Source organism: Varroa jacobsoni, unplaced genomic scaffold, assembly GCF_002532875.2.
Source record: "Varroa jacobsoni isolate VJ856 unplaced genomic scaffold, vjacob_1.0 scaffold_625, whole genome shotgun sequence".
Classification (NCBI taxonomy): domain Eukaryota; kingdom Metazoa; phylum Arthropoda; class Arachnida; order Mesostigmata; family Varroidae; genus Varroa; species Varroa jacobsoni.
Window position 1 is genome coordinate 66220 of NW_019213527.1, and position 117561 is coordinate 183780.

The 117561-nt window shown below is 40.1% G+C and overlaps 2 protein-coding genes, 2 long non-coding RNA genes and 3 pseudogenes across 12 annotated transcripts in view; 2 read left to right on the forward strand and 5 right to left on the reverse strand.

Moving 5' to 3' along the window:
• Positions 1–12132, reverse strand: part of LOC111262054 (uncharacterized) — a 57222-nt gene extending 45090 nt beyond the window's left edge. Inside the window, exon 1 of the long non-coding RNA XR_002681353.2 lies at positions 11923–12132. This is a non-coding gene — a long non-coding RNA (uncharacterized LOC111262054). The remainder of the gene's footprint in view (positions 1–11922) is intronic.
• LOC111262053 (corticotropin-releasing hormone receptor 1) overlaps positions 1–20444 on the forward strand; it is an 84047-nt gene extending 63603 nt beyond the window's left edge. For 3 of the 4 annotated variants that reach the window (XM_022836025.2, XM_022836024.2, XM_022836027.2), the window contains 8 exons: positions 1347–1494; positions 2348–2457; positions 7538–7694; positions 13907–14040; positions 14522–14604; positions 15464–15617; positions 18864–18905; positions 19954–20444. In XM_022836025.2, the coding sequence (XP_022691760.1) occupies positions 1347–1494; positions 2348–2457; positions 7538–7694; positions 13907–14040; positions 14522–14604; positions 15464–15617; positions 18864–18905; positions 19954–20382 (1257 nt within the window). In that variant the 3' untranslated portion in view covers positions 20383–20444. The remainder of the gene's footprint in view (positions 1–1346; positions 1495–2347; positions 2458–7537; positions 7695–13906; positions 14041–14521; positions 14605–15463; positions 15618–18863; positions 18906–19953) is intronic. The other variant, XM_022836026.2, reaches the window with a different exon arrangement.
• A 19938-nt stretch (positions 20445–40382) lies between these two features.
• Positions 40383–44143, reverse strand: LOC147753244 (uncharacterized). The gene is made up of 2 exons (XR_015311801.1): positions 43964–44143; positions 40383–40565 (listed from the first exon to the last, which is right to left on the reverse strand). It is a non-coding gene; the product is annotated as an uncharacterized LOC147753244 (long non-coding RNA).
• Positions 44144–54741: 10598 nt separating this feature from the next.
• Positions 54742–58357, reverse strand: LOC111262074 (excitatory amino acid transporter 2 pseudogene; annotated as a pseudogene).
• Positions 57797–61964, reverse strand: LOC111262059 (excitatory amino acid transporter 2 pseudogene; annotated as a pseudogene). Its single transcript, XR_015311800.1, has 2 exons — positions 61348–61964; positions 57797–59858 (listed from the first exon to the last, which is right to left on the reverse strand). The product of XR_015311800.1 is annotated as an excitatory amino acid transporter 2 pseudogene (transcript).
• A 135-nt stretch (positions 61965–62099) lies between these two features.
• LOC111262057 (excitatory amino acid transporter 2 pseudogene) lies at positions 62100–64034 on the reverse strand (annotated as a pseudogene).
• A 3590-nt stretch (positions 64035–67624) lies between these two features.
• LOC111262058 (uncharacterized) lies at positions 67625–105356 on the forward strand. 5 transcript variants are annotated; one of them, XM_022836032.2, is made up of 6 exons: positions 67629–68517; positions 82369–82767; positions 91972–92132; positions 98631–98876; positions 99322–99494; positions 104111–105356. In XM_022836032.2, the coding sequence occupies exons 3-6, from the start codon at positions 92053–92055 to the stop codon at positions 104263–104265; spliced, it is 654 nt and encodes a 217-aa protein (XP_022691767.1). In that variant the 5' UTR covers positions 67629–68517; positions 82369–82767; positions 91972–92052; the 3' UTR covers positions 104266–105356. The 5 variants fall into 5 exon arrangements, with proteins under 5 accessions (XP_086825065.1, XP_022691767.1, XP_022691765.1 ...); XM_086968939.1 differs by lacking the exon at positions 82369–82767 and having other exon boundaries at positions 67625–68517; positions 99364–99494; XM_022836030.2 differs by lacking the exon at positions 82369–82767.
• The last annotated feature ends 12205 nt before the right edge of the window (positions 105357–117561 follow it).

Sequence of the window (117561 nt, forward strand, 5' to 3'; positions counted from 1 at the left end):
TTCGATTTAATGGTACACTAAAATTTGTTTCGGTCGCTACCAGTTACGTCAGACCCTGAACCAGTCAACGTAACTATCTTTAACTATGAGACTATGAGGTAAAATTTCAGGTTCGAAACAAGATCGACAAGGTAAGTAGCGTCAATAGCTAAAAGTTGATTAAAGAAACTCGATTGTTCCATGGCATTTTTCGGTTGACAATACTTTCGGTACGTGAAATTTCAAGCTTCTGAAGTTCGTAGCTTGCAATATCTAAGATCTGAAGTAGCCACAATTACAGATTACGTACGAGCTGAGCTAATCATGACCAAATAACAGAGCAACGAATATCTTTTTCAGCGGTAGCTCTTTTTACGTCTATATTCGAATAGATAATCATATCAATTCGTATAAAAGCTATAGCTAACTTATTGTACCAGTGTTGATCATTATTTTAGACGAAAGGCTCCTTTTACCCTGAAACAAATCATCTCTCCTATAGAAAAATGTCAATAGGACTATTGGTAAAAGGGAGTCAGTTAATGGACGGGCAACTAATAAATGACAGCCCGATACTGTCAGAAGCTTTGAGGAGGTGCAAAAAAAAAGCTTGAAAGCTTCTCCTTGTTATAAGCTGTGCTTTTTTCTGCCGTTTAGCGATGAATAGGTCGTATTGTACCTAAAAATAACTATCTGCGTTTTATTCAAAGTTTCGGACTAAATGCCAATGTCAAATACAAGAAAGAGACCTAGAGAGAGGTCTAGTCATGGCCTACTTCGTAGTTATATGATATAACAATCATTATAATATATAATGGTTTATTTTAGTAGGAAATTTGCAATTACGTTCACCTTAAGCTGCTATTTTTTTTACGGGAAAAGAGAACATCGCCCGAATTCAGATTTTTTAGTGTGCTCATTATGAGTCTCTCTCATAACCTGCCTGATTATTGGTCATCTCACGTGAAGGCTAACGTCAAACATTACACGACAAAGAAGGATCGTCCTGGTACAGTCATTGCAGGATGTCCGGCCAACTACGGTCTTTTTCTAGATATCTGCCTAGTTTACTTGCCATTCCAGAAGAACGTGACGGCTTTCGAGAACAATAACTACAAAGAATAAACGTACCTATAGGTAGCTAAAAAGCGTATTTTTTCAGGCGCTGAATCGCCTAACGTGCAAGGGCGCATCGTCGAGTTTTAGCATGGCTCAGTTGGAACTGAGTTTTACTACAAATCTGCCTAACGAGTTTATCAAGATTAGGCATTACATTTTTTTTTTTTATATTTGAGAAGGGATTGTGTGCGAGGACAATCGTTAGACTGCACTATTGTTTTAAGGTGAAGTGCTTTATCTGCTTCTAGGACTCTGGCTTGTTCTCGGACGCGTGTACACACCCAACTGGTATTTGCACTTGGCCTGCATTCATTTTCACTACTATTCATCGCTGCGCCTGTTGTAGTCAGATATATCTTCCCATCCGCACGACTCGTTTCTATTGCAACCCAGTTTGTAAGTATTTGCTGTTTCTTGATTCGAAACAATCATAAAGCTGTATGAATATGTTTAAAAAAATCGTTATACTAGCAACTATTTTCTAACGCGAATCCAAAAGTGCTTTACACACGCCTCCTATACGTCCATATAATATAATGAAGAAAAAAAAACAAACTTGGCAAGATTTTAGATCCTGCATTCACTTGGTACCCACTATACGATTAGTTTGCATCTTTGTCACACTGTCGGATAGGTATTCTGTGCCGAAGTTCCTGGGCAGCCTTGCAAACATCCCAGTTCTTTTCTTCTGACTCGAAATGCTATCTCCCTAGTATAATAATATACGACAATACTATCATATAGGTGGCTGTCTTCTATTTTCTACGATCGCCAGCCAGATTCCAGATCCCGCAGTCTTTGACTAGTTCTAGGATCTAAGTCAATGTTGTGTCTATTCAAGTAAATCATTATGCTAAAGTCTTTATAAAGCATGCTATCAATCGTTTGCTCTGTTAAGGATTCGCAGAGCACGTGATGACTGGTGCCTTTACTATGTCGTATACATAGTACATATAAACTAGCGAAAAAATATATCTCTATGCCGACCAAGTGACATAACGTCACGGTACGATGGCTCGAGCTGCACGTCAAGAAGTGATTGCAACCCTGTATGTTTATCGCGTCAGCAAATCAAACTATATATCGCTTTAAACGTGCATAGCTTTCCATCATCTGACATGATTTCCTGTCATATAGTGTTAACTGTTTACAGTTCGGTGCCCGCACAACCAATATATGCATCCAAAAACTCGTATTATTAGCACTCAATGATTCTTTCGATATTCCAAACGATTACTTTCCGCAACAGTACCACATCCATCAATTTGTCTCTCAACCGCTTATGTCATTGGCACAACGACGGGAAATACTGCAATTATCTTCAACGGAAACCGCTCGAGCAGACCTGCAAGCAATGTGGTAAGGACCAATATCTCTGGATGTTTTTTCCCGATTTCTCGTCACGCGTTGTTTTGCGACGCGTGCTCAACTAGCGCACAGATAGTTTGTCAGTGATTTGTGCCAACCGGTGATGCCCAGCTGCCCACATAGACCAGGAATAGACATAGAAATGGCGAGAGGCAAGGCATTCATTAAAATACACTGACTGCATGCCTTCTATGTTATGTGAATATCTATTGAGAGAGAAATCGCTTGTCGATTTCCTAGCGGAATTTGTATACCCACAAATTCACATATTTGACATGATTTTAAGCCAAACTTTCGATTTAGTTCAACTGACCCAGTATCTGGAAAAATTATATACTTCATCAAAATATAATTTACGAGAGCCCAGCGAAATTATCTTCTTTTCTTTAAGAAAAACTGTCTAATATCCAATAAGCTGAAGATGATACCGGCAGTGTGAGCCCTTCCTCCATAGTGAACTTGCCATCTTGTCTTTACAATAGAAACTACTGACCGTATCCGACATTATTCGCTAAACCTGAATTATATATCTAGGACGGTACGAAAGCACAAGAATGTAATAGGGAAAAACTATAGTAGTTGAGTTAGTAGTAAATTAGTAGGCATCGAGCAATTAGCTAAAAGGATACACTGGCCAATTTGTCTTATGTTGATGACATTATGGCATCGATGCTGCTATCGATACAGCCATAACGATCAGCAACGTGACGACGGATCGACACCTATTCTTGAAAAGAACATTGCACGACCATGGTGGTTTGCGTATTTAGATAAGCAAAGAAGACGTTGTTGATTCGCAATTTTGCTCATACACTGACTTAATACTAGCAACGCTCAATGGGCTCGTAGGTATGTGCTCTCGTTTACACATTATCGTATACAGATACGGACAAGTTTACGGGACAGTGCGGTGTTCCGTACATTGGCGGCTACCGATCTAATAGAACATCCAACCCGGTCGTTGGTATCACTGAATTTCGGACACGGTTAAACAACTGTTGGAGAAGCCTGATGTACTTGGCCGACCTTACTACCGGTACATTGGAAGAACGTACCATTGTAAGCTTCTTCTTTGAATCAATTTAAAACAAGCTGTTCAAGGGTAAGCGGGTAATTCATGTTGCCAATGTCGAAACCCCTGATCAGGTCCCAAAACGGGCTTTGTGGGTACTTGCTTAGTGCTATCAGCTGATTCACGCTCGATTGTTGAGTTGGCTTCTCCACAACCAGTATCCTACGGTTTCACATTTGGAACGACCTGGGGGAATATCAGTCGCTAGTTGCAGGACAGCGACCATATACAAGATGATTGGCGTGGTCAAGAAAGACAAAGCAAAACCATTGGCACACAAGTTGCCGGCGCTACTGGCTGACGCCATTGCTGCGCTGAGTAGCTTGACTTAGCGGCGTCGTACATGTCAATGACGCGCCTATGATGCGCAAGGTATTGTGGGTCCTATTATTTTTATCGGCGGACAGTGGCGGCTGGTTCTTTGGGTTTAAAGAGCCTGTCACGTGGCTTGCGCTTGTTTATGCGGCCTGGCTGTTTGCTGGAGCGTTGTATACGAATAGCTTGATTCACACGAAAATGCAGTCGCAGACAAAATGCTCGAGTTGACGTACATTAGCCAGCTGACTTAAACGCTTTTAGTCGACGACGAAACATACATTCACACAGTCATCCATCGTGCGTGCAAAACGATAATAATAACAGCTCATACCGTAAGGTCCTGTCGTGGAGGGACTGCACGGATTGTCATCAATATGTTCAGTCAAAAAAAAAGCCGCAAACGGTGAAAATGAAGCCATATTTGAACCGTTAACGAAATTCGGGGTAGGTCGACGTGGATAGTGGTACGAAGTGCGTTGTCGTTCAGATCTGGAAAAATTCTAAAGCGGATCTTGACTTGAAATACGGCACCACCATGAAAAGATATGGGTATTTTACAGATAGTAGAAATACAATATGAAAAAGCTATAATTCCCTTAAATTACTCGAGTATCTATAAACCGAAAATGCATTGCAATCATCGTTTCGACAGGTACTACAAGTTGGCGAACGCTCATTGCGTTTACAATATATTTAAGACTATGAGTAACAGCTAGCGGTTACTACTTGTACAAGACAAGGCACTAGGGCGAGATATTATGAACATTTGCTCGTAGACGGTAATAGTCGGCTGGGCATAAGATGACGCAGGAAACTAACGTGCTATGCTAGGGTGCGGATGAGCGGATAACGAGTAATATTATCAACGTAAATAAGTGCATGAATGAGAGTCATCCTTATATTATAAATTTACAGAGTTCAATAATATTCCATGATATATAGTTAAGGAAATAAACAAATTGGTAAAATCGATTAGAAGCGAACGATAGAAAGGTTCTTCATGGCTGGTTTCGCTTAACTTTTTTTGTCCACTAGCCATCTAGTACTTCTGCACCTTCACTATGCATCATGTAGCAGCAATTTTTTCCTTACAACCCATCATTATCGCTCAACGCAGTAACGGGTTTTTTTCGTGTTTGTCTTGCAATTCCATATGTGACAAAGTACCTGAACTATAACTATCAAATCACGTACAAACGTTATGTACCTAGTCCTTTACTATGTTGATTGCTGCTGCTGGAAGAGTTAGACGAGCGGCAACCCTATATCCTATCAAAAAATTCATTTACTTTGCTAAAAGTCTCGGCAAAAACAGTTTAGGTTTCATAGAAATAACATGATTCGCATATTTATTTAATGGAGAACGACGTGTCCAACAGTTATTATCTTTCATTGCCGACATGCCGAATAAATAAGAGAGAACAAACTTAAATTAAAATAAAATAGAGCTTTAAGGCTTTATATAAACGCTCAAAATCCAAGCGCTAAAGTTCGTACAAGCGCCGTGGGCCAACCTCATGTTAATCGCTACTGCTGGTAGAGATAGACAAGTAATAACATTATATCTAAAGAGTTTCATGTAACTTAAGGTGTTCATAGACTGCTCTGGCCTACAAACGAAATGCAATTAATACCTCAGCTCATTCACTAGGTCGATGTTGAATTGTCCATTATATATACACGAGACCTGCTGGTTTCAAATCCTCATATTGTTCAGGGGGGCACTAAACAGTGTCCCACCAGTGAAAACATCAGCATAAAACTTCAAACGCTAGATACTCTCGTTGAAATATCAAGGTCCTTATAGTGAAGCTTAAGGTTCAAAAAACTGTTTTATGGGAATGTACGTAACGTTTACTTTTTTAGATTTTAGACTCGTTCATAGAAATTGTACAACTTGTTTCGTGTTTTTATAGTGATGCCCCTCTGCCCCGTTTGAATCATTGGCATCCATGTTTTGAGCAAGGTGTAATGGGCGACTTTTTAGGTCGATTTCTTTTTAGTTCTCGGTTCACTTTTCCTGTTAGTAGATGTATGTACATGTTCCATAAACCTGCCCAGGGAACTACAGTGCCATATATGATTCTGCACAAGTGGAAAACTTCACAATGTCTGAGTCTACTCGAGCCTAAATTACACACAAAGTTCACATTTGAGGTGTCAAAAAGATATAAAGGGTGGGCAAACTTTTCAACTGCCATTGGTCATCTCAAGGCGTACGTAGTACACTTGACCTGCCAACGCTCTCCATTGTTATAATTCGCTTATGAAGCAACTAGTGCCTCGCTTTAACGGTACCTTATTTATGATTGCGCTTTCGTGACATGGACCGCACGATAGAATGTAACAGCTGTATCTATTGACGTGAAACCTGGATTCCATCCATTCTGATGCTTCTACCTTTTCTATCGTAGTAGATTACTATGATTAAGGGCATTCAGCCAGAAGACCCGGTGTACGTCTGAAACTTAAGTTTCATTTACGACAAATAGACATTTCGTACATTTAGTACAAAAAATATCGTCTGCATATGTGTATATGTTTTGTACAACATTAGGTACAAACATAAATCGATCTAACCGATAAGTTAACAAGAAATACATTTAAATTGCGGACAACACGTCAGGCCAACAGAAAATGACAGCCGAATCATCATTTTTTCGTTTAGAAATGTTTCTAATTTTGTGCCTTTGCCCTGTGTAATGTTAAGCGAAAAAGGTAAGTTAGTTGATCTCACACATACGAGATATTTTGGGTCTTCAATTCTAACTAAAATAGTCGTCGCTACTAATACGCATATATAGTGGCCTGGGTGTGTGACTCAGATGTGTGTTAATCTAGATATAACGGTAAAATAGCTGCATCTGGAAGGTGGGACGTAATAAGCTACAACATAACCGTCAATGCTATATAATATATATATATATATAGGCGTTGAAACCCATGCTTGTGACTAAAATGTGCTCTAAGTAAAAAGAGATAAAGTAAACATTACCAACGTTGTTTCGTAAAAATGATTAATCATGAATGGAATAGATTAGCGAAAGCCCTACTTTCTTAAACGATTATTACCATAACATATATGTTAACCTCAAAACTCGTGTGAGGAAAGCTAATTTGAGCGTATCTCGAGATGGTTGATGAACTTGACAATCTACTGTTTCAGCCAGTGAATATCTCTGCAGCCGAAATTCTTTCAAGCTACAATAGCCGATCAAACGACCCGTTTGGGACGCCCTCTTCTTTCTACAGTTTCACCTTCTTATGTACTGATGCAGCCTTGCAAATGAAGCTGGAAAGAAAGGACGCTTTGGTAGTCGCTTCCTCCTGCCTCTAGTTCCCGAGACGTGAGCTATCGAGCGATAAAAGGTTTACCGAAAAAACGAAAACTGTCAAATAACGGACTGGAATCCTGCCAACTTTCTAATAAGCGGCATTTTATAGTGGTTGCTTTGTTACGAAGTTAAACTTCGAAGAAGTGTTTAGAACGTACTGAAGGGTTTGACAAAGGGTCCAATGTCTAGCAGCTAACTTACTAAAATACAACTTTATTTTTTATATTTATCCAAATTTACATTTGGATAGGTACTGTCTGCACCCGTTACTACAAATAACTGTCTCTATTTCGTCTCTTATTGCACGGTAAACCTAACTTCAATCACCTATGGGACTTCGGTGCAGCCGTGGGCCTGCAAGGTGACACTGTGCGCCAAACTCTATTCTTCTAATGCAGCGATCAACTGGATGTTCGTGGAAGGCCATTTGTTACATTCAAAAGTATCCACCCAGGTGTTCAAATCTAGTGCGCCTTTTCGAGCCTACTATACTATTGGTTGGGGTATGTATAATAAATCCAATATTCTTGGTATGTATTTGTCATTATTCGATGTCTGTTTTTTTTGAGTTATCAATTTCGATAAATGTTGTGCCTCAAATAAAAAACGGTCCAAGTCTGGACATTTTAGAATGGGTCACTGCCAGCTTTTACTCAGAATTATCCATTTGAGGCGCGTGGCATCTGTGGTGAGCTTTGTTGATAGCATTTTGGGAAACTTTGTCGTGCTAAACATTTTGGATGTGGTGTAATTCAGCAGTAATACATATGGGGAAGCAGATTTTGCAAAGATTTTCCGCTTGATTTGAAAGTATAAACGAACTGTGCAGAAGTCACCGGACGACCGGCGTCATATATGCCATGTCGTCACCATCATTGTGCAATATCGTGCGGAGAGAATAAGCAATTTGTTCACTAATCCATGGAACGAATAAAGCCGACTCGTCTGCACAATATCTAAAATGTGTGCGTTAGTAATGTACGACGTGCTTTTCGAGTGCTAAAAGCTCCCCTTCGCCCGCTGTCGCCATTTGAATTGAAGACTTTAATGATACACTCCGAAGTCATGACTTTGGTCGAGTGACACCAAAGCTACTTTTTGTTAGTCGCTACCTTGATTTAAATGCAAATAAAACAGGATTTACTTTAGAACTACTAAATCTTTCGTTAATTAGTACAAGTTTCGTAAATTTTGACATAGTGTGACGTATTGAACAATTGGCAATAGCTTAGACTAAGTACAGATCTTTTTTTGCGCGTACTATAGACGAAAATTAAACCGGTCTTTCCTAACATGTTTTTGCATTCAGTACCTTACCGGCATAGTAACTGGTTTGTTAAAAAAGCAAATGGTTGTCAGATTGAGCTGAGGGACACAGTGATTGAATATTTTTCTATAGAATCATCTTCAAATACATAATACTCGCCAGAAAGAGGTTTTCGACAGGAACAACTATTGCCGGCAGGTGTGTGTATAATAGCACCACTTCACTACAAACATAGCACAATGGTATACTGGCCCTCCGTATAAGGAAAGTCCGCTGTCTACCTTAAATTAATACGATCATATATTATAATAGATTCACTTAACATTGCCTTGCAAATAGCCGTAGTTTAATTTCTTTTTATTCTAATGATCGTTTTCTATTTTCTTGGAAAATCGATATGGGCTAGTCGATCTGTTTGGAACTCGGTATTTTCATTTGTATACTCGTGCTTCTGGCAGACAAAATCGTACCGTCAGTTATTTAACAATATTCTGATTGTCTTATGGCCAATTTTTCAATGCTAATAGGATTTCATAGAAGAAATTAAAGCCTCAAAACCAGAACGGCTATCATTTTTGTTTCCATCTTCATTTCTTCTGAATTGATTTGGTTAGGGGGAAAATTGCAGGTAACTGCTAAAGTAGCCCTTACATATATAGTAATTCGGTGATCATATAATATAGTGATATAAACATTACGTCAACTGGAACCTAGGTAGGCTCTAAGAACCTAGGTAGGCGCATCGATCAAGGAAATCGGTTTTGATATTTGAGTTAAATATGCAACTCTGAATATATATACACATTATAAATCACCGTAGATGTACCCTTAGATTTATTAACTAAATAAAAAAAAAAACAAAAAAATGGCTTATCATACGCTCATTTATAAGACTGCAATTTAGTTCAGGCACATTATTAGAGGTCGCCCCTCCCACCATTATGTATTTATATATCAGGTCTGACCAAACATGCCTCCTCTCGAACGAAGGTACAGGACTACTGCTTGAGGTGCTTTCAAAGAAACATACCGCACACACTGGGGAAAAATGGGAAATCTCTTCCTATGTGTATGTGACAAAATAGAACGACTCAATACCTATATACATTTTGAAATTTAAATATAATTCGCGAATGAATAATCTAATGTCTGACAGCATTCTCTGCACGATGTATTTTTTGATCAGGAAGATCGATTACTCCCATTTACACTGGGCCACTAATTTACGTACATTAGTAATGATGATAAAATGACAAGTCCCCAATAGGGCAGGTTGGGGCCACCGCCTAACAACGGCAGGACATAAATACGACAAATCAATAGCTTTAGTGTTATTATACGGACTATGCTATTCGCTATGACATAGCGTAACGGGTCAAATAAGTTGTTATTTTTACATGTGATGAATTAAGTGATAACCTCTGATGAAATGATGATTGCTTTACAAACACAAAGTCAAACATCAAATTCGTTATTAATTTTTTAACATAAATCAGGCATGACCGTCTTGCGTGATACACTTTTTCGGTCCGCAAGCCCCAGGAAAGTTTATTCCCATATTCATTCGTACTAGAGAAAATCCAGTCACATAATCCAACAATCCATATGAACGGGCCCTGCGATAGTTTAGCTGGTAACGTGTTTACTTGTTAATCTTATGGACACGTTATGGTTTCGAACTCCAAGCATATGCCATATGAAATGAGAATCCATGGAACTGCCATCGTCCAGGAAATATATTTGTGCGTTTACCAAACTTCTTCTACCATGACCTCAGCGATTCAAAAGCAGAACAGCTAATGGGACGCTCTAGTACGACATATTGGACAAGTAAAGATCGTCCAGTTTTGACTGAGGAAAATTTTCGATCTATTTCGATGACTTCCTGACATGTCGTTTGCCACTTCATTCCCTAAATGTTTGGAACGCTTAACAACAGTAGTAACAGATCTGATCGTGTTAAATATTTCAACAGGGCTGCGCAAAAAATTGTCAAAAAAAATACCGTGCATTGCACAATACCCTCGTGAAGTATTCGCTTTAGAACAACCGTTTTTGTAAGTAGGCCTGACCAAGGGTTCAATTCTCCTATTCAGGTTTGTAGCAGAATAACATCCGTTAGCGCATATTTTAATAACGTCTCGATTGCATCGCTGATCTGGTGCTGACGCGAGCCTTCGTATCGAGCTGACTCATCATGAATAAATGATTCTATATTTAACCAAAGTGCAGTACCGTGTTGCCCGATGCTTTGAAATCAATTTTTATTTTGTACGTGGACAGGTGTTTCTAACTTCTCATACATTTGCATACACACAAATGTAGCATAGCACACTTATTCTACGTATAATTTAGAGAATAAACTTAAAGCTGGTTTCCAGCGATAGTCAATATCGTGTCGAGTATACCATGACTGTTTGGGGCTGTTTCGTTTACGTGGATAAATAAAAGATGATCTTTTTTTGGATCTTAATGATATAATTTTTTTAGGTTTCGCGTTATACTGTCACTGCGTAGATGCAGAGGGTGACAAATTCCATTGAAGTTACCGACTTCTGGTCTAGAATACCTCATCGTTGACACGTTTATGGGACGGATGTTAATTACTTCTGTCGGGACCGAGCTAAACACATTTGGGCCTACCCTAGATAGGGTCTGGTCTGACATGCCTAATCGGAGACTACCACCTTATTTTTGGGAGTAGAAAACTAGCTTTTTTTATACCAATAACATAATATACGCTTCTTCGGCAGGAGTTTAAAAGCTTTAATCGGAAGTTAGATGCAGAAAGATTAGGATAGATAGGCTTTTAACGCCCCTTCAATTATCGCGAAAGAGATACGCCAATGTTATTTTATGATCTTCGTTGAAGACCGTATGATAATCGTTGAAGAATGAAAAAGACGGTTAGTCAGCACCATAATGCAAATTGCGAGAAGTTTATAATCTATTTTCCGTAAGTGTGTCGACTTATTTAAATAACATGACCTCTGGCTAAATAAGCAAGTTCTTCTGATTTGAAAATAACAAAAATGAGCCTCAGGTTATCGCCTCTGAAACATTATAATACCTTTGACTTGCTCTATGTTCCAGAGAGCGATTTAAGCTTGCAAGACAATTTACCAAGCCCTACTTGCATGTCTAGCTTTAGATTCGTGCGTTACAATGCTCTGGTTGAGAAAGTTTTCAACCGGCCTATTTGTAACCGTGACATGGACACCACACAGTCGAACAACTTATACGGGACACGTATAATCAACTTACTGACAAATGCGCGTATGGGTTTAGACTGGCGTAACTATGACTGAGATCAAACGATGCGAGATGTTCTAGCTTCGTGAGAGCTCGATTTTGATACATCTCTATCAACGTTCCTAATTTGTATGTTCGCGCTTCCATCTATATGTTCTGAGACTATTCAGAGACCGAAGACCATCGCATCAGTTGTTATCGGCATGTCTCACCTTGTACGCGGTTCCCTATAGTTGTATCCTTACTCGTTACGCGCATTAGGTGAAGCTGGAGCACTGTCTGTGTAGTGGTCCTATGGCTTACCACGTTTAGCCTGTTACTTGACACTAGCGTCAGGAACTACGGCAGGTAGACTTTCATCCGGCCCATTGAGAATACTTCGTCGACGGACACCGCAATAGGTACATCTTTCTGCAGACAGCTGAATAAGGTTTACTTCGTTCCTGCATCATATAAGTGTTATTACACTTTGTATTTCGCAGACCGAACAGCGACATTGATGATTTTCATAGCTCTCACGAGAACTAAATGTCAATGTTACTGTTGCTTCATGTTATCTTCGGTTATAACGCTTTAACACTATATATACATATATGTTATATGTAGTGCTTTTCAAAGTGTTCAAAGTTAAAAAGCTTTAATTTAAGTCTTGCTACTTAATAAAAACGATGCATTGGCTATGTAGATGCGACACTCTATAGAAAGCGCGGGACACTATTTTGTTACGGTTACAAAAGAGACATTAGACCGTCATATATATCCCGGTGATAGTGGTTGATAACGTGGCACTGACGTGAGGTCAGGTGTATTTGCTGTACGTTGACTGTTCAGCTGTTTTTTTACCATGTTTGCCAAACTTGTGGAGTTACTTTCGGAAGTTGTTGGAAGGACTATTTCTGAATAGCCCTTCCAACATCTATTTTGATTAAGTTCTGTTTTACCTGTCCAATATATTTGGGCGATCTTAGCAGTTAGTAGTAGTAGTAAGGTGAGTAAGTATATGAAAAGATCAGTTCTCATTGTGACAAAATGCCGAAAGCAGCACGTTTAGCTCCTCCGAGCAGAAACTTCTCTCTGGTTCGAAAACTACTTCCATAAAGCGCGCACTAATAGCTAAGATAATTGCCTACGTACTAATGGAATCGTGGATTCTCACTAGTTATTATCGAAGAGCAGATGTACATAGAAATAAATCCTGTGCCTTAACATACTGTCTGCCTGAGATTTGGTGTTCTTGTGAAGTTTGAACAATTTCCCGTATTCTCTACTTTACTTCGACCATTTCCAAGTTGAAAATCACGGAGCAGCAGTCCCTTTCACTGCGAGATAATAAAATCTAAATGTGCATGTAAACTGGATATGTTATCCTATCCACACTAACGCAACAATCTGGATAAACCCTTTGTCTAATAAGCGGGAAAAAGTTTTCACCGGAACAGCGTGGGATCACGCTATAGACTTCCCAGGTAGTTCTATGCAAAATCAATATTCTCTAGCCGATATTGGCAATATCGAAAGCGGCAACTTCCATGTTAAAATGGCGAGCGATAGACGAAGTAGATATTGTTGTAACTAACGTGCCTGTGGATAGCGACCTATCAACCTATTCCCACAGCAGTCAACCGCAAAAATATTATTAACTCACAGGAGCCCTAGAATGGGACATGGATGAACACGTAAGATTACTGAGTTTTGTGCGATCATAATAGATTGTTTATATAATAAATAACCGCTTTTCGTTAATTATGTATCGCCTGTAAAAGCTAAATTATACAGCATATCTCATGGCTGAATTACAAACGTCTTTGTTAAGAAGCATTCAAATAGATATAAAACAAAATATTCCACCATCGTACATGATGCTAAAATCATGCTCGATAACATTCTCAGTAAAAATCAGGATGAAAATGTAGACTTATAGCGTGTTAACTCAAAGGTGTATTAGTTAACAACGATTCGAAATATCACAATGTTTTTTAATATGTTGCTCTTGCCGCTCGCGTTACCCCATTCATAAACAATTTCTGATAAACATCAAAAAACCAGGCGATAATTCCATGTGACTTGAAGAACTGCGTTGAAACTGTTTCAACTAGTACGAGTGTTTCTGTTGCCATTTTGCTTCTTTTAACATGACACAAATCGTTGTTAGAAATACGGTCTCGTTTTCTTTACCCACTGTTATTTCCGACCCAGGTCTTCCATTGGCCTCCGTCGTGCCTTGGGCGGTAGTAACAGAGCTATCGTATCCGGATCGGGCTTGTTGGGAGGGTTACGCCAGACACTCAGCCGTCTGGTTTCTTATTGCACCACGACTCATAGCTGTGCTCGTAAGTTACCGTTTTAAATTTGTTGTTGCTTGATCCGAATTCAGTTATCCAGTTTCTATCTCAATCTAGCATGTAACTTCGTTTCGTTGAAAAAAATAATTGTTAATTTAGTCTTCTTATTATAAGATTCAGCGTTGAAATATCTTCAGCTAGTGTATGAAAAGAAGTATGTTGTTCGTACGGTTAGACCTTATTAAATAATATGTTTCATTTTATGTTTGGAACAGTCCTAGTGTTGCATTGTATTGCGTTTGAAGGACATGCCTAGTCTATTTTTCTAGCCCACGATTCACATGCCCCTATGTAGTACACAGTGCCGTGCACGTGGAGCTAATAGAAACCGAATTTCGGAATTGTCGTTACCCTGACCCACCGAAAAATATGAAGGACCAGTGATTTTATTGAATGGTTGATAACATTAACGTGGATTTTACCTTTATTCTGTCTCTTGTCTCGGGCTCCGTTTTTATATCAATTTCAGATTAATTCCGTGTTTCTGGTAAACATAGTACGGATCCTAATCTCTAAGGCTAAAGCTGACTTAACCGAAAACAGCCAATTCCGGTTAGTGCCGTTCCTCTAACACTTGAACTTAATCCACCTACAAGTTTCCGCCTACCAAGTAGCTAACAAATAGATAAAGTACCTATGATGGTCAGTTTATGTCTCTCTACAGTATGACTAGTAACAGCAGCAGCCGCCTCAATATTAGCTCTTAGTGTAATAAAATGCGTCACAACTATACCAACGTACATCTATTGTTTGCGGCGCGTTTTATTCAAATGCAGCTAACAGATTCAGCCCCATTAAAGCCACCTACTGATTGGCTCTGGAACCAGGGCTGCCTTTCTCTCGACCTCGAACGATCTCACTTGTATTGATGAAGTTTTTCAATTGGCTTACCCACGTCTCACCCCGTTTCACCGACAATGGAATATGTACTCTGCTAGTACGGCTAAGTAGTAGATTGAACTTTCCATCTTCTCGCTTAATACAAAACTTTTCGAGATGTGCGGACGTGAAAACCGCAGACAGCGATACTTGGACCTGTTTGAAACATAGTTTTTCATAGGGTTGGATACATGAACGCTTCGAGAACGGGCGAGTAGTGATTGGTATCTGAACCTATAATAACCTGTAAAGTCTGTAAAAAAACGCACACCTTGAGAAAAGCAGGTAGACTTAAGATTTAGAAAACCCAATACGCGAAAAAGAATATTTCACAAGTTACGCTAGCTTGAAGTCACCCGAAGCTAGAAGTCTTTGAAGGTGGGCCCTTCACAGACTCTCATAGGTGATGTTCTGGGTGTATGATAATGAATAGCACAATTGGGAGCAAAAAATATTCAAACAGGTTCAGATCTGTCTCCATTACTAACTAAGCATAATTGATGCTTTTTGTTCATCTCTGCTTGACGGATAGGGCGGCATTAAAGGCTACACTAGTTCTTTTCCCGCTGCTCGGGCTCACTCATCTGCTTTTTGCAATCAACCCGCAAAACTCAATTGCAATACCCAGACTCAAAGAAGCCTACCTCGTACTCAGCGCTGCCTTGCAATCGTCACAGGTATCACAAGTGTGTTTTTGTGCATTTTAATACTGGATAATACGATAAGACTTAATCGGTGCCAGATTGGTTTAAAATACTTTTTATCTAGACGTGTCTAACCAGATAAAGTGCACTATATTTAGAACGTAAGATTTGACTTTCATCAGTACGAAATCGTGACAGACACGTGTGCTTTTTCTACATGACACGCAGAAACGACACTTCACAGGCTGAAGTTATGGTAAAAGACTGGGATGTCTACAAAAATTAAACTTAAGGGAAGCTTCAAAAGTCATATCTTTTAAGGCACAAAATTTGACTATTTTCTAAGGATACCCAACAATCTTTCACTAATCGATGCTATTTTTGTTGTAAATTCCGTCCGGCGAACCGACAGAATGATGACAAAATTGACGGAGTCCTTTTCTCAGCCGTACTGCATATTGGCAAATGTCTGAGGCATATTTTACTGGGTGTGAGCAACATTAAAAAATACCGACCTAAGTGAGCCTAAAGTGCAGAATCGGACGAATGAGCTTTGACTGCAGAGCGCAAAAATTGCGCCTTTATCTTCTGCTGCAATCTCACCTTACCAAATACCGTCCAATGATCTCCGTTGAGTCTGAACTATTGTCCATAAACTAAAATAAGAAAAAAACAGCCAAGCATTTTTTGACACCATTTCATTTTCTTCCCTGGGATATATTGGTGCAGCGAGATGGGTTTTTGAGATGTTTTTTTTCCAAGTAACAAATTGTCTAATTTCGTGATATTAATGCTAAAATTCCGCAAATGTTTTCTTTGTTTCTGTTGGAAACCCTGAGACTTAGACGCTAACTAACAAGAGGGAGTCTCTGATAAACTGAGACCAGCTGTTGAAACCCAGATCCGGCTTTACCAGACACTGCCTAACATTAGTCCGACATAACCGTTTTCTCTCGTCTTATTAGTGGTCCCTTATCAAAGCAAATGGCAGTTGATTAAATTGTTATGTAAAGGATTAGATGGCTACACATTATGGTATTATGGTTACCCGAAAATTATATCACACTCTAGCCAATAACTACATAGAACAAACTGAACAGTCTTTTTAGTTGATGCTTTACACAACGTATCTTTTTAACTTGTACTACCCCTATATCCGAGACCCATGCACCGTATCTGCAGGGTAAACGAACCAGCAGCTTTGGATGGGACGTGGTCCACGATTTCTTCATTTGGCGGCCATCGATGATGTAACGTACTTTGCAGCCCTATAACTTTTCATCCATCTCAAGTTGCTGTTAAACCATAAACCCTGATGCCTTAGGAAAATTATTGAACGCCAGCCAGATTGTTGCTGCTGCCTACCTGCAAGCAGTGAAAGCTAAACCTAATATGTCCAAGCAGACATCAAATGCTTTTAGGTTGTAATATTAAGTTCAGACATTTGTGTGTCAGCGACGATTCTCAATCCACAGTTTACCGTGTTATCCAACGTCCTTTTGGTCTTTTGCCATCGAAATATGTTCGTATATTAATCCTACATTGTTGATGAATTAATGGAAAACTATAATTGGGAGGTCTAGTTTCCCCACTGCTTGTCGCCGCGGAAATACTATATTGCTCGTAAGCCATCTACGCCTGTCCACCTCGTGATCTACTCGTGAAATTCTACATATTTGCCCGTATTATCGTTAGTATCAGTTTCCTTTTAACCTCTCGATAATAAGGTATTATACCTATAGATCACACGTACATGTATATTTTGCAGACCCACTACGGTCTACGTCTTCGAAGGGCATAGGCTCAAGGAATAGCGAGGTTATGGCAACTTAAATTGCCTATAAAAGACAAAGTGCCGGACGCTTGTGCTCTACATTGATACTTACACTGGCCCTTCGCTTGGTGGACGGCTTTGGCTCGAGAAATTACGTCATAAATCCCAGCAGCAGTTTGAAGAGGTAGCTTTCCTATGGTAAATGAGAATCCTTGCTTAAATGAATCGGTAAGACCAGGACATAGCCTCATCCACGTTCGCCATGAAGGTGAGCGATGCGGATACGTAGGGCCCAGCCGCGTATCATCTGGGACACTACGGGTTCTATTCGCCGATTCATAAATTTGTTCGCTAGCTGTGAGAATGAAACAGTGTCATTTTGGTAGCCTTAGAAGTGCAAAAGAGAAGAATACATGACTTCATTAAAGGCGTCCTTGGAAGTTTCTAGCCCCTCTATTGTCTACTCATTAGCTTCTCCTCTACCATCTTTTTCGCTTCGTTGTTGTACATTGACACCTCCTAACTACCGATGGAGACCTTGAGCTTAGATCTATTTGTGATACTTTGACAAGAAGTACAGCGGCAAGCAGAAATCTAAATCTACCTCTAGGGTTTTTGCTGGATTTCTTTTAAGACCGAAACGTTGTGAAAATAGTTTGTTCGGTTGGATAGTCAATATAGACCTTAGCGAATGTGTTAGTGGTATTGCAAGATTCGGATAATGTAGCTTCGAAACAACACAAACGAAGGGCGGTGGTGGGGAGTGTAAATTGAAATAAAAATTTGGATTGGCTGTCTCTTCTTTACCTGAAGACGAGCGTGTAGCGTAAATCGATGCGTGAATAGTACAAACGATTACGGAGTTTTGTAACGTTGAACAAATTTTTATGGACTCATTCTAATCAGGTTATAACGAATCATCGCCGAACGTATCTGTCACATTGTGTCGGTACTGTGTTTTGAGCGATTACAGTTAGTGCAGCTCGGCAGAAATCATACGCTATCGACCGTCAACGTCTACGCTCTAAAAATTGTTTTAGTACTTTTAGCACTTTTACATTATTTAAAGCACAAACCCGTTAGCATTTCCAATTGAAGCGAACGTGTGCTAATTGATTGGTAAATTGTTTTCTTGTATTTTTCGCAATAGTAAATGTTGTTCCATTTACAACAAATGCACTTAACTAGGAAAAACTCCCATGGAAGGCTGCGTCGCTATTGTACACGAGTGGTAATGCCAGACATGGTTCGTTTTGATCGCGAAGACAGACAAGGCTATCTGTTTATAGGTAGAGCAATAACAACATAACCACGAACGTATTTCTAACTACCTCTATAGACAATAGATATAATAACGTCTTTCATATAAATGTATTCATCAAGATATTGTTTGGAGGAAGTGTCTATGACTAACGGAACGGAGCCACAAATAGCGAATTATAGCGCCATCTATAAAAGAGGGTAGCGAATAGAATACAGTTTAGTAAAGGTTTACGGTATGCTACGTTTTTCAGGGAATATTCGTATCGGTAATACATTGTTTCATGAACGGCGAGGTAAGTGAGACCTGAGAAAATGGCTAAACATTTGTTGTTATCGTGTGTATATATATATATATATATATATATATATATACTAAAATTGAGATGTATCTTCGTATGGTTTCTACGACTGTGTCTAAACATAAAACAGATATCTCAACGATGTTGCGTTTGCGTTTACTAGAACTGTTATTCCTGCTAATAATCTTTATTCAATACAACCGCCATTCACCATACGGAATTTAAATTATTAACAATCCGTTTTCAATTTTTTCCGCTCCCACTACACTCGTAAATACGCTTCATGCGGAAAATTCTAATGCAACTAAAATTTAGGCTGAAATGAGACCAAAACTCCTGAAAATACAGAGGTTTAAAACCGCCAAAAAGTTCTAAAAGTGCAACAAGGCCTAACAAGTTTCAAAAAGGCTAAACGTTTGTCTTGCCCATCTAATTGGTATTTGTAACTTTCCTCTCAAAACAGCAGATAATTCTTCTATCAGAAAACGTAGGCATATTGAAAGTGAATCCCTCAAATATAAACCTCGTTGAAAATCTTGCGGTTTGCCTCGTAAAAGTCATTCTCGTATTTTTCAGAAATCGCTTGGAAAATGACAATAACGTAAATCATCGATTTCGGGCAGAACGGAAATTTTTAATTTTTTTTTGGGCTTCGCTGAGCGCTTAATGATTAGATAATAGTTCGTCTTTGTTCGAATTCACGAAACGACGCCCAGTTGTCTAGACACTTATACACTTGATGTATCTGTATATAGAAAGGAGGATAACTCTTAACAATAAATAAATCATCTTAGAGCTTTTACCGGAAATCGAATAATAATGAGAAATATGACAGCAGTTCTTTTAACATTGCCGAATCATGCATATTATCATAATGACCATCATTCTGTGAAACCGCCCACATACATAGGGTGCACATGACACCTATCTATATAAATTAAAATTGTACGACTCGCGTAACACTATCTTTAGTTGAATAGGCACAATGTGAAAGACAAAATGATGCAGACGCAAAAAATGTCTCATCCAAATCAAATTCTAGGTACAGGATTGCCTACGAACAGCTTACATTCGAGCATCGCTTCGTCGGAACCCTAACAGAAAATCAAAGTCGAGTTGTTTGCGCTCCGCGATCGTAACATCGTTCCAAGATTCCCAACCAGGGATTGACCCGGGTCGAGCACAAGGTCACCGAGTAATCAAGTTCGAGGATGCGGCGCTGCATAACCAGCAGGATGGAAAGCCTATAGAAATGAGGGTGACTGGGAACAGGCACGAACTGTCCATTACGGAAGTGCGACTTTCCAAGAAAACGTCGCTACTTCAAGGCGACGGCACAGATTTAGAATTCTGTGACCTAAGCGTACACGTTGCGGCGCTTTCAAGTGCAGGAGACGCTGAACATGACGCCCTAAAAGGTGCACGACCGAAGGATCTACGGTCGGTAGGCACAGACATAGCTCAAGTTTAATACACTAGTACAATGAGATGGAGAAATAAATACTGCTCTTCTTCGAGCAAGAAAAACGTTTTTTTTTTTTAATTTTTCTTTATTAGAAGGATAAAAAACAAAGGGAAACCTATGACACCTGGAGCTCCCCTGGAGTCAAAATGGAAGCTGACCATTTGAAAACGTTTCACTTTAACTGAATAGAGGAACGAACGAATCTTTATCGATGGGTAGTATTAATAGTAAAAACGAAGTAAAATATTATGAGAGTGGCTCAGGTATATTTTTATTCTTTAGGCAAAATAATTGAGCGAAAGACGTATAATGACATATACGGTTTTAACAAACCCTTTTTGCGAGCAAGCATATTGTTGAATAGTAAATACGCACACGTCATTTAACGCGAGCTTTTTTTTTTTTTATTTATATATTTAAATAAACAAAAGATGTTTTAATTTGCACTACAGAGAAAGGGTTTAGTCCTAAGAGGTCTCAGCTTAATGCAAAAGAACGTGTACGCAGCAAAATTTGCAAGGTCGATTTGCATTTGCATTTGAGCTTGTCTTTTGGAACACAAATAGAATATTTTTTGCAATTCAACTTACTGTATTCTTGTTTTTCTTAAAGTATATAGCGTTCGCAAAAACATTTCGCTACGGTTATATACTCAGTGGAATGAACTATATTATATTTTTGAAATATCAAGATCAATTCCAGGCTTCTACAATTCAAAAATAGATAGAATCGCATAAGGCACGCCGTGTTTTCCAGTGCTTAAGTAAAACTTAAATGAAAACAGCCTCATCATCATACAGAACCTTCTTTAAAGCAAAATAAGTACAACCGAACGAGACTTCCTATAAGTTATATCTCATTTTGTTGAGCGAAATACAAACATGTATTTCGATCAGACCGCGTGGTTGCCTCCATAATTTATTATCTGTAGAAATTTTCCTACTAATAAACAGTCTGTGCATACGTAAAAGTCTGATTTATGATGATCATGAGGACATGGCTTAGAAACGAATTTCTAACAACGACAAATAAATGCGTCACTTGCCTCGGCACAATTTTAGTCGCAGGTGCTTTCGTATAGGACGTGTCTGCGCGTAAAAGATCTTTCTAACCAGAAAAAAAAAAGCAAATACTATAGTACCCAAAAGGATTGATACGCATAATCGTTTAAGCCAATATATTCCTCAAAGGATGAGTCGGTTGAAAGGGGATTACATCGCTTCTAAGAAGAGCTGTCGAGGCTTAGATGGTTGTGCGATATCGAAAAGCCAAATACGGCTTTCAAGGTACATTTATATTCAAATAAAGAACCTTTTTCTAGCACTCATCACTAGCATCTCGTTAGTAGGACAACTATACGATTTTAGCGCAGGTATAAATCCTGATCTATAACATTGAACTATTATTGACAGTCGCTAATTTGAGCCAAATGAATCAGTGTAGACCACACTACAAATATTGATATTAAATTGCTTCGATATCGCTCGCGCAGTCGTTGCAGTACGAACATAACAAACAGCACAGAGTACCTAGGTAAAGCATCTAGTGATGGTTGGCTCTACTTAAAACAGTGATGTTTATAGTTTTATCGAGTAAGGATTTTGTTCGTCTGCTTTGGTGCATCTTTTGTTCGGAGTTTGCCTTCCTGTTGAAGTTTTATTTACGCTATATCGTTGTCTTCGATTCGTCTAGTTGAGATTACTGTTACCTTCCACGATTGATTGTGTCCTGATTTTACCAATAGATTTTGTGGGAGCTAAAAGGGAAGCGAAACTAAGACATACCTTTTTTTTTTACATATTCTTATATATATATAGTATATATATCTAATATTCTGCTAGCAGTGAATGCAACTGGCTGGTTTTAGGGACAGAAACGCTAAGTGCACTGTTTGCCAGATCTGCCATATATATATGCGTTTTTGTTCAAACTCCTTCATGAAATACATAGTAGATTTATTTCTGTTCAGTAAACAGTATGGTCCAAATGATAAGAGTTTTCATTTTAAATGTACTGCATAGTCCCAACGGCATACGGGATTATCTTTGCACTTAAGTAAATTCAAAGTCGGCCGAGCCCTTATCTTAACCAGGACCCTACCAATTTTTCTTTTCCTACAAGAAGAACCGTAATAAATGGGAACCCTCCTTTGTTCGTAAATTAAAGGGATCAGTCACTGATCCTTTTCGGTGAAGACTATTTTACGACAAAGTAAAGAAGTAAGCGGTACGCTCTGTGGCACTTATGAGAAGTGTACGAAATATGAAAAATAGGGACTTTACCTGTAATATGAGTTTTTTTAAGTACCACCTTAAGAGGCGAGTAGGAAGCCACTGCCGTAGGTTCTATTTAGGAAAAGTTTAACTTCGCAATTTTCGTTCTCACAGACATTATACCCGTGTCCCTACGTCAGCCACAGCTTTTCTTAAATGTACATTTAGCAATATTAGAAAAATATTGATTCAGTCATCAAATACCTCCCAAGTCTATTTAGCGAGATATATCAAGGCAAATCAACAGACCTCGAAGTAAAGGTTAATAACTAAGGTAGCAATATGGCAACACCAGAGTACTGCAACTCCAAAAAAGGTTGCTTTATCCATCACCGGCATCGGGCTGGACATGGAAATGATCAGTCGATCAGTGGGCCTTTCCGCTTGTTTAGTGAAAACGAGCGTGTCTGCCCTTGATATCTTATACTTAAATTAACTGGCGTTTTATAATGGGCCATGTGTGAATGGCTACTGGACCATAGCTAGAGACAATCACTCAGAGCCATTTAAAGCGTCTAAGGATAAAGGAAGACTCATAATCATGTTCATGAGGCAAAAAGGTGGATGTATTAACCAACTTTCCTACGTGCGCGTCATAAGGAAGCTCCACACAAGTCCGAGTTACCTACGTCAAAAACAAATCATCAGTCGTAATCTGAAGTAGCATTTAAATTTATGCATGTTGCAAACGTTGTGAGACTAACGAATAGGAGTGAAAGCCAATATTTTTATAATCACACCTCCTGAAAGCCAAAAAGGCCTGAGGAATAATGTAAGGAATTGGCCTATATTCATCGGCAACTGAGCAAAGGATCTTTACGTTAGGTTAAAGTTTATCAGCTATGAACGAGCTTACAGTTGTCAACAGAAAAAACGTGCTGATCTATCAGTTGAACAAAGTCAGGTGGGTCACCTCATCACTACTCATAATTGTTTGTGTGTAACCATTTTCGAATTCAATCATTCGCTAGGTAACGATATGAGACAAAAGGCGACTGAACGTTCTGGAAAAATGTTCGAATAATTTCGGCATGAAATTGACACCAATGATTGTACCTGTGTTAAACAGGAGCACGATGACCGTCACACTGATAATGACATTTATTGTCTAAAACCCGTAACAAAAATGGGGACGCGGGATTCTTTGCTGTTTGGCATTGTTTGCCTTCCGTGAAAGCCATCTACTTTTTGAGGCCGGTTGCTTACAAACAGGTTCGTTATTAATTTGATTGAGCAGATTAGAGTTTTCGAGGAACATTATTCATTCCGAACATCAGTAACGAGTCTAAAACAATTATGAAAGATACTTTCATTTTTTAAGTATCTATTAAAGCGAGCTTTCTTGGATGCCGCGTTAAAATCTGAAGGTACATATCTTAACTTTTTTCCAGCATTCCTGCCGTCGCTAGACGTCGCGACCGAAGGCCTTTTCCGGCACAAAACGAAGTGTGCCGATCTTGGATCCAAACTACAAAACGTAATTTCTTTTTAGTATTTCGGCAAATTTTTTATTTATGTGAGTAAGTTCTGGGAAGCGCCTGTTTTAAACGTAGCATCAAGGACTTGCTCCCAAGAGAAGTTTAACCGGGCTGAATCTTACTGAATTGATCCAGAACTTTTATAATAAATTAATGAAACGGCATAACACCTATACGAGCAGTTATGGACTTTGATAACAATAATTCTTCATTTTTTTTTTTGAAGTCCCTAATTTTCCTCAGTTCCTTATTTTCTTAACTATTGATTTCTGATGGACGCTGATATTTGAGCCAGCGTGGCAGAACGCTTGTTAACTATGGCAAGGAGATGCGTATTAGCCAACCGAATCACGCCGTTCCAGGATTATCTTACGTCCCCTTGTATTCAGTAGCTAAGTACAGTACTATTACACCAACTCGGCTACTATTATCGTAAAAGGTAGTTTTTTAGTCGAAAGAGCCGCAGGTACTGAAATTGCAAAGCATACACAAATAGATCGAACCATACGATATGAGCTGTGACGTCTGGCAATTTTTTTTAGTGTGTCGGAATGAATTAGGAATACAACTCTTGTGATTTTTGACACTATGAAACACTGTTAGCTGCAACGTCACCTGAAAGACTTAGACTCCAGTTTTGAGCCTTGCAGATAGGTAACGCAGCTACATTCCAATGTTTGGACAAAATAAGACTGGAATTTGTTATTAATTAAGAGAAATTATCCAAGCTCAGTATATAATAGGGAGCTATTTGATTCTGGTAAGTGGATTGTCCTTTCAGCGATGATGTTAACTCCCAAACCTTATCAGATACGAAGAAGAATTCCTTCCAGAACTGTTTGCAGAATGTTCCCGCTGCTGTTTCTTCGGGGAATCTGTCCTGCTACCTCTAGAAATATAATGAAACGCTAAGAGTATCTTACTTCATTCTTATTTCAATCTGAAACTGCTCTTTATGCAATCTGAGTTCTTCCTAGCAGTCGATAAAAAACCTCAATAGGTGCACCCCATTTGAATTGCAGCCTACTATTATATATTAAGCGAGACATGAGTTCCAGCTCGAGAAGCCAAATCAACGTCCACAGAGTGAAAATAGCGCGTGGTAGCATTAAAAAAATACATGAAACAATGGAAAATAGTTTACAGTTTTTTTTTTTTCTCTGACAACTGTCCTGAGACTATGAACTTAAATAACGTTCTTATCTAGATTAAACTCTTTGTTAATATTTCAGTTTAAAATTCGCTCATATTCGAGCATATATGAAGGCGAATTTCTTCGAGAAATGTGATTACTTTGAATAAAGCTTACTTAAAACACTCCCGATCCATTATTTTTGCGTGACGCAGTATCCTGTGTTCCGTATGAATGTGAGCGCAAAGCCCTTTTACGCGGGGCGTTTTTCAAATTGACCGATTTCTAAATAAAATTGAACTGAGTACACCTCTATTAAACATAAATAAAAATTTTCCATAAAAATTGAGGTAAAACTTCTCTATGCTGCTTGGAATATGACCCTCAAACAAGTTGGCAGAAAAATAGCTTTCAAGAACACGTTTGTTTGTACAGGCGTCATTGTACATGTTCGGGTCTTCAACGATAAAACGTCGATGGATAAAATTCGCAAGTGATAGAGAAGAGCTGCCTAACTGAGCCATATTATATACACTGTAGCTAAAATTAACAGATATTGAGTACCTAGTCTGAGATTGATGCATTCGTAGAGATCTTTTGTTGAACCGTAGTCGATGTGCCGGACAATCCTAAGGAGAGACGTTTCAGTAAGTGATTTACTTTATGTCAGCGGACTAGATACGAAGGAACATTTTTCTCACACATTTTAGCATTAAAACATCACAAAATAAGCACGTACGTAAACGATAACCCCAAATAGAGTTTCCTCTCAATACTCGTCAGTATCGTAAGGCCTTTATGAGAGTAGGGCTTTTTCTTTTGGGAGTTTGCGTCGTTGTTGTGTCAGACGATCGAAGTGACACTAACTATATCTAACAACTAAGCCCGCTCAAGCTAGCCTATCTTTGCTCACAGGCATAGAATATTATAAGTAATTTTATAGCTATCGTTGACCACAGAGGTCAAGTGAATCTATGCATACATATAACGAAAATTCTAACTGTCGCCTTCGAAACACTCTCTACCAAGGTCAATGCACGTATGCAGCTGTTTGTTGCCGGTGTTAAAACTCTTTTCAAAATTCATCTTAAAAATAAACCTGAAATTTGCTATAACTTTTTTCTTGGACTACTTCGATTGTGAAAAAAGAGCCTTCTAAGTGTCTTTCGAGTCTTATGAAAAAGAAAGTGAGGGCTAAGGCAACTTAGGAATCGAGATTCCTTCAAGAACGCTAAACGAGTGGCAACCTGTAAGATGCGTTGTCGCGGCAGAGAATTCACGAATAGCTTTACCCAGAATTTAGTTTTGCCCGGGAGGGCTGATTCAGCCGATGTTTTCAAGGATTTTTGGAAACATGTTCTAGTGACGATGGAACTACTCGGCAAAAAATTTGTAGTTGAAAGTAAAATACGAAAAGATGCTGGCTTACATCTTATATAGACTCACCTCAGTATAAACTCATCTTTGAAGCAATACTCGAACGCTTGTATGCTGCACTTTATACCTGTACATGATGTGCTGGAGCAAATCTAGCTTCTCCTTAAGTACTATACTACTCTCCTGAGACTATTGTTGACGCGTCTATATTTGCCCGAAATTGAGGTTCCTTAGCACGCTTTTTGCTATAGGCCTTCTTGCCTTAGAGTGCCTAGAAGTGTCCTCACATGGCCTGACATAAGCCCGTGTCTATGCAAATATTGAGTATTAAGTTTTCCAATTGAGTTAGCTATATGGTGGTTGGATCAATTCAGTTTCAGTTAATGTCAATCCTGGTAGCAGGTCTGCATAGTATACATGATCAGGCTCGAATAACGATTAAATTTCCTGTAAATATACCAATAAATTATTCGCTTAAATATGCTTAAGTAATAGTTGGAAAATACATTTATGGTAACAGAGCAATAACGTCACTGTCCATCAGTCTGGCGGCTCGAGCTAGCATCCGCTGATAGCCAAAAGCCTTCAAAGGTAAGTCGTTCATAGACAAGATTATTGAGTGACCTAGTATAAGGATAGATATCAAAACGATCGTTGTAGAGCTAATGTAAGAACGAACAACTTGTCAAAAAAAAATGTACCATCCTTTTCAAGGACATTCCCTTTACATTTTTGCTCCTAACTCTATTTACCTTTGATCGCAAGCTTGTCGCATTTCTAATTTTCATGCGTATAATAAAATGATACGCAGTAGATACATGCGAGAAATCTTCTCGACATTGATGACTTGTGATTGTTGAAGGTTCAAGGAATAGGACCTTTCAACGTTAGTCCCAACGCATGCGCTCATGAAAACGCCACTGTTATTTGATTAAACTTCGCTTTGTTGAGAAAGGCCCAGAACGTGACCGGCAGGAACCCACATCGACCAAAGTATGACCAAGGATCACATCGTTTTTTTGTGCCAGCCTGCATTAGCGCGACAGATATGTACATACTTATTGGGGATGGCCACTTGTCCTAGACGGCCTCACTCTTTTTAACAGCACCCCGTAAAACCTTACCCCGCATTGTCCTCAATACTATATCACCAAATCTCTGCCGATGCAGTTAGAGCGCCGTTACATTTCATTTTTCGTATTGCTCTGGCAGATTTCTCTTATGCCCTGTAGGTATTCATGACGTCCGGCATGGCGTGCTGCATGTGATTTACAGGGTTGATTGCTGAACCAATATGGTGAAGCGTGACGAGCTAACTGCCCGATCGGATTTAGCAACTGTCATTGCCAATGAGAGATGCCAGTTGTAACCAGGTCCGGTTCGAGGCGCTTATGTTAAGGGTACTGCGTAACTATGATCCCAGGAGGATTTGCTCTAAAGCAACTTCGTGTTTACAAGTAGGCGCCCAGAGGGAGATGTAGAAAAAGCGTCGTACTGAGGCGCTTGATTTTGGGGAAAACGATGCCGGATGGGCATCAAGAGAATGAATACATCTACAGTAAAATTTCAGCTGATTTCCGATGGCGATTAGTATGTATTGGTTGGATCCTAATGTAAAGGATTCTTCTAGAAACTCTATGTAATAATATTTCGCACGAAGAGCTTGCCCCTTCGCAAGAAGAGGCTGGAAACCTCTTAATGCTAGAACCGTCTTCTGATGTATTTTTTTTTCTATAAATAATTGTATGTAGAAATATCAGCAACGGCTATGTTATTGAGATTATGTTTATATATTAATAAATATATGTGCTTATTTAGCCTTATTAAGATCTTCGTTTTGTCAGGTATGAGAAACTTAATGTAATTTTTGGGATTGATAGTTTGCTTAAGCGCAATTTGATTGGTCAATATGCTCATTTCGTACAGCGAATGAACACTGTTTGGGGTTTCAAGCTAAATTGATAGTAGATTTAGACCAAAGCTCGCCAACATTTTCCAGCTATTGTCAAGTTAAGTTGTCAAAGATGCCCAAGAGTAGTTAATATTTACTTTATATACAGTCCAACGATTCGGCTTGTTAATATTTCTATAGTTTCAATAAAAATTCCTTTGCCTTACAACAATTGGTCGTTCGCTCAAAAGGCCAAAAATTTAACTGTAAAACACTACTTTTGATGAGACAGACATCCGCTATATAGTAAAGGAAATGGTTTGACTTTTCTGAAGACTTCTTTGGACATTTTGGATTTCATTTTATAAAAGATTTTGTTAGCCTGGCACATTACAAAAAGGTTTGCCGATTCAAATTCCTTCCGATTGGGAGGCACCTCTTACATAGCTGCAGACCAAATGCCGTAAGCACAGAGTAGCCAATTGTGCCTCGATCGCTATCGCAGACAATAACGTATTGAAAGTCATTGTTCATCACGTTCCGCCGCTATGGTATACCGATTGTAAATGTTTTTTATATGATATGATGGTATGATAAATAGATATCATCAACGAGAACAATAGTTGTGCTTTTTTGCAAAATCGACAAAAAAAACAAAAGGTAGGCACGTGTTTTACAAATGAAGTAGCCGTAAATTCAGAACGTACCCCTCCCCCCCCCCTCCCAAATACAAGATGAGGATCTTCAAGATAGTGTAACATCGATATACTTAAAAATTTAGAAAAAAATATGGTTGCCTTGTCAAGGCTATAGTTAAAATGGCGCTTATATCAAAACAGATAACTTATTTAAATTTTCTAACTACTTATATTAAACATACCATTTCCCCAGCCCCTTCATACTGCTCCGAACAGAAGTAAAGAAGGCAGTAGAAGGCAGGGAATGGTGTTAACAGCAAACTGCGATCCGATAAAATAAGGAATACAGTGTGCTCTAATACTCTCAACGAATTTATTTGGGACACAAATTCTTCCTTGGCGGACGGAGAACTGCCATCACTAAGACTAGGAAGACTAAACGCCCAGACGCCGCATTGCTTTTACAATACAGCAGTTCAAAGAGGTAAAGTAAATCGCGATAGGAGAAGTTTTCTATAATGAAAACGAATGCGTTTGTACAGATAGCTTGTGCAAAGACACCACGAAGGTGGTTCAGTACAAATTAGGCATATGATACAGGTATCCCTCGGAATCCACAAACAGAGGAAAATACCGAAGGTGGCTAAGAAATGACGAAAGAAAAGCTACCTTTAGTTCGCTAACATTGTTCGGCGTTTTGTTGTCGGCCGCCTGTTATCAGATACGAAAACGAGTTTTAATGCGGCTTGCGTTTGATGCTCCGAACATATATGGTGCTTGTTTTGACCGGGTTTGGGCCCCAAGATATACAACTTACGGCACACGCACTACGCAACTAGGCTGATTCGACGAGGAATAAAAACCTCACGCTTCCTTTGCGTTTGTATGACCTAACGGCTCTCGATAAATGTTTTTCGATTATACGAAGGATGAAGTTTAAATAAGCAAACCAACAACTGTGCAGGTCCAAAAGTCACCGTCCAAGTAGGGGCTATACGGATCGACCAGTGAATGCTTCAATATATTGATCAAACGCTTGTTATTCGGGTTCTAGCTGAGAACCGAGATTATGTTTAACGTATTAAGGAGAATGGTTTCGAACGAAAACACACACCAATTGAAGCCAGATTAATATTTTCACTGTTGCTTTTCTAGTAAAATTGAATTTGTTAAAATGGTCGTATCATTCTGTATTTAGAGACGATGGTAGTCATAAGGAACGTGGCTGCTTCAAGTCTAGCCTAGATCCGCTTAAGATCCAAGTAGAATATGTCGCGAAAAACATTGTGTATAACAAATAGAACTTTAGTATATATGATACACTGGATATAATAACGAGACAATGTATCATAATTAGATATAAGATCTAGATGGAAAAGTGTATAGTTTTGGATGTATTCGGCAAGATCTCTATTGGCACACTAAGGATATCATAGGATCACGTCGTTGCTATTACGCCACACCCTTTCGAGCTTCTTCTCCCCCGTGTGGTTGATTACCAGAAAATAGTTGTCTTTCGAACCAACGACTTGTCAAAAGAATCCGCTGATGGTACACGTATTTATAGCATTTGAGTTCTAATATTTTATTCCGAGCCAATGTAATTTTCACCGACAAGTTATCTAGACCATGACCCACAGCAAGCGTATTTCTGCTACTCAGGAAGAAGCATTAACACAACCTAGTGATCGTTCAGTCAGTCGATTTTATCACTACTTTACGGCTAGTAATCAAGACAAAATGGGCGTTTTTCAGCAAAATAGCTGCAGCTGTGATTTTAGATTTTTTCAACAGCTTGTATGATGACTTGTCGAAGCTATATGCAGAATGGCAATGTCCCTCTCCAAAGGTAAATAGCTCTATACCTAGATATAAGCCAGCGCCATGATAGATATGTTCTGTCTGCAGTAGTGTGTAAGTCAGCATCTGTGGACAGCACGAGACTAGAGTAAAAAAAAAAAAAAAAAAAAAGTTAATTCGTAAATGATTTCGTTCAGTTCTTCGCTACTCATAAAACTAAAAATGGGCTAGTACTGCTGCGGTATAATTTATCCAGGGGGACCGACGTTGTCAATAAATAATGCTTGGCAAATTTTAGATTGCTAGCCTTTGACTTTACGTAGGGTGCTAAGAATCAGTCTAATTAACTGGTTAGAAAAAATAACTGATCAAGATCCCGTTGAGTAAGTAAATTGGTAAGCCGAAGTTGAGGAACGTTACCCCCTTGAGTCGAGGCATGCCGCTGTTGCTTATCAGGCCGATATTAAATATCGTAAAATTTTACTGACACAATGGATTTCATTCAATTCGTATACATACAGAACTGACATCTTCTTGTCTTCTATTTGTATATAATTAAACCCCCGTGATATAAACAGAACAAAAATTATTATCGTGTATTGCCTTATAGCTAGACAGGCATAAACACGACGATAAATCAGGTCAAATAAAGGTAAGCCGAAGGTGCTTTACTAGCAGTATATCCGACGGAAAAAATTGATTGTAAGATTAGCATTTTTGCATATTAAGTAACGAATGCTTAGGCTAATCAGTAGGTCTGATTCTTCACGGACAGCTCTGTTTAAACATCCGTTTTCTTCTCAACGACCTTTTAATGAACTAGCTAGATTAAGCCTGACAAGGGCCACCTTTTAAGTGGACCTGATGACAAGTTCGTAACAACATACGGAGACGATCGCACATCTCTAGGAGGTCCTTTTTGAAGCTGCATTCTAAACATATTCCGATTTTATATAGTGACAGAATGTTCGCTGAGTCTGACGTAAGACAGTATTAGATCAGTCTATTGCCTTTTATCCTTTTACTCTGAAGGTACACTGCGATTAAAGTGTATCGCATTTGTTATACCGTTATATGATAGATATGCACATAATAGATACGATATCTATTATATTTCCATGTAACAGAGCTACGTACTCCAAAGGTTTCGCAAATTGTCACAAGTAGTTTTAAATATCTCATTTTAATTTTCAGAAAAGGCTTGTATTATTAACTGATACACGAACCTTGGTGCCTGGTATTAGTCCATACAGGCGTTGGTTAGATAGATAAAAATAGAAGAAATTTTATCATTTATGGCTTATTTGATGTAACTGAAATGTTGTCTTTCGATCGCCGCAAGTACACGATGCAGGCTTCGCGGAGACGTGTCTTTACTTAGGTTCGATTAAGAACAAACTTTTCAACACCATTTCCTGTGCTCGAATTATGACCCAAGGTGCCTAACTTTTGAAGGACTGATGAAAGACCAACTTTTTAATTTCGTAACTAACTCTTCAATATCCTAGACCTGAAGATGCATTCTGATCATTTTGTACTCTAAGGCAACGCCATCCATTATAAAGAAAATCGTCGCCACTAACTAACCGAGGTCCAAAAAAAGCGACCAACTCCTTAGATTTGCCTGAACGGAGTAATTGTATTCTTTCAAACTTCCGGTTACATATTTACAACAAACAGATACGATCTAATGAGTCCCGGTCCATCAGAATACGCTGAATGATACCGAGGAAATTTTCCTGTAAACGCGCTCTATCAATAAATCGTCGTTCCTTGCAAAAATCGAATTATGTTTGCATAGGCCACGCCCTGAAAATATATTTGTGTAGGATGCACAGTGGAACCTGGTCGGTATTGATAAACAATTCTTTAAAGCCCACTTTCCTAACTCGTTTGGCTTCGACCACGTTAAAACACTATATTATATAGTATACCATACCCAGTATATGTACAACACAATATATTATTGTTAAACTGTAGTGTATGTGGGCTACATTTATCATGCAGCCGACCTAATATATTTCTTCTACAGTTTTGATAAGAGCGAGGCGTAAGAGTAGGACACGCCCGTTCTGTCTTCGAGGCACGTTATGTCCTGACGAGTAACATTTCTGGAAATAGAAGTGCGTCGTAACACAAAGCAGGACAACACCAATATGCATGATCAATAGTTCTCAAATACGCACACTGCCATATTTATTTTAGCTACGATGACTATACAAATCGTAAGGAGACGAAGGCACTCAGGTGGTGATAAATGCCACCAAATAGATTCAGCTGTCGGTTACCACTTCAATAGCGATTCAATTCCGATGTGAACGTGTCCGGGCAACCAGCACGGTCAATTAGAGTGGTATCATGTCGTTCCTCTTTTGTACTGAGCAAATTGCTCGTCGATCTCTTTCCTGCAGAGCCAATTAGAACACGAGATGATGGGAACGTGGTACGCGCAGGTGGTGAGGTACAATATCATTGTGTGTCGCCTATCTGAGATGTTCCTAAGAGGGCTTTGGTTCAGTGATGTTGATCGAATCGTGACTGTTTTGTAAGAAGTGCCCGTCGACCATTTGCTCAAAAATGTATCGGCATAAATTTGCAAAGTATGCATAAATTCTATGAAACAACTCTTCAGTTTAAAGCATCTTGATAGAATAGCCAAAATAGTTTATAGTCGTTATGAATATACATATTAAGTATGTGTATAATGATCGCGTGAACACTTTGGCCCAACAAACCTAAGCAGTGCATGTGCTGCAGTTATGGGTTGCTTAAATAGAAAATTTACTTAAAATTAATGCGATTGATGCAAATCGATCTACATGAATTTTACAGTTGTGACTATCTGTGAATCACAAATTTTCCTTGTATGATGGGCAGATAGTCATTCTAAATTACGGCATCTTATTATGCCTCACATCAATATACGTGTACAGTATTCTTTTAAATATAAACGCATTTTCATCGTGCACAGTCAGATTTCGAGTTTTACGTCCAGTATGGCCGCTAAGGATTCCATCAGACAGCTGGTTCCCAGTCTGAAACGACCCGTGTATTTATGCCCAGGTTCGGACTTAGATCACCGTCAAATAGGCACTGTTAGCCTACCTTTCGCACTAGTGATATATTTCGACCTTAAATATAATTGATGCTGTGTAGAAATCTAGGACTACAAATTTGAAACAAAGTGTGTGACTCAACACACAGCTTCTATGGAGGCTGACGAATTCTTTTTTACCCCACGTTCACATAATTCTAACTACACCCTGAAGTTTTATTTGAGAGCTATTAACATGCAACGAGTATATTATCGGACCGAGTTCCGTATGTGTGGAAGCAGATTCTTCTAGTAAAATGTTATATCGGTGTTACTAATATACGAATAAAGATAAACCGGCACAATTACGACAATCAGTACGATGCCTAAAAAACGCCTTGATTTTACAAAAGATAATATCAGTATTTTAGAACTAAATGACTTTTGTATTATGCGATATCTAACTAACTTGTGCTTTAATCACAACGCATCAACATTTGCTAAAAAGGTCACTGGACCTCTTTTATAAGCACAACAAATTGAAAACTAATTGAATCAGATTTACTTCAAATGATGGTTCTTTTTAAAACCTGCCAATAACTAACGCTGCTAAGTTCTGCTATGTTTGCTGTTTACGCAACGGCTGCTACTTACAATAGAACGATCCTATCACAGTAACATTCGTTAAAGACATACGTGTTATTATTAGATAAAAATTGCTTGTATCGTCGTTCGAGGTATATAAATCCTGGTCCTCAGGTTCCAGTGATCCTCGATGCTCCTTATTTACATAGGGGCACATATTCCCATCAAGCTTCAAGCTCACAACCTTGTTATTAATGAATCTATAACAACCAATGTTTGTGCGTTGGTCGTACTGGAGAAGCCTTGCGGCCCTCTGATTATGGTAAAATCAAACTTTTGTTCGCCAATTTTCGACCTTAAAACCTCGCATAATATGTGTCGATTACGCTGCAGTCAAAAAACATACACATTATACTTAGAAAAGGTGCATAAGGTGCATAAAAAGTGCATAGGGAAACTGGACCTCCTTTGAAGCGCTCACCCATTAGATTAATGAACGTAATTACAGTAAAAACATATACGTCTGCCATTAAATGGTAACCCTATCCGGCTAACTCCTAGGCGACTCCGATTTTTATGCAGTATACTTACTTTGAAGGTCTAAAGTTCTAACTAGGATTTGTAGAACAGTTGAATGTATTCGGGACATAACCATTCGAAAAGGGCCAACAGTTCGTAATGAAGAAGTTCGGTCTCTATCGTAGCATTCAGTGCCTTGAAACATGTACTTCTCTTTTCATCGAGAAGATTTCACTCGAGACCCCTGTTACTCTACCCTCCGTAAAATATTAGTTTGATAATACAGGGAAATATTTTATTATTGCTTTTAGTCTATACTAATAGCGAGAATACGATTCTGATGTACATCATGTACATGTGGTACAGTACCTGTGATATCGCCTGTATCGTTTATATCGTCATATACATTTTATTCGTTGCTATCGTGACCTAAATATATCTAGCTAGAAAAATACATATATTAGTGGGATAGTCAACGCTTGTTGGATCACAGACTTGTATACTGAGTCCCGTCTCACAACATATGCAATATATTACGACCGGTCCACGTGCACAATTGACGTCGCGCGTTTGAGCCGTCGTAGGGTTGTTAAGCTGAAGCTTGGTGAGTTCCCCAGTTAACGATTAAGAACGGCTTATTTCGTCTGACCATTTTTTGGCTGCCGTGGCCTCGATGTTCTAGTCCTTCAACTTCGGTAATTATAGAATTTCCCAGATAGAAGATCCCGCTACTGTAGTGGTGTGGAGCGTAGCGTACAACTCTGGTAAAACAAGCTATTTCTAAAGCAAACGGGTTCTTCACAGATACTTTGTTGGCTGATGTAATTCCGAAATTTGTAAACGAAATATCTGTTCATATTGATGTTATAGCTAGTATTAGAGGGAACGTCATCTTCCGTTTGTGCCGGCTTATAATCCGCAATTGGATTCACAAGATCTACTCGAAGGCTTTTCTTACTATTTTCGAAAAAGTCAGCATTTAGATTCTATTAAAAGCGCACGGCTCAAATGAAGCATAGCGAAATCCTACGATAAATAGACTGAATAGTGTACCAATAACTCGTGTATCTTTCGTTGACGACGTTGTTTCAATATCTGAATTATTTAACAGGAAATTATTTATCTACCGTTAGTTTGCCGTCCCAATTATTGACTTCATCTCGCTGTACGGTCTGCTTGAAAGCAACACAATTATGTACAAATCCTACAGTGAAAAAGCCTGACGTCAACTGATAATTATCCTCTATCCACTATTTATTTTGAACTACGTATTGATATAACGAACAACATTTTAAGAAAATACAGATCTATATAGAATCCGGTTAAAGGATAGCAAAGTCACGGTAACACTCGCACAAGCTAAAGTGTGCCTTTAAGATTATTTTTCTGATAGTCCAAAGAGACTCTTTTCAATTTTTAAATACATATAACTGCGGAAGCAAGCATTTCAAAATATACAATTTGAGAAATTGAGCTTAACGTGTCAGTGGAGAATATTAAATTGTGCCTTCTCTACCGCTAGGGGGTCTGCGCTGTACGATCTTGGCGCCACTGACAATCGCTCACATTGATTTTGAGTTTTTTTTCAAAGTTGATTTTTCAAAAATGTCTTTTCCCATATATTGCCCCCCACATCTTACCCTGTTATACTATTAACTCTTATAATATTAATATTAGTTTTTCATCACAAGAACCGTTTCGTTACGCGTTAAGCCATTGAACTCGAGTCCACTACTCTGTAGAGAACCAATACATGCATATCTGTAGGCCATATTTATGTATTAATTAAATACAGCACTATTCAATCGATCCGAGAGTTTTACTTATATAACAAGCTACCAATGGCGCGCATAGTAACAGCTACATTTGTGTTCACACGTTGTTTACTCTGAGCGTATGGATTTAGCCATGTACAGCAACGGACAAGCTTAGGTCACGTTATTTTTTTGCTAACGCATGATTACGTAAAACCGTCGACACTGGTTTAAACCGTGCGAATATTTAGATTCCATTGTTAGATAGCATATTACATAATTGACACGAAGCTGCTATTGGCACCAATCGTCTACGCGCACTTATATCTATTGAATGAAGCCGATGCAGTCATTATGGTCGATATCAAAAGAAAGGAAAACAATAGTCAACCTTTTCAAGATAGCTACAGAAGTACATTTGATGCCATTGATTCGTCTGGCTACAACCTTCAGCCCCCGTGCAAAAACAACAACGCAGGAACTGCGACCGTACAACTTTTATACACGCAATTAACATTATGCGAGTCGAAAGTGAACAGCCAAACCTAGACGTTCTATGCTAAAAGTTCTGATATTGACCTTATGTACGATTATAAGCTACCCTTTACTTTTACTTTAAACTTTAATTATTTGTGCACTTAAGTTTCCATAGAATAAATAACGAACGAACGGACTACATGGGCAACGCATTTCACAAGTAAACAATAATAAGAAACACTGTCCATTGATGAAGATCCGTATTATGACCTTTTTTTCTTAAGAGAGTAACGTTCCATTGGTTTCATTCACTCGCATAATGAATTCCATATATTTACGATGTGTAATACGACCTATAATTAAGAAGTCAAATTTAATTTAAAAAAATACCGTCCTCTATGAAAACAATGCTATGGTAACGTGCCCTGTCGGTAAAGAGTGCCATTGTTCTAGCCCACTTTTCTGTAGAGGAATATCTTTGCTGTAATCTTTGGGTGTTTTTCCGCCCTTGGAATACCGGACGGATTCATGGTAAACATCTCAAGTGCCGAGTTAAACGTCGTTTACCTGTCAATGCCCCGGAGACACCCAACTTGTGTTCCTGACCATCGAACTACATAAATACTGGTTACTTAATAACCCGTATTTATGTCGTTGTTCGATCTGTACTGTCATTTTCATATTCACAGATATTTGTTTCAAGTGCAATTTATTGTATTTTTAAGTCTGTTATTAGCTTCCACTTAATACATATATTAAATGGGTAATATATATATATATATATATTGGAGTAATAGAATTATGGGGTCCACAGAGAAGTGGGCTTTAAGTGCTGGGCAGCGTTCAAATGCAAGCTTGTTTTGGCAGAGATCCATTCTATAGGTGTCTGAAACAATAATAAATAAATATATATTGAAATTGCAAGTAGAGTACGGGGGATTCTCCTAATCTAATGAAAATGAAAAGCATGTTCGCTGAAACGGACAAAACGGAAATTGGTGCTGCATAAGTTTTTGAAAGCCACTAAAAAATTTCAAATTCTGAACAAGACTAATGCATTTAATCCGAATGTGATAAAGGCATAGGATATATTATTATATTAATTATAAAGGATAATTGCATCAGTTAGTTTTATTTGCAACGGGAAGATATGTGTATTATTATATCGTAACTGGTTAAGTGTAGATGATTTATTAAATTTGAATATATTTACCTGGTTGCACTACGTTTTCTTTTCCGTTGGATACGTTATTTAATATATCGAGAACTACAAGCTTCAAGTTATTTCATATTTGGGGAAGCTAGAATCGTTATATCTATTATGTTCATCTAGTTTATGTCAGTCTAAATGCACGTATGAAATAAACAATCTAGATCTTGGATCGACATAGATATATAGGCGTGAATTCTTGACAGGTTTCCCTTTAAAACCTTAAAGGAACTCTTTGGATTCTAGTTAGGTTTACACACGCAAGAGCGTAGAAGCCGAGATGACATATGCAATCTTTCGAGAAAGAAGGCTTAACAAACACTTCTGAAATCCATAAACCGATGCAGAAAATATTTCCTTTCACGTGTTATTATCGTTTTCTTTGAATGTGAATGTTCAAAGAAGACAAAGTAGAACGTGACGTCGTTTCTTGCTGGATTCTGTCAACGGAGGCTCGAAAGGCATGCTACAAAATCTAACATTGATTTGGAAGTTTGCCGGTCTGCTGATAGACGGATCGTGGAGATAATAATTATACTCAATCTCATCGAGTGCGTAAAACTCAATGGTGTTATGAGCGAGTCTCTAGAAAAAGCACGATAATCGAATAGCAGTGCCCACTGTGGCACTATAGCTAAAGGCCGACGGACGGCTGGCCAAATGTGTGAGTTGGAAGCTGTACATTTTGATTTTTACATTTGATAATTGAATTAAGCATGCTTAAAGAAAATAGGAGGTTTCAACTTTCGATATTACGTCCACTATTTGATATCTATACTGTCGAAGAACACCCTATCTTACCCTCGGCAGTACCAGTTCTCCGCCGTACAAAAATTCATGAGTACCTGTAACTTCCTTGCAATAATTGCCACTTTGAATAAAGCTATTTTATTAAAATACTTTTCAAATTAATCTTTTGCTTTTAGTAGGCTTGGAAATCTTATACAAGTGCACCTAATCAATTAAGAATAATCACAATAGTTACTTACAGAGACAGCTTCGCTCCATGAGCCCTATACCCTTCACGAGGTTATAAGTAAACATAAATAGATCTTTCTATAATAGCACTAGGTCAGCGGCTCGAATGAAGGTCAAAGATAGTTCTGCATCCAGCTGGTAAATTGTTTGCTTCATTTTTTAGGTACTATAAAACTTAGTTTTAATCAATACGACAACATTAATTTAAGTGTTTGAGGAAATCACTTTTAGCTAAGAACCCGATATTGTTACTTCTGTCTGTGATTATTGCCCATTCATCTCTGTTAGGAGCTTAATATATTCCCCATGATAGCTTATGGGGTACCTGCTGATTTTAGGGAAACACGTTGCAGTCTAGGTTCGAACCCTAGCATACACAAAAGTTTGTTTCGTGGCGTCCTAATAGCTTGCCTAGTAGCAGCGATACCGAACGTAAAATTCGAAACACATAAACGTCTAATACATGCCGCGCATATAAAAGAACACTGGTTAGTTTCATTTAGAACCTCCATCGTTATTGATATAATATAGTGGAACTGGATGGCGTTACCGGATGTCCTGTTCCTTTCTTCAGTAAAACAACGGTAAATTGAATAATGAGCTGTTATTACCCTGTGCACAAGTCGAACTGTGAACGTTGCTTTGAATTTTTTCAATTCAATTCAATTCAATTCTACTTATAAATTCAGTCTGCAATCATCGGAAGTTACCAAAGTGTAAGTTGTGCATATTTTTATAGTTTGTAATAAAAAAATAAATATCAGATCATTCGATAGACGTATATTGAAAAGCAGCTATGTTTTGCAATAAAACATATCCTACAATATAACAATGTGTAATTTAAATGAAAACGCCTACTATAACGTTAAAAAACGGCCAGTCGTATGCGATCGCAAGACATCAGCTGGCAGCGCTTTAATGAATCGTTCGTGCAATTTAGTTTTATCAGCAATTCTGTAGTTTTCAATAGCAACTGGGATGGCCGCCCTTTCCGTTCAATAGCTAGAACTGCAACACGCATCTGTCAGCGCCGCAAATTATATCTGAAAAAGCACCAAATACAGCAACGGAATCGATACTATGGCTAGTAAAAGGAGCATCCCAAAAGATCATGTTCATTTGAATTGTTGCCGTAGCAATTAAAATGAAAATGTTACCAGTACAAAAAGGCTCGATGGGCAGACACGTCTGAGCTATAATCCTGAACCTGAATGGTGTAATGAGACATACGGGGGCTGCACGCGGACAATTAAAGCCCTGTGAGTTGTTCTTCGGAGAATCCACGAATGAACAGACAATGTGTCGTACAAAAATAACTACAGCTGGTGCAAGCCTAAGCCATAGACAACTGTGGAAGAATCTATTTGGTATAAAAAAGCACAGAGATAATACAGCTGAAGGAGGCAGCGACTAAAAAAAAAACAAATTCATAACATGTGTGCTGTTTGCAGTGGTTTTGTGTGGCTCGTTCACGTTGGTAAAGGTAGACGAAAAATTTAAACATTCTCCCTACATCGATAAGGGAAAAAGGTCTTTGAGGAGTCTATTCTAGGCAATATCCAATGATGACTGAACGTTGCGCGAGCTGAATCGCTAGTATTTAATGTATTCGCTGGCGAAATGCACTAAAACATCCAACGGTTAGTTAACCTATTTGGGTAGAATCAGAACAGATTTTTTGTTTTTACTCAATGTCTCAAACACAGTGAGTTCATGAAAAAGACCGTATGTGCTGTTATCGCCTACGTTACCGTTATAGGTCTATCGGGATGATTAGTTAAGTCTAAAATATTCATTAGTGTTCACTTATATCCTATTATATAATAAGTATAGTGGTCCCGTTTTAACTTCCCGCTATTCAATAAATTGCCTACGTAATTGTTGGGCCTACATTGATTAGAATCGTAGAGCAAAAGCACGCTGCGCTAGTAATTCGATGGGCTAAATTAACAAGAATTTTATTATTAAATAATGGGAATATAACGTGATAAATCAAAACATCCTAGGTAACAAAAGACGATGAGCAAGAAAGAAACATCGATCCTGTAACTCGCGTTTCTCATTCTGTAGCCCAGACAGTTCAATAGTCTAAATATAATAATAGGTGCTAAGATGACCGCTTTTGTAGCTGGAATAAAAATTCTATGATCAAGTAAAATCCCTATGATTACATGTAATGCGCATATGCATGAAAACATTATAAACAGTACCGCTATATCAATACGTGGTACTACTGCCGCTTCGAAGAGGGTATTTACTTCTATAATATAATTGTTCTAGTTAAAAAGTGAAGGTATTGCCTTTGATAAGAACAAATCAGTTGCTACCGGCGTATAGCCAACTAAGGCGAAGATAAGGGAAGATTCTGTTTGTAAATCATCTGTTGTGTGAAACCGTCGTTATATGAATACGATTTGCCAACGGTGACAATTGTAACACTTTGATCTCCCGATAGCTCTTTTCACACTTAAATAGACAAGCCAGGTAAGCACCTTACAATGAATAATAAGCAGGACCTTCTTTTCTGGGATCTGAGAACACGGAGGCTTGCCAGACCTATAATTCTGTAATATAAAATATATACTTTATATATCAGTGCATTATGTTTTCTTTTCTCATTATATGGCTTTTTGTTTTTGCACTTTTTTTGGCATTAACGTACCCGTTTTTTTTAAAAACCTTTATAGTGTATATAGCCCAGCACTCTGAACGGCTGTGTAAACCTGTACTATTTATTATCACAGTTAATCAGATCATAAATGGGTTTATTTAGTAGATCTGATTATAGAAATCGGTACCTAACCTGTGACGCTTTCTACGACGCAGAAGCAATCGAGGTCACATGGACCTAAATCTAGAGAATATAAAGGCTGAAGTTAGATTCTGTGATTTTGAAGTGGTCGAGTGCCGTGCTATGTGCTCTCTGCATATCTATGAAACTTCTCAGGGCTATATATTAACATGAAGTGCTTTTTTTTTTCGAAAAATATCTTTTTGACAAATAGCCCTAATATTTATTGCTAGTATGAGCATCAATTTGCGATATATTTGACACTGTCTCCGAAGTCCTAGACGTTTCTTGTGTGTGCGATATTGAAAGGAACGACTAACATCAGACAGCTGCGCTGAAACTGACCTTAACGTTTCAGAATTGGGAATTTTTATTTAAACTACAACGTATTTTCGGTATAGAAACAGGAAGCGAATAATGATGGATTACAGGCTCCGTCAGACAAAACTTCGTCGTTCGATCAAATCAGAAGGCGTATGAACAGTTGAAAGCTGATCGATATATTGTGTTTAAATTATTGTATGTAACACGTGCCGTTTTAACGATAGACATTGCTTTAAAGGTACTTCGTAAGAAACGTAAGAAAAATACATTTGAACGAAATGATTTGAATTAAGTTAAACTTGTTCAGCTTTGTTTGTCTTCGAAAACATAGTCTTTCACGTCAAAAAAGCCTAAGGTTGCGTGAGTCATCCAATCAGTCTGTCGCGCTATGCGACAGCAATGAAACTGTCACAGATTACTCAGCTTGGCGCAAAAAATATTATGCTCTGATAGTTACCGTCATTACGTACTGCAATTTTTCAACTCAATCCTTTATCAAGTCGCATAGCGCTCGAAACATATAATTCTACATTTATTTTTTTTACCCGCGCCATAAAAAGATAGTAGGAATTTTATACATAGACTAAATGGCGATTTTCTTGACTTGGCCACATAAAATGAGTAATATTTAGGAAAGATGAGCACTGTTCAGATAATATATTATGCTATCCAATAAATTATTGCGATCTGTTATAATTAGTTTTCGATGCACATCAACCGCATGCGGCTTGTTAAACTAGTAAATAGTTTTTTTTTTTATTTTTCTGTAAAATGAAGATCCCAAACGTTAGTTTATGAAAAGTATTATAAGAATACCTACCTCTACAGGCTCATGATTAATAATATAGTATACAATGTACTAAAATCCATGCTTACAGGTCCACATAGATAGAGTTCAAAATAATTAGATTACTATCTGGTCAATCAAAGTCCACTGCATTAACTCAAACTTTTTCCTTGCTCCTGATATTGAATTTGCCATTGGGATGAAGACGAAAAGAAAATACACACAAATAAATCAATCTATCGTTCATTCTGGAGTTCGCTTCTGCGTTGGACTAATACTATATTTAGCAGTTTGTATATAGTGTGCCGTACTGCCAATTGTTTGGTGGTAACTCGTTGCTAATGGATAATTTGTAGCCATACGTGATTAGGATAGCGCCACGAAAAATCACTGTCTCCAAACAAATATATAGCATGCCGACGATAAATAGTAGCTTATTTTTTTCAAAGGTTTGCACTTTACAAAACATCGTACAAAGCTGACGACACTACAAGTCGTATAGAGTTAGATACTTGCATTTGCTACACATGTCGTATTACCTGATAGGGCATGAAAATTGTGGACTGGATTTATTTACAATATGGGCTGAATCATCAAAATAATTAAAAAAAAAACGACCGATTGAAGCTATTAACTGTACGCCATATGAACACTCGAATAAACTTTTTCTTGCGTCACAGTTGATCGGTTGGAACCACCATAGCCGTAATAGATATATAAAAAACAGACCTTGCTAAATTCTGAACCGTCACAATATGGCGTTAGGCTGCAGCTGCGTTAAATTTAACAGATGTACATTACACTTGACAGATAAGCGTATATACCAACTGATTCTGCATGTAGAACAACGAACAGGTTATATAAATTTTGCTTGCTGCACGGACAGGTAGTGAGGTCCTTATATTACGAGTGATGAGGTACCAACGCTCGACTGAGACTATATATGTATATAGTATATAGAAGGCGTGTTTCAACTGCAGTTTTTGAGCTGAGAAATTGCTTGATAGCTGTAATAACAACAGAGACGGGTTTTATGCTCGGACAACTCCCGAAACACGACTCCACAAATGTTTGCGCTGGTATTAGGTTTTGGCTGGTGTAGTATGTGCGTCTCTGATGACTCTAGGATATTTGGGCCAATTTTATGAATATTTTGAATGATGTCGACTGTATTAACTTATGTAAAAGACCTTGAGACATAGAGTGTTTATCTAAAAAACACTGATCTAATGCACGGCTTTCATTGCCGTGAATTGCAATCTATGGCGATCAACGCAATTATCGACAAATTCACGTTTCATAAGACAGCAGAGTTATATCGAATGCAGGCGAAGCGTGTCTCGAATATTTCTAAGAAGGGACTAGGAATCTACCTTGGGATTGGACCGACACTGACAATACTTCCAATATTATGACGGAAGCAAATTGATTTGACCGCGCAACACTTGTCTTATGATTCGCTTATGATGAATGTAGAAGGTAGCTTGGTACCAACTCTTGAGAATGTTGTGCCACGAGATTAATACTCGCTTACAACAACCCCATCACCATCGTTGTCATAATCATGACCATAACAGCATATACACAATGACTCCATCCTTCAAGAAAACATCTTTTTGATAACAGATAGTGCGAGCTTTCAGCAAATGTTAACAATTCCAAATTTCTCATACTGAAATGCCTACTTTTGTGCAACAAATTAGAACGAGGAAGCTACCAGACTTATTGAATATTGTGAATCTTCGTGCAGGAGGAATTCATTATTACCGCTAAGTCGAATACTTGGTACTACATTGTTATTCAACGCTGTGTGATGAAATATTTTGCGCTGAAAGGTGTACAGGATTGTGTTGGCATAGATATCTTGCCTCGCTCGTTTACATACTTCACTCTTAAAAAAGCAACAAAATTAGTCTGGCGCGGCTATTATTATTTGTTTCCTTACATATATTAAAAAAGCATCGTTATTCACTTAAATACACATCTTTACTAGTGGTGGTCCTAAAATGCCTGCTTACTTGGAAATGGATTGCTTATTTAACGAAAACAACAGAGAGATAAACCTATTCACACATCTCAACATAACCTCGGTTGGCGAACTCTTAAAACGCTTGCCTAGGGAGTACCAGAGCACAGCTCGCGGCCCTATAGCCGACCACTGAGTGTTCTTGCAAAAGTGACTTACAGTAACCCAGTATTGAATTCTAGGCATAACGGATACAAAAATGAAACGAGGCTTACTATTTATTGATTGAATATCTTCATTAAGTGACGTATATTGCATGATCTCTGCTAACGTAATTCCTAAATGCTTCGTGTTCCAGCGTCCGCAGGAGCCAGTCGACATTGCATTTGGTGGCTCTTGATGCGAGCCCACTATTATATAACGATTCGATTGTAGGTGTGGATATAGCTGTCCTTAATTTAAAGCAATTTTTAAGCTTAAATTTCTCAGAAAGCGTCGGTGACGAGCAGAGACAACGTCCACTGAGTGGTTCCGTATAATTTATTTCAACTCGGTTGTATACCTTTTTGGATGCTCAGTCTTAACAGGATTCTAGTTAATTCAGTTCTCCTTATTTGATCACTTATGTTATGCACTATAGATCACAATGGAGGGGTCCTATTAGGGAACCTGATGTCGGTTTGTTTGTTAAGTGCTGATCAGAGCATGCACAAGTATGGCGACTGTTTTCCTAGTAAGGTAATATTCTTTGGTTCCCGCGATTTGGGATTTCGCAAGCGGAAGATACGAATGAAAACAGACAAGCATCCATTAACGATAACTCTAACTCGTTGTTATGGTAAGGCATAAAAGAGTAGTATGTCTTTACTGCTCGGTTTGGCCAATTGCCATTTAACAGACAAGGGTCTGTTACCTTGTCATTCATACTAGTTTTATACATCTGTGTTGTTATTGGGAAAATAGAGATTTAAAGCTAAGTACGAATGCCCTACATTGCGGAAGACAAACTCCATGTTGGAGGGGCAGAAATTGTCGCTTATAACCATTTTATTTAATTCAGATGTGAAATAATAATTGAATATCATTAGTAATAATTATTGATCAGAATTGGGGATCGTTTGGCACATTTCGCTCCAGCACAGTATACTTCGTCATGCCTAGGTGGGCGCTTCACGTCGGGACGTACATTATTTTCCGCCTCGCGCATCTAAACAGCAAACCATAATCATCAAAATGGGACCAGAGATGCTTTAGAGATGGATTGCTATTGGAACATATGCAGTCATATTTCTCGAAGCACTTGGTTTTGCCATGATTGGCTTCGTAACACTTACAACTACAAAGGAAGAGATTTCGAATGAATATGCTTGTTCCACTTCCTGCTTTGAAGTTGTTTCAGTACCAGCATTTCGGTGCAGCAGAGAGTCACCTCTTAAAGACAGGTGAGGAATTTTTATTCAATCAAACTTTATTGTAATGGGTCGCAGGTCCTGGTCCAAGCTACAAAATTTCCACACAGCCAGGTCCTTATATTAGAACAAGATTTAAGTTATCTTTCGAAGACCGCAGGCGCCATCAATTTCCACCGGATCAAGCAGGCCTACAGGGATAAGAGTCTATTGGTTTAAGAAATCTTTTATTAAAAAATGCTTCTTTACTGGAATCTGTCGTTGGAATCTTACGGGAAGCCCTTATAGGTCCAGGATCGTCGTAGGAACCGATGTTTTGATTCCATTTACCAGACTCAACAACTTAGCAATATTGGCCAGGAAGGCAGCATCATATTTCTCTTTCTATGATTGGAACAGTTTTTTCCTACTTGATTTCTTTTGTTCTGTTATGGTATAGACAACAGTGCGAATAAATCGTGCGCAGCACGTACCGTTGTCACTTGAATTTCGCAATGAGCGCTAGAAAAGAACATCTTGGTTAATCCGCCCGTTCCGCCGGCATAACAAGGCATATTATTCGAAAAATGTCTTTTAATAACGTCACCTAACTGTTCGTCGTGGGGCTCAAACATTGTGCAGATTAAGTTATATCTGATGTCACACAGCGAAATATGTCTAACGTTCTTGTTTGTTTCTAGCATAAAATTAATTCGGGCAAAAGCTAATCAATTCTTTAGTGACCCATCACAAAAGTCAGTGAGTTATAACTGTCAAATGGAATGGCAGAGCATTGATAGGCGATCTATGCGATTTCTCGCGAACCACGAATCGATGCTATGCGACGAGTATGTACGAACGGTACCCGTTCGAGTGCATCATGTAATCATAGAGAGGCGTCGTGGGTCGGGTACTGTTTGAGCCCCATAAATTAACATTCTTTTTTCGTTAGCGTATTAAACAATTGTGTACTGTCCTATTCATTATTGCTTGTTACTCGTACGACTGGTGTTCATAGTCACTATTCTAGCCAAACTGGCTGTGGCCCCAGATCGACATTTGGATGATTCACATCAGTGGTGAAAAGCTCCGACCACCAGCGATTCGTTGACATCTAATTAAAGGAATGAATTTTTACTTCATTTCAAATCACATTACTACATCGTCATCAGACGCTGTCGTGCAATCGAATAGTTATGTATGTTATAGCAAACCAATCTCGATCCCTTCCATTTGATGATAACAAAGCCAAGCTGGAAAATTGTTTGACGGTATGGAAGCAAATAGATTTGATTGAATAAAACCAGTCCCTGACTAAATTGAGTACGACGGAATTGTCACGGCTAACAATCTAATTTGCGACGACCAGATATCGGCCAGAGAGTTTGTAGGCTAATTTTAGCTGAGATGATCATGTTACCAATCTATTACGCCAAACATCGTATGATGCCAGCGCAGCTATATTTTCCAATTCGTCAGCGAGGTTTCTGTTTACATAGACCGCACACACGTCTACGAGGCGGTTTTGGTGGCGTGCCTGAGTATCCATGTTATCAAGTGGACCTAGAGCATTTGAAGCCCCCGATATGGCAACAGGATCCATTTCCTGGGCCCGTACCTCCAAACAAGCGTCCGATATTTCAATCAGGCGATAACATTTACCCATTTCTTTACGGCGTAGGGGCAATTGTTGGACTCGGATTTGTGAGCATCGCGGGCTACTTACTTTATAAGTACTATGACATTGGAATCTAATCAGAGCAGAAAGAATAGGTCACCTTCAACCTTTGGCTCTTCTTGGCTAGACAAGATGAGTAAAACGTTGTTTGCTCATATTACGTATCATTTTCGCTACGGCCGACACGCCGTAGCGCCGAGCTTATCGACACGAGCCGATAAGCTCGAGCACCGTCGACGTCAACATTAGCAGGAAAAGCAAAATGAAGCATATTGTTTGTGCATGCCGTTCGTCTATATTGTGTATATGAGCCTACCGCGCATATAGCTATCAACAGCTAAAAATTCGAATCAGTTTTTCTCATTGTTTCTGCGTCGTAACTGGGCGTAAGTTGTGTAATGGATAGCCCTCCTAAATATAAGTTCACTAAAAAGGGCTACTGTATCGGTATAACAGCAGATGACAACTTTAACAAGAGTATACGAAGTAGATGAATAATATTGTAAGGTTGTTTCGAGCTTCATTTACTGCACCTGTGACAATAGTTACAGCAGTACGTGCCTTGGAACGGTGCACGCCAATGCAATGGAGTGTAGTCTTCACTGTGGACACTTCTCTTTGGAGGACACGCAAAAAAAAATGCAGTACTTCAATAATCAGTTTCGTCACGCCACGCTACGGTCGGATCCATGTCTCGTTAGATCAGCATGTAAAATGGACGCAGAGAGCCTCATTCGAGACATGTAATAGCCGTTGAGAACAAACGGTTATCGTAGCAGAAGGCCCCAGAACGGAAGAGTGGATGATCACTACACACGAGTCATTGCAACGCGTACCGTATTGTTGCGGTATATAAGATGGCCAGCGACGCCGAACAGATAAGTGACATTATCGCGATCAAAAAACAAATTTTGTATATGTATAGCAAAAACAATTTCTTGGCGTAGAAAATAGATCTGAAGAAACATACTGTCGATGAGTTGGGTTTTTATTTGGCTAGATACCGACTATCGGTAGTCAGCTCAGCAATGGATCTCGCCGGACGTGCTAAGCTCTGCGGTGCGTACAGCTATCTGAGTAGGCGTGCGGAACGCCCATAGTAACCTCAAAATGAGGAATATGCTAAGATCGTATTTTTAAAAGTATAGGATACTGCGCTGCTAACAATGTAGGACATAACGAAGGTGGTTTATCTTGCTACAGTTTTGTATTAAGAATATACTAAATGGCACTATTAATGAAACGTCATGTCTGAATGGTCAATGAGAATCTGCTGTTTCTGTAATACAGGAAAAGATTCAATGAGGTGTTATACGCCGCATGCGACGGCAGCTGGCAGTCGTTTAACGGAATCATAATTAGGTCTTCCCGCATTTTTTTTTTACAGGAAGCGGATCGTAGCCATTCCACTGCGCTACAGCTGTAAAATAACTCATGTGTATATCAATATTCGATGGAAATGCTTTTTGAACGTGAATTTATTAAGTTATTATTCGACAAACGTGTTTAAATATACGCGGATGTTGAATTTTATTTGTTACACAATTATGTTATAGGACATTACATTAACTTGTATATGTTAGCAAATTAATTTTTTGGCTTCAGACTGAAGCACACAGCATTTTAAATCGTACGTGAAGGATGCTTATGAAAAAAGAAAACGCCAAATTTGTCTCGTTCTGCATCAAACGAAGATAGGCAGTATTCAACATATATTAGCATCTGTATTTAACCCGAAAACGCTTTCGTTGCATAGGTTTCTAACCAAATTAGAAAAAAACATGTGCTTCATACAGTTTTGTTATCTTAATGGACATCTTCGATTAAACAGGTTAATCCAATTGTATACAGAGACACTTGGCATGTAGATTATTGAAAGAGCGCAATATTATTTGGTATTTGTTTTCCTATGCTGTTCTAGTTAGCGCGCGCAGATCTGCTGCGACAACTAGGGACCATTTTCTCTAAGTGATTTAATCGTAGAGAGGGGTCGGCTTTATCGCATACACAAATCACCGTACCGAATCTGTACCCGTAATAGCGTAGCGGGTGACGTGGTTGTGTGCTAAACCTGAAGACACTCTGTGATCTAAATTCGAATTCGAAGTTGGATACACAATTTCTCGCTGGAAGCCAGCCATCTGAATTGATGCCTAACGGTTTCAATAACGGATGTAAAGCACAGAAATACACACCATATCTGATTACGCACCTTTAGTGGACTTTTTTTGTGCTCGTTTGTAGCATGACAACACTAAAAACTTAGAAGAGAATATAAAAACCGAATTCTGAAAATTTCATCTTTACGGTTTCGATATAAAATGAAGTGTGAAATGCTATGCAAGTCCGGAAAATGGAGCCGAAAATGTTCAGATTTAAAAGGCCTTTTTCGAAGGGCCCTTTACTCAAGTTAGTTCCTGGTGCTGAACTTCTGATATCGTTTACGTTTTCATTTCTGCTATACCATTTGGATTCCTTGAGGAAAAATCCTACATTACGAAGATCTTCGCCTAAGAACTTCACAAGATTCGGCGTCTAAATCGCTGACTAAACGCGAGGCATAGCTGCTTATTCCTAGAATTTTTAACATACTACTGTTCATAATTCGAAGCTTCTATGCCTGTCTAACGCAAAAAAAAAACTTCTACAATTCTATGATTATCTTGGACTTCTAATCGAATTTTAAGAAATAAAAAACGTGATATAGCTATGTGTACTCCTTCAAATATCTTCGAGCAAAAGCGAATTAATCACGGAAACAGTGCCCGGCTGTGTGAAGAGCGCATCGGAACACCAGCTCAAGGACAAGCGGGGTGCGACCACGGAGGTTATTGACCTAATCAGGGAAGCGGTAATCAAATTAACGCCATACATCTATCTGTTGTAAAGTCGTTCACAGCTAATTCCACGACGTGACCCAAGATATCATATTCTAGTCCTGTGTTTTCTATACTGGACGAGTGTATGAGATAAACGCCTTAGATATTTTACTAGTATTACTTCTGGAACGGCTGGAAAAGGTAATGATGCTAACGTGTTTTTGTAGATAAAATACGCCGATGAATCATAGCAACCGATGACTGATCCTTCCAACCGGTACAGTGTATGTACATACTACACATTCGCATGTTTGCCGGCTGTTAACGGACTGGTAATGAAGAAACGCAAGATAATTGCAAGATTTCCTGTATATGCCGATCAATCTTTAAGCGAATTGTGTCTGAATATTATACCGTCATTTTGCACTGTAACTAAGAATAAATAAGAAAAACTTCATTTTTCTAAGACCTAGAAAATCAATCCCAGTACATACGTTATTATTAAAAGTCTATACGCACGTCAGACCGAGACGTACGCTGATGAGCTGATACAGAGAACCCATAAAAATTCATAAGCATTATTTGAAGATTATAGTGGCGGCTTTTGATACAACAGCGTAACGTCCTGCGCATCGTGTCACAAAATTCGTGTACAAATCAGGTACAACATGCTGTTTACGCATTAGAACTACGCTGACTTGCACAAAAAATACTATCTACTTATGGTTCAGATTCGAGAAGCAATACTAGCCTCTGAGAATTATTGTAGCCGATAAAGTCTTCTCTTCCTCGTCCCATGTTAAACGCATTTTACTATGTTCCTTCGGCCAAAGGGATCAGGGTTAACTAACAACAGAGCACTCTTTCTGAGAACTTTTAGGTGTTTTTATGATCAGCGGATATAACACTGTACCGCGAAAAGTCGTTAACAGGCGGCGATGATTTCTGTTGTGCCTTAGCTTTTGTACGCGGAGCCATTTCTATTAACTGACAGATTCTATTCTAACAGGTAAACTTATAAAAGTCCCAAGTACTTCAACAAAATGTTAAAAAAATTAGTTTGGAAGATATAGTCAGATGCGGTAAAATTTACTTTTTCTCCTCTTTTGTTGTTATATTTTTTATGTCTTCCATCTTTTTACTATCTTTACCGATTTTTTGCAAGCTTCTACTTGAATTATTAAAAGGATGCCTTTTGCAATATTTCAAAAGATACCGAAATTGACACCTATTCTAGAGTATGAACTCAACACGACGTGTTAGAATATGTAGAGCGGTGATTGCAGGCTCATAGAGTATAGAAATAGCTAACGGCAAATAATACCTAATCATCAGCGTATGAAGAGCTGAACAAGAGGTAAATTAAAAAATGCCAAGAGTTATTCACTAATCAAATACATTAGAACATTGTTAATGATTTTCGTTCTAGTAGGGCCTAATAAACCTAAGCCCCTTTTCATGAAAATGGAAGGATAAGCCCATCCATATGAAGACCTAATAACACCATGAACGTGTGCAATAGTTGATCCGTCATTCGGAACGAGTGATGCCGTGGCGTTTCTGTTTTAATAGGACTATCCTAGTTTGCAGTAAGCTAGCAGACATTATCAACTTGCAACCTGAAGGTCTTGTAATAACTTCGTGACTTCCATGGTACAGCTTGAACGCCGATCGTAAGGATGCTATCGACGAAGGTCATACGTATATGTTAGTTTATACAAAGTAGACAGGGTATAAGTCAACATACCGATTTCAATAAATCAAAAATAAAAAGACCAGGTTAATCTAAGTCGATTCATCACACATTTTCCAAACCTCAGATCATGTTCTATCGAAGTTCCTTGATTTCTAGTTTAGGAAGCTTGGCATCTTTCGCAAAACTCGTTATAACTAGTAGTTGCCGGTTCATTACTTGGGAGATAATCGCATTACTCATACGCTTCGTAGGACGATGATCGTAGAACGTAGTCGACTTCGTAAATATTCCTCGAATGGATTCGCCCCCAGTTTATTTTTAATTATTTACATTGTTGCAAAAAAGTAAATTGTTGTGTCCAAAGCTGTAGCGTTACTAAATGAATGAACATGACCACGCCAGCCCAAATTAAACGTCTCCTTTCAGTAAATACAGGTCTTTCAATGTCATATTGGCGCCTATGGATCTAAGGCAGTAACTGCAAAGCGCTGAGGAACTTCAACCAACGTAGTTAGCATTTTCTAATCGAGAGAAGGCAGAATATTCCGCAATGCATAGTCTCTTATCTACTAGTACTGAGTTCTACACCCGGCATCGCCATTCGGCATTCTGTCAGACAATTGGTTTCCGGCAAGAAACGCAGTGCGTCAAAGTTTCGGTCCTTGGCACCCTTAAGCTACATATTAGCTATATCAATGCAGAAGAGATCTCACAAATGGCGTTGGGCCCCTTTTGAATTTAAAGATCTGTGAAATGCAATACATTTCGACAGAATATTAAATATGTAACCTCACCTTAGTTTAATATAGTTTGTGTTCGTGTTATACCGAGAGACATCGGCTTGCATACTTGCGCCGAGCCGCATCTATGCGTGTACATAACATCAAATAAAGCATGGATGATCATACGAAAATAAACTACAGGCGAACCAGTGTCACTCCTTCACCCTGAAGTTGGCTTCAAACGCGTATTTTCAGCGACCACCATTATTGAAATATCCCAGGGTGATCCCGTATCAATGCACTGGATGCGCTACGGCACTGGGCTATAGGATGTTTTGGAAGCCGCTGCTATTGTTTTTGTTAGCTAGGTTTCTTCTAGCGGAACCCCCCCGTAGGCAAGAAAAAAAACAACAGGTACTGATCAGTGGTTGCTTCCTTGACAATCACAAATTCAGGCTGTTGTCAACATATTCGCACTTGAAGACTCGTCTTGGTTTGATTTTACTATTGTGTTCTATATTATTGTGTTCATTATTTACTTAGCTAATCACTCTACCATGAAGCCGTCGTAACGATCTAAATAAACAGTAGATGAATTCGCATTTTAGCACATGAACTCCACGCGTTATACAGATATGTCTGAGAGGTGGCGCAGCAATTGTACAGCTTCTCGAAAACACGGTTCCCTAATTTATGATACTGAAGAACTCACAGTGTAAAGTAACCTTACTATAATCATGCCGACTACATACAGATGTACGTTGCGGCGCATATTTTTTAGACGGAACCTGTAAACGGATTACCCTCGGATATTGCTTAACATTGGATAACAAGATGCTTGATTTTGTTGTTGCCCATATTTTGCACGAAAGTTTTAGCTATCGTGTTCCTATAAGCTTATCAAATTCGCTACTTATATCGTACATACGTGATCTGAAATGTACGACATATTGTTTTAGTGTGTTTTTAGTTCTTCTTAAAAACCATAGAACCTGACGGAACGCCACGCAGCGATAGCATTATGTTCCTATTTATTGAGTTACAGTGGTAAGTGTATAGTACACGTGATCATTTTTATTGAAAGGTGTTATAGTCATGTTTCTTGCAAAGATTTAACAGCTGCGTTAAGGCATTCGTTGGCCTTCTAAAAATTAGCGGTGCGTTTAACTACTGTCAGATTCAAACTCTTGAAACAAATCTAATAATAGAAACTGCAGCCCTTGTGCCACACCCAGCGTGCGACGAAAAACCACTGGGAGTCCTCTTTGATAACGGCAGGTTTTCATGGATAAATCTTGGTAGACGATACTTGCGTGAACATGCACGACTAACCTTGCACCATGTTTAGCAGCTGTGTCCAACTAACAGGTTTACGCAATGAATCTGATTATCCAGCGGATGGGTAGGGCACGTTCTACGTTTACCAGAACTGGGAGCTCATCGAGCTACCACTTGTTGTAATAGTCCCACCCTTAAGCTGAAATCTTGATTTCATCAACTCCACTGCAGTGTACTACCACTCCCCGATCTGTGTTGATTTCCGTAGATTATGTATATTATAAGGTCATCCCTTATTTGGTCTTGAAAGACGACGTAGACGCCACTGACTACTTTTTTCCCTTCATAGTCGCTCACTTAATTCATCAGTTAACCTTATGTTTTTGCTGCTTCCTAGAAGCAGCAATCTCGTAGAGATTCCTGATTGCGACGATACGTGTTATCATCTTACTAAACACCAGCCGTTATCAAGCAGTGGCTGAGATCGTAATCTAGTCTGGAGGGAACGTTCCGAAGTAGCAATAAACGTCGGCCGTCGCCATACCGCTTTTCCTTGGGCGCCATCGTTCTTCGGACGCTATTCAAACTGAAATCAGGAATCAAATTTTGGCGGATCTTGACACATCGGTTGAGGATTCACTAGACTGAGAAGATTCATTTATGACTGGATCGGACTGAAACAAACGCAGCTGTGCAGCCTTTTTGGCATCCATTTCTATTAATTCGTTCCTTGTAAGATGGGCCACAATACCAGCACCGAAAGCGTCCCCAAGTACATTCACTGCGGTTCGACCCCGATCGACTATCCAATCCACAGCTATAACAAACGATATGTCTTCTGCGGGCACGCCCACCGTAGTCAGAACAAGAAGCGTTGTCACAATGCCAGAAGATGGAATGGCAGCGGCACTAATTGAGGAGACAATGGACATCAGGATCAAAACCAATATATCACCAACACCGAGGGTAATCTGATTCACCTGTGCTATAAAAAGCGTGACGATTGGCTCGTGCAGAGCCACGCCATCCATGTTGACGGTCGCCCCAATTGGTAAAACGAAGCGTGTGACGCGTTTGTCAATTTTGAGGTTCTCTTCCAGACACCGGAACGTCACAGGCAGAGTGGCTGCGCTTGATGCTGTAGCTAACGCAGTGAAAATAGCCTGCAGCATTCCTTTGTAAAAGTCACATGGATTCTTCCGGGTAACAGCAAAATAGATCGTAGGTAACGTGACAAGGGAGTGAACAAGCAGTCCTACAACAGTGGTGATCATGTAGACGCCCAGCTGCGCGGCCATGGTACCGATATCTTCGACAGACGTAAACTTCCCGATAATCAGCGACATGATACCGAACGGAGAGTACCACAGCACTATAAATACAATCCGCATGATGATTTCATTTAGTTGCACAAAGAACCTGACGACGACATCACCTCCGTAGCCCATTTGTCCCAAAATGATTCCAACGATGGTAAAGAACATAATGAGGCCGGGCATGTTCGAACCATCTTTCCGTATCAACTTTCGTTGCGTGCTAATTAGCGTCCTACCAGTTTCCGTCTCTATGCTCGTAACATTTTTGTAGTATGTTTCCGTCCGCGAAATGCATGCTTCGACGAGATTCTCAGGGAACATATTCCGGATGATATCAAGTAAAGCGTCAACCGTGGAGATTTTCTTCAAATCTTCTTGTACAATCTTTTTCGATTGTGACTTGATCGTGGGATCGCCAGGATGAAACATTATAACCACTATAATACCAAGAATTGCAGCGAGTATTGTTGTCGAAAGATAGTATACCAACGCACGCGTACCCATTTTGCCACTTGATTTCGGGTCCATCTGTGCCAGACCGGACACAACTGAAGATATGACAAGTGGCAGTATCAGCATCTTCAACATGGACATGAATATCTCACCAGGAAATCCAATCAACGTAATGGTTTCTGCCGAAGGCGAAAGCATTCGCACAAGAAGACCGAACACAACACTTAGTACAACCCCAAGGACAGTTAGAGCTAAGAGCAAATTTTCTTCACCCCATGCTGTGTACATTGGTTGAACCGTCATTGCACTACTAAGTATGCTGCTTACACAGGCCTCGGCAAAGGCTCCAGCCCGTGACCTAGCACCGAAACCCTTCAGGGCTATCGACGACACATCGCTTGATGCCTCTGGTGATTTTGACATACTAGTAGAACACTTACAGTATGGCATTCATTGAAACTAGAAGGCTTTGTTTACCCCATTAGAAAAATGCAGCACAATTTATGTTGCAGTGGTGCTCGCTTGATTATGATCTCCTATGAAATCACAGCTTCGTCGTTGTGGCTGTGTGGGGACTGTACACATTGTATGGTAGACAATCCCTAATCCTGCTTCTCGGCTGCTACCCGAAATTCTTTGGCTTGAGGATGAGTTCATATATCGCCTCATCCTGTAGGGGCTGACAGGCGGGACGCGACCCATCATTGAATGCGCTGCTCAAAGCTACACTGCCTCATCAGGTAATACTGTACACTTGTGCAATGTTCGAAGCATGGCCCTGTTCCAGTTAATAGTTTACAACTACGTCATAGACCATCGCATAGCAAAAGGTTTCATTCTGTCTATTATTGTTGGGCACAATACCTCCTAAAATAATTGCTCTAGATACAATATCACATTCTGTTCGAACTTTTTCCCTAGCGAATCGATATACGATCACCAATGTCTGTATAATAAGCTCGTACACGTGTCGCACACGCATATACATTTCCACATTCGCTAGAGGTCTCCCACATACGGCTCTACTCGAGTCTTTTTCTGTTCGTAGAAAACGTCTTTTAAGTTCCGCTCCAAGTTTGTAAGTTTATTGGGAAATCACGTCGAGCCGGTTCACCTTGGGTCTATTCTCAATGAAAATCGATCGTTCATGTTAAGAACGTACATCAACACTTGCCTGTTTTCTCACCTATTACTGTTAATCATTCTGCCGCTATATTTACATCTCTCTCGCGTGATGAAATGAGCTGTTAGAGACCTTCAGCTCCACTAACCCACTAATCAATTTTACTTGAATTGTGTCGTCTTTTTCGTGACTCTAAGAGCTTTGTCATGTACGAGGTGTCGTCACATTATTGCTATTGAATTAAAACACTTCATTCACAGGCTAGGTTGATTCCAGTTGGCAACGGCAAACTCATGTGCAACTTCGAGACGATACATACTTTAAGCCAGCCCACTAACCACAAGCTTTTACGGGCAGACATAGGGAACAACGTTTCTAGTAAAAAAAAAAAAAAACTCTTCGAAGGGTTATGTAAAGCTGCTGATCGGCAAGCACATTGTCGGACAGATTGGCCTATCAGTAAATCTCGGCGAACGATTCTCATGACAATCAGTGAGTCATACAGCGTGCCGTACCTCGTCGTACTCTGAAATGGTGCTCTCGGATCCACTGTTATCAACGGTTTGGACGACCGGAATTGTCTTAGGTGCCACCCGAGGGACAACCTTTTCGACTTTTTTCTCCGGTTGTTTTCTTATCATGTAGTCTACGATGCCCGCGCCGAAAGCATCTCCTAGCACATTGACTGCGGTTCGACCGCGATCGATAATCCAGTCAACAGCAATAACAAAAGATACGTCATCGGTGGGCAGACCCGCAGAAGTCAGGACAAGGAGTGTCGTCACAATACCGGCCGATGGAATCGCAGCGGCACCAATCGATGAAGCAATTGACATAATAGTTAATATTGTTAGGTCGCCAAAACCGAGGGAGATGTTATTGATCTGCGCAATAAACAGCGCTATGATAGGTTCATGCATTGCCACACCATCCATGTTAACGGTGGCCCCGATCGGCAGAATGAAGCGTGTTACGCGTTTGTCAATATTAAGGTTCTCTTCCAAACACCGGAAGGTCACGGGTAGAGTGGCTGAACTGGATGATGTAGCTAACGCTGTGGCAATGGCTTGCATCATCCCCTTAAGGAACGCACATGGGTTCTGTCGAGTAATAAGAAAATAGATGAGGGGGAGCATGATAAGCGCATGAACGAGTAGTGCGAGGAAAGTGGTAAGCATGTATAAGCCGAGCTGTGAAGCTATAATGTCTATATTCTCAAGGGATAGTAACCTGCCAATGATCAGCGACATAATGCCCAACGGTGAAAACCAAATCACGAGAAAAACCATCCTCATTGTTACGTCATTCAGTTGAACAAAGAATCTCACTACGATATCGGCTCTGTTTTCCATTTGTCCTGTAACAATCCCGAACACGACAAAAAACACCAGAATGCCTAGGATGTTCGTCCCATCTTTATACACCATCTTTCGCTGGGTCCTATATGATTTCTCGCCCGTGTTAACTTCTATGGACGTAACATTTTCATACTGTGTCTCCGCCCTTTGAATGCATGCTTGAACGAGGTTTTCGGGAAACATATTTCGGATAAGGTCAAGAAATGCGTCCATGGTTGAAAGTTTCTGCCGGACTTCTTCTGAACGGGGTGCTGTGCGTGTTTTTAACGAAGGGTCGCCAGGATTTATCACGGTTGCCATGATAATACCAAGAATAGAAGCGATGATCGTTGTCGCGAAGTAGTATGTCAGTGCACGCATGCCGATCTTACCACTGGATTTAGGATCCATCTGGGCTAGACCAGCAACAACCGACGATACGACAAGGGGCAGTATAAGCATTTTCAACATGCCCATGAACATTTCACCGGGAAACGACACTAATGTGATGATATCATCCGAGGGTGACAGCGTTCGACCCATGATTCCGAGCACGAAACCGATCACAACCGCAACAACCGTGATCACTAATAATAGATTACCTTCACTCTGTGAAGAGCTTTCCGGCTTGACCACGTTTGAACTGCTGGTTGAGCTGCTGAAAGAGAGAACGTTCGAGGCACCGGATCCGTGAGTCACCGGATCTACTGACGTTTGGTAAGGTGTCACATCTGGGGTGTTGTCGTAAAGTCTCTGCACTGATTTTAACATTACGCTAGTGTCGCACTTAGAGTACGCTACACATTGACCTAACTCACCCTACTTCACCCCTGGAAATACATGCAAGAACGTGTCACAGTAAATTGATCTACATTCCTTGAAACACCATCTGTTAAATGCCATACACTTAATTCTAGTCTCCAAAAATTGTACACTAGCTTCGTTTTTGTTATTTGTTTAAAACGGTTAGTCCCTGCCAGCAGCAAAGTGAGTCTACGCCCGGTTTTAAACTCAGATTACAGAAATATCTCTACGGTTCGTAAGCCGCCAGCACCTTAAATACAAGCTTGACTTTTGCCCCGCACGAAGTTAATTATGCAGGCTTTATATGGGCAGTCACGTTACGGCTGCAGCAGCCCTAGGCTTTTTATCTCACAGAAAAACATGTTTAAAAAGTAATCTATGTCTTGCAACTCTCACTAAAAATTCGCAATCTGTAATTTTTGTCCTTGTGCTTGCGCACACTGGGCCTTAGCTGCGACATAGTCGCTAGCGAATTCTTGCTAGGCGACTTTCTTTGTCCGTTCTCCTAGGGATAAAAAAGCGGAACTAGTACTTACTGATTCTAACAACAAGGGTTTTATAGACTTCCCTTTTCCGGGGACCCTGCTGAGAGTCCTGCTGAAACCCACATGTTACTTGTTATTCTAAAAACAATTTTAGTATTGTAAATGTGGACGCCACAGAAGCATCTACACGGTCTGCTGGACGTCAAAAACGTCTTTAATAACCTTCCATAGAAGATTATATTCACTCGCTCTTTCAAAAACTACCAGCTAACTGCCTCTTCTGGGACTTGATCTTAGCATGCTAGTGTGAAATCTCAGTTTCGGCCGATTAGTTTTTCCGTGAACGGCTAAAATATGTTTAAACACATACCTATATAGGGGACATTCTACATTGCTAATGAGCGATAGCGACGACGACTAAGGTGACAGCAGGATTCGCCAATGAGAAATATCTACGGGCTACGGGAAGGCACATACAAGCATTTCATGTCGATTACCACATTCACTAACCTATTCAAGGTTCCAGCTTCGTTTGCATCGGTATCTAGGACGGCAGAAAATAGGGCGTTATTACAAGCCCAGCGTATTCCTGCACGCGTATAAGCCACGAGCACTGGATTGTAAGTATTTCATAATACTAGCAAAAACGATACCCTGGAAGCTTAAAGTCTATATGAAGAATACTTATAGTTCAGACAAACTAGAGGTGCAACCATTAATACCGTGAAAGACGATACCACACTTCATTATTTTGAGAGGATACCGTTCCGGTAATTGCTGACTGGACCGCGAAGCCTGGACGGCAACGGACAAACTAAAAACCCAGTTCCTAATGTAACACGGGAATTTCCCACTTACCTGCACACGCAAACAAGGCATCTTCGCCAATATGCCCAAAGGTCCGAATACGCACACTTTGATGAGTTGCCTAGTATTGGAATTGACGAGTGGCCAGACTCCTGGACGAAAGCTCAGAGAATAGACCTTCGCCGTTTTACAGTTTTGCTTCATTTACGAAACAGTACAGCAATGACACTAACTGGCCATAAATGTACAGGTCGAAAAGGAGGCATTAAATGGGTAAAACAGCAGACCAGCTGAGCAAAAAACAACCGTAAATCCTAATCGCCCCGCAGAACAAAGTGATAACACGCAATAGGCGACTACGCGAGATTACAACGGACACTGCTAGACAGCCATATACGGCAAACGAATACGTTGAACGGATAACACCCCACGCACAACAGCGGAGTCCGGCGAATCGGAGAACCCAACAGAATGGTGCGTCTGTATGTAGCTAAAAAATTTTGCTAGAAACACAAATCCACCAGTCGTCATTCCCGCAAGCTTTGATTTGAATCGGTTCCATATCAAGGCGTAAGTGCACGGAGTTTATCCATAGTAGAGACCAAATAGGTTAGTAACAGTGAAGTTCGTTTGACATAATGCATTAGTTCTCAGTCTGCTGGAGAAATACTTGAAAAATTGGTCGAAACTCCTGATTCTGATGGCAGCACTGTACACTCATAACGTTTTTTTACAGATTACCTTTTATAGGACCGTATATTGTAGATAAGGTCTATGTGGAAAAATACTGCACAGTGGAGAAATACTGCAGACTTAAAATTCTGTTTCACTTTATGTGTCATAAAAAAATATATCCAAGACGCACTGTTACTGAGCACGAAAAAAATATTTGACTTAAGAAAGAGTTGCGCGCTGTTCCTAAGCATGATAGCTTCTATCGCAGCGTACATGCACAGCGGTCCACAACATATGCTTTACATCAAAATTTCACTCAAATAAACGTTGACGGTATCTGGTTCCGACCCATTTCACGTATTTCATCTTCTACATAATATAACCGCATCAATGCTATTGGTGATACTCTCTACTGGCTGTAGAGTTCCGTCTTACCCGTGTTTCCATGTTTTTGTTATGTCGTCTCGTGATTTCGAGGACACCTCACCCTTGGTCTTGATTGGAAGTATTAACTTGTAGTGGCCTCTTATAAGAACTGCAGCCAGATCTATTTCAAGGCATCGAGGGCTAAACGTTGATAACAGAACAATTCGTCCGAGAGCCGTGGGGTTTACTGAACAACATTTAAACTCAGGCATCACTTGCGGGTTTATTCCTTTCGTGACGATAACAATTGACTCTGACTATACCTGGCGCGGAACTCCTTTACGGTCGCCTTATGTTGGCCTATCTTTTTCGAATCCGTCGCGCCTAGTTCATTTTTGGATAGGTGAGCTACTATGCCGGCACCGTACGCGTCTCCGAGGACATTAACCGTGGTGCGGACCCGATCCAGTATCCAGTCGACAGTAATTACAATTGAGATATCTTCGGTGGGCAAGTCCACAGCGGTTAGGACTAAAATCATTGTAACTAAGCCAGCTGACGGAATGGCAGCGGCGCCAGCGGACGCTGCAGTGGCTGTCAGCGAGACGAGCACAAGGTCTCCAAAACTAAGGCTGATGTTATTCATTTGTGCGATAAAGACTGCAGCGATCGCTTCATACAGAGCCGTCCCGTCCATATTGATTGTGGTTCCAATTGGCACTACAAAACGTGTTACACGATTGTCTATCTTGAGATTATCCTCGAGACAGCGCAAGGTTACCGGCAATGTGGCCGCGCTTGAAGATGTACCTAGCGCAGTGACAATTGCCTGCAGCATCCCCTTTATGAAAACGCCGGGATTTCGTCGTGTAATCCAGAAATAGATCAGTGGCAGAGTAATACAAGCATGAATGAACAGCCCCAAGAGAACGGTGCCCATATATACACTAAGCTGTGCAGCTGTTGTGCTTAAATCTTGGACGGAGATAAGCTTACCAATGATCAGTGACAGGATACCAAGTGGTGAAAACCACATGACGAGAAGAACGAGCTTCATAATGATTTCATTTGTCTGCGTAAAGAACCTCGCCACAACATCGACTTTTTCTGCTAACTGTCCGGAAATAATTCCGAACATAGTAAAAAAAACAATAATGCCTAGAATATTAGTGCCATCCTTAAAGAGGATTTTTCGTTGCCTCTTATAAGATGTCTTCCCGGTTTCGTTGTTTAATAACGTAGTATTTTCGTATTCCGTCTTAGCACGCGAGAGGCACGCCTGCACGATATTTTCAGGAAACATATTTCGAAGAATGTCAAGCACCGTGTCAAGAGTCGAAACAGTCCTTTTAGCCTGTATCAGTCTGCTTTCCCATCCGAGCTGGGCTTCGCCAGGATGGATCGCGATCACTAACACGATACCGAGAATAACAGCGATAGTTGTTGTAGCGAAATAATAAATGAACGCCGTAATACCCATTTTGCTACTTGACTTCGGATCTAATTGTGCTAGTCCGGACACAATAGAACATACGATAAGGGGCAATACTAACATCTTCAACATGGCCATAAACAAGTCCCCGGGAAACCAGACCAATACAATTGTTTCCTCCGTATACTCAGCTTCTCGCGCGAAAATGCCGATTATGGCACCGACTATAACCGAACCTACGGTTAGTATTAACAGCAGATTTTCTGCAACCCATTGCGCAGTTGATTTGCTCGTGATAACCGTGACTTCCCCGCTAGTTCTAATCCCGGAGGCGTCGCCTTTACGTGTCACGCGCCCATACTTGGTAGAAGCGCGTCCATACTTCACAGAGGTGCGACTAAATCCCTGAGATGATTCTCCCATTGTAAAGTAAAACGCCACTTCTTGATAAAATCATAAAACTTAGCTCAGCAGTCAGAATAGCAGAAACCAATACATTGAACTTAGCTTATAACAGGCTTCAAATCATAGGAATGTAATATGTTGGAGCGGTACATTCGTTGGTCGTCTCCGGTTAGCGTAACAGCTTCGTTTTCGTTACGGTGTAAGGATTAAGTTTTGCCTTCTACACAGTTTTAAATCTTATGCGCCTTGCTTAAGCTAACACAAGAGTAATTAAGCGATACTCCAGTGTGTAAACCAACGCTACCGAAAAAATGAAGCGTGCCGAAGCCCCGATACATATTTAATGTAAAAGATTTCGATAAAACCACTTCACTTGGGTTTTAGCATAGGGCTGCTTTGTGGCTTTATCATCAGACCACCTTGTCACCAGCCGCCCTGCCGAGAAGCTACCGTTTTAAGTCTATAGATTCCGAATCGTACGTGTATATATGTATATGGATACACATACATATGTTGATATGAATAGGGTATTTATTTTGATTGAGATATATGCCTGATATTGTAGATTTATTGTACGATACCTGGATGCTGCATATTATCTAATGTCTGCCGGGATCTTTGTATATTACTTTTTTAAAAGAAGAGATGAGCTCTGGTATTCCCGCAATCAATCATGCTGTATATTATTGGATGGCCAATGTGGAAGAGGATAACGCAGACTGTGCTTTGTGCCGTTTAATCAACTAAATAGATCGATCATACGCTGAATGATATCCTGGCTTTTACCGAGACTCAGTTAAATTTCTTCCGTGCGGAAAGAACTCTGAAAGATGACTTCAAATGCACGTTTATATTAGAACCGCGTATTTTCAAACGGTATTCATCCCATGGTACTGTAGACATGAGTTATATAAAGAAGAATTCGTTTGCCCACTTGTTTTCGCCAAAGTGGGATATTAGCAAGCCGAATTTGCTAAAATATAAGCTATACAAAGAGACGGTATATTTAGGGCAAAGAGACGGCTTATCGATCGCAAGAAAAAAACAATTCTGATTTTACAGAGTACCCATTGATCAAATGAGATGATTCCGACTTTACGTTTCTGGATGCAAGACGTCAAAATAATATTTGGAAGAAACTCTAATCTCCGACGACAGTTTTAATATGTTCGAAAAAATTAGCAGAAAAGATTAACTTATAGGACTATATCAAGACAAAATACAGAGGCAAACGGGCTGGGCTGAATAATGTAGGGTAGAGGAAAAGCGGATCTGCCAGTTTCAACTTTTTGCGCTAATAAACTACCATGCCACCTAACTCTAGAATCTTTACCTCAGACTGGTGGTCAGACCGGATGAAAATAGATTATGCGATGAAGGGGATTCAACTATTTGTTTTAGAATTCGCAGCAGTGACCCACAGCCGAGACCGTTGTATGAACCCAATATTAGGTGCCAAAATCAAATAGCAACAAACCAAATAGCGATTGTCGGTGATCAGACTAATCGGCCCGATCCGACATGGGTCTGTAGTAACATCAGAAAACCTAGCCGCGTGAATGTTTCCATAATGTAATAAAGGTTTGCAAGAGCTGTTTACAAAGTACGTGCAAAAATTACAATATGACCAATTGTTCACGGTAAGCGTTGCATTCACTGAACAAGGTTTCTTTTTACTGCCATTGTGACCATTAGAGCACTCTCAGGTCTGTTGTACCTTAGTTCGAGAATGCCCGTTTGTATCAGACCTCATCTTTAAAGTCAAAGGCATTGCTTGACCGCTCCTGCTCTGGGAACATTTTGAGCGTACGAAATTTTGAGCATGGCCAAAAATGAACGTTGTTACTTTGAAAGGACACTATCTTCATGCACTTGCACTATGAAGTGTCAATGTATTTTCAGTGTTAAGGAATAGATTTTAATATGAATGGTATGACAAGCAGCAGACAACGGCTGTTTGAGGAAAGCGCGACGGGCTTAAGCTTTTCAGGTCCGTCAGGTAGAAGTGAACATCGACAAAATTTCTGTGATGAGGTGTTGACAACAACAACCAGCGAGATCGTAATACCCGCGAAAATTTGAACTAGCCGAATCATTGTAGTAAGTATGGCACGCCTCGATCGCACGTGAGCTCTTGTTTTACCTACTGTTGCTTTTTGGAACATTACAATGCAGCAGAGGGCAAAATGGCAAATGTACGGTTTGATGCAGCGAAGACTGTGCGAAGGGCCTCATCATCTACTTAAATATTAACTGGCGAATAGATATTGTGTAGGTGTGGCGAAGCACGGCAATGGCGCGGAGTGTAAATGCATGATACCTACAACGACAATTAATCATTGTATCATCCTAAAACACAATATGGTTACATCGACGGGATCAACCTGCGCGTCGGTGCTCTGACAACTGCGTTTTTCATGTGGAACCGCCTCCAGAAGAAGGTTGAGGTAGAATAAAACACTACTGGGATGAACATACCAGATTTGTGACACATTTAAGAGACTGAGCAACTAAGCCCCATCTAGTATTCATACGGAAACCGCATCTGGACTTTACGTCGCTACGGGGTTAAGCATGCGCGTCTCATGCCCTTTGTAGCAATGTCTTAAGGAAATCCAAAGCCGAAACTTGTGAACCGGCACAAATCAAGTGTCGTTCTACAAGTAATACGCATGTATATGTATAATCTACCTGTAGTAACTCTTAAAAACAAAATAAGTGTATTAATGCTATGCATTGAAGGCAATCGTAGACCTGAATTAAGACGGCTTCATCAAACGCTTCTACGTCGGTAACTTGTCGGTAACTAAGAGGCATGATTATTTAACGAATAACTCCCTGTTCTGGCAGTATCAACATGGCATCGTCGTGTACATCCGGTTGCCTGAGGCGGATACAACAAACGATGCATTTTGGAGCGAAGTGTCATATAATATCATCGCGATTACGCTTCACGTTATTCTAATTGACGCTTCTTAGCTTCTAAAAGACGGAAGTAGAAATCTTGCCATTATGAATTAGTATTGCTATGAAGAAGCCGTTTTAGCCGATCTTGGTTCTCTCCTTTTTTCCTAAACTCGCTACTTTCATTTTAAAGGTAGACTCTTCAAGGGTCTTGGATAATTTACATCAGAAATCATGAAGAAGTCCTTTTCAATATAGTCGTAATTACATAGGACGGTTTATCTTTTTAGCGAACCATATGACGGTCTTACACGGTCTTAGTTTATCCCCGACCCAATCTCAGCTCACTCAATTCAGTTATTAGTATAATCCAACTGTTGGTAAATATTGCCCAAATATCAATTCCTGAGCGACTCGCGCGTTTATGCGGCCCTTCTCCGCTACGGAACGCCTCTTTCCCGTCAGGAGCAGATACCCTCTCTGCTGTCTGGTACTGCTGCTCGTTCTAAACGAAGCGCCGGCTGCCTGCCGATGCCAACGAAGATGACGTTAACAACAACAACAGAAGCTTCAACTTCGGTTTGTTTCAGCCGCCGTCAGTGTGGCCAGCTGTCAGATCTAGCGAAACGTTCAAGTGAACGGGTGTTCGATCCACGTCAACAGTGATTGTTTTTTTTCTCTGACAACATTGAACATTCCGCACATCGGCATCAGTGAATCAGCACCGACCATCGATCCACGGTCGATTAACGAAACTGAGCTCAATCCAGTCGCTGGACCCTGATTAATCAGTGTTAATTTGTAGCGTAACTTGTTTAGGCTGAAATGTCACGTGAATGCGGCTGCGGAGCGAAGAAGAGCTTCGGCAGATTTTAGAAGCCCGCCAACCCGACAACTGAATCGTGCGCGGTGACGTTCAGCCGGTGACGAAGGCAAAGTACGACGTCGTAATCCTGAGACATCGTGTATATTTACGTTACAGCCGATATTAGAGGTGGCATTGTATCAGTGGAACGGATACCGAGTTGTTGGTACTGTATATGATAGGCTCCAGGTTACGGAGTTCTCGCTTCGTGGAAAAACCAATTCGCAGGACGACGAGAGCGCTAATAATATACGGGAACGTCTAGAGTACGAAACGACTAACGAGGTGTTTTGTTTGTCAAAGATCACCGTGGCGATGAGTTTGACTATGATTCCATAGCACTTATCGTAGTTTGACAAGATCGATTCATAAATTACTTCTAACTACATTATCGATTAGCGACTATATCGGATGGTATACGGTCAGCTCAGAAGTATTTGGCCCCTATATATCTGCCGGGAGCTTTATATTCGTGATAAATAACTGCAATCGAAACGCCATCAAGACGTCCGCAGTAGAAGCATGTAATTTTGAGAGACCGAGACCGAAAGAAAATAATCGTAGAAGGAACTTGGTAAGCTTGAAAACGTTTCCTATATGTGTATTGTGGAGGCCGAATGTAAAATTAGTATATTTCCATATATTCGTGACTCAATTTTTGTTTTAATTAATAGAAGAACTCCATGTCCGCTCGTTACGATAGAGTAATTGGCGCTGCCGCACGTAATTGTTTCACAATTACCAATCAAAAAAAAAAAAAAAAAAGATAGGGCGGGTATCGGCTCAAGGGTCTCGTGTAACGAAGAAATAAATGCCTCAGTTAAAACAAAAGAAGGAGGCATACTGTAGTTTTACTGCTAGACGTTAAGCGTATACTATTTATTTTGTATCAATCGTGTCGGTTTGGTCTAAGATGTTGTAAAATGGGGAATCTAGTTAGTCATCTACATCCTCAATGTAACGATAACATTTATCGATTGCTACTATATCAATTAGTGATTTAGACTAGGCAAGTTATCAACCTGAACGATACAAATAGTCGGTGTTACTTATTCAGAAATAGGATGATTGGGGTATCGTTGCACAGGGCCTGTTCGCGTTTGTGTGCCGGTTTCTCCAAAGGCCGCTGAGACTTATAATGTTTTTGTCATTAATACTACTAATAACAATCTTAATAATAACGAGCCTTTCTTTCGAATAATTTAATCATTGCTTTAACATGAAAATGAAAAAGCTTCTGGGATAACCGATAAGGCTGATACGGTTAAGGGAATACTTTTCACGGTAGCAACTGGGTTGTATAGGAAAATGTTCGATATATTAGTGGCACTCATGGCACGGTATACCCAATATGTCGTGGTAAGTCATACGATAATCAAATCGCTCGATTTGATGATAAGCTATGTCAAGTTTGTAATGACCGGTTGCAGGATCGTGTTTAGCTGCGAAATTACTTTATTATACATTCAGGGTGAGACACGTCGACGGCCGGCTTGAATCAGCGGGACGCTTCGTGTAGGACGGTTCGCAGCGTAACTTTTCGAAGAAATGCAATTACATAAAAACAATCTATCCCGAGAACGATCTCTCTCAGAGAGATCGTTTATTAGGACATCTGTGACGGGTCAGCCTTTGTCGAAAATAGCTTATTACTGCTCTAAATACTAATTCGATTTTTTAAGTGATTTTAGGCCAAATCATCACTGCTGCGCAAGCCAGACATATGCGCGTCGAGTAATCAGCTCACAAAAAGTACGCATTTTTGGGCCGACGACAAATACATTACCTAAAACCGCCACACATACACAGACATAGAACAACACTATAGATTGGTTAAATCATCGTCAGCATCTGCTGAAACGAATCAGATGAAACAGAGAATAAGTAAAAAGGTAAGAGTGGAGAAAATGCTATTACGAATCATTTTCGCTATAAAACACGCTCTTTCCAACACCCAACTTTACGTGACCTCGTCACCGTAGGAATGACATACATAGCAGTCATGATGACGACAAGCACTGCAGAGCAAAATGAGCCAAAGACGAACGGCATAAGAAGAAGTGTGAAACAATTGTGGTATAATTTTCAACAGTCCTCCATAGATTTAACAGTAATCGTAGTAATAGCAGCAGCATCAAGAGTCTACGCTATTATTCGGTCTACATTTCGTCGTAATGTAACTTTTCGCCGCCGCAGCGGCCGTAGTTGTCAGTGTTGTTGCCGGCGTTCTTCGCTGCGTTCATCTATCTTTTCGTGGTCGATCAAACGGGGCCAGCCATACAGCTGCCGTCGAAGTATTGAATCAACCCAGACCCGTGATATGGTGACTTGGTTACATAATCGTTGTATATATATATAGTTGTTACGTTCCGTTGACTCTGCCGATGACGACGGCGGTAATAGCGATTGTGATGGCAGTTGCCTTCTAGCGGTTACTTTCTCTACCATCAGCGGCTAGACCTGCCATCATAGTGGTCGATCCAGTTGCCGCCGCCGTCGCTTCTGCACAGCTCCTGCTACTACTGCTCTGGCCGTCGAAGGCGAAGTACAATCATTCGCTGCAGACGATGGTAGTCGGCGGCGCGAAAAGAGAGAAAAAAAAACTACAACATAAAAAATCTACGCATCAAATCATTCACTCAGCCATAATAGACGCGCTACGTTGCGCTGCGATATAGACCGTTCGATGCGATTGTTGACGTGTCTTTGCGTGTGAAGATAACTAATAGAAACGCGGGTCATCAGATACAACGGAACCTGAAATATCAGTTGTTGGTTGACAATCTACCTCAAAAACAACAACAACAACAACAGAAGTACTCAAAATGCGAAAAACAATACTAATAATAATAATAACAGCAATAACAACGTGACAATAAATTCGTCTTTATTTATTTTTTTAATAATGGTTTTCGGCACTGCCGTGACGCTCTGTACCCTAATAAAGGACACTCAACAAAGGCGACTGGCTTGTTGGGGCTCACCTTGAACAAGGCCTTAATGGGGTCGAATCGACAACAAGCATTGCCCTGATCATTGTGTTTCGATCACAAAACGGCTTTCCGTACGTAAACATTGCGTCGAAAATGGATGCGAAAGAGTCAGTTCAAATACTATGTAAACGTAGGGCATTATACGTAGTCAAACGCATCGTTAAACCGCAAGAGTTTCTTCTACTTGACTGAAATAATAAAAGTGCGGTAAAGCTTTCTGATGTTGAAATAGTGTGAAATTCGCTTGTAGCAAATCTTTACAGGCTCTCTTTTGGTGAGCATTGTTTCGTGTTGGAGGAGAATGGGCCATTGGTATAATCTCGAGCACCTTTTTCGAGTAAACTCCACAGCATCTACTTTCACAAACTTTAGCTTATGCCGTTATGTAACGAGGGGCTCTTGAAATGAAGCAATTACGAAGCTGATGACCGGAAAGCAGTTAGAAGGAGCAAGACTAACAGATATCTTCAAGACAAGTTTGTTAAGGTGTCCAACCACAAGTATAAAATATACTTGAAAGTTTCCGTTCTTTAGAAAATGAGTCAAAACAACGATATGGCGGAATTGGTCCTAGTGCAAGTTAACACCTTCTCTAAATTTCGATTTTGAAAAAAGTACACCTTACATTCGCGACCTTACGGAACTGTATTTTCATTTTTCTTTGTCGGTTTATATGTGGCGATTATCTTTTTTATTTCAGCTCCTTCCGACTTTGAGGTGTGGCTTGCATGCAGGGGCTTATATTCAAATCAATACGTTATTACAGTGGGCCAAAGAAACGCACAGCTAAAAAGAGAGACGATGACTCTGCTTAGATTCTATACAAATCTACGCTCAATGGAATACATCTGTGTTTATGGAAGAAGAAAGTTCTTGCCATCGGTTGATTTTTCTCTTTGGCGTTTGTGGAGACATTAGAACAAATAAAGGCAAAATAATTAGCCTTCGTGCTAGCATGATACACTGTCCTCATCTTCGCACCGGCTGTGTTCTATGATATTCAGATGTTATTATATCTGTTTATTATAATTGGCCCCACGCCCCTTCTTCCACCCCTCAATGCCCTTTGAATGACCGCATAAGCTAATCGAGTTCACGTCGTTTTTAATTGCAGATTTTACCATCACCAGTCACGATTCGCAGCAAAAATACCGTTGTAATTTGTTCTTCTCTGTCGTTCGCCTGTTTTGAGGGCGGAACATGACGACCGGCGTCGATGAATATCACTAAGTGGTTGTCATAAGGGTCTTGGTCGTACTATTTCATGTCCGCAGGCTGTCGGGGCGTTTGGCGTTAGCTAATAGTGTATCTTTTTCGTTCCTGATACAGTTCACAGTCGTCATGAAATTGCTAACCCGATCAGATTTAGGTGTTCTTTCGTGCGGAACTATGGTGTTTTGGCGCGTACACTAGGGGTACACTATATACAATGGAATGGTAGATCACTAACAGGCATCATTCAGGTTGTTTCAAGGCTACGTTCATTATTTGTTAGATCGTGGAAATCACCTAGGGCCCTTTACTATCGGGAGATACATTACCTTTCTCGAAATTCTGTAGTCGCATATTATTTGTTCTTTCTCAAAGAGTCAGTCCAATTTCCTTTGTTGCGCGCTCAGTTGGCAGTCTCAAGTTTTTTTGGCATTTGTCCCATGTCCCAACTAAGTAGGAATGAGCACACTGGTAATGCTTTTGGCTCTGTCTAAAAAAATACAAGCATCGTTATATTTCTCAACTGAAAACGACCATGCGTTTTTTTTTTTGATGTATGAACAATAGAAAACGTAAGGTTGTAGGGCTGTTAGCAGGACGATCATTAGAAGAAACGTCGTCTCTTTCGAAGCCAGCCGTCTGTTACAGACGGCATCGAAAATTCCCCGCGTGTTCCATATGGCAACAAGCTTGCTGCAAGTTTTGATATGACTCGTGTAGACTGTGACATTTCAGTCTGCTGATTTATCGGCCGATTCTGAGTAGAGCACTGCAACTCCCATCCTAACGACGGTCGTCATTTGGACAAACTTTTTTTGTGCATAGCCACTGCTACTAACTTGTGCTAGCATAGTAGCAGCTCTGGAGTATCTCGTCGTCCATAAAAAAAATATGGTTATCAGCAGTCGCCGTATATCACTTTGTTTTTATATCCTCACTTCATCGAGCCAATAATCCGAGCTGCATGATGAGTTTCACCCAGCTCTAAAAACGTTTGGAGAAACATCAAAATGAGAATTCTAGATATGATGTTTTTCGGAAATCCAAACATATATACAAAAAAAAAAGCATATGAATAGATGTAAATTTGTTTTCTAGTTCGTAGCTACTTTGCTTACTTCTTCTGTTTCTTGAGGTAAATGGCTAAGCGAGAGCTCTTCCAGGGTGAATTTGCGGACTCAACGATAACAGGGTGCTGCGAACAACAGTCCAAATATTTGTCATCAGGATTTGAATGGGACGATTTTTACTGTAATTTTTAGCACAAAAAAATGAAAGCTGGACACTTAGACGCCAAAAATAACTCAATATAATTCTACTCGGCAGAGTTTTGATTATTCAAACTCAGTAAAATTAGAATTCGGATGCAGCACCCATATTTACGAATGTTTTTACATGATACCTAAGGTTTCTAGTACATGATGTGAAGAAAGAAGATGCTCGAGCAATCACCTACTCCTCATAGTACGGCAACGAACATTAGGCGAGTCACTCTAAGTACGATTTTTTTCACTGTTAAAGTCGTCACACATTTGTTTATCTCACGACAGATCTTAGCAATTTCATTGAGTTTAATGTTCAAATCATTGAACGGCGATCTTAGAACAATGTGTGCACTTTGACGCGCGCTACGAAACAGCTCGACCTAAGCTATCCAAAAACATAGTTATAGGAAACGATCGTTTTTATGGAGGCCGAAAACGCAACATTCGGAACATATTTAAAATGATACATTTACAGATCGAGTAATAACAAGGGGTAATAACAATTCTATTAGGGATAAAAATAACAGAAAACTTCAATCAATAAAATGTAAGGACGCAGCCTTATGAGCGATTAATGGAGTCTACGCGCTAATTGACACCTCTGAATTTTTCGCAGAGAAAAAAGCAAGCTAAAAAAATAAATAAAATCTATCAAGTAGAAAAAGTAGATCGTAATTACATTATTTATGGTGAGCATAACATAGAATAGATTTGCTTCTACCTTCAAGTTAACAATTAAATGAAGGCTAGATGTAACAGAGGAACTATAGTTTCCTATTCTACATTCAGTAATCTTACACAAGCGATAAGCCATGACATTCTTCAGTCTTTCCTGACGATTAATCAAAACACAATTCACTATGAAGACGCGTATTGCGATGAACGATTTGACATTTCCTCTTTACGGTGACTAGATTGCTTGGATTTAACTTCCACGCGACTTCGTTGATGGGCAGCGCTTCTCTTAATTTTTTGAAATGCTACGTCATTTTAGTTTTTTTTTTTGTCAAAAAGGCTCTTTGATGAAAATTCTACTTCGGCGACTTACTATCCACTGTACAATGAAGGTTCTTGTTAAAACGGTGGACATCAATTTGTTAGTGTGATTCTTTGCCTTGCACTCTTTCTCGTACGCTCCGGGTGTCTTTTCGGTCATCTTCATACAAAACCCATTTTCCATAGATTTTCTGTTTTTTTTTTTAATTGTGCCCCTCGAAAACTTCGTGACGTGTTGCTTTGACGTGGTCCAGCGCAAGGCTACAGAATAATAAACCTATAACCATTTTTACTAGATGCCCGTATAAGCTAAAATTGGAACTTGAATCGGTAACCGCTAATATTTACAATCACATAGAATCGCCAATATTACTACCTCTTCCGTTGAGTGTGTGTAATAATGTCGAAATCGACACGGTCCTGCCTCATATCAATAGGGATATCCTAACAATGAGTACTTATATAGGAATCATTAGAAGTCAAACAGAAATATTGGTTTAATACACCTTCTGCTTTCAAGTCGTTATTTCATTATGGCGTTTTCGTTTTTCAATAATGTTTTCTGAGTTGGCCCGTTGAGTCGATGGGAACAAATACGAGTCAAGTGTTAGATTATTCGGATGACAAGAATTACGACGATTCGTAGATGGGTAGGATTGATGAAGCCCATCAATATATGTGGGTTGTATTAATGGTAATGGGAACGTTCAAATTATCATGCTTCATTGTGCAAATAGAAAGATTGAAATGTTACGAATGTAAACCTTGCTCAGACAAAATTCATTCGATGATACCTGCCATGCACTATATGTCATTGATTAGCTAGAAGCATTACTATGGCTGCCAGTCTTTTTTTTGGCCACTTTTTTTTGTCTATTAAGCGGTCCTAAGTTATAATCATAGCACTAGCTACCGGCTAATCATTCAGGTTTCCGCATACGAGGCAGGTTTACACAAAATTCGCAGTTAATATTCAGATCTGATCCGGCGAACAGTGAAAAAAAAAAAAAAACAGCTTTAACAATAAATTTGACGTTTTAACGAACAGCCACTCGGCTTTAACGTTCTGACAAATCATAAATTGTCTAACCGAATGCATTCTAAGCAAAAAAATTATCGACAGAATCATTAAAAATCGATTTCACGCTTTTTGACGCCGCGTTTTTGATAAGGCCTTTGTAGAAGGAAAGGTCACTCAGTAAAAAGCACCAAAGTCGTTTTTTGCATCTAGCTGACTGTCCAAAATACTGCTACAGATTTCTGATCATTATTGATAATTCTTTTGAAAAGCTATAACGCTCATGAGTGCATGACAATGCTGTCTCAGATAAAATGCCCTGGTCTGCGTTCGCAGCGTCTAAGCAATCGGCTCGTTACGTTTCCACTGCCAACAGTTTGCATGTACGTTACGTCTTCATATTATCAGATTAAACTTAGGCCTGTCTAGGCATCTAAGATAGACTGCTGTTACGCGGTAGACAAAGAAGAAATAGCTCTAAGATGATTTCTTATGCTTTGAACAAAACCATTGAATAAACGTACATTTTCATTTCCCTAACAAAACTTTCAATTTCATCTATTCATTCACTACATTTAATGTTGAATTGATGTTAATAAATAAGCTGCTGCTGCTGCTGCCGCCGGATATTAACAGAAGCCTTGAAAGTATAATGTACGCAAAAATTTTTCGTACACTATTTTCTGTAAAAGCAGAGAAAAAAAAAAAAGAATAATGAATTTAAGTGCATTCCTTTTATATTTAGACATTACTTTCGAGATTCTACTATCAAGAAACATTTTCTGCTTTTTCTCTATGATAAACATAAGAACATTCGAAGAGAGCTTAGAATTGACACTGAATTTCTTCTAGGATTTCAGTTAGTGACTCGCGACCACATGCAGTCCCCCGAAAACAAAATAAGGCTGTTACTGATATACTGACGGATACCTACGTATGTATGTTACAGTTAATATATTATTGCTTAGGGGCTTTACGCGTCCATCTGTGTACTCGCCTCTTTTAGAAGAAAGCGAATACTTGCTTCAGCCAGTAAGTGGCAAAGAAAAAGCTTTTCAACCCAAATTTCTCCAACACGATTTTTTTCAAACTCCAATTGTATGATATATTTGAGTTTTCGACCTTTGCTTCCCTCTATATTCGTCTGTTTATCGATATATATGTATAGAAGTGTTACATATCTACTTTTAGTGATGGTTGTATACCAGCAGCTTTTGTGTTCGTCGTCGTCGTCGACGACTTCGTTCGTCCTTTCCTTCTGCTCTAGCAGGAACTGGTCGGCCTTTTTGCTTCGTCTATTCGACGCCATTTTCACGAGTGACTCAGTGGCGGCCGTCGCTGGAAGTAGTTTCAACGAAGAGCTAATGCTATTGCCTTGCCAGCGAAGACAACAAAATCGGCGCCCTCATCGTCAGCAACACAAGCAGCTTCTTGTCCTCTTCGCTCATTGCGAAGCGAAAGCACCGAAAGGCAAGCTCTATTTTCTCCTTATTAGTAGTTACACACTTCCGTATTTATCGATGGTCGGCCGGCCAACGTATCGTAATTATCACATCAGCAAATTGTCTTCCCTCTGATCGTCTGCTCTGCGTCTACGCGGACTACAATGTGCACGATTGTATCATACATCGCGCCGCCAGTTCGACTTGTATTACCTACCCGTTTTGCTATTGCATTTCCTTTTAAGCGAACGCGAAGGGGATGAGACATCAATGGAGAATAGAAAAACTCATCGCGTTACTGTCTAAGCACAACACCTACGGTTAATGCCGCCTTGTCTGATACTGTTCGTTTTATATAAAACGAACAGCACTTTATTTACTACTAGTGCCTCGGCTAATGCCAGCGCGCCATCATTTCTACAAAGCGTCTCGTTCTCGCGTTGATTACGACAATACTGAGTAGTAATCGTTTTTAATTACCGAGCTATTCAATTGTACCGCCATTGGACTGTGACGACTGCAGCGACAGTGAATCGGCAGTCACCCAGGTGGCGGCATCTGGCGGATGGGGTGACCGGCTATAGCCGGAGACACGTTTCGATTCGCTTTACATAAACTAGCATATACGTACGTATCAATAAACATTGTGTCTGTTGCCAAAGGTGGAATCTGGCAGACATTTGATTCGAAACGCTACCAGTATTCATTGTTTGTACGTCAGGCCACCGCCTTGATTATCTTTTAATGAAGTTGAGCGCTTTGTCGATTGCCGCTCCGTTGGTCACTAATGAGTTCCTGTGGTCAGATACTAATGAGCCTGATTAGATCTTGCATCGGTCTTTGCCTCTGATAGCCACAAGATTGCCCCTGCTGCTTTTCTAATGTCGTCGGGTTCGTTGACCGTTGCCCGTACACTGCACAGGACAAGGAGTCGAGAGGGGAGGCAAAACAAATAAGAGCGGCGAATCGATACCGCAAGGGCACTATTGAGGCCATTAGAACAGAGCAGAATAGAAGTTATCGCGACGTCGTCCGCTGTAATAATCGGTGGCGTCGGCGCTCATGACAGCGTTAAGAGAATCGTAGGAAGCTGAGACACTATTTAGCATGTTTGCGATTAGAAAATACAGAAGCCAAATGAGATTTTAAGTGTTGAGAAAGTAATCTAATTGTAACAAAAACGACTACTGATTACTAGACGATACAAAAGTTGATAAGTTAACAAAAATGGCTATTCATTTTAAAGTTCACATCGAAGTCGGTTCTGTCCTAACCTTAAATGATATCGACTTAAAACTGAAATAATAGTGACAAAACGCTTTTCTAGAAGCGGACCAAAGCATCAAATAAGGCCAACTACATACAATACAAAAAGGCTCAAAAATTATGTTTGTATCGATTGCATTAACTAGCCAGCAGCGGCAAAAGCACTCTCTCTCTCTCTCTCTCTGTCTATTTTTCATCGTTATCTCTAAATGTAATTGCAAATAAATATACTTCCAAGTGGCCAGATCCGGAAGTCACCTAAACAGATCTCATAATAAAAAAAAGTACATCACCTCTTTCATTGGATAGGGCTGGTACTATTGCTACCGTTCCCTTCCTAAATACTGTTGCTAGTCGTCATAACCATAGCGGTCTTTTGATGCTAAGCCCGAAAGCTCGCTACACCTGTGAGCGTACATATTTGTATCTGTGCGTAAGTTCCTGCACTGTTTCCTGGTTGGCACATTTCCGCCGGACACAACAATCCCCCCCCCCCCCCCCCCCCCCACAACAGAAAAATGGCAAGCTAGAGCCGCTTGGGGACAACTAGACTAGCGATCAACTTCCTTCCACACGTCCGCTCCCCTGCGATGAACCAAACCATAAAATGAGCCAATAATTACAAACCAGTTGTACGTGTCATACAGTTGAGTATCAGCTTGAATTTACAATGAACTCATTAGCAGCTACGATAGCGTCTGTTAACAGTACCGGAATTCAAAACGTCGAAGAAAGCAAAATAATTATCGACTTTGTGCCCATATCATAAAAAGACTGCTCTAATGGTAAGCGATTGGGCATCGTAGAGCAGAGGATTGTCTCGATACATTACCGAGACAGGCGGGCCAACGATGGCTCTCCTGTGGCTATCTTCATTACTATATTTATACAATTTTTATCTTCTTCGCAATAATTGCCGGCAGAGTTGTATACATATATAATCTGTCGCTGCAGCAAAACGCCGCATGTTATTATATTGCTCACCTTATTTTATCAGTGGTGTCGTCGAAGATACGCGTGGAGCTAAAGTAAAAGCAAAGAACAAACGTTGCCAATTCGCCTTCCCTGGCGAGGCCCATCATCATCATCACCAGTGATTATTGATTTCATTAATGAGCCAATGAAAAAGGACGTTTGATCCTACCAGTCCCAAAAGGCAATTATACAAACACCAAAAAAATTTAGATTTTGCTTCATTTACATTCGCTGCTGATCATGTTTTCGATTCCAGTTGATCTCGGTGCCCGTTCTCAACAAATATTAAACCAAATCCAATTGAAATTTAATAAGTAAGGGACGCGATGGCGCATGCGACTGGCGGCAAATTTAGGACTCGTTGATGACGTTTGGACTTTTCATGTTATGCTCAGTCTGAGAACCTCTCGTTTTAACCGTTTTATCTATTAGTAGTGAAAGACCGGGTGTTTACTGGGCCTTTTGGGGATTACATCACCTTCACAAAGATTGCTCAACTATGCAGCGACATATCAATATAAATGCACCGCTTTATCAATCTGAAGAATAAACGATAAATAAAATATGCATGTACGTATCATACAGATAGTCGAATTAGTTAAATGGCTACCGATCGCTGGTGCAATAGTGACCTTCTGCATAGACAAACCGCACGATAGTTAGCTTACAGCAGTTGTCAAGTACCTGTACACCTCCAACGGGGCCGGTAGCTGCTCGCCGTCAGGACGGTCAGTGCACGATGATGCACGCGTACGCTAAATTGGCACCACTATCGTGTCTCGTATTTATTCTGCTTCTGCTACTTCATAGTACGTCAGTCACAAAGAGATGGTGGTGCTGTGACGCTTTTTGATTCACAGAATGATCGTTTTCGTTCGATAGTTTATTAGTTGCAGTAGATAAATGATTAACACCTATAGATGCTGTTATTGTTGACATTGTGTCTTAATCTTATAACAGCATGGTAGGTGACTTAGAAGATTCTATTCGCTTCAAAGTGTCCGTGCTACTGATCGAATTTGGTGCGAGATTTATCTTTTGCACGCCTATTCTCTAGCTACGTTTTCTGAGATTGCATCAACTACCCGTGCGGCAAACCAACCTTCGGTTACCCACAAATTCGAACTCGGGTTCGAGCACAGCTGATATCGGCGACTCCCGAACACCTTGAAGGGAGGGCACTGAATTAATATATTAAGTCCACTTGAGAAAATCTCTCTGGTTGTATCTAAATGCAGTGACCTTTTTATTCCATTGCGCACATCACGCACACGACCAGGTCCTTTTGCGTTGCTGATGCAAATCCGAAAATTGACGGCCGTACACATCCGATTTCGCCTCGCCGATAGTAATAACACAGCATTTCGAGTCAACGAACGGTTTCGAATGCTGAACAAATGGACGTCGACGACTGTCGTTGGAAAATCGCGCGGTGAATGAACCCGGTGGCGTCGCGAACATTTCCAGAGATCTAAGGGTCGCTTGGTCTACCAGACGAAACAGCCCAGTCAATAGCTTTGGTTCAGCACGATTTTAAAGACGATGCAGCTGATGGCGTAGCTGAAAAGCAGCGTGAGCAGCTAAATCGCGAACGAGTCACAAGAACCCTGCCGAATTGCGCCGATCGCTTGAAGTGTATCAGTGACTGAGAAGGAAAGAAAGCTGGGTGGTTCCACTTTTCAATGCGATTGCTTCGTACAGTCTTGTCCCTTATAAACACGTACGTACAGGGTATGGCATATGACAAAATAACGACACGGTCCATCGGCCGTCCTATTCGACTAGTCTACCCAACGTGAAATGTTTTTTCGTTTGAGTGTTGCCATGATTTGTGCTTCTAGAAGGAAAGTCGTTCCGAGCAGCGGTAAAATATAGTGGATTTAATTGTCTGCTGTGGATTTTGTTTGCTCTGCAAGAGTCAAGGGTAGCATATCTTTAGCCGTAGAGCATGCATCAATAGTATCCCAAAATTCAGTATTTACATATGTGCTTATACAATAGATTTGTCAAATGTATGTAATAACTGCAGGCTTGTCCATGCTCAGTTTCTTACTATTGATCGGGATGCGACCAAATCTATAAAAATAAAAAAATCTAGCCTATTTTACAATCCATACACATTGAGCATTTTCAGTGGAATCAACAAGCACTCACTAGTTTGTTCCATTCTTAACCCATTCGATTGCTAGCTTCATAACGAGACATAACATCCCAAATATATAGAAAGTTCATCAGGAAAGCTTTGAAACTTTGCCTCTGGCCGTCTAGGTTAATGCATAACAGTACCGAACCTGAATTTAGAAACAATGCTAGACCTATATATATATATATATATATATATATACATATTCTAGAACCAACTAATCACACTTGGATTAAAAAATAAGTCTACAGTTTTTCCTTTCAATGTCAATATGTTTGAAGTTTGAGACCCGTTTCTGTGAAGGGAGAACTATCTTTGTTTGCGGACAGCTAATGGTCATCAACAATTACTAGAAAGCCGGTGTTACCTCTACAGCGATCAAATAGCGTTATGTATACTCACGTACGAGTCGGTCATGAAGATTCTTCGAAGGAAAATTAGACTAGATTTTGTTCTAACGTAGAAAAAAAAGACAGTGAGAAGAATGTCTACAGAAGACCAAAAGAAATAATCCTCGGGACGTCCGCATCATTAGAGATACGACCGTACTACGCATAGCCCGATTATTGGGACACGCTTTGTCATACAGGCCTTCATTCTCCATGAAGACTCAGCCAATACTGGCAGGAGAAGCTCCTGTCTGGGCACACGTTGCGTGACGACACGTGATTTTTTCTCGTACCTTCACCAGCGCCGACAGATTCTACCAACCAGATCCGATCATAGAACACATTATATCATACTAGCAGTAACAATCGTGGCTTTATAGCACATACTCTATACCTATACATGTATAGAAAATGGTCCAATGCCTCGAGAGAAGTACTTCAGCATTACAAGCCTTCTTCACATAAGTTTAAGCTCATCTAGAAGTGGACAGTAGACAGAAAGCAGACACCGCCGACCTGCCTAAAACATCTAGCTTGTCCGCTCTTTTATTCTGTGCTCTACTACCTAAAGATCGTACCGAAGAACTGCACGAAATTGCCTCAGGCGTTTCCTGTAGTCCTACCGTTTTGGAAAACTTTAGCGACTACAAAGTTTGAAAACATTTAGAATAAGCATGGCAACGACAAGACATGATTTAAGATTTTATTTACTGTTGATCCTTGCAGCATTCGTCAGGAGTTCCATCACAATGAGTGCGGCGAACGTAGGCGATCCTCTATTAAACCGCATAACAAATGGATAGTCACAAGCGTGAAAGCTCGCTCGGTTGATAAAGAGCTGAGTAAAACATGAAAGATGTCCAACAGAGTTCAAATGCGAATTTTAATTATAGAGCGTAGCTTGTATCCGTATAATAGTGCTAAAGCAATTGAAGTAGTAATGAAGAACAAATTAAGTTCATCGTCCGAGTGAGGTAAAAATGCTGAAGACCTAAGCCGGACGCTGGCGCTGTACTAGTGAAATTGCAGTTAGAACCCGGACGGATCTGTTACACCATTAGCAGCGAAAAAGCGGTGGTTGTACAATTGGCAAAGATGCACCATTACAACGACAAATTAGCATGGGTAGGTTTCGCATATGTCATAGTATCGCCCTCTAACAAAGTGGAAGCAAAGCTAAAAATCAAGCTTCCATGAGAATACCGTATGTATTCGAACATTATAGGGATTACCTTTAAAAGAAATATGGAAATTAAAAACGTTTTCATTTCCATATTTCTTCCATTAGAACAGGGACATTAAGTAAAAATACGAGAGTCAATCAACTAAATAAACAAATAACTCGACTTCATATTATTCTGCCCTGTGGCTAAGCACTGGATAAGACCCCTGTCCGCCAATATAAACACTAGAGATTTTCGTTCGCTTCGCAAACATCTTGGTAAAAGTGGTAGGTGACCTTAAAATGTCGGATTAAAATAGAGAGGATTGATTTTCATTAATTTTGTTCGTTGATCTTATCAAACGTTCAGTATCTATGGGCAAGCTTAAGGAAACACTGCTAAACATTATCAGTTGAAAAATACGCATTAGTGTTTTAGCACTCTGTTATTACCAAACTAACGCTGTTGGCATGAGCGTCCCTAAATATCATATTTGTTGCGTTATAGGCATATTATAAAACACCAAATGAGTTTCAGCAAGGAGAAAGATTTTTCCATAATTGGGCACACTTCGCACGGCTACATAGTAGTTGAAGGTTACGAAAAGTTGCGCAGCTTTTAAGTTAGTTCTGTTGTGTAGTATTGCTTTGGATACGCATGGCGTTTGGGACCAACAGTAGCAGCAAGCCGTGCTATGCCGTCGTAATAATGCCTACCTGTGATTTGAATCTATCAACTAGGCTAGCTAAAACTCTCATACATATGACGACTTACTCAGTAACAGGTTAGAATCTAGGAGTAGACAGACGATTCGTTCTGCGCGTCTAACGGCGGTGTCGGACGTACAACTACAAACATTGCATAACAGTCTGGCGTCATGTTAGAACAACATAAGGATCATATTCGGTTTCAAATACGACAGCCCTTTACCTAAAATCTAATTTATTCTTTTATTTTTTTTTGTAATTTCCATGAACGGCTAGCACTGGTCGTCCGCACGAGTGGAACCGGCGCATAAAACGATAGCACGATAAAACGGTCCGTCATTAGATCGGAGTTGATTGGATCATAGTTTTGGAAGCGTATGCTAGAGCGACGTCAGGAATTACCGTAGAAAACGCAATGAGTTGTGTACCTATTGCTTTACATAGCTAGATTGATTCAACTAGATTGATTCTATTTAACAAGCCTTCCTAATGATACAATTTTTGGCTCGCTCTCGCGATATTACATAGATAGTCTATAACAAACGATGTTCTGCATAGGGTTCCTGATGACACACGAAAATGCCATCCTTTCTCAACGAGTTACCTAAATGAATATCGTATAAACTGGTTAAAGTTAAGTTTCAATCGATATGGCTGCAATCTATGATGCATTTTGTGGGCTGTATAGTTGCTGATTGACAGGCACAGGACTAGTATAGGGATTGCTACATAGATATATGCTATAATCGAAACATTTATTTGAACGCAAATCTAATTGGAGAGAACGACCTGCGTTGTATCCCTCATCGCTACCTTCCTTGGTGCAGGTAGATGAAATAAGGATTTTGAAGATCCTATCCTAATTTAGTATATGTTCGATAATCTAAAGGGCTTTTAACAATTTGTTTGCACTACTTTATTTGATCTCTAGCACCGATCGGGAACGGCTTTTGTAGTTCATGGCACAGTAAGCATTCTTTGCGCACCGTAAATATTACTGAGTAACAATAATACTAATACGAATACCACTACAGACTAGGATAGGTACCCTATAAAAATGAAAGATTGACAAATATTCACATATAACGCATCCGAGATAAAGGCTGGGCTCAAATAATGAACTACATTTGATGGGACTGTTGACATGGGTTTCGTTGTAGTGGAGTTTTAAAAATTGTAGCCCAATAGTATATTGGGTTGTGTATATATATATATATATATATATATAGATCCCGTTGTATACATTATATATGTATATACAGCGGGACCATAGCATAGTGGCTTGGGATCATAGGTATAGTTGCATAATGGGACCAACCCTGATCATGTTCACGAAAGTAAACCTACAAATAGGCGTGATAAATTACAGATTTGTAACGCAAGCCATAACCTAGCTTAATGGAAAATTACTTCGAAGCTACCTCATACGAATCGTTGGACTATGATATGTGCGATTTGTGTGACTGATGGTACGTCGACAGTTATGCGTATATATAGATTTGTGTGTATACGAGGTGACGAACCAGTCTCAGTACTATTCCGCGTCCTGACCCTTCCAAGATGCACCATAACTCATTGACGTGTAATAGTATACAATCTTTTTCTGGCATTTATTATAACTATAACGTAAAACATATTAACGCGGAGTCATCATGCGACCCCAGTGCGAAAGTGCTCTCGGGGGCAGAACGATACACGTACGTATAAGTGCTATATTCAATGGCGGTAACACCTGCAGATGTCCGGTTGTATTTTTGTCAGAAGATGGTCTGCTAGTTCCCACAGCGGGCAAACGTATTCCTGTTAAACAGAATGCTGTTTCTGCTAAACTCACATCTATTATAGTTACAGGTGCACGCCAAATATTGATAAATTAAGCCCCATTTGAACCACGATGACTGGTGTCATAGAGAACGTCAATGACATAACGCCTGCCGTGACCTTTGGTGCATATCAGATCATGGAAATGACACAAGAACCCCATAAATTCATGGGGTGGCATTAAAGTTGCACAATTCGGTTAATTTTCTATGCAGGTCTGTCCTAGCGACGTTGGTTGACCGAGTTGACTTGGCAAATTACTAACAGGCGCGTATGGATAAGATCGATATTCGGCTAGGAGATCTGCCCGATTCCCGTGACATGAGATCGAGCGGACGCGACTCTAATCAGACTGGGTTATTTAGATTTTGATTTAAAGCTTCGGGATAGGATCGATACGCTGGCCAGAATTGGACTGACGTTAAATAGAGGTCCTTGTATCGAAAGCGGACCATACTGTTAGATGGACAAAGGTGTTAGACGTTGCTCAGTTATCAAAAAAATCCATGAGAAACTAAGTGCTCAAATCACTATATGTTTTAAGTCGCTTTGATGAAGATTATTGTCTCTTACAGTTATCTATTTTGCCACGAAGGTTAGGCTCCATTTAAAATAAAATATCATACATATAAAACTGTTCACGAACACGATACATCAACTTTGTACTTGCCCATCTGTACCTGCGAAAGTTTTAGGCATCATTTTAACCACTTTCGCCAACGTACCGTGCCCTGCTGCTTGTTCTTTTCTGTTTCAATATAGCGTTACATGTGTATACCTGTACGTGTGTAGATGTCTATAAGACTCTTGCGTAATATTATCGTTATTGCTAAATGTCTGTCGCGCATCCACGTATATTCCGAGACGTGAGCCGGAGCCAGTAGCCGCGGAATCGAGTTATCGCCTATAGGGGCCTTCAGTGCCTATGGCCGAGACATACGACAGAACGGCCAGAAGCGGATGGTGGGAACGAGGCAGGGAGAAAAAGCCGAAGGCAAAAGCCTTTGACGGTTTTCGTTTCTTCGCATATGTACGAGTATTTATGATTTCTGCTTCAGATTCATCGTCTCTCTCCTACCTGTGCGACGCCAGTTTGTTGACCATACCACCTGCCAAAGCGTGGTCAAAAGACTAAACGAAATTTTGCTATCATTACCCACACGATCAGTTATTCTCGGGATCAGAAATTCAGGGCTCACTGGACGAGTCAGTAACTCGTCTAAGCAACGACAAAAAAAAGCAGAAACCAAATCTCGTTTCCCCCGCCGGACTGGTACGCATCTACGATGGCGTTTTCGCAACGGAACAGCCTCAGCGTCTTCCTCTTTTTCGTTTTTGTTGTCTTCGTCCTTCTTCATAGCTCTTAGTACCTGCTTATTACTAGCTTATCTGCTGCTTGCGGCGATGTGCACCTCACAAGCGCTCCAGCGGACCGTCTCCAGACTACCGACGACGGCTGCAGCCGGCGAAATAACGGATTGCACCGATCACTCAAGTTATTTTTCTGGTTTACATTAGTTTGCGCCTCTACGTCGCACACATTCTTCTCTCCCCTTAACCGTAGACTCTATCGTGAGCGTGCTGAACTATTTTCGCCTTCCGCGTGATTTCATGTTCTGCATGTCGTGTTTCTCTTCCATATGCTTCTCCTTCGTCGTTCTCTACTTCGGATGCGTCCGTTTCGGCAACATCAGAGCACAGATTTCCCCGCTGCCACCAGCGGCCACAACGCTACCGGCTGTATTAACCGCTTCCATTGGCATCTGTTTTTCTCCGTTGCTGGTGTAATCTAGCGATCGTGATTTCTGCCTTAATGCTCGATCCTTTCTTCGTTATGTTAGCTCGTGCTGGGTCTTTCTACTCGATTTTCATCGATGTTTCATGATGCCCTTTCTATCCTGCTCCTCCACCGTCTTGTGTAAAGTGGTTGTACAATACAAATAATGTTCCGAGAAGTTCCCCTATTGGGCAACACATTTATAGTGATTCTAGCTTGTTTAGCGATGCGACAAATTACCCTACCATAGAGGGTTTTTGAAAGTGCGGCACCATAACTAATAGTGTTACTTTTCAAATTGAACCTTACGTAGATTTGTAGCCTATTGTTCGTCCGTTATGGGGACCCCATCGTATTTATTTGCCAAACGTTCACAAACTAACTTCGTCAGAATAACAGTAGTCTCTATTAAGTTTGCACTGTTACTATGCCTAATGCCTAACCTCTGTGCTATTCTGTTTGCCTTTCGTGGCTAAATGATCGTGAATTAGTTTCTTTTGCTATTGCACACATTTGTGAAAGCCGTTTTTACTATCAAGTTTTCATATAGCTATATCGCGACGTCTCAATATATAAAAAATATGTTATATTAGCTTTTTCAATGGCTTTTCGGCCGTCGAGTAGATTGATATATTTTGCTCAACGCAAATTTATATTACGACTCATTTTCTAGTAAACGTGATTGAAAGAGAACGTAACTACGAAGGTACAGGTAGAGAACGTAGCGGATTCAAAGCATGCAGAGGAAGTTCAGCTTGCCAGCAGCGTAAATGGCGCATGTTACAACGAGATTAACAAATCATGGGAACCAGTGGTATCAGGCGCAGTATCGGGCTAAATTGAAACGTATGTATATTTATTATTCGTTGTTTCATTTTTTTCGTCTTTTAATAACATCTTCGTTCTTCTATGTCTCCAATACTGCCCTAGATGCTATCGACAATGGATAGCATTGATTGTTCCGAACGTTACGTCACGAGTGCAATTTCCTTAACGAGCCTTCTTATCTAGTTAAGGCTTTTAAATATGCTTTCCTATTTGGTTAACAGTGGCGATTTAGCTCGCCTTCAGCGATATTTTCTACGGTTAGATCTTGATTAACTTGCGCTCAAGAAAGGAAAACTGAGTATAGCTGAATCTTCATTACCTATCCCGTTTAGTTTTCTAAGAGTTACTTAATAATTACAACTTTGATTTGCTCGTACACAAGCTTCATGTTCCCGCAACGCTAATTATATATAGAATTCGTAAATTTGAACGGTCAACTTTCCGTAACCAGTAGTTTATTATTTCCTCGATTCATGGCAGTGTCACATTTTTAGTCTCCTATGCCGATTTTGCCTGCGCTTTGTGCCTGAACTGTGTCCTATTTATAAATTATTCACATGTATGGTATTGCGTTGAGAAGGAAGCGCATTGGGTAAAGTCGAAAGTACATTTGCTTTCTGGTAAGAAATAGCCACCTTGAGATTTTACGAACTATGCGACCTTAACTCTTCGGTGCAGCGTTCATTTCCTATTGGTCTATTTTGCACGTTGCTGTCGACATTCTGCTTCTTGACAATTTACCCGACACAGACGTGTACGACACATGTAACTAGTGTTCCCTAATTTAGTAAATCTTTGCATCGCCAATATCTTTTTACATCGCCTCCTCACCGCCTAGTTGTTATCATTATGGTCTCGATGGATGTGGCTACAATTTCTTATTGCACGCAAAAGTTACATCTCGCCCCTTCTGTTCCTTGACGCAAAATTATTTCATTTCAAATTTAACGTACACTCGAATTTACCTTCTCCCGGTTGCCCTATACGCATTGCAGTCTACACATAGAAAAATTACAGACCTGTACCTTCCATCGCATGCGCTGCTATGAAACAGAGAAAATCATTAACACAATGAATAGTCAAGTACGGCATATATTTTAACCCTAAAGTGAGTGAAATAAAACCATTTGTGCCTGTTTTCTAATGTCATGCTTCACTCTCTCAGTGATAACAACTGCCCCATGTGCAACAACAAATTGAATAGGATTCTATTATTCGTTTAGGATAGCATCCGAGTTGTGAATGCTCGATTCTATGGATAGTGCACCAGCACCGCTGATCCATAGCGGAAGACAGACTCCGGTCTCTTGGGTATCTTTGTATACTATAAATTTATTTCTAAACGCTACGTAACGTATATCAATAATCCGTAGCTAGATAACGGCCGCCTCGTATTTCCACAGGGCGATAGCTGATATTTATGCACATCATTCAATTTGCAGCGCTTGCCGCTTCAATTGATTGATTCTTTTTTTCGTTACGTAATGTCCTAGGTAATGTCCTATATATGTCGGCTTTCTTATCGTTATAAGCCCTAGTGATTTTTTTATTTATGCTTATCATCTCTTTACTCCACTAGAGGATATGGCTCAGCAAAGTAGTGATCAACATCGGCGAGACAGAGCCCAGGAATTGTCTGTTTTTGTTATGAAGTCTCAAAACAACGCAGCGCCTCGATGAGTTTCTCTCGTGGTTATAGCCTTTCAAACGGTATTATTGGATGATACATGATCACGTTCGACGATCGTGATGATAATGGGCGATCTCGACAAAGGTCGTGCAGCCCAATATGCTCTGGCCCGACTGATTTGATCCGATCTAAATGCCAGCCACTTCTCCTCTCTCGTTTTGAAAGGCTTATAAAAGGCAATTATATGAAGATGTCCTTCGTAGTCATCAGCGGGTGGATACTAAAATCTTCATAAATACGTTTCGATTCTAATGGTCAGGACACGACCAGTCATTTGAAAACGTACTGTCAGAGCAGAACTGAAGACTTAGAGAGTCAGGTTCGACAATCTTCCTGTGGACGTTTCGCAAAAACAATATCAGATACCGAACAGCCAACATCGATGGCGCTATTACATACGCACACACTCGTAGCGCCATCAGAATATGGGCGTACATAGTAAAGGCTCAAAAAGTAAATATATAGAGGTTTAGTGTCTGAAATAGACCGTTAGCATCTATAAGCATACGATCTAAATATACGATAGAAAATCGAGTTTTACGTCCCGTAATACTGTTTTAATTAAGCATTGCGTGACACGGTCGACCCCTCGAAGTGTGTCCACGTTCGGCTTTCAGCTTAGGCACGTGCCGTTAAACTTATTAGCTTAACACGTAACCACCCTACCATCACTTCTGCTAATTATTGCAGTGTGAATCTATGGCTTTTCCTTGTATATCATTGTTTTCCCGAGTTATTACAGGCTTAAGGAGGTAGTGAGGTCCATCTGTACCCCAATGAATTAGCCTTCAAGCCAAGTGTAGTATGTAGCAGCACTCGTAACCCCGGTTGGGTATATTAACGGGATGAGGAAGAAGCATATCCGCATAGTCAATTATGCATATTGCTTCGAGCCACGTTGAGCGTCGCAAGCTTTTAGAATCGCCGCATATCTATATGGTACACTGCTTTATATATGTCAGCATGATTATGGATTCAAGAGTCAAATCGAACGGCTAGTTTAATTGCTTTAAGCTACCGTAACTCGTCGGTCTGCGAATAGTCCGTAGAGGCAATATCTATCAATTAGTAAGCTTTTCCTTTCATTTTTTTTAAGTAAGATACATTTTTTGGCTACGCCAACTTAATTTTTTGCCTTTTCTTAACTTTCCATCAGGCGCTCTGTTTGACTGATCATATTCGCACTGTGCCGTAGATCCGAACGTTGCAATACGGGAGCGACGCGTCGGCAGAAAGTCAGAAAAATATAATAGCGACCCGGTCAGTACGACAACAAAACTCGAAGAGCAGAACTTACAGTGGCGCCCTAACTATTCATATACTGACATATTGAACCGTTTTTCTGGGTATATATATATATATATATATATATATATATATATATATATATAGATATACATATATGTGTTACACAGTTGTGTGCTCCACGATAGCTGGTGTTGTTTTAGCCCCTTGGGCAAGTTTACGTTCACTTAATTCTGGATACGTCTTCTTTTATAAATTGGTCGTCGCCGAAACAGCGGTCGTGGCGACGGCAAAGTCGATCAGAAAATCAGTCGCCGTACTGTTTATTTTTCTTGTTGATGGTCTGAGAACCTACTGACACAGAAACGGGAGACACAGACAGCAGAAGAAAGCGCGTAGGCTTCGTCAGAGGCCGGAGGTTAAAGGGAGACTAGTGAAAGCATCGGGTAAAAGGCGCACAAGCTGATTTAAAGGACAAGTCAAAAGCCAAAAAAAACACGTTGAATTATGCCGAAGTAGCCACAGAGTGAGTCAGAATACCTGTTCCCTCTTAAATTTCTCCAACCTTCACATGAACTTATTTGGGACATGTAATCAAACCATTTTATGATGAAGCGAATTCATGTTAACACTGAAACGGATATGGATCAACGACAGCGCTGCCGTGTTCGTCTATAAGTTGCTTACAATCCAAGCTTTTCTCAATATATGATGAAAATAATGCTATTACTACAAACCCAAAGAACTTCTAACCGTGGATGCATTCTATATGTGTAGAGACAAGATTTTTTCCGTACCCCCAACGTACGGAACCCGAGGGGGAGTTTGAAATATATTTGAGAAAAAGAAGAAATATGGTAAAAGTGTGAAATCTGATTGGTTTATCGGAAAAGAAAATGCAAAACAACTATAAGCGGTCTACTGGAAACGATTTTATATTTGGCCCACAACCTAGTGAGAACGTAGTACTATTTTATAGACTTCGTCATCGCAACAGAGTTGGAATTATTGATACATAGCCCACAGAGACATAATAAATGTGAAATAATACGATATTATTTAACCTCAAAACATATTATATTTGTAATTAATTTCCAGGAAAAGCCACATATGGGTATTCTGTGAGAAACAAGTCATCCGTCTTCTCGAAGTGCAAAGGGATAACAATAAAACACGAAAATGTACCAAATTAGTGTTGAAACATCGACTCCGATCGGTCTTTTATACCATTCTAACCTAGGCAACACCACCGCGCTGCTGTGAGTATTTGTGGTGTCCTTATTATAAGTTTCCTTATAATTATTTTATGTGAATCAAATTGATGTAGGCTATCGTTGCCAACCCATGTCCGGTCACAATCTCACGCCACTGGCAAATAGGCAGGATTTTCATTACCTTAAGTATTCTACTAATTTTATAATTCTAGCGACAAAAACTTTTGTATCGGAGTCTCTTCGAGTATACTTTGTGTATGGTGCTGACATGCTCAACACTGGCGCTTATCATGCTAAATTGTGTGTAAGATCATATTTGCTTTTTTACGGGACCCCAGGAACTACACTTGTGCACGTAGTATAGGACTCATTTCACTGGAATACTATCTATTTAAACTAAGTATCCCAACCTGAGGTATAGTGAAGGCCATCGAACCCTTAAAGTCAGTCGATAGAATCGCGTCATTTCAGTAGAACTTTACTTCGAAAGAAATAATATACTCCGCTGGCCGCCTAGGTGGTTCAACAAATTACAAGCACCTATATCTAACTAGAAAAACTTAGTCGCTGAAATGTAAATCCTTTAGCATAGAATCGACCTGTAATAGGACCTCCTTGAATATGTAGAGTCGATTTCGACACTTAAGAAGCGGCTCTCGGCCTATGGCTGTGGTAGACGACGTACGGGTGATGGTCCGTCTATTTCAGTGTATTGAACTGCAGCAAAAATCATTTGATAGATATCCCGTTGTTTGGCTTTACGTCTGATTCGGATTGCACTTCCCTCGGTATGAGCTTGGATATTTTTACTGGAATTGCCGTGTTGCATTAACTGACTTGGTATGCAAAGTATATATCTCTATTTTGTAATCCCTATGGTGCCATAGTGTACCAGTCACTTACGTCATGCATATATGTCTTTAGTAATCCATGACGATGCATCAGGTGAGAGAAAGGTTTAAATCTGTAAACGAAGCCCGCCTGAATCATTTGCGCATTACGGTAGATCTTTTCGAGTAGAGACTTGTGATGCCAATCGATCAAGAATTATATCGTACCGTATCGATTATCGTACCGTAGCGCTGGAGTGCGAAAAATAGATTTCGTTGTGCTTCTACGATAGTTGGTTGAATAAGGCAGAATAAATGTACGCGGCTGTATGTAAATAACAGCTTATAATACAGGCTCACGTCCAATCATTCACTGATCGCCTGACAACATAATACGAACCATAGAAATTAAGCGACTACACTACTGCATTAAATTCTTTTTTTTATTTTATAGAATATCTGTGAGCGTTTGTGTGGTGTGGCTTACTGCATTTAACTTAATATAGAATTCAAGCTATACTAGTTTAGGCGCATGTACCTCTCCGTAAGTTAAACTGGCTTGATTCGTCTCTTCGCTTGGCCGCAAAATGTCAAAGGTTCACGTTTGGCTATTGTTCGAATCACAAATTCAGTGTCGGATGATACCTTGCTGGTCTACGAATTTTTCACGTTTTGCCTCATTGCGGCACTTTAGATAATTTTTCTCTTTCTTGGTTTGTAACGAACGTTCACCGAACGCTGTCGGACTCGCTAGCTGCCCTTTCGCGTACTTCTCATTTTTCGCCCGTCCGATATGCTTTTCGACCGTCTACGCTATCCATTCCGTCCTCATCTCTCTGTGGCTTTTGAGGTTTCGTCGCTTTTTGCCTGATTATATAATATGGCTTTCCGACGCCCGTTCACCGTACGATTCAGTTGCTTTTTCCATTGAGATAATCGTCAGTCGACTTCATCAACAACGGAAAAACGATGACGACTTGTATGCTTTTGTGGCACGCGTACTTCTCTCCCGTTCTTTCCCTGCGCCTTCAGCCCTCGACGACAACGACGATAATGGCTGCTAATAGTACTGTGCTCAGCGAAGGTTTTCTTCAGAGGTGCCACCTCAGACTACGATCACTTGGGCATAGTCGGTCTGCGTTCAGCACAGAGATTCTTGATAGACGCTATTCGACGGGATAGCTCGACGATGGGCTGTAATATAACGTCGTCACGCAAGCTCCAGAACTACAGAATGAAAACGAAGAGTTTTCAGTTATTGTAGTGATAGCAACTGGTGGCCATTGCTGCTTGAACGTTTTTCGGTGGATGTAAGTCAACAAATTCGTACGGATCACTCTGATTCGTACGGGATATTGTTCGGTTGACGGCTACGAATGCACTGATTAATAACTTAGTAAAGTTACCAATCGCTTCAGATCGAACATCGATGGGCGCGCTCATACGCATGTACGAGCTAGCGGAACGACGATTCGTCAATGTGAGAACGAAAAGCATCATTACACAAAAAAATATTTGCACAATTGCGGTAATTCTTATGACCGGACCCACAATATACTGAATGAGAAATGATTTAACGGATGAATATGGTAATATGTAATTTTTTTACTATACATTTGCCTTATTTGATGTTCTCTATTTACCACTGCGCGGAAGACAACATGCGATCCTTTCTAATAATACGTCCTTAGCATCTCCTAAATGCAACACGACTCTGTTCATAGTCCAATAAACCATCTCTAATCATTGATGCCATAGACCTGTGTTGTGCAATAATAATAATAATAGTATCAATAAGAATAATTTTTAATATTATATATGCCTGCCATAGGCCAACCGTTAATACAGACCTGTGATGCGCGCATTATCCACACGCCCGATCTGTCCGTGTATATTTACGATACATTTTCTCATCTGCAACCCGAAGCACGATCGTGTCCGCCCGTCTTTCCAGTTCACGTCTTTACGGCCATCTGTGGCAATATTCTGCTGCAGCAGCTACGGCCCCAAATGGAATGGGCAAAACAAAGAATGATCTAGGTGCATTTCGCCGTCTCTGTCGTCGCTAGTGAAGGCAGAGCGTCTCCTTCGGCGTCAGCTCCGGTTCCGTCGCTTGTTGCGTCGGAGAAACCTGCAAAACGGACCACTGCAGGACAGTAGGAGTAGAAGCCAATGGCCACTAAAGCCATTTGGTTGTCTTTTGAAGTGGCTTGCCTACTTGCTTTTTCACACGACAAATTGAACGTTCTTTCTTCTTCCCGTTCAAACCGCGACGTTCCCGGCCACCTGGCCGTGTGCTCGATGCTGTCGTTTTCGCAGTGGCGGATGGATAGTATCTTCACCATTGCGACTATTCTTGTTATCGTTACTGCTATGAAACGTACTTCGCGAGGTAAATGCCCACTCCCCACCATCCTCCTCCGCAAAACGGTTACAGTCCCACAAGTGCAGAAGCATGCTTATGTGTCTGAACACTATGATCACTGTCATTAGCTGACGTCACGAGATCAAGATGAGGTGAAATCTATGTTGGTTGGACAACTGGCCGTCACTCAACCAAAAACAGCACCAGCTAACGCCGAGATGTTGGACAACGTTGCGGACGACGCAATTGACCCGTTTTTTTAAGCACGTTATTGGTGTGAGCTTTGTAGTAAAGAGAACCATCTGCTATATATACTCACACGTTATTCCATCACTTGGCTATGGACACAACTGCTATAGTGGCAAAAAGCAGCTATGATTCTGAATATTGCCGATCGCGGGCAGCCGAACATTAAGTAACGTAGTTTATTGACATTTTGAGCGCAGAGGGGCTCAGTGCAGGCTACGAAAATACGACTTTTGCGGATTACCAGTTCCTCTGCCGCCGAACCCAGGAATCGTGTGATGCAAAAAGATGGGCCAATGTTTTAGTATGAAGCATGTAAGCCTGTTTATATATAGCACACGTAAACGTAGGTCGGCAGTGTTAAGTATAACCGTTCTTAGCGAAGTTGTGTCTTCAATTATGCTAAACTTAATTTCAATAGAAGCATACATACACATGTGTTGTTTGTCACTAGTCCGTTTAATAAAATAATGTATACGAGTAGGACTAAACGAATCGGATGATCAACGCTCCCATGTTATGCCCGTGTATCAATATGCCTAATAAATCTAGATAAGCTGCTGCATGGCAGAATGCACTTCACAAGCTGACGAGACTTCAGATGAGGCGGCACCCAACTTCAGAACATCAATAGCTTTATGATAGGTCCAAAGAAACTTACCTTCGTAATATATATTCCAGCTTCCATTTCATTAAACACTGTACAAATTGTTGTAGATAAAAACAATATAGTGTTTCTAAAAGATTACTAATCGTATCGATAATATTTGGACTTTGCTATGGACCAACGTTATTCATGGTAAAATAGGTCGTCACATATGCAAGACAACACGGACCCTTTACCTTGTGTAAAATGTGAAAGAAAATGCCATACACGTAATGTTGCAGGACAAGCCACACTTCCAAACGCTCGACCTTATCGACCATATTATGAAAAAAGGCCCGCTAACCTATACTGTAAGTGTGACATCTAGAAAGTTAGCTTTGTCCTATTAAACATTTATTATCTAAAATGAGAAGCTTTGTCCTTCCCTGTATTTCCATTGACATAAACTTTTCTTGAATTAAAAATGTGTTTCCAATCAATACTCTGCGCAATCCTTGCGCTCTACGTTTTCGTCGTGCACGAGGTCGGATCGAGGGGTGAAGGGGGAGACGAGGTGAATGCAGATGTTTATGTGCCGACAGCTACTTTGGCTGTGCGAGCGTGGTTGCCTTGTTTTTGCTGTCGTTGTTGCTTGTGTTGTTATTGTTGTTGTCATGGTATGGCGATTAGCTGGTACGGGGTACATGTTATTGACGCGTTACATAATCCAGAAAAACCGACCTTGTCCGACTTGTTTGCGGCCGCCACTTCGGAGAACGTGCGCGTCTGTTCGTCTACGAAATACGGCATCTCCGGCCTTGACTCTGACGCCGGGGAAAGGCGACAACCGTTATGGCCGCAAAAGCCACAGTAAAATTCGAGTGATTACAACAGCAACTCGTTAACAAAAATATAATAAAGCGCTCCGACTACAACAAGCGCAGTAAACAGCGAGTGAAATAATGACGAATCGAGCAGAATTTTCGAAAAAAAAAGCTCACGGGCGCAATATGCAACAATAAACTAGAAACAGATAGTGATTACCGTTCATGCTGCAAACGGGGAGAACTTTGTGCTCATCAACGATCCGTCCTCGTCGTACAAATGTTGAGTTACGTTAGCCTATACAAAGTTACGTTTTGACGGATTCATTGTTCGGTTTCGAATTGTTGCCAAAGTCCATTGTGTATCAGTTTTCAGAATAATGCACCAGAAAAAGCAACATATGTTTACAAATGTCGCCTTTTTTCTAAAACGGTCACACACATATCTTTCGTATATTTTTTGCCACAGCATGGTATGACCTAATCTATATACATTAAATGTTTTTACGACAGCTTATAGGTTAAGTGAAAACATGGGCTTGAACTCAATCTAATAGCTTTATACATACATTTATATATATGAGCGGGCTACATAAATCGTTCCACGTATCCAATTGATTTAAAACTATTATAAAGTAATCATTACACTTACGAAGAGACGTCGACCTATCGATTGACAGCTCTGAACAAATATAAAGGGTTTCTGGGTCGACGTGGAGGTTTTTGCAATCTCGTTGCAAGCGCCAGCTGCATTTGGTCATAGTTGAAAAACGTTGATTTGATCGTCATCTAGATATGTTTTAGATATTTTTTTTTATGCTCTTTAGCAAGTTCTATGGGCAGCGCTGTGACCATGGCTTTGATGACTGGCCACTTTCACGCCTCACTGAATACATGAAATAATATGTGAGTTTCTGGCATTTAGATATATGATGGCAAACAATTTGGTATGAACTTACAATTAAGGGGGCAAGGCAAATGCTCTGAACGCGTTCTCTGTGGAATGGAACTTCCATTCAAACATTACCAATAGAATGTAATAGAAGGGTCTATCACTGTTAAATATTGGATCCGTATGTATTGATTTGATAAGGGGCGAAAGAAAACAAAGCAGACTAATTGAGATTAGCTATCAAACACGGTAATAGTCGGCCATAACTCTAAGCTTAGCATATACGAAGTTACAAATACTTGGCCAAGCTAACAATTGCCTCTAGCAATTTTACTCGTAAAAAAATTCAAGCATCATCGATATTTTCTACACTGCAAACATACGGAATTGATTTTTTTAATACTAAAACGACTGTCTTAACCACTGAACTTTTTATATCGGATTGGTACGGTTTAAATGGAATGCGAAAAACCAGCTTCATGGTAAAGAACTAATCTAAATAAAAAATATTTGACAAATAAAACAACTGTCTAGTAAAACTATAATAAAAGTATTTCGTACATTAAACTGGCATTCGATAAAACAGATATAATTCTATTTAAAAAGTGAGTATTGAACTGATAAAAAATTAACCAATCATATCAGGATTATTACATATTTTGCCGACAACAAGTGCTTTTATTGTAACTGATTTATTTACATCAAGGAATAGATAGTTGTTTCTATAAGAAAAAAAAAAAAAAAAAATCCGTTGAAATGAACGTGCTTCTCTAATCGTTGCAGTCATGACACGTTTTTAGGCAACTTCCCCTTGAAGCTGCGCTACCCTCCGCATTACCATTGTCGCAAGCCCATTCAATGGACCCAAATCTTCAGCACACCATCGAGCTGCAACAAGCATCTTTACGTTCAGCTCATGCTCTGGGCTTCTGGATCATTGGGGTCATCCTCTTGGCCATTTCGGCCTCTACTGGACTGCTCGTATGCAGAAGTCCCCGGGGCACGGGACGTCGTGTCACTGCAAACGGGACGATGCTAAGGGGAATGTAAGTGAATCTTGCTGACATGTATTAAATAATACATTTCATAATAGATGCTACACGGTTTGTGAGATTCAAATTGTTTTATATATATTTCACAAATAAGAACTTAAGGAACGTTGTTCGTTAGTAAAAGATCCAGAAATTCTACTCAGCCAAACTCCGAAATGTTGTGCTCATAATAATTAAGCTTATACCGATATCGGATAGGGAATCCGCAGTGTCCTTTTGGTGTGGCAGGCTATGATCCGTACCGCAGACTGATAATGTTGATAATAACGGCGTATAACACGAACGCTACGGTCGTACGCCATAGTATCAGTATTGAGGTAGATGAAATCGAAATTTACACGCAATTTGAAGTTTGATGTCGGTAACAACAGCGGGAAAACTCAGTAAGTTAGTGTGCGTATTTAAATCCAGACACTCTTTTAAACGCTGTGAATTTCAGTTGGAGTGGCACTAGCCAAAGCTTAACTCTGCCATTTTGTAGCTCTGCAGCACGTGCCTTTTCTAAGGAGCGCGAATTCTGCGCTGTATGCAGGCTTCATCTTCAGGATGTTAAGCAATCAACCACAGTTTTCGCACCTCAGAGATCGCAGTCCTTATCAACGATATCCTATGGTGAGTAACCTAGACATGTTTTGTTTTGTGAGATGTGTATTTACAGACAAATATATAGGTGATCTTGTCCGCTGATCCATCTTTTCGCAGAGCAGGGTCTGGATATTTTAGCGTCCTTTTTTTTTTGCTAATTTAATTTACTTATTGACTGTTGTGTCCCTCTGCTTATAACCAGACGCAATAAATATCAACTAAAGTATGTATTCACACATTTCGCTACACCTAGATAAGAGATTGCCGTTGCATGCGCATTCATATTTAGATAATTCTGGTTATCTCGATTCTAGGCAGCCTGCGGCTGGTTCAATACAAGAACTCATCTTGTTTCGAAACGTAAGCCTCTATACCACCGTATCGATTTACTACGACACTCGTAGAGTAATTTTTCATCTCTCTAGCTCGTATTATTTATCCATTGCTAAAATACGTTACCAACCAAGCCAGCAATGCACCCCAAAAGTACGTTCCGTTTATCATTAGCAACGTTAATGGTTGTCATGCTGTTTTAAAGGTCTGTTGAAGAAACGTCAGGTAAGTCCATAAACACCCATTTAGGTTAGACTTTTAATGGGAACAAATCCTTAATACCACAGCTAAAAACAGGCGACACCGAGTGTTTGTTCGCACAAAACTAGTAACTAGTAATAATGTCAAACAAAGAAAAAAGTGCATTGCTCCGTTTAGTCACAGTATTTCTTGAGTGCCCTAAATATACAATAGATATTCGGTATAGATATGTATAAGTGCACTGGACGGAATTACTCATCTTTTTCTCTTTGGTGCCCAGTTGAGATGGCTTATCAGTTGTGCCCTGTTTAAGTTCCGGCTGCTCACATATCTATCTATTTGTGTTAAGTCGATTTAACGCAGAACCGCCATCTTCTACGACAGCTTCTAGATTGTCCCATTTATTATAAGGCGATATAAAAGTTGTTGCGGTTATCTGAGTTCTAACTAGACCCTCACCCACCCGCCAACTTTCACAGCCGACTCGGCGGGGTTCACGTCCGAGGTATGATCCGCGAAGGCGAGGCGAAGCAGGTTTTTACTGCTTCCTTCGTTTATGCTGCGCTTACATTAAGCTGTCATTGAGGTTCAGTCGGCACACGGATGTGCAGTTTGCAGCATAAAAGTTGTATTTGCTCAGCCTCTGGCATGACGAACCACATTCTTCCCCGATCTGGTCTATGGGCGCGCAGAAGATGTGTCACGCAGAAAGAAGTAAATCTGCCCGCCATGTATTACTCCATATTAAATGTGGCTGCAACACGACAACCGGTCGGCAGTGAAGCCAGCTTGCGCCAAGACGTATGGCGATATGGCGGACCGAGATCCGCAAAAAGCAACTGTAATCTACTACTATTACTGTCGTCGTGGCGGCAGTGGTAGCAATCAGTCCTCACTTTCACTTTTGTTTATGGTACTTCAATTATTGTTGTTATTATCATTGTCTATATCGTTTTCGACGGCAGCATGGCTTTCGATCGATGGATGTAACGTCTTAATTCGTCCGTTTGCTATAACAGTCGCGGAGAGCGGGCAGATTAATAGCGTCTCTTGGGGTGGATTCTCTTGCTTGTACGTTACATCAGTTGAGGATATGTAGAGAATATAAAACTGCTTGAGTAAACACCTGTTTCATGTGGAGCTCCTGTGACAACTGTTACTTCAATCACCGCAGACGTTTTCCATGGTGCGTTTCACTGGACTTAACAGAGCCCAAGATGTTATGCCAGCTGTACAAATTTAGTCGAACGTTACGTAGTTACGTTTGTCTCAGATGTTTCTGCTGTATTCTACTCAGGAAGTCAATCCTAGTACGTTTTTGATCTGATGAAATGAAATTTCGGGTTACTCAGATCGATTCCCACCAATCGCGGTGTTCGTGTTGCCCTACCTAAATCGGCGAAGTAAACACTTCCGGAGCAAACTGTTTATGCTCATACTATACTGGCTCTATTGCACACGAATACAGACACCCACACGTGCGAACCTCGACGTTCGAACCTATTGTTAGTTTGGCGTGGATTCCTATTCAGAAGTGTTTTTGTTGTTCGCTGAAGCACACAACAACATATAGCATATAATTTAGCCAGTCAGTGGAACTGCTGCTGCTGCGACAACTATGTCATCGTCTCACGGATATACGGCTCCCTTTTTATGGGGCAGATTTCCGAACAGCCCCGCGGGCAAAGCCGCAGAGGCTCACCATTCAGCTAGCGACGTTACCAGCGACAATCGCAGCACGCGCGGCAGAAACAACATCGCGTTAAGACTTCTATGTGCGTTGTTGATGCCACTTCCTGTTCTGTCGCAGTTCAAGACGCCACGACCAAGCTGGCAGGTATAGTCAGTAAAATCCAGCCAACCGTCATCAATTTCGTGTTTCCTTTCATTTCGATGACTGCCACTACGATTGCCGCCACTCCTGCTTCGAACAGAACATACCCCATGTCTAGTCAAGCAGCCCTATTTAATCGAAGCCAACTATTAAGCTCGGCTTTTTTTATGCCTTGGCTTACGCTAGAAAGATCTGCAATACGGCACCCTCCAGACGCCGCCGTATTTTTGCCAACCTCCTGTGGCTGTCAAGTATTTCACCACCGCAAAATGTTCTATTCTGCACACGGACAAACGCGAGCCCATCCCATACAAAAGACCCGACGTGCAACGAACTAGAACGAACGTACGTATATAACGTTAATACATTATATTCTCTGCTTGCACATCCAGTCAGAGCTCGGACGCCTTCGTATTTGTCCAATCAGCAGGAACTGAACGAACAGAAATACTGTGCGGTATGTTACGCGATTAGCTGGATAGAGAGAGCGGAAAAGTTGTGATGGATAGATTTATAGAGAGAACAAACAGATGGATTCTGATCACTGCCGAAATGAACTCTACATATTGATACAGGCTGTTGGGGTGTTGAGCATAAACAGATAACAGTCAGCATTGTTGGCATCATCGTCATCATCACGATCACTAGTGACTGCCGTAATATCGACCGCATGGTGCATAACTGTAAGCTGTCGTGTTGCAAGGAAGACCTCGTCGGAAAGAAATCAAAGTTTTCGAATGAGGAAATAACCATCGAAATGGAATAGCGCGTGGTTATAATCGCGAGAACAGCAAAATGCCGTGACGTAGATGAAAAGGTCAGAGATGCAGACGGATTGTCAGCTGAAACGATAGCGTCATCTTTGCATATGCCTCACAAAGGGCATCTGAATTTCGTTATGAATATGATGATGATTATTATTATTATGTCCCGCTGCATTGAGGGATTCAATGATGTGTGCGTCCTTAAGAAGTTGAAGCTGCGAAGCCTTCTGCTGAAAGGCAAACAATGGGAACGCTCAACAAACACAACAAATTTAGTAACACTATACTTACCTTCGGATTAAAATTTATACGCTCACATCAGGTAAATGTCTCAAGCGTATCTTTGAGAACAGAAAACTTTGAATCTCAAAATCGTTCTTTGAACTGCGGATAAACATCGGTGATTTAACCACGCTTCATACTGGATTAAAGTGCGGCACTTTTTCATCCGAAAATACAATATTCGTTGCTTTGGCGGATTTCTAGCACTTCCTGCTAATCTACAGTCATATAACGAAATTCAATTTTCTTTTTTTCAAAAAGTTTCAATATTTCGATGGAAAATTGCCGTTATTAGCACATAACCAGGTTTAGTCTCAACCGTTTAAGTGACGAAATAGTGTGAAAATATACGTTTACGACGGCTAATCAACAATACTGACTAGGCTGAATTTCCAAGACTCAGCAGTGACGGAATTCATTGTATGCTTGAGTATTTTGTCTAGAAATAAAATTAGATTGCTTAACTGTAGCCGATTGCCTTTGACTTTACCCAGAAAATTGCTAGAAGGTTCCTCTTGAAGGTTTAACTTGGGACCTACTATTAGATGAAACGTAATTATGATCCAACTATTCCCGGAAGTTTTCGAAATGCCGCTATTGATCTGTGAGGATCTTTGCGGTGTTCTTTTACGTTTTCTATTTTAAGTTCGTCTGCAGTTTAACGTAATATCCGAAATCCGGCTCTCACATGGTGACGCGTAGAATTAATATAGGCTAGACCTAAAGCTGACAAAAGCGTGAACAAGTTAGCCTTTTATAAAGTACGAAGCACATATCGAGGATCGTAAATTTTTAGGACATAGTAATTTGCTCGCTTCACTGTGTCCTAAAATTTTTTCCGCGCTGTTTATTTTACGGTGATTTGCACGTTTAAACCCTTGGACGTTTTTCTAGTAAAGAACTATTGATAAAACTGTTTCGCTTTCTTTGGGAAAGAATCATACAATTTCTCGATACGACGCAGCTATAAGAAGCCGCCGGCGTGACATCCTGACGATCACTGATACCATTCGACTATTTGCTATCATGCCACTTTATGTCGATCATTCAATCGAGGAAGAAATTCGTTGACGGCCGCATTGCTTAACAAGAGCGCTGCTTTAAGCCGCTCAACGGAAGCGCAACGCCAATATATCAAAGCTATTAACTTAACAAGTTCTTAATTTTCTTTAATATTTTCCCATTTTATTGATATTGCCTACTCATTTGTCATTTAATTGCTATTTCAGAGGTGGACGACGCTCCTCCACCATACGCATCACTCGAGAACCTTACCTCGCCAGTGGAGGCTCGAAATCCCGTGTTACAAACAGTTATACAGGTGCAAACGCCACAGCCGCCGGTAGCCTTCTGCGCCCATAAGTTCCTGAACGCACACTGCTAATACACTGAATTGAAGACCAAAGCGTTCAATTCAACATTCACACCTTAGGACAACGTCAAGTGAGACTAAAACGGATATTCTTTCTTTACCCAGTTGGGCAAATCTTGGGGGACGCGCCATATAAAAAAAAATGATGAATCTTTAAAGTATTCGTGATTTCGACAATTCGGTGTATTTAGGCCCTGTGGTAGATTTGCATCGCAAGTTTATTTTTAGTATAGAGACACTCCTAAAAGATGTATCATAATTGAAAAAATCTAGAAACCCGTGTCTTTACAGTTAGTCACATACATGACTAAGCTAGTAAGTGATAAGTTGACGAAATGACGCCGGACGTTAGTGATACATGGTACATATTAGGAGGATTTCAATACTTTAGCTCAGGGTGATGGAGCGAATAGTTATAGTAAAATATTGCCTTACCTCTTTCCCCAATGCGTCTTCATTAGTTATTTTCGAGTGCACTGATTAACTGTATTTATTCCTTATATTAAAGTATGTTAATGACTCAGTGTGTGACGACCCATCCTCGTTCGACCGCACTTACATGATTGTGATGACCTAGTTAAATAAAATACAAATTTTTAAACATTTTTTTTCTATTTGGGGAAAGATCAAGAGCATATATAGACACTTATATGTATACGGCACAGTCAGTCGTTTTTCCTCCAACAAAAGCACAAATGACAATTCTTTTATTCGATCGACGAAGCGATACTCATATTAGGTGAGATCAACTTTATAAAGCAGCCTGTTCGAAGGTACATTAGCCTTTAATGGCCTGCAATCTCCTCCGAACTGTAGCATTCTATAATATGTATGAACAAGCGAATAGACGTCTTATATAGATCAACATCTTCGTTGTGCGGGATACGTTGGCTTGCAAATGGTTACTTAAAACCAGATGGCTTCGGATGCAGACTGCGGGAAAATGCAAAAAATAAATTGAATCCAACAGAGCAACTACGAGTGAATAGAGATGGACAACAAATTCGAATTTTCAATTCCAAAGAGTATACGATAATATCGAAAACATCATGCGTTTGTATATAAAGTACACTAAAATGTAAATAAAGTAATTGATTTTTATACGGGAAGGTGTTGTTACTGCAGCAATATTCGATTATTTGAGAATATAATTTATTACACTTGTACATCACTACACATTATTTAATGCGCTTTGTTTTGTAGACGAGCATTATGGGTGAGACGAAGCAAGCCCCTGATCGGTTAGGTAGACAGCACATAGATGGAGTGCTTTATACAAAAGTGTTGCTCTTACTACTACGTTAAGGTTTTCGCCATACGTTGCTTTAGAGGGCTGGCTTCTAACACGAAATGAGGCATGCTTAGGGTAGATTTCGAACTTTGACCTACCTCTTAGGTCCGTTACCTCAATAGGCGAACATGTAGCATCACAGAGACTCTGGAGCCCATTCGTAAAACATGTACATCCACTACATAGCCCGAACAACACAAAATTCAGGCTAGTTAAACCTGGTTTCGCTACGTCCGAGGACTAACAGTATGTTCATTGGAATAATCTAGTTCCAGCTGCTTTGTTCAAGTCAGAGCCAATATGGCGCCTATGAACAATTATTATAGGTATATGTTTATTTTTGTGATTATAAGCGAACTTACCAAGGATAAATTTTACCTCATCGACTCGAGTTTGTTCACAGATAACGGCACCCATTAATTAAATACATTTGAAATATTACCTATGTTAATTTAAATAATTATTTTGATTTTACGCAAGCTATGTAATAAATATGTTTTGTGCTGAATTTTGAACTAGCAACACACAACTGTACATCCATATCTTAACCGCTCGCAGTATAAATATTTCGGATTTCTCTTTGTGGTTGCCCAAATTTGCGTTAATTGCAATTAACATCTGGTCTATTTTTTACGGTAAGGTCCCAAGCACTCACAAGGGAAGACTGGTTGCCTGAACCCGCGTGCTCCTCATCATTCGCAGCGCCATTTCTACTTTATAGCTATCAACAGCCAGTTCTTAATGTCCCCTTTGGCAGCACAGCAGTCGTGTGTTACTTAGGTTGTTTACGGTTCCGGCATACGTTTTTACCGTATTCGTCGCCCGCAAGGTGTGCACTGCCTGCCTAGTGTTAAACAATTCATCTATCAGGGCGCGACCACTTCCGAAACGTGCCTGGTCGTTACAAAACGGACCAATGTCCTAGTCATAATAGGAACGAATTAAAGCAGAGGAATTCAATAGCCCATCTACCCGGCAAAAAAAAAAACATTAAACTCATAAATCTGATCTGGATTGAGCAAACATTGAAACACAAACGACAACAAATTATCAGAACGGATGACCCGGGCATAACTTCTTTATGTAGATACGAACTGTCAGACCTTAACATACAGACCAATAAGGTAAAAGACTTTTTTTCTTGCACGAGAATTGCCACGCTGTTTGAATTGGGAACAACAAGGGAAATATTTAGGATTAATAACTTCTCCATAGTCACTATCTATATAACAGGACCTACTGCGCCCGGTGTTTCGCTACCAGAACCAGGTTAAAGCTCAATTGGGTTAATACAGAATCAGTCATATATCTTACATGTACATCTGTACATTCGTATCAGATACGGATGTTTTCGTGTTGATAACATACCCCGATGTTCATCTCTTGACGCTGTTTGTACAACTAAATAAAGTTTGAGGTCGCTTGGTTCCGAATGGAGTTGCTGCGGATCAGCTTATACGATTTTCATATTTGCGGAGATTGTTGAAAATCTATACACACAGAAATAACAAGGATGACCGAAGTACCGAAAGGAGAATTTATTCTGTTTGTGTTTCTGCACGTCGGCGCTCATAAACATAGGCGCCAATACGAGTCGAATAGCACGGCTAATGTTGGCAAAACAAAAATTAGTTGACAGTAGAGGGCCCCATCGGATCTTCTGACTGGCTTGACAGTGACATAGCTGTTAAGAGAAAAAGCCACAAAATAGAAGAGGGTAGAAACTGAATGCATTCTGTAAGGTGACGCGATTTCACGGCGACAAGCAGAAAAGCAAACACTCAGCAAACTTACCTACGGAGAATTTCGTCCTTACCTACACTATAAGAACATTATCTACGATGACTTCTGTTGATTCCCGCCCAGACTAAACTTCTCTAAGAATTACTAATTTTTAGACTAATAGGACTTCAGCTAACGTTTCTAACCGTAGTCGCCGTACTAACAGTTACGGGACAAGCCTAACTCCTTCTAGTAGACCTGGAAGCAAATTGGATGTATTACATTGTAATTGCGGTGGAAGCGGCCAAACAAATTTTGCCGTTTAGTTTAGAAAACGAAATAACCCTGTTGTTCTTGAGACTTGCCTGGATTAAAATAGTGCGTATTTCTAGCTTTAGCGTTAGCTAGCTCGGCCGGCTCCGTTAGGTGCGCACTAGTCAGCGTTTGATGATGCAATTAAAATTTGAAATTGTCACAGAAATAGAAGAAAGGGAACTTCTGCTGTCAAAATAACTTTACAGTACTATGCATTTTGCCGGTGTTCATTTTATACGCAGTCGAACATTTGTTAATTGTGTGGACATCTTAGTGGATATCACTGTTATTAAGTATCTTAGTTGTGTGATTGACCCGCGTTGTCTTACCGTCTATTCGTATGCATCGTCTGATCGTCACAATAGGCACTTGATAAATTACATATAAAAATGTTCTTTACTTAACGATACGTTGAGTAAAATTGTTATTAGATCCTGTTGACTTCTGTTATTGACGAGTTTCGTCGTTTGCAATATGCGTTGATTGGTCTTTGCCACAAGTTGGCATGCATGTCGCCAGCCGGCTTTCTTGGATACACAGGTGATTTCCTTTACTATTGTTAACGCTCGCACGAAACGCAAAAAAGTATATATATATATATATATAGTTTGGGAACTAGCATCCATACAACAAGTCATTAAACAGCAACACAAACAATATGTAAGTGAAATCTCGTCAAGCTGCGACACTACAATTTTTCTGGGCAATTTTTTGACGACTGCAAGTGCTATCCTGCACAGTAATGCACGAAGCTCTTCTGACCCACCAATTATATAACACGAGGTGGTTACGGAAATCATCACAGTCATCTAACAATTTTCAAAAGTCCTATTTAATTTTAGTGTTAAATAGAATCGTTGTAGTTGTAATTGTCCTATACTTAGACCCGTTACGTCAACAACACGTTCTTCCTATTAGCTTGTTGTCAACCTAGGCGAGCATTTTGCTAAGCGCAATAGATAGGCCACTCGAAATCAGCGAAAAGGAAGGGTAATTAGACTGTTAACCACAGTAACGGGGAACATACAGGACATTTCTTCCAATACTTTCCCTGATGCGGGAAGAGTGTGAGATTCAAAGCTTTTACATTCTAGGACAAGCTAGGTCATATTATAGTTGTTGATTATACATAGACGTCATGAAAAAATAGTGCTAATTCAGACTCGATTCGCTCTGAGAAATTAGCTGTATCTCTCGAATCCGACATCTAACATAGCTTGCGGACCACTATTGCAACGACCATTTTCTTAGCGAGGCAAATTGCCTCCAAACCGGGGCTTTGAGCCGATCCCGCTAAAGAGCCGCTAATTGCGATTAAATTCAACTCCATAGCAGCCATTCTATTAAGATTCCTATTACAAGCAATCATCTAGGATATATATACAGGGTAAATGAAATCTACATATTGCCTTTAAGTAGGTGATCTTAAATGCCAGCGTTTGAAATTATAATAGAAGGACCGCTTATACACAATCTTTCCACGTTTATGATAAGAAGTCCCTGGCTTAGGCTTCCCTAAATTTGTTGGCATTTCATTTGTTTTGAGAAAATCTTGAGACAACAGTGCTTACTTCAAGCAGATATGTGCTAAATAGCGCCTGACCAGTGATCCACTCAACGCCTACACCAGTCGGAAAGTCTTCACCGAACAGTAAACAATGTATAAGACACACACACACACACAGTTTAAAAAAAACAGCTCCTTGCAGGTATTCGATTCTTCTGTGGAAATCCTAGTGACCAATTGCATGATCCTTAATTTACACGGTACGTACTTGACTAATTCTGTGCTCAACATAAGACTATCTATAATTTACTCTCGTGATTTCGATATGTTAGAGAAATCTCCTTCGTGTTGTTCTTTAGACGACATTTATTACTTACCCAATCATGGACACGATAGGACATTTTTGGATCGCAAGCAAATCTCTGTTTATAGAATGAAAGATAGATATTGGAGAACCAATAAGATGGGCGCATTCCATGTAGACGTTGGATTACTCGCCGGGCTTCTGTTGTCAAGTATAAACACCAAAACGAGACAACAACAAGGGTCCACATATCAGCCCGTCCCATCGACGAGCAGCTTCTCGCCGGCAAACTAGCTCGTTTCTCTTTGCTCGTCATCAGTATTCTTCATTGGCGCTGTCTTTTCAAATATATTAATCCATTGCATAACTCAATCCGCCACTCTGATCGACTGTTTCTACCAGAATCGTAATTTTATTATAAGATTACAGGCGTGTTTCGATAATCGCATTGTCTATAAATATAACATTCGGCCTTATACAACAATTATCTATTTATCCACATATATATATGATTTGTTGTACGTCAAATAGATATACAGTTCACTGCTCGAACATTGCAAGCTCTACCGGAATGATCAGGCAAGCCAGTATGTTAATGTGACTCGAATATGAAAGCGATGAACGCTTGCGTCTGTCGGTTCATATATTGCTTCAAGCCTTCTTCGCCATGCACCCGCTCACCAATTGAGGACGGAAAGAAATAAAACAAAAAAAATTAGAGGTAAACCATTCAAGACGTCACGCAAGGCGATCGCACGGCGGTAAAACGGAAGGGGAGCACAGACCTGGCCTGGTTACCCGTAGACGACCCGGGTGCTAGTCGATCCAGCTGTCGAACAAACAACTGACTCACTGACTAGGCTAGAAGTTAATAAGTTATTGGTCCTTTTGTGCTTTTGAAACTGCAACTGACGGTAAGCCAAATACGGAAGTTTATTCGCGCCATAAAATTATTTAGCCAGCACTAGCATGACTAGCAAAAAGATCAACAAATAGTGGTGTTTGCTTATAATCCGCACCGTCATGAGACGCATCTTCATCAGTTTCAACGCCGGCCGAAAGATTGCGAATAGCAATAACACTAGCGTTGATCAGTCTTCGCCGCCCCGTCGTTATAATGCGCCAGCCGCTAACGAGCAACGCGCATAAACGATCGTGAGAATCCATTATATAATTATATGAAAATATCACCACCGCCGTAAACCTACACATGCTTGTGTTTCTACTAACCCAATGACTGCCTCGAAAAGCTGATATCGGTATCTTGGCGTTGAGTTCGTTCATATTATTGTCGATAAGTTTGTTTTGCGAAAATTTACGAAATTTATTAGGTTTACATAAAGCGCTATGAAAGAAATAAGGTGCCCGAGCGGTGTTTTATCTAGTAAGGGGGTTTGTGCAAGCCGTACTCCTACCGGTGTTCGAATCGCTAAATGAAACCAAAAACTGAAAAGATAGACAGTAACGATCCAATAAATGAAAGCGAGTAACATAATAAGACATTGTTGTTGCCAACGCGAAGTACGCGCAGAGCCGTCAAGAGGCAACACATTGTCGATGGACGGCAGGCGGATGATGTGTCAAGCGCTGACAAAGATGAAAATATGAACCGCGTCACATCCTGCCATTCGGTCGAGTTTAAACTCGTAAAGAGTAAAAGAGTGAGAAGAAACTCAGGACACGTGTGTACTCATTTTTAGCGAACAGCCATTAAGGATGGTCCTAATGACGGTGCGGCGAGAACGAGTTAGCCTACTAATCTTAGGGGTACGAGAGATGGTCTTAGTTCATCATCTGTCGTAGGCGCACTTTGTTTCGTGCTGAGAGCCAATCTGAGACGATCCTTAGCCAGTGCAATACCGGGCGTAACACGTGGAAAATTCTTATCCAGGTACCATTGAGTACATTCATTTTATTGCTGGAATTATAACTTTGATGTGATGAACTGAATATCATCGTTAGATGTTTCATACATTTCAATGTAATTAGCGAGCAATTAGTAGCAGTAGGGCGTTATGGTCAGCGGCAAAATGTAACAGTGTCTATGCCATCTGGGTCTTTCCGTAGAAACGCTGAACAATTCTACACAAATAAACAGATATTGTTCTACGTTTGATTAGGGTATGATCACTTTCTTAACGAAGGCATTGGTAAAATCTGCTGGTAAAATATATAATAAAATAAACTGGTATAAATATTATATAATAAATAATATATAAATAATAAAAATATATAATATATATATAATAAATAATAAAAAAAACTGGTAAAATATGTGCGTTGTATTAAGGAATTAAGATGATTCGGAAAAAGGTTTTCAAATAAATGTTGTTGTCCATTTATCACCGGGAATTACTTGAAGTTTGCGGGTCTAGATTTTTGGTCGCTTGTTGGCCGACGGCCTGAAATACTCCAAAGGAAGAGAAGCCTTGCGGACAAAATAAGTAATATACGAAGGACACGCAGTGGTGCATGTCTCTGGAGCTTGAGTATTTTGGTCTCGGAAACGGTACAATAGCATCTAGGTGAACAGCCATAAAATGGACATCTGAAGATTTGAGAGCTATTTACAATTATTACGCAGTATACATGACCGGGCCTATCTCCTTGCTGAATAAAAACACATTATTTCATTCATTTGCGGATAATTACACCAGTGAGAAGGAAAAACACGAGTGGACGTGCACCCTTTCAGCGAATTATTGCTGAAAAGAAAGAATCAATACAATAAAAACGCTTTTTCTACTCAAGGAGAACATTGATTTAATGAACGACGAACACGTTTACTGCTGGCGACGCTCATTGCACCGAGATAAAACATCTTGAATGTATGGCGTTGCCACGACAAAGCAGAAGAACAGTTAGAAATATTGATCTCAATTGTTAGCATATTATCTTTAATTAAAGAGGCAAACGTTTCTACATTTCCTATGTACGATACCTAGTTTCAATAAGCACGCGAGTCTTCCCGGATGAAGTCTGCATAGGCAACTATCAATCAGGAAAGCAGATTACTAGCGTACTAAATTGAGCTTTCTATCACTGAATACGTGACTATTCGAAGCCGGCAAACGGTGTCGCACAGGTGCGGCACACAATAAACTCCCAATCCATTCTGTCAAGTTCTTAGCGTCTTCGTCTTGGCATTATTGTTGTTTTACAAGATTCACATGGACAGCATCGCACGAAAGACCACTATGTGGTATAATTTGTGTTGCAAAATTTCAGCAGCTCCTACATTTTCTAAGATCCTTGCCGCAGTCACGTCACTGGGCCGAACGCTGCTTACCGAATTTCTGCTGATTTCATTCTAAGTGTGGATACATCATTTTCAGTTATCTGTTCGTTATACGACAACAAGTATGCTATGTTATTACGTAAAAGTTTCATCTGCTCTGTCCACGTTTATGTTCGCATCGCGCCACAACGACCTCGTGGGAATCGCTCCTATTGCTCCGTGTGATGTCACACACACACGGAACGCTTACGTAAACGTTCTAATGACAGAAGCAAAAAGTTTGATACGCCAGCGCATAAATTGGCGACAATATACTCGCAAAGAATCTGTGTGGCGTTACACGACGCTGGCTAGGGTAAGTTAAGTTAATCGTCTCAAATTTGACAGATTCACTGAAAATCTGCTCTGATTCAGAGTCGAGCTTATGATGGTACTGGCGAACGTAACGCACCAGAGATAGATAACGACGTGAAGAGCAACGTTCGTTCTTCTTGATGAACCCGCAAAAACGTCTATATCTTGTATGTCCTGCCATAATTATGATGTGTATGAACTCGCTCCCGCGCTAAGCGCCAACAGCCATCCTTGTTGTCGCCATTGTCAGAATGTTTAGCTCTTTTCTCTGGACGAGCATTATGCTTTCGACTGCTACTTCAGCCAGACTATACAGAATGTAATCCGACAATGGGAGAAGAGCTTAGTTCCGGGACAACGACCTTTTGCATTATTCGGAAGACCCTTCCGTTCGGCTCATTTTCAGTCTGGTAGACGTTCAGGCCTTAGGTCGCGATAACTTGTATTAAAATGCACACTGAATGTAAAAATCACTTATTGTAATAAAATGCGCTGTCGTGTTAATAGTTATTATTTTTAGGTAGAATATCCTTATACATCGTTTCCAACAGGTTAATGTAGCTCAACTAGTCTTTAAAACTGCATTGCTCTATTTCATGTCCCGAAAGTGGCTGAGGCGATAATAAGCTAGATAATATTTTTCGTGTTATACGTCCGCTACTTCAGCCGTTAGGTATTACTTTCGACTGGTATAATAAGCTAGTTTGGCATGAGTCACTGGCTCAATTGTGAACGTTCGCGGGAGACTTTTTGGAAGGAAGCTTCTACAAATAGATGGATAAATACAGGTAAAAAAAAACATAGAAAAAATGATGTCGATGATCGTAGATGTCTGAAAAACGCAGGGGCCCAAGAGCTGTGAGACACTCCAGGCCAAGGACCGGCCAGAAAAAAATTTACTTCATTTAACTTGAGTTCGAGTTATGGTAAGGTAAAAATTCGCTGACTTTTTTCTCGAAGATTATGCCTTACGCAGGCCAAACTGTATTGCTGAGACATCTGCATTCTTGCGTAGCACGCTCGTTGTTAGCAGGACAAACACCGCTACATGCCGGTTTTTCAATTCAACATAAGATGACATGTTTCAATTTCGTCACAAGGCAAAATACGGATTAAGTTTATCGGTTGATCTTAGATGAGTGTGCGAAATGTATTAAAACGATTACAAACAGATGTTTGCGACACAGTTCCTAATTAGTATTGTTATTCAGTGGGATATGAAGAATAGCGTAGATCGAAAGCTATTAGACATATAGAGTGAACGGCTAACGAATACTATCAACAGCCTTTGAACAACACTAGCGCGGAAAAACAAGAGCATCTCGCTCAAAAACGAGCGGTCCGTTTTTAACTATCTCCGCAGCTTCTGCTATATTTTCTATGTCATCCATAACCAGTTAAATTAATCTAAGGATTTCGCCAGCTATCAGCCCATCCTTTGGACTTGATGCTTCCCAGTTATCAATTGGTTTGAGTCAACGCATGGTGGAAACGTAAAAGTTGAGCCTCTCCCAAGTTTCCAAGAAATCTAAAAATAGCTCGTGTGAAGCTGCGGTGAATCCTCTTCTGCAAGCCTCTAGAAACTTTTGTCTGGAACAGTTCTTAGAATATGATATTCATTAGCTGTCTAGTAAGGAAGTGTACCTTGCAGACATATGTACATGTTTCTAAGTGAATATACAGATTAACTGAAACTGGTTCAAAAAATCATTTTCTTTGCGCCGCGTTCGTGGCGTACATGAGGCGCCGAGGTGATCGTGGTTAGGTCTGATCGTCTCGTCCGTTAGAGAACGTTTAGGGTCCTTCCAGGGCCCGATCTAGCTCTCAGGATCTAACGTAGAATAAAGGATCAATCGAACGATGAAGGGGATCGGACATCGCAGGCGATGTTAATACCCGAGTCATTTATTCATCGATCAGAATCTACGATCGCATAAAGAAGACGCTAACAACTGCACAAGCAAACTGCTAAACTTTATCTGCTAACTCAGCGCAGACAAAAACGTTGCTTTGCAAATGTCGTTGACCCTATTGACATTGACCGGTCACTGAATCGACACGAGAGCTAGTGGCTTAATTTTTTTTTTAGAAGAACTTCTCGACGCCAGTATTGGCGCCACCATCTACAGCGCAACGGTAAGGGAATAAAACGTATAATAGACTTTAGTAAGATACTAACACCGATCATATGCAAACTAATGCTGCCATAAGCTTATAAATATTCTAACTTGCAGCTCGTCTTATAGATGTAACCTAAATTCAGTACTCGTCGTTAGTGAAAAACCAGAGTAAGTTGGCTGTTTGTTTTCTATTTGCTAGGCTAAATTGAATAGATATTAAAGCCTGCTATTGAATTGTACGACAAGTTTTTTCATTCTATTCATCATATTCTAGGCCTTTAATACACGATACAGCAGTTCTTCACATTCTAAACAACGGACCTAGTATGAAAGGTTGGCTACTCTGTACACAAGTTGGATATTTCAAAAGCTTTCATTCAGAAAAGTCCCTATCATAAACGGGCAGACTGTCGTATCGGTTTGGGTTGTTCTTTTCGTAAGTTAATCTTCTGTCTCTTGATTGTAAGCCCAGTAGGGGTAGAGCTGAGATAGGAACTCTAGTTTAATTGACGATTACGCGTTACCATCGATCTAAACAAAGCAATCACCACTACAACGAACGAAACGTTTGAAATACATATCGCAAATGATATTATTATTCATGTGTGCAACAACCGTCATTATAAAACGCAGTGACATAGCGATAACAAATCTATTGGTGAGGTAACAGGTGCCCTATTACGTGAGCCACGACAATTATCCGCATCAGACGCCGGCGTCATTTCTTGAACGTACATATTGTAGCTTAAGCAAGTCTATGCAGACAATACGCAGTCGCTAAGAACAGAACCGCTTCCACATGCTACACCTGCTATAGAAATTAATGCCAGTTGACAATCAGTGGACACTTTCGTTTTCCTCGTGGATGGTCGGGCACACGCACACAGGCCTGGGAAAAAAGCGTAGCTAAAACCTCATTTTTGTTCAACCGAAACCAATCCCGCCTCCGTAGACATTGTCGCCAAACACTCTTCTTTGGTTACCTCATTAATACAAATCATCAGACTTCAGCTGTATAACTGAAGAGCTGAATTGGACTGATGTTGTCTATAGTTCGCCTATTTGAAACTACCGCTCCTATCTCCGCACAGTTCTCCCCTAAATCGCTCGCACATGTCTCTATGCGACATCATTATTATTACGCATAGTTCTTATTATGTAATGATGAATTTCACGCAGGATGGAATAAAAGGCTTTTGCTATTTTCCGGATCTCCGTGTGATCAGTGCGTGATTCAGAGTCAGACACGGTCAAATGTTCGCATTACGCTCAGTCGTCAGATTACCTTGCTACGCAGATTGTGAGTTCGGGCATCATCGATATTATTCCTTTCAGGTACGTCCTTTAATTGCTGACTCATACATCCAATTTCTAAGAAACTCGATATCGAACAGCTCATAGTAGGGGGTAAGGGTTTGAAAAACTGCAGTATAATAGTGCTAAGGAATCTAAGTTTGGATAGTAGCACCAATGGTCGTTTCGACTTGATTTAAGCCACTATGTTCTTAGAAAAGCGAACCCCAATCACACTGCCGGCCTGTTGCGGTAGGAAAGATCGACGGTGCTAAATACGTCATCCATTTTAATGACTATGTATATTGTATCCGAAGTGGCCAATCTAAATGGGAATTAATTTTTAGCGTCCACAGTTCCGATTCGTGTTTTTTTTTCCGGCCAGACACGGCCAAGTCGCGGCCTTTGTCCCCCTTCATACTTATTGTCCTCTACCATAAAAAGACCCGGATGCAATTTAGCACGAAGAGGAAAACTTATCCTGTCGCAGCTCACAGACGACATCGTGCGATGTGTTGGTCTTCGAGAGCATTGCGTTCTAATCCTCTGGCGCCTACATTATATTATTCGACCGAGATTAAAAGAAAGAACAATCAGAACGAAATTTCCATAAAATCATATAATCTATCGTCGTATTTGCAACACACGACCTACCACAGTAAATCTGGCACAACAACAGTCAACCTCTACGGTGTATAATGCTATAGAATGGAAGAAGTGATTTGCATATTCATGCCGACTTTCGGTTCTGTTGATCCAGCAACGAAAGAGCAGCGGAGTGATGGCGGCAGCTGCGAGGACGACAGGCTCTTCATTTCGCTGCATTGTTTTCTGCGTCACTGCTGTTGAGTGTCGTATGAGTTAATAGTGTTTTTGTCAGTGGGTCGTTGGTTGGTGGGAGCTTGTCTGCAACCGCCAATTCCAATGGTAGTCGGATGACGGGAGCCCGGGGAGATAGTCAGTGTTTCTTCCCCCTGCGATAAACTGCAATGTACAATAGATATACTGGCATTTCGCGATGAATCCGAGTGAAGTGGGCAAGCTATATGCTCCTGGTCCACTGCTGTTTTGTTGATCCGCGTACCAAACCACGAAACGCCTTCATGCTTAGGGTGAAAATAGAAAAAAAGTGACTCTCTTATAACAAGAATCTAAGAGAAACTG

Bases quoted from the DNA above. Each gene is read 5' to 3' on its own strand.
- LOC111262058 (XM_022836032.2), top strand. From the start codon at position 92,053: ATGTACCAAATTAGTGTTGAAACATCGACTCCGATCGGTCTTTTATAC. The intron at 98,877-99,321 runs GTAAGTGAATCT...TGTGAATTTCAG, and splicing joins GGGACGATGCTAAGGGGAAT to TTGGAGTGGCACTAGCCAAA. The intron at 99,495-104,110 runs GTGAGTAACCTA...TTGCTATTTCAG, and splicing joins CTTATCAACGATATCCTATG to AGGTGGACGACGCTCCTCCA.